The sequence below is a fragment of the Balaenoptera borealis genome (genome assembly GCF_965194805.1).
Source record: "Balaenoptera borealis genome assembly, chromosome: 7".
Lineage (NCBI taxonomy): Eukaryota > Metazoa > Chordata > Mammalia > Artiodactyla > Balaenopteridae > Balaenoptera > Balaenoptera borealis.
Genome location: NC_138864.1, coordinates 27,608,158 through 27,743,769, shown reverse-complemented (window position 1 = coordinate 27,743,769; position 135,612 = coordinate 27,608,158). Strand labels below are relative to the sequence as shown.

Sequence of the window (135,612 nt, the reverse complement as noted above, 5' to 3'; positions counted from 1 at the left end):
TGTTGCGGAGCACAGGCTCCAGATGCGCAGGCTCAGTAGTTGTGGCTCACGGGCCTAGTTGCTCTGCGGCATGTGGGATCTTCCCAGACCAGGGCTCGAACCCGTGTCCCCTGCATTAGCAGGCAGAGTTTCAACCACTGTGCCACCAGGGAAGCCCCCTATCTATTTTTTTCTTGATTCAGTTTTGGTGGGCTGTACGTTTCTAGAAAGTTGTCCATTTCTTCTAGGTTGTCAAATTTGTTGGCATATAATTGTTCATAGTGTTCGCTTATGGTTTTTTGTATTTCTGCACTATCAGTTGTGATTTCTTCTCTTTCATTTCTTATTTTGTTTATTTGGGTCCTTTCTCTTTTCTTCTTGGTGAGCCTGGCCAGAGGTTTGTCAATTTTGTTTACCCTTTCAAAGAACCAGCTCTTGGTTTTATTGATTTTTTAAAATTGTTTTTTAAATCTCAATTTATTTCCTCTCTGATCTTTATTATTTCCTTCCTTCCACTGACTTTAGGTTTTCTTTGCTTCTTCTTTTCCTAATTCTTTTAGATGGTGGGTTAGGTTGTTTGAGATTTTTCTTGTTTCTTAAAGAAGGTCTGTATCGCTGTGAACTTCCCTCTAAGAGCTGCTGTTGCTGCATCCCATAGAATTTTGTATGGTTGTATTTTCATTGTCATTTGCCTCAAGGCATTTTAAAAATTTCTTCTTTGATTTCACTGTTGACCCATTGGTTTTTTAGTAGCATGTTGTCTAGTCTCCATGTAATTTTTTTTTTCTTGTTTCTTTTTCTGTGGTTGATTTCTAGTTTTGTGCCATTGTGGTCAGAAAAGATACTTAAAATAATTTCTATAATCTTAAATTTGTTGAGGTTTGTTTTGTGCCCTAGTGTGTCATAAATCCTAGAGAATGTTCCACGTGCACTTGAAAAGAATGTTCCATGTGCACTTTAAAGAATGTGTATTCTGCTTGTTTTGGACGTAATGTCCTGAAAATATCAATAAAGTCTAATTGTTCTATTTCTATTGTATTACTTAGGATCTCTTTTGCCTTACTGATTTTCTGTCTCGAAGATCTGTCCATTGATGCGAATGAGGTGTTAAAGTCTCTTACCATTATTGTATTCCTGTCAATTTCTCCCTTTATGCCTGTTAGTATTTCTTTTGTGTGTTTGATTGCTCCTTTACTGGGTGCATATATGTTGATGAATGTAATATCCCTTCTTTGTATTGATCCTTTTATCATTATATAGTGTCATTCTTTATCTTTCTTTATAGCCTTTGTTTTAAAGGATATTTTGTCTGATATGAGTATTGTGACCCTCACTTTCTTGTCATTTCCATTTGCATGAAATATCTTTTTCCATTCCCTCATTTTCAATCTGTGTGTGTCCTTTGCCCTAAAGTGGGTCTCTTTTAGGCAGCATATTGTAAGCTCTTGGTTTTTTAATCCAATCTGCCACTCTGTGTCTTTCAATTGGAGCATTTAGTCTGTTGACATTTAAGGTAATTATTGATAACTATGTATTTATTGCCATTTTAAACCTTATTTTCCCATTGATTTTATATTTCTTCTTTTTCCCTCTCTTTTTCTTTTTGTTTTTTTTCTTCTGTGGTTTGATGATTTTTTTTTTTTTTGTATTATGCTTGTATTCTCTTCTTTTTGTTTTTTGTTAATCTATTGTATGTTTTTGATTTGTGGCTACCCCGTTTTTAAAGTATGTTAACCCTTTACTATATTTACTTGCTTTAGACTGGTAGTCATATAGGCTCAAACACATTCTAGAAAAAAAAGTCTACATTTTCTTACTCTCCTCCCCATGTTTTATGATTTGGATATCCTGTTTTACATCTTTATGTTCATCCTTTTTTTTTTTTTTTTTTTAATTTATTTATTTATGGCTGTGTTGGGTCTTCGTTTCTGTGTGAGGGCTTCCTCTAGTTGCGGCAAGCGGGGGCCACTCTTCATCGCGGTGCGCGGGCCTCTCACTATCGCGGCCTCTCTTGTTGTGGAGCACAGGCTCCAGACGCGCAGGCTCAGCAATTGTGGCTCACGGGCTTAGTCGCTCCGCGGCATGTGGGATCTTCCCAGACCAGGGCTCGAACCCATGTCCCCTGCATTGGCAGGCAGATTCTCAACCACTGCGCCACCAGGGAAGCCCTGTTCATCCTTTTGATGTTCATGTGGTTATCATCGCTTTCACGGAAATGTTTTGATTTTTTAAAAAAAAATCTGTGTACTGGCTTATTTAAGTAATTTACTTTCCAATTGTGATTTTCTCTTTCCTATAGATTCTTACTTTTCTATTTAGAGAAGACCTTTCAATATTTCCTTTAGGATAGGTTTAGTATTGCTGTATTCTATTTTTGCTTGTCTGAGAAATTATTTTTCTCCTTCTATTCTAAATGATAATCTTGCTGTGTATCCTAGGTTGCAGGTTTTTCCCTTTCAGGACTCTGAATATATCTTGCCACTCCCTTCTAGCCTGCAACATTTCTGTAGAGAAATCAGCTGATAGCGTTATGGTGGTTCCCTTGTAATTGACTCTTTGTTTTTCTCTTGCTGCCTTTAGAATCCTCTCTTTAACTTTAACCATTTTAATTAAAATTTGTCTTGGTGTAGGTCTGTTTGGGTTCATCTTGTTTGGGATCCTCTGTGCTTCCTGTACTTGGATATCTGTTTCCTTCTTTAGGTCTGGGAAGTTTTCAGCCATAATTTCTTTAAATACATTTTCAATCCCCTTTTCTCTTTCTTCTCTTTCTGGGATCCCTGTTCTGTGTAGATTGACATGCTTTACATTATCCCATTGGTCTCTCATTTGGCTTTCTGTCTGCTGTTCTGATTTGCTGACATCCAGTCATTCTATCTTCCAGATTGCTTATTCATTGTTCTGCATCATTCATTCTGCTATTCATTGCCTTTAGCTCAGGTTTAATTTCTGTGAATCAGTTCTCTAATTTTTCTTAGTTCCTTTTTACAGTTTCTCATTCCTTTTTATAGCAATCTGCATTTCTATCAATAGCCATTCTTAATTCCTTCAGTATTTTCATTATCTCCTTTTTGAACTTGGTGTCTATAAGACTGAAGAGGTCTGTTTTATTGTTTGTTCTTTCAGGGGAATTCTCTTAATCTTTCAGTTGGGAGTGATTCATCTGCTTCTTCATTTTACTTATATTTCTCTTGCTGTATGAGTTTAGGAGATACAGTTATCTACTGCGGTCTTGGAGTGCTATTTTTATGTGAGAGAGTGTCCCTGTGTAGCCTGCGTGGGTTTAATATTTTTGGTGTGAGGGCTGTTTTTAGTATGGATGTCTGCCACCTCTTTCCTCAGTGTATGCTAGCCATTATCCCCTTGATAGGAGGTGTGACTGTTGTTGTGGTGACCAGAGCCTGCCTTGGATATTGACCAGGGCCTCTTCTTTGCTCTGTGGTTGTCACTGTGCTGTCAGGGGCAGGGTTTCCTCCCTAGTTGTTGGAGTACAAGCCCCCAGATTTGTTTCTGAGCTGCAGTATGAGGTAGGCAGGATAGAAATGCTCCTCCCTGGGAGAGGAGGCACTGAGTATTCCTTTGGCACAGGTGTCGACCACTGAGTGCACTCTGTTGTGTCACCTGTCACCCATTGTGCAGGCTTATAAAATACACTGTTTTTGTCACTGCCCTAGGCCCCACTTCAACCATGGGAATGCCAGCAATCAGCCATGGTGTCCCTCAGGCATTGTTTTCACAAGGCTACTAGTACAGATCCACTGAAGTCAGGTTTGAGGACTACAGTAGCTATGCACCTGGACCCACTCACTGTGGGAGTATGGAGACGGCGCAGACCCTGGCCCAGTAGACCCAGCACCTTAGTGCATGCACCCACAAAGCCCACTGCTGCTGAAGCCAGACCTGTCCCTGCAGCAGGAGCACCTGTTATCCACTCAGATGTCCTGAGCAGGTGCTGAATTTACAAAGCCAGCAGCGGAGGTGTAAATCCGTGGCTCGTGCAGCTGCAGGGAGAGATTTCAGCCCGCTTCCTAAATCGTAAGGCCCCTGGGCCTCAGCTATGATTTCAGCCTCCCCCTCCAACCTCTGTGGGTGGGCAACCTGCTGGCCTCTGCTCCCAGAGCCTGCTGAGACGGTGGCTGAGGTGCGGGAGCCCGTCAAGGTGGCAGCTGGGGCGTGCGCTCCCATAGCCCACGGAGATGGGGCTGGTGTGCAGAGAAAGAGGCTGCTGTGGCGGCCCTGGCCCTCCCTTCGCCAGCCACTTAACAACGGTGCTTTGCTTCTTTGGTGGACCCAGGCTTCTTGTGTGAACATTCTTGGTTGTGGACATGCCACACTCCAGCCCCTTCAGGCTTTCTCTGCACAGCCAACACCAGTCTTCTCCCCTCCTCCGGTCTGTCCTCTGAACCCCGAGTTTCAGCACCCAGGCCCCACTCGTACCAGCAGACAGGTGTCTGAGGCTGGGGTGCGCAGGGCAGTGGCACTGACTGTCTGTGCAGGTCTCTCTCTGTTCTGCCTGCTACAGGCCGGTTGTCGTGCTCCCCTCTGAACCTTTGAGGCTCCTTTTCTGTCCTGGCTTATCTCTCCACCAGTGAGAGGGCTTCCAGGGTGTGGTAACCTTTCCCCTTTTACAGCTCCTTCCCAGGGGCGTAGGTCCCATCTGCTTCCTCTTTTTCTTTTTTTTTTTCCTTTCATCGTACCCATTTATGTGGAGATCTTTCTTGTGTTTTCAGGTTTTTGAGGTCTTCTGCTAGTGATCAGTAGGTATTCTGTGAGAATTGTTATTTTTGATGTATTTGTGGGAGGAGGTGAGTTCCATGTCCTTCTACTCTGCCAGCTTGATTGGAGCCCCCCCACCCCGGTGTTATCTTTCTAAAATGCAAATCTGATCATGTCCAAACTCTTAAAAATGACTTGCAAGGTTTTTCATAAGCTCCAGCTTCATCCATTCACTATACTCTCCCCAAATTCCTTCTATGCTGTAGCAATACTGATGTTTAGTTTAGTACGTTAGTTTGAACCCAGTGTTTTCTCTCTCTTCCTATCAGCAGAACACGTTATTCTCTCTGTTTGGCACACTGCTTCCTGACATTTGGTCACCTCACCATTACTCATTCATCAATTACTTATCTGAAATTCCCTGTGGACTAGAAAATTAAAGAAGGTATTGTCTATATATTCATTGTAAATTTTTATTTTTTCATTCCTAGATATAGCACAGAGCCTATGCATAATATGTTTTCAATAAAATTTTATTGAGTAAATGAAAGGATGAATTTAAGATAACCTCAAAACAGGAAACACATCCAAATAGCAAATTAAAGGTAAACAAGTAATGAACCAAAGAAAAAAACAATAATGTAATATAAAGTCAGGAGTGAAAGTAGTGTATTCGATGTGCTATGATAGACATAGGACCCAGATGACTGATCTCCCAGTTAAATGGCCTTTTTCTTAAACCATCCTGACAGTTTAATCCTTTTCTTTCCATCTTGCGTGAAGTAGCTGTTGTTGACCTGAAATAAGTAGAATGCTAGATATTTTTCCAGCAAAGATGGGTTTATTCAGGATCGGCAGAGAATTGCAATTTGGGGTCTGCAACCATAGTGAGCCATGTGTAATTTCCCCACACAGCAAGGAGAGAACACTTTTATAGGGGGAAAAGAAAGCTGGAAGGGCTGTGGTAAATAAAGGGTCCATGGCTTTTCATTGGCTGAGATTTTGCCCGAAAAGAAGAGGGTTCTTTCTTCTTCCTGTCAGGCTGTACTATCACGGCAGGATATGAGAGCTTCCCATTCTGGTTTCCAGACTCTATTTAATTGAGCTTTCTGTTGATTAATTTTTTACATTTCCCCATCTTGATCAAGATCTTCCTCTGAAAGCATTGCTGATCAAGAGTCAGGTTTTCTAGTTTCAGTGCCGTTTTTGTCCCTCAGTGTCAGGAAGGAGCTTTACTGGGTGCAGCGTCTCATGTCCAAGGGCACATGTACATATTGGGAACCTATTGATGTTACATGAGAGTAACAAAGAGGGCTAAAATGGAGAACTCTCAGGCACTTTTTATCTGAAGTCCATATGTTATTAAGATTATAAACATTGGAGATCATCTGAAGCATTATGTCATCATCAAAGTTTTGGTGATAAAATTCCAACAATCATGGTCTGGATATTTTGAGAAAGCTGTCTTATCAGATGCTGTCTACTTCAGTTCCAGGAAATCTTTACTTTCAGGTCACTAGATGATGTGCAGGTCCATTTGGGGTTCCATGCTTTCTTTAAGTGTGTCACATGAAGCCAAGCGTCTATTCCTTGGAGTTTGTTGGCATGAGGGTTGGTTAGCAGTATCTGATAGGCGCCTCTCCAGTAAGGTTGAAGAGAATTCTTCTGGAGGTGTTTTTTCCAATACACAAAATCCCCAGGTTTCAAAGTGTGACGCTTAAAGTCTTCGTCTCCTAAGAGCGCACAGAGAAAAGATTGCTCTACCAAAACATGACTGTTTTTAGAAAGTAATTAGGTTTTTGCAATATTGGAGTGTCTCTCCTTTTATCAGTTGTGAGTCAAAAGAAGAAGGAACCAAGTGCATTTGGCATCCTGTGACTATCTCAAAGGGTGAGAGTTTCTGAGTTCCAAAAATGATAGATCTAAGATTTAGAAGGAGTAAGGGTAAAGGTAGTTGGAGGGCCTCTACAGATTTTTCCAACTGAGTCTTAATAAAGCAGTTAATGTGTTTGACTAAATCAGAAATTTGAGGGTGGTAAGCACAGTGAAAGTGTTGCCAAATAGTGCAGATTTGTCAAAATTTCTGACCAGCAAAATGGGTTCCTGTGTCACTGTAAAGTTCAAGAGCAATTCCCCAGGTAAAGATAGCCTTTTCCAAAATGACTTTAACCATAGAAGAGGCAGTAGCCTGTCTACACAGGAAGGCTTCAGTCCAGTGTGAGAACATACAGACTATGACTAACACGTATTTATATCCATGAGATGGAGAAAGTTGTGTGAAATCCATTTGCCAGATCTTGAGTGGTCCATTCGGCAGTTTAAAATGTCTGGGGGCAGTACAGACAGGCTTCCCTGGGTTGTACTTTGGACAAGCTGGACAAATGATGTAGGCACTTTCTGCACTCTTGTTAATGTTTCCCCATCAATATTGATTCATGCAGGCTATTATTTTGTCAGGTGACCAATAGTTTAATGCATGTATGGTGGTGAGGAGTGGGAGTTTTAGAGTCTCTAGTAGGACTGGGTTGTTATTTGGTCTAAACCAGAGCTCTCTCTTTTTGTCAAACCAACAATTGTTGAATTTCCAATCCTAGCACAATATTTGCCATTGTCACCTTTTAAATAAGAACCGTCAATGAACCATGAGAAATCAGTGTTACCCAAAGGTGATCTACCCTGTAGATCATCCCAAGGAGTCTGGAGGTGATCTGTCAGTATTAAGCAGTCATGAGGGACTTCATTGGTGACAGAGAAGAGTAGCAGAGTAATGTTATTATAAAAGTTATGTGAGGAGCAGATAACAAAAGGACTTCATAGGAGGTGAGGCAGTTGACAGAGAAATGTTTTGTGTGATTGAGAATTCAGGAGAGCTACTACTGCATGAAGTGCAAAAATAATGATTTTCACAGTGGTCTTAACCAGAAGGGCAGTGGCTGTAATGGCACAGGCAAGAGGGGTAGCCCTGTGTCACAGGGTCCAGTTCCTGGCTATAATACCCTATGGGTTGATGGTGGTCCCATGTTTTGGGGTGAGTTCCCCAAGGACACTCCCTTCCTTATCACATACAAAAAGGTAAAAGAGATCTGATAATTGGGATGCCCAAGAGCAGGTGGGTTCATCAAACTCTCCTTTAAAGTCTTGAAAGCTATGTTGTCCAGTTCTTCCCGTAAAATTGGGTCTGGATGTTATTTTTAGTAAAACATACAGAGATCTGGCCTTGAGAGAAATTTATAATTTAATTTCAGCAATAACAACTAGCCTGAGAATACTTCTCAGCTTAGTTTTGGGTTTGGGAAACTTAGGACCCCATGAAGTCTCTCTGGATCTAGGTGTAGCTCTTGTTCTAATATCATAGGCCCTAAATATTTAACTGGGTTTGGGCAAACTGAAATCGTTCTTTTGTGACCTTATAACACTTTAATGCTAAAAGCTTTAGCAATTGGATGCTGTCTTCAAAGTAGAATCTCTAGGGAACTTTACATCACCCACATCAGCCTTCAGAATTTGCAAGAATAAGAAGGACTCTCAGTAAAACCCTGAGGCATTATAGTCCAAGTGAGTTGTTTTTATTCTCAAGTGAAGGCAAAAAGGTATTGGCTAGCTTTATCAACTAGAACACTACAGAATGCACTGCAAAAACCAGTTACAGTAGAGAATTTGCTTCCAGTGGGAATGGATTTTAGTGGTGTATGAGGGTTAGGAACAACAGGGTGTAGAGGGATAACAATGTTGCTTATTGCTCAGGGTCTTGGACAAACCTCCACCCTTGGCCCTTAGGTTTTCTCACTGGTAAAATAGGAGTATTAAGGGACTGGCCAAGGGGCCTTGAGCCTTGTAATCTTCTATTAGGGGCTTAATGCCTTGAAGGGCTTCTTTACTTATAGAGTGTTGATTAATTCTGGGAAGAGGTTTTGAGGGATCTGTATGAATCTTGATGGGAGGTGCCTTGTGAATTTTGCCACTATCAGTTGGAGATTTTGCCCATAAGGAGGATGGGAGCTGATTCAATAGGGACAAATGATCAGTGTTTCCAGAATCATATCTAGTACAATCAGAGATGCAAGGGTCATTTAATTCACCTAGTTGATTACATTGATGACTACTGTCAAATTCTAGAATGATTTCCCCCTTTTAGGAGAAAGAAATTCTGGCATGATATTTCTCTAAGAAGTTTCAGCCTAATAAACTGGAAGGGACAGAGGAACTAAAGAGAAAAGGATGTGCTTCTCTAAAGAGCCTAAACAAAAGGGAGTAGGTTCAGAGACAGGAACCTCTTGAGGTTCATTAGCGATCCCCACTATTTGAGCTGTTTTAGTACTATTCTGAGGAAGGGGCTGTTTTATAGTAGTAGGGTTGAGAACTGAGTGTTTTTCTGGTGTCAACTAAGACTGAAAGAGATTCATCACCAATCCAGAGAAACGTTTCTCCAAGCCAATTAAGAGGGAGAACTGGAAAGGGCCTCTGTAGTTCTTGGAGCTCCATCATTGAGAATTGGGAGAACGCTGGGAAGGCTGGTTAGAGGGCTGTAGGCACCTAGTGCTCTTAAATTTGTAACAATTTCTTTTGCAGTGTCTTGAATAATAACTAGGAGTGTTCTGGTTTCACTTAGGAGCCTTCATTTGCTGGAGTTGAAGATTAAGAATTTTGGCAGTCTTCCTTCTGGGTGATTCATTTAGAGTGAGAAAGCTTGTTTGCCAGATTGACTAAATCTGGAGTGGAATGGGACAAGTTTCTCATTCCATCCTGGTCCTTCTTACTAGAAGTGAAAGGTCACAGTTCAGCCCATTAGTAAACATAAAGTTAAAAACTACCTGGTGGAATCAATATCTGAAGGAAGATGAGAGTTTTCTTTAAAAACACTCTGAAATCAATTGCAGTAGTCATGAAAAAGGTCATCAAATTTTTGTGTGCAAGCCTGAATTTTGTAACAAGCAACAGACTTTGGAAAAGCCCTAAGAATTACTTGATGATGTCGCCTAGTGATTGCCAGAGCCTGTCATACAATAAATTAGTTAGTGGGCTGGTCTCCTGGTTGTAAACATGGAGACATTTCAGGGTTTTTCCCAATTAGCAGTTTTCATACAACACTGGGCCTGGCCTTTACTGACAAGCATATGAACTAGCTGATATAAGTCAGAGAAACCAGGTGATAAGTTTGAATGACTGTATTAAATTCCTCAGCAAATCTGTGTGGATCTTCAGCTACTTTGGAAAAGTCCTTGTCTATGGCTCACAGCTTTTGTCCAAGCACTATAAGAAATTAAGGGTTTAGTCTCTGGACCCTCAGAAGACTTGATTTTAAAGAAATAGTTTCTGATGAGTTCAGAGGAAAAAGGAGTGAAGAGAGTTACAAAGAAAAGAAGTTTGTCAAGAGAATTTGTATGGGTGACTTGAGTGTATAGAGGAGGTAGAGGGAGCATAGAAGGAAAGGAGGAAAATGACACTGGAGGTAAAGTCTGGCCATGAGAAGCTTAGGGAGAGAGAAAAAATGGTGCCAGAGGCAGAGCCTGAGACAAAGAAACAAGGAGGAGAGAGCCTGAGGCTTTGGGAACCATTTTATGTTACTTTAAACCTTTGTTTGCTTCAGTTAATCTTAAAATTTAATTTTGCAGAGAGACAATTTTAGACTACTCATCATGCATGGAAGCCTCAAAATCCCAGTCAAAATAGGCATACCATTCAGTTCCAGAAATTTTTGAGCAATTGTAGTACTAGGTTTTAAGGAAATTAAGTTTGGGGATTTCAAAAGTTTCCCATAATGGCCATTGGTATTCTGCATTGCCTTTGGTCAGATCAGTCCATTTAATTAGAAATGTACCTGAGAAAGGACAATGTTTTATAAAGGTAAAATTGGCTAAAATTCCTGTATGTGGGGGGGGGAATGTCTTCAAAATACATAGATAACTAGGGTTCCATTTCTCAGCGGTTTTTCTCTAGAGTAAAAGAACAATTCTCAAACAGTTTTAACGGGTTACAGCAAAAAAACAGCTCAATTCAAACAGCTTGCAAGCTAATACTAGCCAGTTCTACAGTGATAGCTTGGTCCAGGAGGAGCCAGGCCAAAGGCTTTTTCAGCCAGTTTATAGAGAACAGCCCCTATTCCAAAGGAGTGGACCAAAAGCTTTCCTGTGACTTCCCCGGCATGTGCCACAGCCTGAGCCAAATGACCATTCCAGCCCTGCTTGCTTCATGACTTAGCTGCACACTGGGACAAGGGCTGCTGTGGCCAAGGAGAGAGCTGGGCTGTGAGACACAGAGATGGCTCAGACCCAAAATGCTGTCTGAGTGGGGCAGGGGCAGCCATTATGGTGCTTTCACAGGCAGCCCATCAGAAGCAGTCCCAATCTCTGCAGCCAGATGAACACACCCCATACCCCAACCCATGCTGAGCACCTGCACTGGCCCCACCTGCACTGCGTCATGGCTCCACACCAAGGCAATGGCAGCAGAGGCCAAAGGGAGATCTCAGGAACAATGAGGAACAATGGAGGTTCAGACCCGAAGCAGTGTCTGAGCAGGGCGTGGACAGCCATTTCTGGTGCTTACAGGGGCAGTATATTGGAAGCAGTCTGGGCCTCTGACCCCAGCTGGACTGCTGCTGGCCATGCCCTGACCCACACCGAGTGCTCATTGCCAGCTCCCTTTGTCCCAGCACTGCTCCCCTCTGGGGCAAGGGTGCCAGTGCTCAGAGAGGGGACAAAACACACTTAAAAGGAACAGAGCAGCATGGACCCAAACCTCAGGGCTTCGGCTCTAGAAACTTGAGACCTATCCGCACCCCCTATAGGGTGGTGGCAGCCAATGAGCAGAGAAGAAGTCCTGGTTCACACTTGGCTCTGGCCCCAGCACCTCCATCTCCAGCCCTACCTCCTACCAAGGTGATAGCTGCCAGTACACCCTGAGGAAAGGCATGACTTGTATTCATGTCTGGTCCAGTTCTCCCACCAAAGCACTGGACGTACCTAGACTATATAGAGATGCTCCTACACAAGGACACTACTTCAAGACTGCAGTAGATAGCTATTTCACCTAATTTCATAGAGACAGATAAAGTTAAGCAAAATTAGAAGACAGAAAAATTTTTTTGAAAGAGCAAAAGGAAACCCTAGAATAATTAATGAAACAGAAATAAACAGTTTACCAGATAAAGAGTTCAAAGCATTAGTAATAAGAATGCTAATTGAATTAGGGAAAAGAATAGATGAACACAGCCAGATTTGTAACAAAGAACTAGAAAATATAAAAAAGAATCAGAATACAATAACTGAAATGAGAAACACACTAAAAGGAATAAACAGCAGACTAGGTGATATAGAAAAACACATAAGTGGTCTGAAAGAAAGAATAATGGAAATTACCTAATCAGAATAGCAAAAAGAAAAACAAATTTTTAAAGATGACAACAGTTCAAGGGATCTCTAGGACAATATCAATATTTCCATTATACGAGTCCCAGAAGGAGAAGAGAGAGAGAGAGAAGAGGGTCAAAAATGTATGTGATGAAATTCAGCTGAAAATTTCCCAAATGTGAAGAAGGAAAGAGAGATCCAGGTCCAGGAAGCACAAAGTGTCCCAAACAAGATGAATCCAGACAGATCCAGAACAAGACATATCATAATTAAAATGGCAGAATTTAAAGATAAAGAATTCTAAAGCCAGCAAAAGAAAAACAAAGAGTCATGTAGAAAGGAAACAATTATAAAGGATATCATCTGATTTTTCTGCAGAAAGTTTGTAGGCCAGAAGGGACTGGCATGATATATTTAAAGTGCTGAAAGGGAAAAACCTGCAAACTAGGATTCTCTACCTAGAAAGAATATAATTTAGAGGAGAAGGAGAGAGAAACAATTTCTCAGTCAAGCAAAAACTGAAAGAGTTCATCAATACTAAACCACTGCTAAAAGAAATGTTAAGGGCGTCTTCTCTAAGTGGAAAAGAAAACACTATAACAAGAAGTAATAATCTATAGAAAAGGAAAAATCCCACTAGTAAAGACAAAGGATCAACCATTTAAAGAAGCTAGTATGAAGATTAAAAGACAAAAAAGTAAAATCAACTATGATAATAATAATTAGTAAAGGGAGAAACATAAAGATTTAAAATATGACATCAAAAACAAAATCTTGGGGAAGGGAGTAAAAAGTGCAGATCTTTTAAAATGTGTTTGAACTTAAATGACTACCTGTTTAAAACAAATATAGTTATATGTTAACATATATGAACCCCATGGTAACCACAAATCAAAAACCTACAATAGATACACAAAAAGTAGAGAGAAAGGAAGACAAGCACACCACTAAAGCAAATCATCAAAACACAAGGGAAGAAATTAAAAGAACAGAGAAGAACTACAGAAACAACTGGAAAACAAGTAACAAAATGGTAATAAGTACATATCTATCAATAATTACTTTAAATGTCAATTGACTAAATGCTCCAAACAAAAAACATTGGGTCAAAGGTGGCTGATTGGATTAAAAAAAAGACCCATCTATATGCTGCTTACAAAAGGCACACTTCAGAGTTAAAAACACACAGATTGAAAGTGAGAGGATGGAAAAAGATATTTTATGCAACAGAAACAACAAGAAAGTGGGGGTGGCAATACTCATATCAGATAAAATAGATGTTAAAACAAAATCTAAAAAGACAGAGAAGGGCGTTATATAATGATAAATGGACCAATATAAAAAGAGGATGTTACACTCACATATGCACCTAATACAGGAGCACCTAAATATATAAAGCAAATATTAATAGACATAAAGGGAGAAATTGACAATAATAGTAATAGTAGGGGACTTTGAGGTCTCATTTACATCAGTGGACATAACATCCAAACAAAATCAATAAATGATACAATAGACCAGTTGGACTTAATATTTATCTACAGGAAATTCTATCCCCAAACAGAATACACGTTCTTTTCAAGTGCACATGGAATGTTCTCCAGGATAGATGATATATTAGGTCACAAAACAAGTCTCCACAAATTTAAGAGGAGAAAAATTATATCAAGTGTGTTTTCTCACCACAACAGTATGAAACTAGAACTCAATTACAGGAATAAATATGGAGAAAAAAAATGTGGAGACTAAACAACATGCTACTAAAAAACCGATGGTCAATGAATAAATCAAAGAGGAAATCAGAAAATACATCGAGACAAATGAAATTGGAAGTAGATCTTTCCAAAGTCTGTGGGAAACTTCTAAGAGGGAAGTTTATAGTGCTACAGACCTACCTCATGCAACAAAAAAAAATCTCAAAAAACCTGAACTCTGATCTAAAGGAAAAAGAACACACAAAGTTCAAAGTCAGCAGAAAGAAGGAAATATTAAAAATCAGAAAGGAAATTAAGAAAATCAAGTGCAACAACAACAACAATAAAAAAGATCAATAAAAGCAAGAGCTGGTCTTTTGAAAAGGTAAATAAAGTTGATAAACCTTTAACCAGGCTCATCAAGAAGAAAAGAGAGAGGATGGAAATAAACAAAATAAGAAATGAAATTGGAGAAATAACAACCAATACCACAGAGGAACAAAAAAATCGTAATAGAATACTACAAACAGTTATATGCCAAAAAATTGTACAACCTAGAAGAAATGGAAAAATTTCTAGAAACATACAAACTTTCAAGTTGGAATCAGGAAGAAATAGGCAATGTGAACAAACTGATCACTAGTAGTGAAATTGAATTTGGAATTTAAAAAACTCCCAGCAAACAAAATTCCAGGACCAGATGGCTTCACTAGGAAATTCTACCAAACATATAGAGTTGATACCTATCCTCAAATTATTCCCAAAAATTGAAGAGAATGCAACACTCCCACATTCATTCTATAAAGCCACAATTACCCTGATACCAAAATGAGACTAAGATACTACAAGAAAAGAAAATTATAGGCAAATATCTCTGATGAATATACATGGAAAAATACATGGAAAAATCCTCAACAAAATATTAGCAAACCAAATTTAACTTTATATAAAAAGGATCATACACCATGATCAAGTGTAGTTTATTCCAGGGATGCAAGGATGGTTCAATACTTGCAAATCAGTGTGATACAACACATTAACAAAAGGAAAGATAAAAATCACATAATCATCTCAGTAGATGCAGAGAAAGCATTTGACAGAATTTAGTATCTATTTATAAGAACTCTCAGCAAAGGGAGATATGGAGGAAACATATTAACATAATAAAAGCCATTTATTTAAAAAAACCCACAGCTAGGGGCTTCCCTGGTGGTGCAGTGGTTGAGAACCTGCCTGCTAATGCAGGGGACATGGGTTTGAGCCCTGGTCTGGGAAGATCCCACATGCCACAGAGCAACTAGGCCCGTGAGCCACAACTACTGAGCCTGCGCGTCTGGAGCCTGTGCTCTGCAACAAGAGAGGCCATGATAGTGAGAGGCCTGCGCACCACGATGAAGAGTGGCCCCCGCTCGCCGCAACTAGAGAAAGCCCTCGCACAGAAATGAAGACCCAACACAGCCAAAAATAAATAAATAAAATTAAAAAAAAACACACAAAAAAATCCCACAGCTAACATCATACTCAATGTTGAAAAACTGAAAGCCTTTCCTCTAAAATCAGGAACAAGGCAAGTACGTCCACTCTCACCACTTTTATTCACCATAGTACTGGAAGTCTTAGGCACAGAATTCAGATAAGAAAAAGAAATAAAATTCATCCAGATTGGAAAGGAAGAAGTAAAACTGACACTATTTGCAGATGATATGATACTGTATATACAAAATCCTAAACTCTCCACCTAAAAACTATTACAACTAATAAATGAATTCAGTAAAGTTGCAGAATACAAGATTAACACAGAGAAATCTATTGCTTTTCTGTACACTAATAATGAATTACCAGAAGGAGAAAGCAAGAAATCTTCTTTAAAATCTCATCAAAAAGTATAAAATACCTAGGAATAAACTTAACCATGGAGGTGAAGGACAGAAAGACCTATACTGTGAAAACTGTAAAACATTCATGAAGGAAACTGAAAATGATACAAAGAAATGGAAAGATATCCCATGTTCTTGGTTTGGAAGGATTAATACTCCTTAAAATGTCCATACTACCCAAAGCAATTTACAGATTTAATGCAATCCCTATCATATGCCCATGACATTTTTCATAGAACTAGGGCAAATCATCTTAACATATATATGGAGCCACAAAAAAACACATATTGCCAAAGCAAATCTTGAGAAAAAAGAACAAAGCTGGAGGTATCACATGCCCTGACTTCAGACTATACTACAGAGCTATAGTAATCACAACAGCATGATATTAGCAAAAAAAAAAAAAAAAGACAGATCAGTGGAACAGAATAGAGAGCCCAGAAATAAACCCACATAGTTATGTTCAATTAATCTACAACAGAGGCAAGAATATACAATGGAGAAAAGACATTCTTTTCAACAAGTGGTGCTGGGAAACTGGACAGCTACATGTAAAAGAATGAAATTAGAACATTTCTTCGTACCATAAACAAAAATAAATTAAAATGGATTAAAGACCTAAATGAAATACCTGAAACCATAAAACTCTTAGACGAGAACATAGGCAGAACACACTTTGACGTAAATTGTAGTAATATTTTTTGGATCTGTCTCCTAAGGCAAGGAAATAAAAGCAAAAATAAATGAATGGGATCTAGTTAAACTTAAAAGCTTTTGCACAACAAAGGAGACCATTGACAAAAAGACAAGACAACCTACTGAATGGGAGAAAATATTTTCACGTGATAGGACCGATATTGCGATAATATGCAAAATATATAAACTGCTAATACAATCCAATATATTAAAAAACCTGATTAAAAATGGGCAGGAGACCTGAATAGATATTCTTCCAAAGAAGATATACAGATGGCCAACAGGCACATGAAAGAATGCTCAAAATCATTAGTCATCAGAGGAATTAAAATCAAAACCACAATGAGACATCACCTCACACCTGTCAAAATGGCCATCATCAAAAAGTGTACAAATAGCAAATGTTGGTGAGGATATGGAGAAAAGGGAATTTATTACAGTGTTGGTAGGATTGTAAATTGGTACAGCCACTATGGAAAACAATATGGAGGTTCCACAAAAAACTAAAAATAGTGCTACCATATGACCCAGCAGTTCCACTGCTGGCTATATATCTAAAGAAAATGAAAATACTAATTCAAAAAGATAAATGTGTCCAATATTCATAGCAATAATATTTACAACAGCCAAGACATGGAAGCAACCTAATTGTGCATGAACAGGTGAATGGATAAAGAAGATGGGGTACATATGTATATACCCACAGAGGAATACTACTCAACCATAAAAAGAATGAAATTCTGACATTTGAACAATGTGGATGGACCTAGAGGGTATTATGCTTAGTCAAATAAGTCAGACAGAGAAAGACAGATACTCTATCATTTATATGTGGAATCTGAAAAATAACAAATGCATATAACAAAATAGAAACAGACTCACAGATATAGAGAAGAAACTAGTGGTTGCCAGTGGGGAGGGGCAAGAGAGGGGTAGGGCATTAAGAGATACAAACTACTATGTATAAAACAAACAACAAGGATATATTGTATAGCACAGGGAAATAGAGCCATTATTTTGTAATAACTTTAAATGTAGTATAATCTCTAAAAATATTGAATCACTATGTTATACACCTGAAATTAATATAATATTGTAAATTATACTTCAATTTAAAAAAAAAAAAAAGGAATGGGCCAAAGGCTGAACCAGTACTGTTTTTGTGAAGCAGCCACTGTTCCCAAAGGAATGGACAGAGCGTTGACAGCTTCAGTGGAAAGAGTCAACTCAAAATCAGACCAAAGTGCCAAACAAGTACTTGTGTGCAGAACAAGGTCTTAACCAGAAAGATGAAACCTTAAAATAGATCCTGAATAAACCTGAAGAGTTCCAAATGCAAAAAGAGCATGGGCTCAGATCCAAGAGAAATATGTGTCTTCAAACTCTAGGGTCACCAAGGAAAACAGTAAGCGACAATGGGCTCAATTTGTGGGTACTGCACCTATTTGCTAACCAGTCCAAGGTGTCTTTTCTGGTCACCAGCTGGGCCACAAAAATGTTGACCTGAAGTGGACTGCCAGGTATTTCTCCAGCAAAGTTGGGTTTACTCAGGATCAGTAGATTTGCAATTCAGGGTGTGCAGTCATGGCAAGCTACATGCAGTTTCCCCACACAGCAGGGAAGGAGCACACTTTTATAGAGGGGAAAGGAAGTTGGGAGGGCTATAGTAAACAAAGAGTCCATGGATTTTCATTGGTTGTGTACTTGCCAGAAAAGGAGTCTGTTATCTTCCTATTGGGTTCTGCTATCTTCACAGGATATGAGAGCGCCCCCTTCTGGTTTCTGGACTCTATTTAATTGAGGTTTCTGTTTATTAAATTTTTACACTGTCTTCTGGTAAAACATTTCAGAGAGATGCTGTTGTCTTATTAAAAGGAAGTTCATATTTCTTAACTTTTCAGCATTTCCCATACTATATTCCTCAAGCACTAGATTCACAAGATTTTAACAGACATTTCATTTAAAATTTTCTCTGCATCAGGAGGTATGAGGTTAAATTAAGTATAGAGTTCTTTAGTACAGAGACATTCAGGACCTTTGTTATGCTAATCTACTTTGTAAATCTCTGAAACAGGAAAATACTAAGCATTTCTTTGGAATATTTTTGAGAGATGTCTTGCACAATTGTCATTTATTGAAACCATTTGGGAAACATTAGTTCAAAAGTATCAGTAAAATTTTCACTCCAAGGAAGTTGAGGGGAAAAAAGAGGGGAGGATTCTCCAGAGAGATTTCCTCCATCTCTCAGTAAACTAATTGATCAGAATTATTTTCTGAATTATGTGAACTCTGTGAGCTCAAAAAAAGAAAATCTGTATATAAAATAGTGATCAATTTATATATTTTCAAGGCTATTTAAAAGTATGCATTAAATGTGCACATTATGCAATATGATAAGTATTAGATATTGATCTTTCTACAACTGTAATTGTATGTTCAACTCTAACACTTGTTGAACATACAATTCACAGTGGTGCATAGGTGTTCTAAATTGTAAAGTCTATAAATGCACAAGAGTTCAGACAAAAAGCATAGCAATGTTGGCTGAAATAGATGAGGAAAACATAAAGGAAGGACCAAAATGGTCTGTGAAGGAAAATAATATGGGACATTTCTGGAGTCTTGGCACTTTGGGTTCAGATTATATTGAACAGTGGAATAAGGCATCATTTGTTACCAAAGTTAGGCTTTGGATGTCAGTGGGTGGATTTAGTGGGTGCCTCTCCCCCGTGTACCCATTTATATTTAGGAGGCTTCTAGGAGAAAAGGCACTCACACCTTGATCGCTGAAATTTAAAGTCATAAAAGCATATAGGATTGACCAGAGTAGAACTGGCTGAGTGAAGCTTGCTGTTCCCAAGCTTGAGTTTCTCAAAAAGAGACTCACCTCAGTAAGGGAAGCTGGACCAGTGAATAATACTTAATGCCAAGGTATAAGTTATCTGAGGAAAGTGACTTTTTAGGACCGTTGTGCACTTAATTCCAGAACCTCTCTGAGCAGCCTTCTGGCACTGAAGGGAAATTTGGAGACTGACAGATTGACATGTTTATGCCATAAGAAGAGCCATCAAAGAACTCTTATACGTGAGGCCATGGAACTTGTTAGTGTAGGACCCCTAAATAGGACTAGTTTAGAGTGGCCTAGTGGACATTGTGTGCGTGTGTGTGCATGAATGCATTCTTGCTTTATCACTACTGTTTCCATTGGGGAATGTTCCTCTTCCATTCAGTGTGGTTCTGAGGGGGCCTGTCAATCACATAGTGCCACCATCTCCTAGCAACAAGGCTGGGCTCCACATCTGGCCTGGCTCATCAGGATAATCTATCTCCCTAATCAGTGAGTGCGATAGTTCAAGGAGTAGACGTGTGACCCAAGCAGGACCTACCCGAGTCCTTCATGAGATTGGATAGACACTGGGAAAGAGAGAGGCTCTCTTTGTTTTGGTTCATAAACTATGGAGATATTGACCTGAGGCTGACAGCAGCCATTTCTGCTACCTTGTGTAAAAGCTCGCATAAGAAGGACATCATCACATAGAGGCAAGCAGAACCCAGAGACAGAGAACTGAGTGTGACAGCTTTTTCAGAAACCCTGGATCTAAATGTGCTCAATGTCTACCACGTGCTTAGACTTCCCAGGTGTATGAGTCAATACTTCATTCATTTACTTGCTTATTTGATTACTTACTTATATCAGCTTGAATTTGCATTTGGTTTCTTTTGGAGAGAGGTTTTCACTAATGGATAGGCCATCCTTTTTATAAGAAGGAGGAAAGGAATGGATGAGGCCACTGGCTGAAAACATCAGGATCTTGGGGAGCATGGCACTAGGGATTCAGGAAGAGGTGATTGATGTTTAGGTGAGCCACAGACTTGAAGAGTTGCTAGGGCTTCCAGCACAGTTAGCAGTGACATTTTATGTCCAGTGGCATCACTGGGAGGAACAGCGATCAGTCACTGTCAATGGCACGTCGGCCATAGAAAGAGGTTTAGAAATGGAGTTCGACCTCTAGGAGCTTTATTTGAGGTATTCCTACCTTGGAGTCTGAAGGGTAAGACCAATGACAAATGTTTTATAATTCACTGTAAGCAAATGTTAGAAATTTCTAGAAAACTGTAGTCCTTACAAATACTGGAATTTCTGTAAGCAAGGTTGGCAGAGACTTACAGTTATTATGATTTAAGGTACAGTTTTAAGTGTAACCTCAGACTAATTATACTGAGAAAGAATTGAGGAGAGGTTATTCCAGAGAGAGGAAAATATTGACAATTAAACTTTGGCATATTCATAAGCTTTTGAGAAGACCAGGTTGATAAGACAAGGTGAAATTTTGGACCAGGTTGTGAGAAATAAGCCTGACTAATTATAAGAAGGCTGGATTAGGGTGCAGTTTGCCAGAGAAGTTTAAATTGGAGTTAGTATGAAATAGGAGATAAAAGGAGGGGTCTTATATCAGCAATTAATATGAATTTGGTATCCCCTGTTTAACTTGTTTGCAATATAAATAAAGTCACACTTTTATTTTCCAGTTAGTTGTTTGACTTTTCAAGTTTCCTTATATAGTGTAATGTCCTCTACTTTCCTTTTCAAGATGTCCCCCTACATTCCCATCCCAATCCCACACTGAATTGTCTGAGAACCGAGGGGCTTATTGCCTACCAAGGAGATTAGTTCTGCTTCCAAATACCAGACAGGAAGAGAGGACTGTGAGGTCAGATGAATCCTCATCCACCACTGGTTTGCTCATGGGCATTTCACCCAGTCAGATGATGTTTCTCCCCTCCTGCAGGGGTGCCCTTGTCACTTCTGATAACTGATCAGCATAGAGTTGTGACCATCTTTCAGCTTCAAGGATACGTATCTTAGATAAATATTTTCTCAGACATTGTTTCCTAAAACAGGACACCACACCACAGTGGCTGGGTCTGAACTCATGCTGACTCACAAGGGAGCAAGACCGCAGAGATCTTCTTAGAGGGTGAACTCAAAATTCCACAAGCTCTGCCTCCTGGCAGCTGATCATGGAATAAACTTTGCTGCCCTGCTGCAAATTGGCTTTAAGTTTAACAATACCAAGTGCTCTTGAGGATGTGAGTAATCGGTAAGCTTTATAGAATGCTGGTAGGAGTACAAATTGCTTACACACCCACCTTGAAAAACAATTTCACATCTAGCAATGTTCAAGATGTGAACTTGCTTATACTTACTAATTCCACTTCTTAAGTATATGCTCAAGAAAGCATGTTCATGGCAGTATTGGCAAAAGAAGGGGAAATGGTCGAAATGTCCAGCAATGGAGAATGACTACATAAATTATGATACGGTCATGGAATGGATTAAAATTCAGCAGTGAAAATAAGTGAACAAGAGCTACACGTGTCAACATGGATAAATCTCACAAAAGATGTTGAACAACAACAAAGGCAAGTCACAGAAGAACACATGCAGTTTGAGGCCATATATCATTTCAGAAATATGAAAATTTAAACTATATTGTTAAAGGATATGTACATGTATGGTAAAGTAATAAAGAAACACAAATAATAGACAAAAATTTCTGGATCCTAGTTAGCTCTTGAGGGGATGGAGCAAACTGTGACCAGAGACAGGCATATGGGAGGGTCCACAGATATTGTTAACTTATACAGTATAGAGAACAAAGTGTTTTATTCCTCTTTAACCCAAACATATTCATTATTTGTTTTGTGCACACCCATTTACATAAAAACACATATATAATCTCATAATTTAAAAAATTTTAAAGACTCATTTAAGTGGGTTCTGTAGTTATATAAGTGCAAGTCCAGTCAGAAAATCTTCACGGCTCTCTATTGACTCCCTGGATTGCAAAACTCTAGGGAGGTGAACAGCCATTTGCATAAGAATCTCAGGGGCTTTCTGAGAGAGGAAAGACCAAAATATCACCACCTCCCTCCTCTCTGCAAACAACCACAGATATTAGTGACCATGTCATCAGATGTTGGGAGAGCTTCCTCACGCGAAAGGCTTCCTGTGGATGACAAGCTGCCCACATCTTCTTCCAGCAGTTTTACCTCCAAGTCTCTCTTCTCCAGGCAACCATGCCTCTTGTTTACCCATCAACTCTATATTTCTTGAACATTTCTACTCTTCTTTTCTCCTCTTTTCTTTACTTACTTCCCTATTTTTAGAACTTCATTATCTACTTTCCAAATTCTTAAAGCTCAAAGTAGTAGAGAAGAGATGGGGTGGGAAGAAGAGAAAAAGAAAGAAGTACTTCCAAAAGTAGTTCTAAATAGAATCACTGTGTTCCTGTAGGTCTTTGAGAGGGACAGAGTCTTCCTTATCGATTAAATACAGCAAAGGTTGTAAAAAATGTTTTGTTTTGCTTTGTATAGTATGCTGTTTATTTCCATTTTTTTGACAAAAATTTCCATTTCCCAAATGCTTATCTTGGATAATACTATGTTTAGTGTAAACATTATGGGAAATACTGACTTTGAATTATGACCAAGAATGTTCTCATAGTAAAAGGAGAAAGAGGTAAATATTATACTATTTTTACATTAAATATTGGTAATAAAATATTTTAATCAAATATTCCTACTTTCTACAAGGAACTCTTTGTTTAAATGGATATAATAAATTCTCCATGATAAATATTGTGGTTTAATGAATGCTCTCTCAACATATTCACCTTTAAACATTTTTTACTTTGTGCTTTCTCCCCTAAACTGGATGAATATCTGCTCTATTTTAGGTACTATCTTAGTGTTAGGGACACAATAGTGAACAATATAGACATAATTACTGCCCTTTGGAGAATTTATGTAAGAAAAAAATCATTAGAAATTAGTCATGTGGCCATTAAATGTAGAAAATATAGTAATAAAATAAAGAACAAAATTTTAAGGCAAATTTAATGTGATTTTTTCCCCATTTTTTCCCCCAATGTTTACAACTCTGTTTAAGTAAAAGCCTGAATTGGTTACCTGGGTATTCATTATTTTAGCTCTCCATAGTAAAGAATATTGCATAGGGAAGAAAAAGTCATCATATGATGAAAAATTCATTTAGAGCTTTCAATTCAGTTAGTCCCTGCTCAAACATCCTTCTTCTGTTAATAGGACTACATTGTGTCACCATGACAGCAATATCCTTGCCCATCCAGGCTTTTAATTATTGTATTTATATTTTATGACCTGATGTTCTATGCAAATATGTTTCAAATCAACTGTGAAGTAAATTTACCAATGTTATTGAGAATATAAGATATAACGCAGTTGATGAAAATAATGTTGGAAAAGTATTGTAATCAAATCCAATAAAGAAATGAAAATCTGATAGAATAAGAATTGTTATCAAAGAAAAATATTTATAACACTGATAACAAAATAGATTTTTCAGAAGTGAATAATTGTGAGGTGCTTGAGAAATTTGGTATGCCCTCAAATATATTTTCAGAAATGCCTCTTTAAGATCATTCCATAAAAGCCAAATATAAATGCAGTCATACTCTATCACATTAAACAATTATACCAAAAGAGTCAACTTACTTTAACCTTTATTCAACAAATTAGACCACAATTGAAATGTAATGTAAGTTTTGTTCAACATATGTATTTTTAAATTTTTCAATTTTATTTGTCAAGAAAACATCCAATCATTCTTGATTATCATTAATTATTATGGACTCCCCCCCCACCACTTTATAAAGAGATTCACCTTAAAAGCCTTTTATTTAATTATTCTCAGATAATGAAGATTTCCTACATTGGTATTCTCCTAGATTAAACATACATGTAGAAGTCATATTGAAGTTTGGAGCCCTATTTTCTTAATAAATGTGTTCCTGATTCTGGTGTTGGCAATTGTAGTTAGCTGACTTAGTCATGTGCCTGAGATTGTTAAAATATTGTACCTTTCATCTTCAATAGGATGGTATTTGGTTCCAAGTGCTGTGCTCTTGACAGAACAATGAAAACAGTGGCTCTCTCTGTAGGCTGAATAATGGGTCCCTAAAGATGTCTATGTTCTAATCCTTGGAAGCGGTGGATATATTACTTTACATGGTAAAAAGAACTTTGCAGATGTGATTACATTAAGGATCTTAAAATGCAGGAGAGGATCCTGTATTATCCAGGTGGGGCCCCATGTCATCACAAAGGTCCTTAGAAGAGGGAGGCAGGAGGAGTCTAATATTTATGGAAAATGTAAGGGTGGAAGCTGAGTTCAGAGAGAAGAGATTAGGCTGCAGGTCTTGAAGGTGGAGGAAGGGGCCACAGGGCAAGGAATGCAGGCAACCTCTAGAAGCTGGACAAGGCAAGGAAACAGAGTCTCCCCGGGAGCCTCCCAATGACATGCAGGCCTGTGGACCCATTTTAGACTTCTGACCTCCTGAATTGTAGGAGAGACTATTTGCATTGCTTTAAGGCACTACTTTAGTGGTCTTTGCTACAGCAGCAAGAAGAGATCAAAATAGTCTCATTTAGAATTTTCTGCTTTCTGCTTTGCTGAAAACTCAAGGAAAACTTCGCCTTCCCCTGCCCATTTCCCTTTCAGGGGGAGCTTGGCAAGGAACAGAGAAATGGTTTTCCTATTCTAACCATTCCTTTTATGGGTCAGGTCAAAAGTCTTTTCCTCCTTGAGGCTTTAAGTTCATCCCCTGGCCTCTCGTGTCAAGTGTTTTTTACTTACTTTATTTCATCCCATTGCACCAATTCTGAATGAAATTGGTAATTATGCTAGAACAGGGATAAACTGGATCATTGCTGGGACAGACGGTCACCGTATTTATATTTCTACACATTTTGTTTTGTTTTTGTATTACAATTAAATACTTTCTCTCCATCTTCTTCCTCCTTTCAGAGGTAAGAGAAGTTTTCCTTTTCATCTCCATTCTGCATAATATATCCATCATCATCGTTGCCTGCAACATCACTGTCACCATCATGATCATTATAATAGCTGAATCTACCATCACACTTAAATGCTGGGTACATGGTCACATTATATGTAATAACTCAGTTATTCCTTGCAGCAACTATAGGAGGGTGGCACTATGTTATCTTCATTTTAGAGAAAAATTATTTGGTGCTTGGAGAGGCTAAATAACATGCTTAGGTCCGCACAATGGGAGGTGGCAGGACCAGGATTCAGTTTCAGACACTTTGGCCTCTTTATCACTATTGTCCCCAATATTTACCCTTTTCACAGAGAAGGATAAATATTCATATGAAAAGTAAAGGACGCCTAGATTCACATGTGTATATCCCTAATTCTGAATACTAATAGAAAAAAGGGTTTAGAAGATAAACAATAATTTCAGTATAATTTTTTCTCTCTAAACCTTTATGCCAAATTTTAAAAAACTATCCACACACAATGTTGTACTTGGTCTTTTGAAACTTAAATTACAATTATTAGAATTGATTTGGGGAAATAAGAATCATTAAAAGGAACATATGCATTATTTTATTTTTCTAATTTTTTCTGTACATGTGTCAACGATGTGTATAGTTGACATAGAGCACTGTATAAGTTTAAGGTGTACAACATAATGATCTGACTTATACTTTGTAAAATGATCACCACAAATTTAGTTAACATCTCTCATCTCATATTGATAACAAAATAAAGGTTTATTTTCCTTGTGATGAGAATCTTAGGATCTACTGTCTTAACAATTATCATATATATGATGTATGTATATATCAAATATACCATACTACAGTGTCAACTATAGTAATCCTGTTGTACATTGCATATCTATTAATTATTTATCTTATAACTGGAAGTCTGTACCTTTTCACCATCTTCATCCAATTCCCCCTCCTCTCATCCCCTTTCTGGTAACAACAAATCTTGATAACCACAAATCTGATCTCCTTTTCTTTTTTTACATTCCACATGTAAGTGAAATCATACAATATTTGTTTTTCTCTGTCTGACTTATTTAACTTAGCACAATGCCCTCACGATCCATCCATTTTGTCACAGTTGGCAGTATTTCCCTCCTTCTATGGCTGAATAATATTCCATTGTATATATTTACTACATCTTCTTTATCCATTCATCTATCAATGGACACTTAGGTGGTTTCCATGTCTTGGCCATTGTAAATTATGCTGCTATGAACATGGTGGTACAGATATCTCTTCTACATAATGTTTTTATTTCCTTTGGTTATATTCTGAAAAGTGGAATTGCTGGATCATATGGCAGTTCTATTTTTAATTTTTTGAGGAACCTCCATACTGTTTTCTGTAGTGTAGTGGCTGCACCAATTTACATTCCCACCACCCGTGTACAAGGGTTGCCTTTCCTTCCTCTTCTCCCCAGCATTTATCTCTTTTTGATGGTGGCCATTCTAACAGGTATGAAGTGATATCTCATTGTGGTTTTGATTTGCATTTCCCTGAATTAGTAATGTTAAGCACCTTTTCATGTACCTATTGGCCATTCATATTTCTACTTTGTAAAAAGGCTTATTCAGGTCCTTTGCCTATTTTTTAATTGGATTCTTTAGTTATTTTATTATTGAGTTGTATGAGTTTCTATATATTTTGAATACTAACCCCTTATCACATATATTGTTTGCAAATATTTTTTTCCCAGTCTGTAGGTTGTCTTTTCATTTTGCTGATTGTTTCCTTTGCTGTGTAGAAGTTTTTTAGTTTGGTGTAGTCCCATTTGCTTATTTTTTATTTTTTTGCTTGTGCTTTAGCTGTCATATTCAAAAAAATCATCACCAAGACCCAGGTCAAAGATATTTTTTTCTGGGTTTCCTTCTAGGAGTTTTATTGTTTCCAGTCTTACATTGAAGTCTTTAATACATTTTGAGTTGATTTTTGTGTATAGTTAAGTCCAGTTTCATGCTTTTGCATGTAAGCTGTCCAGTTTTCCTAATAACATTCATTGAAGGAACTATCCTCTCTGCAGTGTATATTCTTGACTACTTTGTCATGAAGAAATTGACCACATGTGTGTGGGTTTATTTCTTGGCTCTGTTCCATTGATCTATGTGTCTGTTTTTATGCCAGTACTATACTGTTTTAATTACTATAGCTTTGTAATATAGTTGGAAATCAAAGCATGGATGCCACCAGCTTTGTTGTTCTTCCTCAAGATTGCTTTGGCTATTTGAGGTCCTTTGCAGTTCCATACAAATTTTAGGATTGTTTGTTCTACTCTGTGAAAAATGCCATTCAAATTTTGATAGAGATTGTTTTGATCTGTAGATTATGTTGATTAGTATGGAAATTTTAACAATATTAATTCCCCCAGTCCATGAGCATGGAATATTTTTCCATTTCTTTCTGTCATGTTCAATTTCTTTCATCAATGTCTTACAGTTTTCAGTGTACAGGTCTTTCACCTCCTTGGTTGAAATTATTCCTACATGTTTTACTCTTTTTGATGCAATTGTAAATGGGATTGTTTTCTTAATTTCTCTTTCTGCTAGTTATTATTAATGTGTAGAAACACAACAGATTTTTATGTATTTTGTATCCTGCGAATTTATTGAATTTGTTCTAACAGTTTTTGGCAGAGTCTTTAGGGTTTTCTATATATAATGTCATCTGCAAACAGTGACAGTTTTACTTCTTCCTTTCCAATTTGGATGCCTTTTATTTCTTTTTCTTGCCTAATTGCTCTGGGTAGGACTTCCAGTACATTGTTGAATAAAAGTGAAGAGGGTGAACATCCTTGTCTTGTTCCTGATCTTAGAGGAAAAGCTTTCAGCTTTCCATCATTGAGTATGATAATAACTGTGAGCTTCTCATGTATGGCCTTTATTATTTTGAGGTACATTCCTTCTATGCCTGATTTGTTAAGAAGTTTTTATCATGAACAGATGTTGAATTTAGTCAATTCTTTTTCTGCATCTATTGAGATGATTTTTTCTTTCATTCTCTTTATGTGAGGTATCACATTAATTGATTTGTGTATGGTAACTGTCCTTGCCTCTCAGGTATAAATCCAACATGATCATGTTGAATGATCTTTTTGATGTGCTGCTGAATTCAGTTTGCTAGTATTTTACTAAGAATTTTTGTATCTGTGTTAATCAGGGATATTGGCCTGTTGTTTTCTTTTCTTGTAGTGTCCTTTCACTGGCTTTGGTATCAGGGAAATGCTGGCCTTGTTAAATAAGTTTGGGAGTGTCCCTTACTCTGATTTTTTTTGGAAGAGTTTTAGAAGAATTGGCATTAATTCTTTAAACATTTGGTAAAATTCACCAATGAAGTCATCTGGTTCTGAGCTTTTCTTTATTGGGAGATTTTTGATTACTGATTCAATATTTAAAAAAAAATTTTTTTAAATTCTTTTTGATATTCTTTTCCATTATGGTTTATCACAGGATATTGAATATACTTCCCTGTGCTATACAGAGGACCTTGTTGTTTATCCATTCTATATATAATAGTTTGCATCTGCTAACCCCAAACTCCCAATCCATCCCTCTCCCATCTCCCTCCCCCTTGGCAACCACCAGTCTATTCTGTATGTCCCTGATTCTGTTTCTGTTTCATAGATAGGTTCATTTGTGTCATATTTTAGATTCCACATGTAAGTAATATCATATGGTATTTGTCTTTCTCTTTCTTACTTCACTTAGTATGATAATCTCTAGTTGTATCCGTGTTGCTGCAAATGACATTATTTCATTTATGGCTGAGAAGTATTCCATTGTATATATGTACCACATCTTCTTTATCCATTCATCTGTTGATGGACATTTAGGTTGTTTCCATGTCTTGGCTATTGTGAATAGTGCTGCTGTGAACATAGGGGTGCATATATCTTTTTGAATTAGAGTTTTCTCTGGATATATGCCCAGGAGTGGGATTGCAGGATCATATGATAATTCTATTTTTAGTTTTCTGAGGAACCTCCATACTGTTTTCCAAGTGGTGGCACCAGCTTACATTCCCACCAACAGTGTAGGAGGGTTCCCTTTTCTACATGCACTCTCCAGCATTTGTTATTTGTAGACTTTTAAATGATGTCCATTCTGACTGGTGTGAGGTGGTACCTCATTGTACTTTTGATTTGCATTTCTCTCATAGTTAGTGATGTTGAGGAGCTTTTCATGTGCCTATTGGCCATCTGTATTTCTTCTTTGGAGAAATGTCTTTCTAGGTCTTCTGCCCATTTTTCAATTGGGATGTTTGTTTTTTTGTTGTCAAGTTGTATGAACTGTTTGTATATTTTGGAAATTAATCCCTTTTTGGTTGCATCATTTGCAAATATTTTCTCCCATTCTGTAGTTTATCTTTTCATTTTGTTTATGGTTTCCTTTAGTGTGTGAAAGCTTGTATGTTTTTTATTAGGTCCCATTTGTTTATATTCATTTTTATTTCCATTACTCTGGGAGACGGATCAAAAAAAATATTGCTGCGATTTATGTCACAGAGTGTTCTGCCTACATTTTCCTCTAGGAGTTTAATGGTATCCAATTTTAAATTTAGGTCTTTAATCCATTTTGAGTTTATTTTTGTATATGGTATGAGAGTGTTCTAGTTTCATTGATTCACATGAGGCTGTCCAGCTTTCCCAACACAACTTGCTGAAGAGACTGTCTTTTCTCCATTGTATATTCTTGCCTCCTTTGTTTAAGATTAATTGACTGTAGGTGTGTGGGCTTATTTCTGGGCCCTCTATTCTGTTCCATTGATCTATATGTCTGCTTTTGTGCCAGTCCCACATTGTTTTGATTACTGTACCTTTGTAGTATTGTCTGAAGTCTGAGAGTGTTATGCCTCCTGCTTTGTTCTTTTTCTTCAGGATTGCTTTGGAAATTCTGGGTCTTTTATGGTTCCATATAAATTTGAGGATTCTTTGTTCCAGTTCTGTGAAAAATGTCTTGGGTAATTTGATAGGGATCACATTAAATCTGTAGCTTGCTTTGGGTAGGACAGGCATTTTAACAATATTAATTCTTCTAATCCAAGAGCATGGGATATCTTTCCACTTCTTGGAATAATCTTTAATGTCATTTATTAATGTTTTACAGTTCTCAGAGTATAAGTCTTTCATCTCCTTGGTTAGGTTTATTCCTAAGTATTTTGTTTTTTGAGTTGTGATTTTAAAAGGTATTGCTCTTTTACACTCCCTTTCTGATATTTCATTGTTGGTGTAAACAAATGCAACCAATTTCTGTATGTTAATCTTGTATCCTGCCACCTTGCTGAGTTTGTTTATCAGTTCTAGTAGTTTTTGTGTGGAATCTTTAGGTTTTTTTATATATAGTGTCATATCATCTGCATATAATGACAATTTTACATTTTCCCTTCCAGTTTGGATACATTTTATTTCTTTTCCTTGTCTGATTGCTGTGGCTAGGACTTCCAATACTATGTTGACTAGAAGAGGTGAGAGTGGGCATTCTCGTCTTGCTCCAGATTTTATCGGGAAGGCTTTCAACTTTTCACCATTGAGCATTATATTGGCTGTGGGTTTGTCTTAAATAGCTTTTACTATTTTGAGGTATGTTCCATCTGTATCCACTTTGGTAAGAGTTTTTGTCCTGAATGGATGTTGAAGTTTGTCAAATGCTTTTTCTGCATCTATTGAGACAATCATGTGGTTTTTGTCTTTTCTTTTGTTGATGTTGTGTATCACATTGATTTGCGTATGTTGAACCATCCTTGTGAACTTGGGATGAAACCCACTTGGTCATGGTGTGTGATCTTTTTCATGTGTTGTTGGATTTGGTTTGCTAGTATTTTGTTGAGAATTTTGATTCAGTATTCTTTTTTTAAAAAAAAATTAATTAATTAATTTATTTATTTATTTTTGCCTGTGTTGGGTCTTCGTTTCTGTGCGAGGGCTTTCTCTAGTTGCGGCGAGCAGGGGCCACTCTTCATCGCGGTGCGTGGGCCTCTCACTATCGCGGCCTCTCTTGTTGCGGAGCACAAGCTCCAGACGCGCAGGCTCAGTAGTTGTGGCTCATGGGCCTAGTTGCTCCGCAGCATGTGGGATCTTCCCAGACCAGGGCTCGATCCCATGTCCCCTGCATTGGCAGGTGGATTCTTAACCACTGCGCCACCAGGGAAGCCCTGATTCAGTATTCTTAATAGTAATTGATATGTTTAGATTTTCTGTTTCTTCCTGATTCAGTTTTAGTAGGTTGTACATTTCTAAGCATTTTTCCATTTCTTCCTAGGTTGTCCAGTTTGTTGGCTTATAGTTGTTTATAGTAGCCTCTTATGAGCCTTTGTTTTTCTGTGGTATCAGTTCTAATGTCTCTTTTTTGAATTATAATTTTGTTGATTTGCATTCTCTCTATTTTTTACTTGGTTATTCTAGCTAAGGTTTTGTCAATTTTGTTTACCTTTTCAAAAAAACAACCCTTAGTTTTGTTAATTTTTCTGTTTTCGTGTTCTCAATTTTATTTATTTATGGCTAATATTTATTATTTTCTTCTTCTACTAACTTTTGGCTAAGTTTATTCTTTTTTTTTTTTTTTATTGTTCCTGGAAACATACAGGTAAATTGTTTGAGATCTTTCTTTTTTCTTAATGTGTTTATTGCTATGAACTTACCTCCTAGAACTGCTTTTTCTGCATCCCTTAAGTTTTGATATGTTGTGTTTCTATTTTAATTTATATCATAATACTTTTTAATTTCTTCTTTGGTGCATTGGTTATTCAGGAGAGAGTTGTTTAATTTTCCATGTATGCATGAGTTTTCCCCATTATTGATTTCTAGTTTCATAACATTGTGGTAAGAGAAAATACTTGGTATGATTCCAGTCTTTCTGAATTTGCTAAGGATTGTTTTAACCTAACATATGGTATATCATAGAAAATGTTCCATGTACATTTGAGAAGAATGTGTATTCTATTGTTGGATAGGATGGTCTATGAATGCTTGTTAGGTCCATTTGGTCTATAGTGTTCAAATCTGCTGTTTCCTTATTGATTGTCCCATTGCTCTATCCATTGTTGAGACTGGGGTCCCCAACTACTGTTGTATAGCTATTTATTTCTACTTGTAGCTCTGTTAGCTTTTGCTTTATATATTTAGGTGTTCTAATGTTGGGTGCATATATTTGTACAATTGTTACATGTTCTTGAAGAACTGAATGCTTTATCATTAGAAAATGACCTTCTTTGTGCTTTTTACCATTTTTAGTTTAAAGTCTATTTTGTCTGAGTAGAGTGACTCATTTTTTTTCTTTTTTTTGGTTACCATTTGCTTGAAATATCTTTTTTCATCCCTTCACTCTCAGTATATTTGTGTCTTTAAGACTAAAGTGAGTCTCTTTTAGGCAGCACATGGTTGGATCTTGTTGGGTTTTTGTTTGTTTGTTTGTTTTTTCATTCAACCATTCTGTCTTTTGATTGTAGAATTTAATCCATTTTTGTTTAAAGTAATTATTGATAGGTAAGGATTTACTATTGCCATTTTATTAATTGTTCACTCACTGTTTTGCAGACCCACTGTTTTTAATTTTTATTCTGTTGTCTTTGTGTTTCGATGTCTTTTGGTATCAGTGTTCTTCGACTTTTTATGATGTTAATAAGCCTTCTTTTACTTCCACTCAGAGAATCTTTAGCATTTCTTGTAAGTCAGGTCTAGTGGTGATGAGCTCCTTCAGCTTTTGTTTGCTAGGGAAAGTCTATTTCTTCTTTCTTTCTGAAGAACAGCTTTTCTGGGAATGGAATTCCTGGTTGACAGGGTTTTTTTCTTTGATATTTTGAATATGTCATCCTGTTTTCTCCTGGCTTGAAAAGTTTCTGTTGAGAAATCTGCTGAATGTCTTATGGTGGTTCCCTTGTATGCAACTTCTCTCTTTTCTCTTGCTGCTTTCAAAATTCTTTCTTTTTCTGTACTTTTGTCAATTTAATAATAATGTGTCTCAGTGCAGTGCTATCTAGGTTCAAACTCTTTGGGGGTCCTGTGGGACTCATGGATCTGGATGTCCATTTCTCCTTGCAAGTTTGGGAAGTTTTCAGTTATTAATGCTTTAAATAATACTTTCCCTCCTCCTTCTTCTCCTTCTGGAATTCCCACAGTGCAGCCGTTTTTTGTTGTTGTTGTTGTTGTTGTTTTTTAAATTACGTTCCATAAGTCCTGTAGGCTTTCTTCATTCTTTTTTCATTCTTTTTTCCTTTTGCTTTTCTGACGGGGTACTATCAAATGTTCTGTTTTTGAGGTTACTAATTCTTTTTTCTTCATAGTTGAGTCTGCTTTCAAAGCTGTCTATTGAATTCTTCAGTCATTGTATTTTTTTCAGCTTTAGGGTTTCTGATTTTTTTTTTTAATGATTTCTATTTGCTGTACTTCTTGTTTTGGTCATGCATTGTTTTCCTAATTTTGTTTAGTTGCCTGTGTGTTCTTTTAGTTCACTAAGCTTCTTTAAGAGGATTATTCTGAATTCTTTATCTGACAGTTTATAGATCTCCATTTCTTTCCAGTCAGTTATTGGAGCTTTATTAGTTTCCTTTGATAGTGTCACATTTACCTGATTTTTATAATTCTTGATTCCTCCCTTTGGTATCTGTTCATTTGAGTCCTTGGTCTGCTTTTCCAAACTTTATGGTTTAGTTTTCTGGACATGTCTGCTGGTAATGTCCTTGGACAGGTGGGGCTTACTATTGAGGTCTACTTCTGGGCAAGGCCATTGCCCAAGCTCTAAGGTCGTGAGTGGGAGTGGGGGATGCTGCTTGTTAAGAACAGTTGGATAGGACTGTTGAATTGGTTTCCTGTCCAAGTAAGACCGTAGGAGGGACTCTGTGGTTGCCTGGCTTTTCTAGATAATCAGATTCTTCTCTAGATTATCTAGGCTTACTAGATAATCAGACTTGGTACTATACTCAGACATAGGTGGGGCTATAAATTAGCTGTTCTGCTCTGGGCATGGTGGTGTGGGGACTCAACAGAATGGACACCAGAGTGTGTTTACATGGCTCATTGTTCAGGGACCCAAATCAAGCAAGATTATGCACTGAGTTCCCTGGCCAGACAGGTCACCGATTTTGTTCTGCAAGCAGGAAAAGTGATGGGCTGTACTTTTTGTTCAAGTGCCTCTGTAAGCAGGGCTTTTGGATGTGCTATGCAGTTTCCCATGTGCTCCTTATCAGAGGAATTGAAAACTGTATTTAGTAATAGCTGGGGCTACAGATTAGCTTCCCTGCTTAGGCAGAGTGGAGAAACCATCTTCAAGCTCAACAAGGCTCTTTGTGGTCCTGACCCAAGCCAACCCACTCCTCAAGTTCCCTGGCTGAACGGTGTACTGGCTTTGCTCTGAGAACAATCAGCTCTGCCTACGAGACTATGTGCTCAAGCGTTGCTCACCTAGGTAGCTTCCATGTGTCCCCAAACATGCTTTCTGGTCAGGAAGGGCTAGGAGCTCTACAGTACTCAGCAGTGTGTTGGGCTAAGATTCAGCTCCCTTGCCTGGGCAGGGGCACATCAGGCTCCAGGACTGGCAGAGTTCTTTATTTGAGGACCTGAATCAGGCAGACCTTCACCCTGCTGAGTTCCCTGGTCAGACTGTACCACTGTCTTGGCTCCACAGATGAGCAAAGCTACTGGTTGGGAGTACACCATGGGCCCTGCAGGTAGGAACTTGTTCTGCCACCATCCAAGTACTAGTTATTGCAAGCCCATCATGACTTCTCCATAACAATCAGATTTCCAGTGGTCAAGTCCTAGAGATTCCCCCACAATTCTTAAGGGGCAAGACTGGAGTGGGAGCTCCCAAGAAGCAGCCCACAATTCTGGGAGAGCTGATGCCCACCCTAGGCTCTCTTTTCCAACTGGAGGTACCGTAGGCTCAGGGGAGATCTCTCAGCACGGTGCTGTACCAGCCTGGAGGAGGGGCAATGTGGTCAGTGTGTAGCCATTCCTTTTATTCTTCTGATGTGGTCTGTGTTGGTGTCTGTGGTGTGGGATGGTACTTCAGCCTCAGCCTCATGTTCTCGGATTCTCTCAGTGGTGCTTTATATATGAATAGTTGTTAGTTATTTTTATGAGGGGGAACAAATTCAAGAAGGACTTACATTGTTCTTGTGGTGATATTACTCCTAATTTATATTTCTATCTAATGTTTTCTCATAAATATTTCATATAGTAAATATATTAAATTGTTTATAATATGTTATGTAGTAAATACATGATATAGATATATTAATTTATATTATATGAATTATATAAAGAATCTGTCAATATATTAATATTTAGTATATTACTATAGCTAATAATATTCACATCGTTGCTCCCATCAGTTGTCTGGATAATAAAATCCCTCTCAGTGATTGTTGAGTCTGAGAGCTTTCATTTCTCATCTCTTTTATATTATATTCTCTAAATTTGGAAGGAGAAAATTGGATCCTTTGCTTGTTGGGCTCTAAGAAGCTGTTGATGCCCTTGTCAATCTGTAGCAGTAGATGCTGTTTTGAGGCACATGGTTAAATAACTCCAATGCTCAGAGTGTAGCAACTCATTAGTATCAGGACACCAGGTCCTGAAATAGGGGTACCCATAAGTCCCAAGATAACACTGTTCCTCAAATATGAGATGAGCAGAACACTCTCAAAATTATTTTTAAAACCTTTGGCTCATGTGATACCCTTCTTTCTAAGAATTCAAAACCTTTTCACACATAGATAAGAGAACCTGATATTCTATTTCAGGACACAATACACCCCTGGGAGACAAGAAGGGCAGATTCTTCCCTCAGCTTGTCTCCCCCACCACTCTGCCCCTTACCACAAGAATGGCAATAGAATTTATTCACCTTTGTGGCTCTCTAAGATGAATCATACTCAGCTATGTTACTGAAAGAAGATAGTTTACCATGATCTCATTTTGTGCTTTCAACATTCCTCAAAATATCAGTTGATTCTGGAAATACATACAGAAAATCTGGTCACTAGATGAGGAATACCAGCTTTTTATTTTTTAAAGGATACTATACGTGCTTGGACATAAATTCTTTTTCTAATTTCCTATTTATATGGACTCATCAAGGGTAATAAGTTGCTAAAGTGTGAGGTAAGACCAAGGAGATGGTTAACTTTGCTTTACTTTCAATCTGGATAGAAACTGCAAGTAGAGTGACTTCCCTGGTGGCGCAGTGGTTCACAATCCGCCTGCCAATGCAGGGGACACAGGTTCGATCCGTGGTCTGGGAAGATCCCACATGCCATGGAGAAACTAAGCCCATGTGCCACAACTACTGATCCTGCACTCTGGAGCCCACAAGCCACAACTGCTGAGCCTGCGTGACACAACTACTGAAGCTCATGCGCCTAGAGCCCATGCTCCGCAACAAGAGAAGCCACGACAATGAGAAGCCTGTGCACCACAATGAAGCGTAGCCCCCGCTCGCTCCAACTAGAGAAAGCCTGTGCGCAGCAACGAAGACCCAACGTAGCCATAAATTAACTAATTAATTAATTTAAAAAGAAAAAAAAGAAACTGCAAGTAGAAATTTATATTAGCATGATTAGGTGATTGATGCCTTTGGTACCCGTGACCTAATGCAGTCAGTCAACTACAGTTGACCCTTGAACAATGAGGCAGTTAGGGTCACCAATTCCGTGCACAGTCAAAAGTCCATGTCTAACTTTACAGTCAGCCCTCCACATCTGCAGTTCCACATCAGTGTATTCAACCAACCTACCTTGGAACGTGTAGTACTGTTGTATGTATTTATTTTTAAAAATCTGTGTGAAAATGGACCCGCACAGTTCAAACCTGTGTTTAAGGGTCAACTGTACTTAGTTTTTCTATTCTACAAGAGAACACAAGAGCACCCAAGAGAAGTTCAAGAGATGGTCCTCCCCAGTGTTGGAGCTAAAGCAAATTCAAAACCATGGGTGAATTGATAGCTCATACATATGCATGACCTGTCAGTAGTGATGCCCTTATAGGAGCATCTTTTGCGAACCACGCTCTGTGGAATACTAATCCTCCCCCCTGCAGGCAGCTCCAGAGAGCAATGCTGCTCACTGCATTCTTGTCTTCTTAAGTAGTCATACTTCACTAATATTTAACAGCTGAGGAATTCTGCAGTAAAGCAACCTGTTTAATTTTGTATACTCCATCCAGCTTTGCTCAGAGTTACTCTCACAGCCTGTTCCTCCTTTTTTTTCTTTGAGTACATAGCATCAACATTCTTTGGGAACAGTATTCCAAGATCATGTTTTGGAGAACACTGCTCTTGACCATTTAAAAGTGAGTTATGTCCAAAGCAAAATAGACCTTGCCGAGGTAGAAAGCTTGTATATTGCTTTAAAAATTTTTTTACCTTGGCTTTTAATCCTCTAACAAGATAAAGTTCTTTAAATTACATTAAGTTTTATTAACCTCATTTTCCAATAGTTAGAATAAAAAAGAAAATGGGAGTATCCTAGCGAAGTAGAATGAGGGATAAAAATTCAGAAATCTAAATCGTGGCTGTGTGCTGAAAGAGGCTTAACCTTTGCTTAGGGCTTTAAGACTTGGTCAGCTATCAGGCTGGACATGCTTAGTCCATTGCACTCCTCAGTTCATAGAAACTGAAAGCATGGTAGTCTAACCCAAATGTTAATCCCAATTGGCAGTAAGAGATATCCAGGAATTCTGGGCCTGACTCCTGATTCTCCAAGTCCCTGGGCCAGATGCAAGACCACAGGGGAGTAGTGACTCCAGAAGATGGTGAAGAAGTTGGCAGTATCACATGTAAGTCAGGAGGAGAAAGGGTCCAGGTGGGTGTGCCTGACAACGAGATGTGCAGTGTGCTATGTGTGATGGTCTCTGTGTGAATAGAGAGCCAGAGGGTACCCCAAGGACTCTGAGAAGCCAAACTGAGTCAATTACATATACAAGAAGAGGACAGTTAGGTCATGGGAGAATTCAGCTGTAGGCCGGAGTTGCTTGGTAATAATAAATACATAAATTTATAACAGACATGACAGCAGTATTTATAACACTTCCAGCGTTTGGAAATGTTTGCTATTAGCATAAAAATTATAGCTTTGACCAGAAATTACCACTATTTGCCTATGATGCAGTTATTAAAGTTGTAGTCTTGTAAACTTCCCATTTTATCGTCATCTTCTTCGGCATGCAGTTAGAAAACATCCTCATTCTAATTCTCCAAAGTTATTTAGGCGCCTAAGCTAAGTGATCCCTTTTACATACCACCCTACCCCAGTCACTACAGGATCTAATCGTTGATTGGTCATGGGTAGGAGAGAAAGGCAAAAGGTTTAGGAACTGCAGCCTCAGCTGGGTGAACAGGAGAGGGACACATACAGGAACGTGCACCTCTACATTAGGGTTGAGTTGAACTTTATAGGCTTTCTAAAGCTCATCAAGACAATCTGCTTGCAGAGAAGACAATGTGCTCACTGAGGCTGCAGTATAAGAGGCACAATCTGGCAGTTTTAACACATGTCACAACAGTCTTGCTACCTCCTTTTAGTGTTTTGATTAATGTATATGATGAGATTCAGTTATTGACCTCTTTTCCTCAGCTAGAACTCTTGAAAGAGTTACATACATGTTTTTTTATACTTCCCAACACTTCACTCACTCTTGGGCAATCTGGTTTCCACCACGGTTCTGCCCCGGCTCCCCTCCAAGGTTCAGCTTAAGGATGGGGGCTGCTAATCAATGATGCTTCCTTCCTAAAGGAAAGTCTTTTCTTGGCTTCCATGGTGGTTCTCCTTCTACCATTCCTGGCATTCCTGTTAGGTTTCTTTGGAAAGGCTTCCTCTCCCAGCCAATCCTTTAAAGTTAGTGCTTCTTGGGATTTTGTTTAGGCTTGTATTTTTACTTAATACACTTCCTCTGGATGAATTCATTCACTTCCATGGCTTTAATTAAAGCTCTGTCTAGCTCCATTTCTTGAGTTCCACTTATTTATCCCATATGCAACTGAAAAAATAGCACTTTTACGGCTGAGCACATCACTTCACCCCACCAAAACCATACCTACTTTTGTGTTGCCTATGTCAGAGATTGGCATATCCATCCATCATGTTGCCCAGCCATTTAAATGAAGTCCTCTTATAGCCCACACATTAATCAACAGATCCTGTCAATTCCATTCCCTTACTATTTCTTGACTACTTTCCACATTCATTTCAAACTTGAACTACCTTGGTTCAGGTCACTAATATCTTTCACTAAGTTTGTTATAACATCCTTCAATTGACTCTCTACACAGTAACCACAGTGATCTTCCTAAAATACTATCTGGTCATGTCACTCTCTTACCTAAAACCCTCAATGTCTCTAACTTGTCCTCAGTATGTCCAGTACTCCTTAGCCTGCTTCACAGATTCTTTTCTGTTCGTCTCTCAGCCCCACTCTTGCCAATCCCTAGCTTGCACTTGAAACTGTAGACACATGAAACTTGTTTTTGCTTCTGCAGGTGAATCTTCCTTCTCTCTAAATCTTTTCATGTGATGTTAATTCTGCTTAGAACTCTCCCTGTTTTGATTTCATTAACAATTTGTTTTCTGAACCTTCCTGGTTTTTTTTTTTTTCCATTTCTCTCAGTCTGATTGATCCATAGCCTACTGTCCTGACCTGATTATAACAGTAAACAGTGTTATTACATTTTTCTATTTACTTATTTGTATCCCCACTAAATTGAAAGCAACTTAAGTTGATCTTCTTTATAGTGGGGTAAGTGATGGAATCATTCATTAATATAGGGAATAAAGGAAAAGGATAGGATAGGAAAGGGTACTTAGTTTAACACATTTCTGCTTTCTCTAATCTCTCCATTGTGCATCCAGTGTATTTTTTTCTGATTTTGCATTTATATTAACTTCTCATTATATATAAAACTAAAAACAGTGCAATTTTTGTTGAGAAAAATTAGCAAGTTGAACTTCAAAGCCTACAAAAATAAGCAATAATTGTTCGGAATTGGAGTTATGAATTTCAGGGAGAAGGATAGCAAGAAATTTTCATATATTGCATGATGGCCTGAATTAAATTTGATATAGCATTTTTCCATAGGTCACTAGAAAAATTTTAAAAGTGTTGAGGCCTTAAAACACCAGGGAGAAATCTGTAAATATCCTTTAGATGCAAAGTTAAAAGAAGAAAATCAATCAGTGAGTGTGTTTATTGTTAGATCCCAAAGGAGACCACTTCTGCTTTTCTTAATTAGGAAATTCAATAGAGAGTTCTTAATTTTTATAATTGCGGTATTAGTAAAATGTATAAATATAAGTTATTCCTCTTATGTTTCAGCTCAGTATAGCTCATATTCCTAAATCTTAAATGCCCCACCTTTGAAAAATAGTTTTGAACAAAGCATTGGTCACTTATTTACCTGGGTTATTTCCTGCTGGGTTTTATTAGATCTTAATATGCTCAAACAAGCCATTTATCTCCTCTATTAAATTTATTTTGTGTTTACATCTTATGTCACTAATTAGATAATTACTTCCTTGAAGGCTTCCTTATATTTCTCTCATTTCTCCCATAGCAAATAAGAAAGTTCAGGCACATAGCAGATGTTCAGTAAATATGCTTTAATTGAGTACATTTGGATCTTTCTTCTGTTTAATGTTTGCAGTGTTAATCACCATCTGTGGCTCCATGTAATCATTTGTATATAATTGTATCAAAAATAAGCATGCTACCTTTGGTGATGCTCTCCTCTAGGTCTCTGCCTCTTTAAAATTCACCCAGATTTATAGGTCAGCTTGGGTAAGACAACCTTGTATACACACACACACACACACACACACACACACACACACACACACACACAGAGTTATTGGGCCGGGGGGGTGGGTGTGAAGGTGGAGGGTAACACTGATGTTGTTTTCTTTAGGAGTAAATATATTGCTCCTTCCACATCTGGTGCTGTTCCTAATTCCTCTCTTCCTACAAGTGTTCTGTTCAGAGTTACCATATGTGCATGGGTTTTAAATGTTTATCCTTTCAACAAACTTTTTTTTTTTTTTTAAATAACTTTTATACTGCTTACCCTCAGAGACTCTCATAGGGGACACAGGCAATTATACTCATTTGTGATAAATGCCATATGAAAATGAAATAAAGGATTCTGGAGAGCACATAGGAGGAATAGTTACCTTATACCTGGGTGGGAGAAATGGGGAAGGAAAGTGCAGAAAATTCTTCTCTGCAGAAATAATTGGCAGAAGCCTGAAAGATTAATAAGAGTCACCAGTGTTCTGGTTTTCTATTACTGAATGTCAAATTATCCCTAACTTAATGGCATAAAACAGCAACAGTCATTTGTTACTACTATCATTGCTCATGGTTCTGGTGTGAGCCAGCCTGAGGCAGGCATTTTAGAATAGGATCTCTGTTATGGACTGAATGTTTTTGTCCCCTCAAAATTCATATGTTGAAGCCTTATCCAATGATGTGATAGTATTTGGAGATGGGGCCTTTGGGAGGTAATTAGGACCAGATGAGGTCATGAGGGTGGAGCTCTCATGATGAGATTAGTGCCCTTATAAGAAGAGACACCAGAGAGCTTGCACTCTCTCTCCCCACACTATGTGAGGACACAGCGAGAAGGTTGCTGTCTACAAACAAGAAAGAGAGCGCTCACCAAAACCCAACAATGCTGATAGCCTAATCTCAGATTTCCAGCCTCCAGATTGCGAGGAAATAAATTTCTTCGTTTTAGTCACCTAGTCTATGGTATTTTGTTATAGTAGCCTGAGCTGATTGATCAAGCTCTCTATTGTTGTTAGAGTCAGATGGTATTTGACACTGGAGTCGTCCTCAAAGCTTCCTCACTCCCATGTTGGAGTGGGCTAAGAAGAGTCACACAGCTTGAGACTGGAAGCAGTGGGGCTTCATAGGTGTTTCTCTATCTCTCTGTGTTTTCTCATCCTGGTCTCTCCAGCATTGTGGTTTTGGAGTGTCCAGCCTTATTACATGGTGGCCCAGTGCTCCAAAGGGACATGTTTGAATAGAGAGACAAAGCCATGCAGAAGCTGCATCACCTTGTAGGACTTAGCCTTGGCAGCCATGCAGCATCAAGTCCACCACATTCTACTGGTCAGAAGTGAGTCACTAAGGTCAACCCATATTTAAAGGGAGGAGAATTTGACTCTACCTCTTGACTGAAGAAATATCAAAGAATTTGTGGGTATGTTTTAAAGTCACCACACCCAGTGAAGGAGTATCTGCATGCTTTGTGTGTATGCTGTGTGGATTTATAGTATGTGTGCTGGTCAGAAGAGAAGAGGGAAGAGGAGGCTTGTTCTGTGGGAAGAAGCAGGGTGCAAGAGTGATCATAGAACACTTGTAGAGATATCAAATTTATTCTCACAGAGTTCTTCAAGCCACCATATCCAATAGAATGTTCTTTAGTCTTTATCTTCTTTGATACTCCTGACTGTTGCCCACTCCAGGAAGAGTTCATTCTTTGCCTCTCATTATGTCCTCACTCTCCTGGCTTTTTTTTTTTTTTTCTAACATCTTTATTGCAGTATAATTGCTTTACAATGGTGTATTAGTTTCTGCTTTATAACAAAGTGAGTCAGTTATACATATACATATATCCCCATATCTCTTACCTCTTGCGTCTCCCTCCCTCCCTCCCACCTTCCCTATCCCACCCCTCTAGGTGGTCACAAAGCACCGAGCTGATCTCCCTGTGCTATGCGGCTGCTTCCCACTAGCTATCTACTTTACATTTGGTAGTGTATATATGTCCATGCCACTCTCTCACTTTGTTCCAGTTTACCCTTCCCCCTCCCCGTGTCCTCAAGTCGATTCTCTGGTAGGTCTGTGTCTTGATTCCCGTCTTGCCCCTAGGTTCTTCGTGACCTTTTTTTTTTTTTTTTTTTAGATTCCATATATATGTGTTAGCATATGGTATTTGTTTTTCTCTTTCTGACTTACTTCACTCTCTATGACAGACTCTAGGTCCATCCATCTCACTACAAATAACTCAATTTTGTTTCTTTTTATGGCTGAGTAATATTCCATTTTATATTGAAGATATGCAACATCTTTTTTACCCATTCATCAGTTGATGGACACTTAGGTTGCTTCCATGTCCTGGCTATTGCAAATAGAGCTGCAGTGAACATTGTGGTACATGACTCTTTTTGAATTATGGTTTTCTCAGGGTACATGCCCAGTAGTGGGATTGCTGTGTCATATGGTAGTTCTATTTTTAGTTTTTTAAGGAACCTCCATGCTGTTCTCCATAGTGGCTGTATCAATTTACATTTCCACCAATAGTGCAAGAGGGTTCCCTTTTCTCCACACCTTCTCCAGCATTTATTGTTTGTAGATTTTTTGATTATGGCCATTCTGACCAGTGTGAGATGATATCTCATTGTAGTTTTGATTTGCATTTCTCTAATGGTTAGTGATGTTGAGCATCTTTTCATGTGTTTGTTGGCAATCTGTATATCTTCTTTGGAGAAATGTCTATTTAGGTCTTCTGCCCATTTTTGGATTGGGCTGTTTGTTTTTTTTTTGATATTGACCTGCATGAGCTGCTTATAAATTTTGGAGATTCATCCTTTGTCAGTTGCTTCATTTGCAAATATTTTCTCCCATTCTGAGGGTTCTGTTATTCTCTTGTTTATGGTTTCCTTTTCTGTGCAAAAGCTTTTAATTTTCATTAGGTCCCATTTGTTCATTTTTGTTTTTATTTTCATTTCCCTAGGCAGTGGGTCAAAAAGGATCTTGCTGTGATTTATGTCATAGAGTGTTCTGCCTATGTTTTCCTCTAAGAGTTTGATAGTGTCTGGCCTTACATTTAGGTCTTTAATCCATTTTGAGTTTATTTTTGTGTATGGTGTTAGGGAGTGTTCTAATTTATTCTTTTACATGTAGCTGTCCAGTTTTCCCAACACCACTTACTGAAGAGGCTGTCTTTTCTCCATTGTATATTATTGCCTCCTTTATCAAAGATAAGGTGACCATAGGTGTGTGGATTTATCTCTGGGCTTTGTATCCTGTTCCATTGATGTATATTTCTGTTTTTGTGCCTGTACCATACTGTCTTGATTACTGTAGCTTTGTAGTATAGTCTGAAGTCAGGGATCCTGATTCCTCCAGCTCCGTTTTTCTTTCTCAAGATGCTTTGGCTACTCGAGGTCTTTTGTGTTTCCATACAAATTGTGAAATTTTTTGTTCTAGTTTTGCGAAAAATGCCAGTGGTAGTTTGATAGGGCTTGCATTGAATCTGTAGATTACTTTGTGTAATATAGTCATTTTCGCAATGTTGATTCTTCCAATCCAAGAACATGGTATATCTCTCCATCTATTTGTATCATCTTTAATTTCTTTCATCAGTGTCTTATAATTTTCTGCATACAGGTCTTTTGTCTCCTTAGGTAAGTTTATTCCTAGGTATTTTATTGTTTTTGTTGCATTGGTAAATGGGAGTGTTTTCTTAATTTCACTTTCAGATTTTACATTATTAGTGTATAGGAATGCAAGAGATTTCTGTGCATTAATTTTGTATCCTGCTACTTTACCAAATTCATTGATTAGCTCTAGGAGTTTTCTGGTAACATCTTTAGGATTCTCTATGTATAGTATCATGTCACCTGCAAACAGTGACAACTTTACTTCTTCTTTTCCAATTTGGATTAGTTTTATGTCTTTTTCTTCTCTGATTGCTGTGGCTAAAACTTCCAAAACTCTGTTGAATAATTGAGTGGGCAACCTTGTCTTGTTCCTGATCTTAGTGGAAATGGTTTCAGTTTTTCACCATTGAGGACGATGTTGGCTGTGGGTTTGTCCTATATGGCCTTTATTATGTTGAGGAAAGTTCCCTCTATGCCTACTTTCTGCAGGGCTTTTATCATAAATGGGTGTTGAATTTTGTCGAAAGCTTTCTCTGCATCGATTGAGTTGATCATACGGTTTTTCTCCTGCAGTTTGTTAATATGGTGGATCACATTGATTGCTTTGCGTATATTGAAGAATCCTTGCATTCCTGGGATAAACCCCATTTGATCAGGTGTATGATCCTTTTAATGTGCTGTTGGATTCTGTTTGCTAGTATTTTGTTGAGGATTTTTGCATCTATGTTCATCAGTGATATTGGCCTGTAGTTTTCTTTCTTTGTGACATCTTTGTCTGGTTTTGGTATCAGAGTGATGGTGGCCTCGTAGAATGAGTTTGGGAGTGTTCCTCCCTCTGCTATATTTTGGAAGAGTTTAAGAAGGATAGGTGTTAGCTGTTCTCTAAATGTTTAATAGAATTTGCCTGTGAAGCCGTCTGATCCTGGGCTTCTGTTTGTTGGAAGATTTTTAATCACAGTTTCAATTTCCATGCTTGTGATTGGTGTGTTCCTATTTTCTATTTCTTCCTGATTCAGTCTCGGAAAGTTGTGCATTTCAAAGAATTTGTCCATTTCTTCCAGGTTGTCCATTTTTTTGGCATAGAGTTGCTTGTAGTAATCTCTCATGATCCTTTGTATTTCTGCAGTGTCAGTTGTTACTTCACCTTTTTCATTTCTAATTCTCTTGATTTGAGTCATCTCCCTTTTTTTCCTTAATGAGTGTGGCTAATGGTTTATCAATTTTGTTTATCTTCTCAAAGAACCAGCTTTTAGTTTTATTGATCTTTGCTATCATTTCCTTCATTTATTTTCATTTATTTCTGATCTGATCTCTATGATTTCTTTCCTTCTGCTAACTTTGGGGTATTTTTGTTCTTCTTTTTCTAATTGCTTTTGCTGTAGGGTTAAGTTGTTTATTTGAGCTGTTTCTTAAGGTAGGATTGTATTGCTATAAACTTCCCTCTTAGAACTGCTTTTGCTGCATCCCATAGGTTTTGGGTCGTCGTGTTTTCATTGTCATTTGTTTCTAGGTACTGTTTGATTTCCTCTTTGATTTCTTCAGTGATCTCTTGGTTATTAAGTAGTGTATTGTTTAGCCTCCATGTGTTTGTATTTTTTACAGATTTTTTCCGTAATTGATATCTAGTCTCATAGCATTGTGGTCAGAAAAGATACTTGATATTATTTCCATTTTCTTAAATTTACCAAGGCTTGATTTGTGACCCAAGATATGATCTATGCTGGAGAATGTTCCATGAGCACTTGAGAAGAAAGTGTAATCTGCTGTTTTTGGATGGAATGTCCTAGAAATGTCAATTAAGTCCATCTTGTTTAATGTATCATTTAAACCTTGTGTTTCCTTATTTATTTTCATTTTGGATGATCTGTCCATTGGTGAAAGTGGGGTGTTAAAGTTCCCTACTATGATTGTGTTACTGTTGATTTCCCCTTTTATGGCTGTTAGCATTTGACTTATGTATTGAGGTGCTCCAATGTTGGATGCATAAATATTTACAATTGTTATATCTTCTTGGATTGATCCCTTGATCATTATGTAATGTCCTTCTTTGTCTCTTGTAATAGTCTTTGTTTTAAAGTCTATTTTGTCTGATATGAGAATTGCTACTCCAGCTATCTTTTGATTTCCATTTGCATGGGATATCTTCTTCTATCCCTTCACTTTCAGTCTGTATGTGTCCCTAGGTCTGAAGTAGGTCTCTTGTAGACAGCATATATACAGGCCTTGATTTTGTATCCATTCAGCCAGTGTATATCTTTTGGTTGGAGCATTTAATCCATTTACATTTAAGGTAATTATCGATATGTATGTTCCTATTACCATTTTCTCAATTGTTTTGGGTTTGTTATTGTAGGTCTTTTCCTTCTCTTATGTTTCCTGCCTAGAGACGTTCCTTTAGTATTTGTTGTAAAGCTGGTTTTGTGGTGCTGAATTCTCTTAGCTTTTGCTTGTCTGTAAAGGTTTTAATTTCTCCCTCAAATCTGAATGAGATCCTTGCTGGGTAGAGTAATCTTGGCTGTAGGTTTTTCCCTTTCATCACTTTTAATATGTCCTGCCACTCCCTTCTGGCTTGCAGAGTTTCTGCTGAAAGATCAGCTGTTCACCGTATGGGGATTCCCTTGTATGTTATTTGTTGTTTTTCCCTTGCTGCTTTTAATATTTTTTTTGTATTTAATTTTTGATAGTTTGATTAATATGTGTCTTGGCATGTTTCTCCTTGGGGTTTATCCTGTATGGGACTCTCTGTGCTTCCAGGACTTGATTAACTATTTCCTTTCCCATATTAGGGAAGTTTTCAACTGTAATCTCTTCACATATTTTCTCAATACGTTTCTTTTTCTCTTCTTCTTCTGGTACCCCTATAATTCTAATGTTGGTGTGTTTAATGTTGTCCCAGAGGTCTCTGAGACTGTCCTCAGTTCTTTTCATTCTTTTTTCTTTATTCTGCTCTGCAGTAGTTATTTGCACTATTTTATCTTCCAGGTCACTTATCCGTTCTTCTGTCTCAGTTATTCTGCTATTGATCCCTTCTAGGGAATTTTAAATTTCATTTATTGTGTTGTTCTTCGTTGTTTGTTTGCTCTTTAGTTCTTCTAGGTCCTTGTTAAATGTTTCTTGTATATTCCCCATTCTATTTCCAAGATTTTGGATCATGCTTACTATCATTATTCTGAATTCTTTTTCAGGTAGACTGCCTATTTCCTCTTCATTTGTTAGGTCTGGTGGGCTTTTACCTTGCTCCTTTATCTGCTGTGTGTTTCTCTGTTTTCTCATTTTGCTTAACTTACTGTGTTTGGAGTCTCCTTTTCGCAGACTGCAGGTTCATAGTTCCCGTTGTTTTTGGTGTCTGCCTCCAGTGGCTAAGGTTGGTTCAGTGGGTTGTGTAGGCTTCCTGGTGGAAGGGACTAGTGCCTGTGTTCTGGTGGATGAGGCTGGATCTTGTCTTTCTGGTGACAGGTCCATGTCTAGTGCTGTGTTTTGTCTGTGAGCTTACTATGATTTTAGGCAGCCTCTCTGCTAATGGGTGGGGTTCTTTTCCTGTCTTGCTAGTTGTTTGGCATATGGTGTCCAGCATTGTAGCTTGCTGGTCGTTGAGTGGAGCTGGATCTTGGCGTTGAGATGGAGATCTCTGGGGGATTTTCACCATTTGGTATAACGTGGAGCTGGGAGGTCTCTGGTGGACCAATGTCCTGAACTTGGCTCTCCCACCTCAGAGGCACAGCCCTGACGCCTGGGTGGAGCACCAAGAGACTGTCATCCACACGGCTTTCGTGCCACCCTAGTCTCGAAGCTCCCACCCCTGCTCCTCAGGTCAGGGCCCCATGGTAGGCGGGCCTGTGTGCTGATGCTCTCCTGGCTTTTTTGTTTGCCTCTTCTCCTTTGACAGCTCATTCTCATCTAACAAGCCATATCCAGTCACTCATCAGTCCTGACATTTCTGTCTCCTACTTGTTGCTCATATCTATCTACTCCTCTCCACCATAATTACCTGCTCTCTTGGTCCATACCAAGATGGCCATTTCTTTTGTTCAACATATATTTCCTGAGCAAAAATGAAGGGACTAGGAATGACATGCAAAATTAAATAGTGTGATTAGGGAAGATCTCTTGGAAAGGTGATTTTTAAGCAACAAGGTTGAATGGGTGAGGGGTTAAGTCATTGAGTCTAGAACTGAGTGACGTAGGGAGAGAGGAACAGAAGGTAAAGTCAGAGAGTTAAAGGTGGATGGTGGACTGATCACCTGGGATCTTGAAGGATAGATATGTGTGGGAAGGTGTAAGAGTCTGGGCTCATTGAAATCATTCTTTGATATGCACCTTAACTATTTAGGGCCAGTATCCTGTTTTCTCCATCCTGAATCCCCTAATGGTGCACCATCCGGGGACACCTGTAGTAGCTGATGGCTTGATGGCCACAACATCCTTTGTTTATGGATCTGGCAGGTGACATTCTTTGCTCACAGTACATCCTCTTGGTCATAAATTCAACTAACATTTGGGAGGCATTTCATGACCAATTTTGTCCTATAGCAGTTAGGAAGGCTCATTCCTAGATCAGCACAGATTCTCTTGATAGGCCACTCAATGTGTTAAGTTTTGGATTAGGCCCTGTTGATAATCTAAAATTCTCTGGATCGCCTGTCTTACTAGTCTATTATGATACAGGAGATGGTTTCCCTTGTTCCTCTTCCCATATCTAGAGTTGCACTTTATTAACTTGTTGATACATACTTAAGTATGTATCAACCCATACATGCTCATACCATTCAGGTAGCCTCTTTCAAGTCAAATCATTCCAAACATAACCTTCCAGTTTGTTGCAACTCTGTCTAGTCATTTGTCTCTATTTCATAACAAAAAGACAGAAACTTAATGCATTATATAGACCAGTAAAAGATGCTAGGAGGCCTAAGTCTAATGAATTTTTTTTTTAAGGGCCTTAGAAACCAGTTAAAATCCCAACCATTCTTCCTGCTTCATTCTGTTCTGATTCCTTTGAGATGTGAAAAGCTTTGGAAGGAGTGCTTAATTTAATCTGAACTTACCAGATATTTATCGTCCTGTGTAAATGCAGGTCTGAGAGGTAGAATTTGATGGGTATAAAAAGGAAAAGAGTAAATGTAGGGATATTACTGGAAATTGGGAGAAGCATGTGACCAGAGAGGAATCACAATGGCTCAACAGCACCTCCTTCACAAATGAGGACAGGCTTATCTTGATAATGACATTGACAGTGAGGAGTTAAACTGTTACTGTGAAAAATTACTAACGAAACGGACAGAGGAAAAGTTTTCATGATAGAACACATCTTTCAAATAGCCTGTAAATTTCAGATAAATATTTCATTATTTGAAATTTAGAGTTTATTGCTTAGAAGTTTTGCAGACTATTCAGACTCCCACTATTCCTGCAAGCACTGGCTAGATCGCCTTCTGATTCATGCACTTGGGTCACACTTAACGAGAATTAGCCGCAACCTTTGTTGGAGAACGTTCTACAACATATTGTGCTAACCAGCTACAGATCTGCCGAGAAACATTCCCTCTCACATATGGGATAGCGCAATTGTCTTCACATGTTGCCTGCTTAGTTAGAACTTTGGGTCTTAGTCCATGTTACCTCAGACTGTGGTAATTAATTTGAATCTGAAACTAAGCTTTATTGTAGGGATGTTGTTTGCAAGTGTGAATCTATGCTTTTCTTGGAGATAGAGAGAGTTGAGGAAATCGCTGAGTCTGAATGACTAGAGTGTAGACAGTACCAGCAGGGAAGCAAAACCTCTACAGAAAGGCTACTAAAAGGCAGAGGGAAGTATGAGGAGACAAGTTTGACACCATCTGGCTTCTGTTCCATAGATTTGAAAATTAAATGACTCTAGCAATGTGACTTTGAATCAGTTTCCTGTTTTTCTTTCATGAGAGCCAAGTAAGGGCTTTAACTCATAGAGCAAGCATCCTTGTGATATACAGTATGAGAACCAGTAGAATGTTTTACCTGGAGTAGAGAAACTTGAGAATATCCATAGAAATCTGGAAATCAAATACAGACACCAACCACTGGAGCTTGAGGGCACTGAGGGTGCTTCCCACGGAGGGGTGGGGGTTGGTTAAGGGGAGCCTACATGACTTGAGGTCCTCAGCCCCACCATCTGAATCACAAAAGGGGGGAAAAGGCTTCGAAATAAAAGTAATCAACGCTTGCTTAGTGCTTTATAGTTTACAAAGCGATCTTCCATACAACCCCAAACCCCTCTAATTTAGGTAGTGCTTTAGTATTTATTATTTCCAACTTATGGGTAAAAAAATGAGATTGAGAGAAGATAATACAGTTCCTCAAAACTCTGAGTAGGACTCAAGCCTCTTTTTATACACTTTTCTACTATACCCTCGTCTGTATATCCATGCCGTTGGTTCAGTGTTAAACTAACGTATAGAAAGTAGTTCATATAAAGTATATCTCTGTATATTAGTGATAGGAGTCTATTAATAAATTGAATAAACATGTCAAAGTCAGAAGCTCATTCTTTGAAAAAAGAAATATTTGCTTGTCCATCCCTCCCCCCCGTCCCCCTTCAAGCTCACTATATTTAACATTGGATTTCATCTGCCATCTAGTGGAATTTTGGTAAACCACATGTAAAAACTAAGGAGTCATTCCCTGCAGTAGGCTGTCCAATGTATTTCTGAAATTTCATCTAATTTTTTATGTTCACCTTACACTTTTAAAACACTTGTATGTGCAGATTATTTCCTATATCAAAAATTAGTAAGTATTCTATCACCTTGAATTTTTGTACAACCTAGTTCTTGACTACTAATATCTTAGGTGACCTAGGATAATTATCTCTCTCCTTATTTTATTTTACTTTTTTTCTGACTATCCGTTTACTCTTCTACAAAATGAGGTTAAAATCCCTGTCAGCTGTAAAATTCAATGGCACTATGCTACATTTTGACTTAATAACAGTTAAAAAATCAGTATGTTTTTTAAAAATTTGTTGATACTCTTCCCCTGTTCCCATACCTAACTCTTCCCTACCTTTACTCAGATCATTCCTACAGATCAGTGAGCGATTAGAAGACCAGAATTATGTGGAAAATCAACAAGTGATGTTTTAAAAGATGGTTAATGTATGTCACACATGTCATGGGAAAGAGGAAAAAAATACCCACTGAGAGAACCATTGAACCTACATAATTAACTTACATAGATAAAATATTTTAAAATTTTATTTAATCATTACATAAAATTTCATTTTATCTTCACAGTAGCTCTGTGAGGACTTTGGAAATGGTATTGTTATCATTCTTTGCCAGTGAATAAACAAAGGAACAGAAATATTTAGATGATCAATCTCACAAAGGCAGGCGGTTGTAGAAAATGAATTAAACTCAAATCTGTACTACTGCCTGCAGAGTAGCAGCTTCAGGATCACCTGGGAGAACTTCCTGGTGGCACAGTGGTTAAGAATCCGCCTGCCAATGCAGGGGACACAGGTTCAAGCCCTGGTCCAGGAAGATCCCACGTGCCACAGAGCAACAAAGCCCATGTGCCACAACTACTGAGCCTGTGCTCTAGAGCCTGTGAGCCACAACTACTGAGCCCGCATGCTACAACTACTGAAGCACAGGAGCCTAGAGCCTGTGCTCTACAGCAAGAGAAACCACTGCAATGAGAAACCTGCATGCCACAATGAAGAGTAGCCCCTGCTCACCACAACTAGAGAAAGCCCGCACACAGCAACAAAGAACCAATACAGCCAAAAAAAAAGAGATCACCTGGGAGCTTGTGAGAAATGCAGACTCTCAACCCACATCCTAGACCTAAAGAATCAGAATCTGCATCCTACCAAGATCCCTAGGTGATTTGATGCTCATTAAAGTTTGAGAAGCACCAAACTAACCCATGAACCATTTATCAGACCAAGATGTCTTTCCAGGGCATGTTAGGAAGCCATGTGGTCTTTGAAGACTGTTTGAATCAGTTTTAGTCTGAACAAAAGCTTAAATATGGGAAAATATTGTCTCGAGTGAGGGCAAATGTCAAAATAGTCAAATCTCATCAGATATGTAAAATAACAAAATGCTTTGAATGATTTGGTTTTTTATTATTAAAAAAATTTTTATTGAAGTATAGTTGATGTACAGTTTTACATAAGTTACAGGTGTACAATATAGTGATTCACAGTTTTTGAAGGCTATATTCCATTTATAGTTATTATAAAGTATTGGCTATATTCCCTGTGTTGTACAATATGTCCTTGTAGCTTATTTTATACATAATACTTTGTACCTCTTACTCTCCTACCCCTATATTGACCCTCCCCCCTTCCCTCACCCCACTGGTAACCACCAGTTTATTCTCTATATCTGTGGGTCTGCTTCTTTTTTTTTGTTATATTTCTTAGTCTGTTGTATTCTTTGGATTCCACATATAAGTAATATTGTACAGTATTTGTCTTTGTCTGACTTATTTCACTTAGCCTAATGTCTTCCAAGTCCATCCATGTTGCTACAAATGGAAAAATTCCATTCTTTTTCCTGGCTGAGCATCTTTTCGAATTAGTGGTCTTGTTATTTTTGGATATATACCCAGGAGTGGAATTGCTGGGTCATATGGTAGTACTATTGTTAGTTTTTTGAGAAGGCTCCATGATGTTTTCCACAGGGGCTGCACCAATTTACATTCACACCAACAGTGCACTAAGGTTCCCTTTTCTCTGCATCCTTGCCAACATTTGTTATTTGTGTTCTTTTTGATGATAGCCATTCTGAGAGGTGTGAGGTGGTATCTCACTGTGGTTTTAATTTGCATTTCCCTGATGATTATCAATGTCAAGTATCTTTTCATATCTTCCTGTTGGCCATTTGCATATCCTCTTTGGAAAAATGTCTATTCATGTCTTCTGCCCGTTTTTAATTGAGTTATTTGGTATTTTTTGGATGTTGAATTATATTAGCTATTGATACATTTTTGATATTAACCCCTTGTCAGTCATGTCATTTGCAAATTTTTCTCCCATTTGTTGTAGGTTGCCTTTTTGTTTTGTCTGTGGTTACCGTTGCTGTGCAAAAGCTTTTAAGTTTAATTAGGTGCCATTTGTTCATTTTTGCTTTTATTTCCTTGGTATTAGGAGACAGATCCAAAAAAATATTACTATGATTTATGTCAAAGAGTGTTCTGCCTATGTTTTCCTCTAGGAGTTTTATGGTTTCTGACCTTTATTTGATGGATATTTAGTTTGCTTCTTTGTCTTGAGTATTGTAAATAGTGCTGCAGTGAACACGGGGGTGCATATATCTTTTTGAATTAGACTTTTCTCTGGATATATGTCCAGGAGTGGGATTACTGGATTTTATGGTAGTTCTATTTTTAGTTTTTTAAGAAACCTCCATACTGTTCTCCATATTGGTTGTATCAATTTACATTCCCAACAACAGTGTAGGAGGGTTCCCTTTTCTCCACACTCTCTCCAGCAATTATTTTTTGTAGACATTTAGATGATGGCCATTCTGACCAGTGTGAGGTGACACCTAATTGTGGTTTTGATTTGTATTTCTCTAATCATTAGCGATGTTGAGCATCTTTTCATGTGCTTTTTGGCCATCTGTATGTCTTCTTTGCAGAAATGTCTATTTAGATCTTCTGCCCATTTTTTGATTGGGTTGTTTGTTTTTTATGTGATATTGAGCTGCATGAGCTGTTTGTATATTTTGGAAATTAATCCCTTGTTGATCACTTCGTTTGCAAATATTGTTTTCCATTCTGTGGGTTGTCTTCTTGTTTTGTTTATGGTTTCCTTTGCATGCAAAAGCTTTTAAGTTTAATTAGGTCCCATTTGTTTATTTTTGTTTTTATTTTTATTACTCTAGGAGACAGCTCAGAAAAGACATTGCTGTGATTTATGTCAAAGAGTGATCTGCTTATGTTTTTCTCTAAGAGTTTTATAGTATCTAGTCTTACATTTAGGTCTTTAATCCATTTTTACTTTATTTTTGTGTATGGTGTTAGAGAATGCTCTAGTTTCATTCTTCTACATGTAGCTGTCCTGTTTTCCCAGCACCACTTATTGAAAAGACTGTCTCTTCTCCATTGTATATTCTTGCATCCTTTGTTGTAGATTAATTGACCATAGGTGTGTGGTGTTATTTCTGGGCTTTCTGTCCTGTTCCATTGATCTGTATTTCTGTTTTTGTACCAGTACCATACTGTTTTGATGACTGTAGCTTTGTAGTACAGTCTGAAGTCAGGGAGCCTGATTCCTCCAGGTCCTTTTTTTTCCTCTCAGGATTGGTTTGGCTATTCAGGGTCTTTTGTGTTTCCATACGAATTTAAGAGTTTTTGCTCTAGTTCTGTGAAAAATGTCATTGTAATTTATTAGGGATTGCATTGAATCTGTAGATTGCCTTGGGTAGTTTAGTCATTTTGACAATATTGATTTTTCCAACCAAAGAACGTGGTATATGTTTCCATCTGTTTGTGTCATCTTCAAGTTCTTTCATCAGTATCTTATAGTTTTCAGAGTACAGGTCTTTTGCCTCCTTAGGTAGGTTTATTTCTAGGTATTTTATTCTTTTTGATGCAGTGGTAAATGGGGTTGTTTCCTTAATTTCTCTTTCTGATCTTTCCTTGTTAGCGTATAGAAATGCAAGAGATTTCTGTGTATTAACTTTGTATCCTTCAACTTTACCGATTTTCTGGATGAGCTATAGTAGTTTACCGGTAGCATGTTTAGGATTTTCTGTGTATAGTGTCATGTCATCCAGAAACAGTGAGAGTTTTGGATTCCTTTTATTTCTTTTTCTTCTCTGATTGCCATGGCTAGGACTTCCAAAACTATGTTGAATTAAAGTGGTGAGAGTGGACCTCCTTGTCTTGTTCCTGAACTTAGAGGAAATTCTTTCATCTTTTCACCATTGAGTATGATGTTAACTGTATTTTTGATGTATATGGCTTTTATTATGTTGAGGTAGGTTCCCTCTATGCCCACTTTCTGGAGACTTTTTATCATAAATGGGTGTCAAATTTTGTCAAAAGCTTTTTCTGCATCTGTTGAGATGATCATATGGTTTTTATTCTTCAATTTGTTAATGTGGTGTATCACACTGATTGATTTGTGGATATTGAAAAATCCTTGCATGCCTGGGATAAATCCCACTTGATCATGGTGTATTATCCTTTTAATGTGCTGTTGGACTCAGTTTGCTAGTATTTTGTTCAGGATTTTTGCATCTGTCTTCATCAGTGATATTCACCTGTGATTTTCTTTTTTTGTGGTATCTTTGTCTGATTTTGGTATTGGGGTGATGGTGGCCTCATAGCTTGAGTTTGAGAATATTTCTTCCTTTGCAATTTTTTGGAATAGTTTCAGAAGGATAGGTGTTAATTCTTTAAATGTTTGATAGGCAAGCTCTTAATTAACATTTGAGTGCTTACTCTCTTTCATTTACTGTGGAAATGACTTTATATGCACTAACTTGTTTACTACTCAAAGGCACTCCATGATGGAGGTGCCAGTATCTTCATTTTACAGATGAGGAAACTAAGACACAGAGGAGTTAATTAATTTTCTCAAGGTCACACAGTATGTGGTAGGCCTGGAATTCAAACCTAGGTATCAGAACCAAATTTCTATCCATCACATCAAGAGAAAGGAGATATAGGAATTTAAAATTTATTCACAGTAGAAACCAGAACAATTGTTACAAAAAAAAATAATAAAAGATCTCATTGAAGAAAGATTTTTTGAAATATTAAAAACTTGAATTTGTAAATTTCTACCCATTAAAAGAAAAGCAAATCAAAATTTAATTGTCCAACAAGTGTAAGGAATACCTGAGACGAGAGCAAATGAGTTTTGAACTAAAAGGGAGGGCCCTACCGATTGAAGATACGGTTAACACTTCTTGTTTAATCATTCAGATCATATCAAGCAGAGCAGCCCCATTCAGATGATAACACGGGCCTCTAATCCCCAAAGTCCAGAATTCATTGTTGGTGTGGCAAAGCAATTCAGTCAGCTGAAGAATAACTGTTTTATGTAGTCCGAATTCAACATAACATATACTTTACATAGCTGTGATTGGTTAGCATAATTGTAGTGTTGTAGGAAATTTTCAGGTTAACCAAGCCACTCAAAATGATTACTCATGATACCAAGATCTACAAAATTGAAGCATCTTCTGCTACAGGGGTCAACAAACTATGGCATGTGGGCCAATTCTAGTTCACCCTTTGTTTTGTGAATAAATTTTTATTGTGACACAGTCACACCCATTTGTTGGGTATTGTCTATGACTGCTTTGTGCTACAATGACAGAGCTGAGTAGGGGCAACTGCCACAGAGGCCATATGATCTGCAAAGTCTGTAATATTTCCTATCGGGTCCTTTACAGAAAAAGCTCGCTGGCTCCTGTGTTAGTCCTTTAAGCACATTTTCATCAATAATAAATATCTTCTTCAGTGTGTATATAAAAGTGAGTCAAACATGCAGCTTTAATGTCTAAAAGTGAACCTTACTATTAGTATATGCTGAACTTTGAGAATTTTTATTTGTAAATATTTCTACAATGTGACAGTGAATTAAATTATTTGACCATAAATGTTTATCTCTTTTACTGATGTCAGTGGTTAAACCTACACGTTAACTTGCCCATTTCATAGTTACCTTTAGGGACTTTTCCTTTCCCTAGAGGTCGAGGGATTTTCTCTCTTAACATTTTTCATGATACACCTTGCTATCTGTTCGTGGCCTTTGGTCTACACAGATCTTGGACTGTCTATTTATCTTTCTGAACCAGTTTCAGTCTTTCTCAGCCAAATGATTTCAGGCAGCTACTATCAAACCGGTGCTAAAAGAAACTTATTTGCCACCTGGGCTTTATACTGCATACACTATTCGTAATTTTTTGTTTATTTAGCAAGTGTGTTGAATATTTTCCTTGTATTTTGCGTGCTGGGTTACTCTAAATAAACAGAAATTTGTTTTTGATCCCAACATAACTATAGAGTTGGGTAGGAAATTACCTTGACACAGTAGTGGCCTCCAAATACACTTTGAGGCACTCTCCCAGTGGTCTTAGAACAAAAAATCTCAGAGAACTTTAGATGGTTGAGTACCATAACTTTAAATCAGTTTAAAATACATAGTGAGAAATTAGGAGAGAGAGATGGGGTAGGTTTCCAAACTTTGGACAGGGTGCAAGCAGGGCAGAAGACTCACTACACCTGAATCCTGAGGTACATGATTCAAGAGCAGGGGAGTCCAAAATACAGAAGGTACTTGGTGTCTAATTCTACCCTTGTTGTGTTGGAGAGACACAGGAGCAAGTATTGCCACAGCTGTAGACAACCAGTGACCTGATGGACAGCATAGTTTTTACTTTTGTTTTTTCCCTGTGTGATACGGACAGGGGACAAATAGGATACCTCTGTGTCTCCTACAAATGTAATGTCTTACACATTTACTGACTCATGTGTACTTGACATTTCCACCCCTTCCTTTTTTCAAAAAATGCTACACTTTATATCTAATGAGTCACACTAGCTTCTTCCTTTCACACTTAGTTTCATCTATTCTTGTTATTTGTTACTCTTATTAGCATAGCTGAATGCACTTTTAAAAACTTGTATAATTGAGAGACCATCACTGCTCCATATCCACAGGCTTCCCATTCACAGATTCAATCAAACTTGGAGTTCAGTCTGTGGTTGGTTGAATCTGGAGATGCGGACGGTGAGCATGGAGGATCAACTGTACTACACCATTTTATATATAAGGGACTTGAGCATCCCTGAATTTTGGTGTCTGTGGGTGTCCTGGACCAGTCCCCTGCAGATACTTAAGGATGACTGTCTAACATTACCTTAGTTTCAGGTGTACAACATAATGACTTGATATTTGTATATGTTGCAAAATGATCACCACAATCAGTCTAGTTAACAGCTATCACTGTAAATGGTTACAAATATTTTTTCTTATGATAGACTTTTAAGATTTACTATATTAGCAGCTTTCAAATATGCAATACATTATTATTAACTAGAGTCACAATGTTGTACATTACATGCTCAGGACTTATTTATTTTATAACTGGAAGTTTGTACCTTTTGACTCCCTTCACACATTTCCCCCACACCCACCCCTTGCCTCTGACAGCCACTGATCTGTTTTCTGTACTCTTGAATTTGTTTTCTTTTTTCTTTTGGATTCCACATGTAAGTGAGAGCATATGCTATTTGTCATTCTCTGTTTGAGTTATTTCATTTAGCATAATGCCCTCAAGGTCCATCTGTGTTATCATAAATGGCAGGATTTCAAGTTTCATGGCTGAATAATATTCCATTCTCTGTGTGTGTGTGTGTGTGTGTGTGTGTGTGTATCAGATTCTTTATCCATTCATTTACTGATGAACACATAGGTTATTTCCAGATTTTGGCTTTTGTATATAATGCTGCAATGAGCATGAGGAGTGCATATATCTTTCAAATCAGTATTTTTGTTTTCCTTGGATAAATAGCCAGAAGTGGAATTGCTGGATCGTATGGTAGTTCTATTTTTAATTTTTTTAGGAACCTCTAACCATTTCCCAAGTGGCTGCACAATTTACATTTCCAAAAACAGGACACAGGAGTTCCCTTTTCTCCATATTCGTGCCAACACTTGTTGTCTCTTGTCATTTTCGTAGTTGGTATTCTAACAGGTGTGAGGTGAGATCTCACTGTAGTTTTGATTTGCATTTCCCTTATGGTTAGTGATGTTTGAGCATCTTTGCATGTACCTGTTGGCTATCTTTATGTCTCCATTTGAAAAATGTCTATTCAGATCTTCTGCCTATTTTTAAATCAGGTTGCTTTTTTTGCTATTCAGTTTCATGAGTTCTATATATATTTTGGATATTAATCCCTTGTTACATATATGGTTTGCAAATATGTTCTCCCATTATGAGGGTTGCCTTTTAATTTTATTGGTTTCCTTTGCCTTGCAGAAGATTTAGAGTTTGATATAGTTCTATTTGTTTGTTTCTGCTTTTGTTGCCTTTGTTTTTGTTGCCAAATTCAAAAAATTTTCACCAAGAATGATGATAAGGAGTTTATAGCTTATGTTTTCTTCTAGGAGCTTTATGGTTTCAGAGCTTGCATTCAAGTCTTTAATCCATTTTAGGTTAATTTTTGTGTATTGTGTAAGATGATGGACTAATTTCATTCATTTGCATGTGGCTCTCCAATTTTCCTAGTACTATTTACTGAGGAGACTATCTTTTCCCCATTGTATATTTTTGTCTCCTTTGTCGTAAATAAGACAATCATATATGCATGCGTTTATTGCTGGGCTCTCTATTTTGTTCCATTGATATATGTGTCTGTTTTATGCTAATACCATACTGTATTGATTACTATAACTTTGTAATATAGTTTGAAATCAGGATTCATGATATCTCCAGCTTTGTTCTTATTTCTCAAAATTGCTTTGGCTGTTCAGGATCTTTTATGGTTCCATACAAATTTTAGGATTATTTGCTTTATTACTGTGAACAATGCCATTGGAATTTTGATAGAGATTGTGTTGAATCTGTAGTTTGCTTTGGGTACTACAGACATTCTAACAATATTAATTCTTCCAATTCATGAACATGGAATATCTTTCCATTTCTTTCTGCCTTCTTCAATTTCATTCTTCATTGTCTTACAGTTTTCAGTGTGCAGGTTTTTCACCTCGTTTTTGCCCCTTTTATTTCTTGTCTGATTGCTGTGGCTAGGACTTTGAATACTACGTTGAATAAAAGAGGTAAGAGTTGGCACCCTAGTCTTATTCCCAGTCTTAGAGGAAAGGCTTTTGTGTTTACACTATTGAGTTTCATATTAGCTGTGGGCTTGTCATATATGGCCTTTATTATGTTGAGGTAAGTTCCCTCTAACTTTGTTAAAAGAGTTTTTATCATACATGGATGTTGACTTCTGTGAATGTTTTTCTGTATCTATTGAGATGGTGATATGATTTTTATCTTTCATTTTGTCAGTGTGGTATATCACATGGTTTGATTTGAATATTTTGAACCATCCTTGGACCCCTGGAATAAATTCCACTTGAACATGGTGTATGATCATTTTAGTGTGTTGTTGAATTTGCTATGCCAATATTTTATTGAGGATTTTTACACCTATGTTCATCAGGGATATTGGCCTGTAATTTTCTTTTATTGTGGCCTCCTTATCTAGTATTGGTATCATGGTAATGCTGGCCTCATAAAATGAGCTTGGAGTGTTCCCTCCTCTTCTATTTTTTGAAAAAGTCTTAGAAGGATTGGAGTCATTTCTTCTTTCAATGTTGGGTGGACATCACCAATGAAGTTGTCAGGTTCTGAACTTTCGTTTGGCGAGAGGTCTTAGATTACCGATTCAATCTCTTTACTAGTAATTGGTCTATTAAGTTTTTCTGTTTCTTCATGATTCAGTCTTAGCAGTTTGTATGTTTCTAGGAGTTTATCCGTTTCTTCTCGGTTTTCAAATTTCACATATAATCATCAATAGTTGTCTCTTAGGAACATTTGTGTTTCTGTGGTATCAGCTGTAATGTCTTCTCTTTCATTTCTAATTTTTTTTTTATTTGGGTCCTCTTTATTTCTTGGTGTATGTAGCTAAAGATTCATCCATTTTATTTCTCCTTTCAGAAAATCAGCTCTTAGTTTCATTGAACTTTTCTATTTTCTTTTAGTCTCCATTTATTTCTGCTCTGATTTTATTTCCTTCCTTCTACTAACTTAGGAGTTCTTTTTTTTTTTCTTTTTTTAGTTCCTTGAAGTGTGAGGGTAGGTTGTTTGAGATTTTTCTTGTTTCTTGAGGTAGACATTTATCACCATGAACTCCCTCTTAAAACTGCTTTTGCTGCATCCAATAAATTTTGGTATTTTGTATTTTCATTCTCATCTGTCTTAAGATATTTTTTGATTTCTCTTTTGATTTCTTCTTTGACCCTTTGGTTGTTCATTGGGATAGTAGCATGTTGTGGAATCTTCACATATTTGTGAATTTCCCAGTTTTGTTCTTGAAATTGATTTCTAGTTTCATACCATTGTGATCAGAAAAGATTCTTGATATTATTTTAATCTTCTTAAAGTATTCTTAAATTTATTAAAATTTGTTTTGTGGTTTAACATATGGTCTATCCTGGAGATCCATGTACACTTGAGAGGAATGTGTATTCTGCTTTTGGATAGAATGTTCTATCTACATCTATCTATATCTATATGTATATCCATATCCATATCTATATCTATATATAAGTTCATCTTGCCTGACATCACTTAAGCCCAATGTTTCCTTATTGATTTTCTGTCTGGATGATCTATACATTGATGTAACTAGGATATTAAAGTCTCCTACTAGTATTGTATACTTGACTATTTCTCCATTTACTTTTGTTAATATTAATTTATGTATTTAGGTGTTCCTGTATTGGATGTATAAATATTTACAATGCTTCATCCTTTTTAGATTGACCCCTTTATTATAATGTAGTGCTCTCCTTTGTCTCTTATCAGTCTTTGTTTTAAAGTCTCTTTTGTCTGCTATAAGCATAGCTACCCCAGCTTTCTTTTGGTTTCCAGTTGCATGAAATATGTTTTTCTATTCCTTCACTTTTAGTCTGTATACATTCTTATGTTTGAAGTAAGTTTTTTTGTTGGCAGCATATGTATGAGTCTTTTTCTTTTTAATCCATTTGGCCACTCTTTGCTTTTGATTGGAGAATTTAGTCCATTTAAATTTATAGTAATTATTGATAGATATGTACTTACTGTCACTTTGTAAATTGTTTTCTATTTTGTAGTTTCTCTCTGTTTCTTCTCTTGTTCCCTTCCTTGTTGTTTTAATGACATTTTTAGTAGTAAGCTTAGCTTTTTTTCTTTCTCTTGTCCATCTATTATAGGTTTTTGCTTTGTGGTTCCCATGAGGCTTACATATAACAACTTATGTTTATAACGGTCTATTTTATCTTGATAACTACTTAAGTTTGAACACATCCTACAGGTCTACATTTTCACTCTCCCCCTGATATTTTGTTTTTGATGTCACATTTTACATGTTTTTATCTTATATATCCGTTAAGTAATTATTGTAGTTATGGTTATTTTTACTACTTTAGACTTTTAAACTTCATACTAGCTTTACCATATATAATGTTTACCTTTACCAGTGAGATTTATACTTTCATATGTTTACCTGTTACTAATTAGCACCCTTCTTTCATGTTAAAAGGTCTCTTTAACATTTCTTGTAAGGCTGGTTCAAAGGTAATTTCTTCCTTTAGGTTTTGCTTGCCTGGAAATTTTTAATCTCTCTTTCAATTCTGAATAATAACTTTGCCAGGTAGAGTGTTCTTGTTTGGAAGATTTTTTTTTCTTTCTGCGCTTTGAATATATTATGTCTCTCCCATCAGTACTGCAAAGTTTCTGCTGAAGGTTCTGCTGATGGTCTTATGGGGGTTCTGTTGTATGGAACAAGATGTTTCTCTCTTAATGCTTTTAAGATTCTCTCCTTGTCTTTTGCTTTTGATGTTTTATAATGTGTGTTTGTGTGGGTCTGTTTGGGTTCATCTTATTTGGAACTCTGTGTGCTCCTGGATCTGGATGTCTGTTTCCTTCCCCTAGTTAAGAAAGTTTTCATCCATTATTTCTTCAAATAAAATCTCTGCGCCTTTCTCTCTTCTCCTTCTGGGACCACTATAATGCAAATGTTAGTCCACTTGATATTGTCCCATAAGTCCCTTAGACAATCTTCAGTTTTTTCATTCTTTTTTCTTTTTGGTGTTCTGACTGGATGAGTTCCACTGCCCTGTCTTTGAGTTCATTGATTCTTTCTTCTGCTTCATTTACTCTGATATTTAACACATCTAGTGTATTTTTCAGTTCAGTTATTGTATTCTGCAGCTCTGTGACTGCTATTTCATACTTTCTTACATTTTCTCTCTCTGTGTTGAAGTTCTCATTGTGTTCTCCTGAGTTCAGTGAGCATGTTTATGACCATTACTTTGAACTCTTTATCAGGTAAATTACTTATCTCCATTTCATTAAGGTTTTTTTTCCTGAGGTTTTATCTTGTTCTTTTTGTGGAACATATTCCTTTAATTCTTTATTTTGCTTGACTCCCTGTGTTGGTTTATATGCCTTAGATGAAATAGCCACATCTTCCAGTCTTGAAGGAGTGATCTTGTGTAGGAAATGAACCGTATCACTCATTCGTGCCCTAGCTCTTGTTTGTCTCTCACATATCCGTGATTGTCCAAGCAGCCTGTTTTATTTTTAATGGCTGCAAGTATTTGAGGGTGTACAAGACCTATAGTGTCCCAAAGAGGAGGAGTTCAGTGAGCACCTAGATTCAAGCTGATTGGAAGCCAGACTTCAGGCTGCAGCTTTTAAAATATGCAAATTTATAGTATCCTGTGGGACCACAATTGTAAGCACCATTGGCTACCAAAGACAGATATTCCAGAGGTGTTCCCCTGGGTGGCAGTTGCAAAAATCAGGGCTTCAGCCAAGTGAATAAGCTCCTTTCTGGGAGATACCAGTGAGCTGTGGTGAGACAAAGGGAGAGAACTGAGCTGGCATTCACCAGCCTATGTTCCATGAGAGTATTTCCATAGGCCTCTAAATGTGTGCCAGTCCTGAAGTCTGCCTCTCAGCAAAGCTCCAGGACAAACAAATAGGCCTCTGTCACAGGAAGAATGGGGGTGTTTCAGTCTGTTTTCTGTGCAGTGGCCTGGGGGTGGTAGTCAACCAAGAACTGTGTCTCTAATTTGTTACAGTCCCATGAGACTTAGGAACACAAGGCCATCTGGCCTCTAGAGTCAGGCAATTAAGGGGTATCTCCTGGGAAGTAGCCTTCATAATCACAGCACCACATATAAAAGCAGAATCACCAAATTCATGTAAATTTGCTCCCCTCTCTGAGATACAGGTTCTCCTTAGCATTGCAGAGGGAGAATGTGAAATTGGCATCTGCTGGCTGGAGTGAGACAGAGGGAGAGCATAAGCATGGTGTCCATGGTGCGGGTCGGGAACAAGGAAGAGGGAGAGTGTGAAGATGGTGTCACCAGCCTCTGTCCCAGGAAAGTATCCCAGCAGGCCCCTGTATGTGTGTTAAATGAGATGCCTCCCCCTCAGTCTGACATTTTAAGGTTAGCAAATGAGCCTCTTTCATATACAATCTGGGTGTCTCCTGTTCTGCTACTTCTGTACCTGCTCCTGGGGCAGGTGAATCTGAGCGTGTGAGCCCTTTAAGAGTCATTTCTCAGTTTGTTATACCCTTGTGGGTCTCGTGGATGCAAGACATGTTGGCTTAGAAAGCTGGATGTTCTGGGGGCTCATCTTTCAGGTGCAGATATTAAAAGCTAAGGTGCTCAATGTAAGGTTCAAACTCTTTGCTCCTCTGAGAAGAGATATGGGTTTTAAGTCTCCTTCTGAATGTTGGTTGCCATGCTGGGGGTGGGATTTTTGACGAGATTGTCTCAGCGTCTCCTGCCTGCTTTGATGTGGAGTTTTTCTCATTTTTCTCTATGTGTAGGAATTGCTCAGCTAGCGTTTAGTTTATTCAGAGAAAATTGTTTCTTATATAGTTGTAGATTTGAAGTGTCTGTGAGAGAAGGTGAGTTCAGGATCTTCCTATGTTGCCATCTTCAACTGGAACCAGAGATAAATATTCAGTAATAACACAACAAATATAAATAATACAGAAAAATAACACATTTCAGAAAGAAATTATTTGTAGAAGAAATTTCTGAATCCTAGTGACTCAACTGCCCATTCAGTTGGTTACTCTTCTGATACCCCTCCTTATACTTCTGTAAACATGCTACATGTGTGCTGGTGGCAGGCTGGGGTGGGAAGAGAACGGGGGATGGGCAAAAGGAAGTGGCTGACTATCAATACAGATAGTTCTCACAATCTTATAGGACCTTTAATTTTAAATGATTATTCAGATATCTATGGAAAAACGTGCAACATTAATGTGTTAATATTTCAAAAAAGTTTCAGAAATAAGAAAATTTTTGGAATCTGGCTCTCTGGTCTCTATCAAAATCTGAAGATATTTAATACTTTCTCACAATCCAGATTTCTATTTTAAGATGGTTCCTCAGAAGTCTCCAATAACTAAATTCTCCTTTTTAATATTTAGGAGGTGGAGTTTAAAAAACTACCCACCACTTATTTCCTATCGTTTCATGTGGGCCCATTTTTTGTAATGACCATAGTCCTCAACTATGTAGACTGAGGGTAGGATTAGAGAAGAACAGTAGCTGTCAACTTGGCTCTTTGAGCCTAGATAGTTCTCTCCTCCACACTGGCCTTACTTATTCTTCTATAACTGTATAGACACTCATTCTTCTCTAGAAATAAGCCCTCATCTTTGTATTCTTCTCCTTTTCTCCTGCTCCTTATCCCACTCTAGACATCCTCCAAACTAGCAATCCAGACCATTATTTTGCCCAGAGTAAAGCTCCATATCTGTTAATATATTCCTTATAACTTATATAATATGTAAAACTCCTGGATGCTGAAGAGTCCCTTTATTCCAGTGGATAATTTCCATCTCAGATAAATTCTGGAGACTATCTCCAGTGTTAGGTCAGAGGCAGGTAAGAGATACTATCTCCTACTTTACATGCAGTCAGTATGAATATTTGTCATAAATATTGTCAAGCAGATCAAATAACATATTCTAGAAAATTGAGACAGTAAAGTTAATAGCACTTCATCTTCTACCCTGCCATATAGCTTAGCTCTAATACTATCTGAAAATACCATTTACAGGCTCAACAAGGCAAATGACAAAACTTAGTGGAATATTTATAGCAGATTTTCGAGTCTGATGGGTTTCCTTTTGTCTCAGTATGCTTATATAGCTTTGCTCTCTTAAGTCCTTGATAAATCAAAGTAATACCAGCAACAAGTCAAATAAAACTGTTACATAGGTGGTCCAATTTCTGTATGACTTAAATCAGGACTTTTCCAATTTTTTTTTTTGTATATGTGAATCACTTGAGGATCCTATTAAACTACAGATTCTGATTCAGTAGGTCTGGGTTAGCATCTGAGATTCTGCATTTTTAAAAAAGTTCTCAGGTGTTCTGAGGCTGCTGACTCAGATTTCACAGAATTAAAGAAACAGAACTTTAAAACATTTATGTTTTCCTAGCTATGTCACAGTTCTCCTTCATGAGTGTGTAGAATGCAGCATTTCTGAAATGTGCACACATAAGCTTACTAGCATCTGAGAACAGTTGGGAAAAGAAAATAGGAGTTAATATGTCAATAATTCATGCATAGACAAAAGCAGCTAATATATAATTATAGTAGCAATATCAAACAACTTTGAAGTCAAACACATTCAAAAATTATAAATGAAAAGTAAATCATTATTCTAATCATGGAAGTCTTTATGTTCACAAATATTTAAAAATGCAGCTACCTTTGAGCCAGGAAAGGAAAAGCAGAGTATGCCTGGATGTATTTGATAACAATATTCAACACTAATTCATTTTTAGTTCATTAGCTCAGCTCACTGCAAATAACTCAGAAAAACAATCATAGGCAATTCTGTTAGTATATGCAGAAAAGGGTAAGGAACAGTGATCATTTAAGTGGAGTGGTTATTTAGAGTTGTAGATGGGCCAGAAGAGGCAGATGAAGAGAGAGCAGCCACAGTGTCTCTAATACATTGAACTTCAACCAGAAACACTGAACTGAGAGTTGTAACACACCTGCAACAAACTCCAGCTCCAAAGATAATTAATGTGTAGCTCAGATATTGATGATGGGACAGATTATTGCACATGTAAAAATCTAAACACAAATATCCAGCACCTTCACAAGAGTAAAATTTCAGGGATAACTAGTTTGCCTATAGCTACATTTTTTTTCCTGAAATGAAATCCTCTTTTTTTCTGAGAACTGAAAGCTGTGTACATTCTTCTCTTTCTTCATGTACTTGTCAGCAAGAGTAAACATTAACCCATTTTAATATGCTATAGATTCTCTAATTTGTGTTAACGCCTTTGCAGATGCTATAGATTTTCAAACTTTTGAACAGCTAGAGTTTTGTGGTGATTTACAAAATGGTGCTGTTTTTCTATGGAATAAAGCATACAAATTCATCCATGTGTGAAATTGCACTTTCTGTAGGGCAAACTACAAGTCATACATTGAATGCATTCCCAAAAGTGCCTCATCCCATCTCAGTGCGTGCACACACACACACACACACACACACACACTCACACGCACACACATCCAAATATATTTTTCATTAAAAAATCTATCATTTTTTAAAGAAAGTATCATATTTTCTACTGGGTATTTTTAATGTATTTCACTATTGTTTGTGTATGGATTTTCTTTCATCTTGTTCATAATTTATAGCGTTTAAAGAAAATATGGTGAGGAATGATAAAGATTAGAATATACATATATTTAGTTAAATAATACTAAAGACACATAAGTCAAAATCTTTTTCCTGATGTATAAATACTATGAGATTCATTTCTGTATGAAGATTTAAAAATCTGAGTCATTGATTGGTTATATGGTTCTACCATGAGGTGGATATGCAATTTCTCACTCACTTCTTTTGAAGAGTTTCTACTTTACATCATTCAGCCCTACTTATTTTAAGAACTTAAAAAGTATCCTTTATATTCCTCCTAGATCAACATGCCCACAAATATCCTAATGCAAAGGGAGTAGACTTTCAAGTATCAGAAGAGGATGTCTAGGATCTCACATGTCCATATCTTAGGAGGATACTTTTTTTCCCCTCCCAATTAAATGAAAGGACATTACATCAGTATATTTTGAGTATCTTCAGATTTTCCAAAGATCCTTCAGAAATGGTAGTATCTTGGTTTGGGGTTTTCAGTATTTACTGTGGCACCTAATATGAGGAGACTGAATTATTCTTGGTTTTAGTAGCCAAGCAAATCAGTTACAAATACTTTGTCCTATAAATTTCTGTTTGTAAAACATAAGACAGAATGTGGTCCATCTTCCCTTTCTATGGGGAGCCTTTTTAGGAGAACTCGTGCTCTCTGCCAAAAGTGAACCCCTGCTGAAGAAAGTAGGGTTATCCTTCACAGTCTAGAACTTAAATCCTGCTGCTAAAAAGGATGAAACCAAGTATCTTTTATTTCTTTTCCCCCAACTTGCTTTAAAAATTAGCTTAGTGGTCAAGATTGAATTAGTGGTCAAGAGTGAATTTAGAAAGAATGTTTCAGAAGAAAATGTTTCAGAAAGGAATATAGATGCATAAAGAAATAAAAGTTCAAATAGACTACTTCAGACATAAAATTAGAGTGTTTTGTGACATAACAGGAACTAGGCAAAGCACAGGAATTTAAGAAAGGACATCTTTTAATGATTGAAACCAGTCTTTCTGCAGTTACTATGAAAGCAAGAAATATTACAACAAATAACTATGAATGCACATTCTACACTTTGTACTCTTCCACACAATAATTTCTTTATTATCATTTATATCTCTTAATACTAGCACAGCATTCTGAAGTTGCCAAGCATAACTTGTATGCAACTGAGTGAAAAGATCATAATCTACTCAGTTTTCCAGAAGAGCTGCAGAACATGGAAAATGACAAAGTCCTTCTACATGTCCATTTGCAGAATCATTGACAAAAATATAAGCCATATTCTTATAAAAAGCATGGTTGTAGTGCCTACTGATGCTGTACAAAGGATTCCATAGAGAAGGAAACTTAAGTAATGTATAATAAATGGTTCATAGGCCAAACATTTGGTTACCAATCTTAAATGTCTTTCAAAATAGTTGATGCTTGTGAAATGCAACGTCCTGACAGTCCTGGGGTCTGTGTATTGCAGGGACACTGATGAGGGTAATGGTATTTCCTCTTTGATGAGGGAGACAAGAGTTCAGGGTCCAGGATTTGTTTATATTGCCTACTCCTCTGCCAAATTTGCCACCAGGGAATGATTTAGTGAATCAATACCAAATAAAAATAATGGGATCATGAATAAGTGAAGTCTATAGCAACTTAAATCAATTCGATTGTGTGTACCTGTTGAATTTTAAAAGGTACCTATTTTTGTTCAAAGTATGGACTTCAGTGGCATCCAAATAATCCTTTAGAAATATACTGATGCTCAGTGCAAAAAAAAAGTGCCCCCAGTTCTTCAACTATAAGATAAGGTGTGTTTTGCAAAAATAAAGCATACAAATCTTCATTTTGTAGGTCGATATTAAGAATGGTCCTGACGTATTTGGTGCGTGAATGTAGAGACTCATTTGCTTCCTGGAAAGTGGAAAAGAGGTAAGTACTTAGTACTTATCAGAAAGTTGTGAAAAAATAAAACAGGTAATACTCAAATTCTATATATATATATAAGATATCATATTTTCTATAAGTTAGCCCAGTTTCTCAAGCTACAGAGAAAAATTCTCTGATGAACTTCATGGATAAGGCAATTATTTTCCCATTCCAGGATACACGTAGGCTGCTTCCCAGCTCTCAAGAGCTGCGCACGGCCAGCTAAGGAGGGGTAGCGCGTTCAGTCTGCTCTGGATGAGCATTTCCACTCTTTGCTGTCCCTTCAGACCATCCTCCACTTAGCGGTGTATATACTCTACTTTCCAAAGGACTATTGGCTTACTCTCTTTGTGATCCATTGAGTAAAAGCACACCTTAGCTCCACTATCTTTGCTTTACTCCCTCTTGTACACCCATTTCCTTATTTTTTCAATTGTGTGTAAATCTGCCCAAAGGCATAATTATAACAATACTAAAACTGAGGCTTGTTTAAGGAAATCTATATCTGTGATTCTTCTAAATCTAGTAAATCAAGTAATCTACAGAGAACAGTGTTCTTCTCTATGTGTAAAGAAAGAGACAAATCAAATGTGTAAAGAGAAGTAACCTTTCCTGGTAACTGTCAAATGCTTAAGCCAAGTCAATATACCTGTTGACAAAGACACTCTAGAAAGTTTTCAACCTTTCACCTTAATTTAGCCACATAGAGACCCAAGATATTGGACACTCAGAGCTCATTAAGCACTGATGAAATAGATCATATAATTTTAGTAGAGAATAGTATCAGAAAAGTTTTACAACTACAATACTTCATTTTGAAAAACAGAGTTTCCCACTAGAACAATGTTTTGTTGTAATTTGGCTTTTAAGTGGATAATATTTTCTATATGTTATATAAACAGTTGTTTGAATACTTTGTTTAATCATAACTTATCTGTTAATTGACTAATGACAGGTCTTAAAGGTGATGCAGTATTTCCTTCATTATAATGTGAATATATTAGATTAGCATTTTGAATATATTCTGTTCAAAGGATTGTAGGCAGAATTGTTCAGTCTTTTTTTTAGTGAATAAATATAGGCAGAAAGCATCAGAACAAAAGATTGAGTTGCCTTCCTAGACCCAAGCTCTCAGTCTCACATATACACAAATATTGTTCCAAATGTTCCACTTTATTTTTTTAATATTAGATTTGATTCACATTTTGAAAATGGACAGTTTTGCACTGTTAAAATTTTAAATTTTCTGGAATGTCTCAAATAGAATGGTTGCTGATGAATCCCTGGCTATTGGAAACATAAAATTTTATTAGGGATTAATTGTGATAATTCACGTAAAATAGCATAATTTTGGTGCATAACAGAAGCTCAGTAATTATCAGTGGCAGCTCCAGAACTTCTGTATAAGACAGCTTACAGTCAGCAATCTGATTGGAAGTAGGGTAAGAAGACTTGTTTTGAAGTTGTGATTTTCATACTAAGTATATTGCTTTTATTTTGACTGTATATATTTTTTGAGGTTCCAGGGAAGGGAGGGCGGATGGAAACTATGGTTAAGTGGAAAATTACTCCCCTCAGGCCATACGTATGCCACGTATGATTATTAAAGAAAGGCTTCCATTTAGGGGAGATAAGGTCAGACAGTCATTCCTCTATGTACAAGGGGCCACAGGCAGTAATGTCTAAAACACAGAGGCCTGAACCGCCTCTACAGTTTTGCTAAAACTCCTACTGTCCACATTTACCTGATTTTTTCCTGTAAACTCTGAGTAATTCAGTTTTCCTGCATTGAACATTGTTTTTATTCTATTTTCTTGTACTGTTGTATTCAGTTTTAGTTCATGAATTGTAATCATTGATCAGGGCGTCCACATTAAACATATAGGGTGCACGCCGTGATTTTAGATGGCATGTCTATATGCTAAAATCCTGTTTCTGTATTAATATGTTATCTTCATTTTAAAATAGCATATTTATCCTATTTTATCTCTATCATTTACTGAGTTTTTATTTCTCATTAATTTCTAGGTTATTTAATTTTGCTTTTTATTTTCTTTTCTCTTGTAAATTTCAGTCTCCCGAAATATCTACCATTTTCATTTTTACATAACCTTTCCTAGTCAGTGACGTATTAAATTAATTGTTTGTGATTTCTAAAATAATTAGCTAGAAATAATCAAGAAATGAAAAGTTAGCACATATATAGTTTTGTGCAACATTCTAACTTTTCAAGGGTGACAATTTCATATTTTAGCCCATTCCTCCCAGAATAAACATGTAATATAGTGATATGCTTGATATTAATAGGCCTTATTACTCATTCAGCCTTCATTTATGTTTTAACTTACATTGAGCATCTCAAAACTTCAAGAATGTATTAAAAACATTAGTGACTAGACATGTTCAGAAATATTTGCAGCCTAATTTATAACCTCTTTTTGACAAAATGAAAACAGATAATATATAAACTAACGTTATTGAAGCTGTATATAATTTTTGTTATATATTTACTTATTTTACTTTGATCTGCTTGCACAGTATGAAATCATAAAAGCAGTAAACATCACACCAACACTCATTAAGATCATTTCTACCAGACCAAGGAGGTTTATTTTTCCAGTCACTTGATTTATGAACATTGCTCTCTTCTCATCACCCAATGGTGCCAGTCTGTAATCAAGTTAACAATTTTTAGCGTTATTTGGGTAGTTTAGTGGAGCAAAATACTCAAAACCCTCCACTTATGTATCAGTCTTTTTTCAAAACACTGCATAAATTTTAGTCGTCTTTATCTGTAAGACAAACCAATGGAAGTCCTTTTGCATGTCAAACAAGGTAATAAATGCCAAGGTGGAATATTTAGAGAGAGAACTATAATCCTCTTCCCTTTAAACATGTTATATAGCAGTTTTCAATACACTGGCTTCACTGATCAATACAGTGGTCTTACAGAAATATTTTCCAGTTTTCCAAAGGATGTTTCCTAGTGACAGAGGGAAATGGCAAAGGTCAACAGTTTCCTTCCTCTAAAGGCTTATGAAATGCGTTTCCTAATTCTGTGGCTAATCAGTTCCATAATTCACACTAAAAATATCTTGTCAGGTAATAGATAAACTGCCTATACCTACTCAGACCTGGTCTTTATAAACTTGGTTGGCTTTTATTAGCAGTTCAAAATTCACATTGAGTTATTTGGAGTTTCACGTTTGCCTGACTCTTTCCCATCACAGGCAGTATGACAAGAAATAGTGTTAAATAGATGCATTATGACAATAATCTTAAATGATAGGAAGTACTTTGTCTTTCTAAAATAAAAGCACTGAAATCTAACATAATCCTGACATTTCTGTGTGGCTTGGTTCTCTCAAAATAATTAACTATATAATTAATAATATATAAACTTGTCCATATGGGTAATGGAAACTCATACAACTTCAAATACTATACATAATTATTCAATTTTCAAACATCAAAAGCTTTTTCTATAGACAAAGAAGTTTACTGTTTTTGGTGACTAATAGATTAAAAAATACTAACCTCATTAAGCCAAAGAATAGGCATCATATGGTTCTGCTTCAGACCCCTTAATGCTCTGTTATATACATTGAAAATAATTATGAAAATTTATACTAATACATTACACATGTATAACAGAAATGTTAGTAATTACTAGTGTAAATGAATGTTCAGAAATTAGTTGCTCTTGCAACTAATTTTTGTTCCCTGTAATGAATCATTTAAATTTTAATATGACTGTTTCTCAGACATCTTTCACTCTTATAAATCTTTCTAATACAGATTTCTAATTAGGTTAACTTTTTCTAAGCATATGCTTTCCCTTTCAACAAATTATGCCTAGGAAACTAAAATATGAATTCTAGAAACTATTGCCATGGAAATATTTGGACAGCTAGCAAAATGAACAATGCCACCATATACTCATTCCAAAATGTGTGTAAATACCATTTCAATACAATATATATATAATTCTAAATTACAAATTAAAGTTACAAGCATTTAATAATTATTTAATGACATTAAGCCAAAGAGAAGTTGAAATTTTATATTCTTTCCCCTTCCTTTCATAGATATATTCTTACAAGAAAATACTAAAAATCATAATGAAGCTTGTTCAAGAGACTCACTCAATTTTTCTTGCTGGCTTAACCAGTATATTGATCTGCAGCTGTTTTGCAAATCATAAAGTAAATCCAGATATCCAAAAAGAGAACAAACTAAAAAACCAACTTCCTTTAAAAAAAAAGTCTTTTATAAATCCAAAATTTATTTTTACTGTTATGTAGAACCTAAGGTGAAACTGTACTACTTGAAACTTATGAAATTTATTAAATAATTAATTGAACATATTAAATATCACATACATAACTCTCCATAATTAAATTTTATGTGTATATGCCTGTGCATATACAGATGTTTACGCATATGCGTATACATGCACACACACAATTCCTTTTCCCAGCCTCGTGTCTAAGCTTTAGTTAGATTTGTGATATTTGTCTGATCTGGTTTTGGAGGATGAACAACAACAACAACAATACTGTTACCTAGAACTCATATAGTCAATTTAATTCCTGAACTATGCATGTTCAACTATATATCAGCCAGAACCCGTGTATCATCAGTATAATTATAATACTACTTCTATCATTATTTAAACTGAAACATGCCTGCTAAAATTCTGGCATGTCGTTTAAATTTTGAAAAGGAGAATATTAAAATAAATTAAAAGGTGAAACTGTTACACTATAGGAAATTTAATAGATTTTTCCTGACGCTAAGTATAATAGATCTTGCCTCAAATACACATATACCCATAAAATCTCTTTTAATCCTTTGTAATCTCAGTGTCACTTCATGTAAGCAATGCTTACAATTAAGTATAAAATGAGCATAAAATTCTAATTTATACCAAATTGTTTTAAGCCAATTAGAATCATTCCATCATTGCTTTCCCTGACCTGTGAACAATTAAAAAGGTCTATAAAATTCCACATGCTAAAAAACTAAAATAGAATTACTGTGACATTTCATAAGCAACAATAGGAAGAGATCAATGTAATTTTCTTTGAGATAAAAGTAAGTAATTTATCAAGATTGTGATATAATAAATATGATCAATAAATGTGATTGAGAAAATGGAGATAATTTAGATAATTTAATTTTTCCTTCATTTTTAGAAAACAGTATTAAACCAATCAGATCAATAATGTAGTTGCTTACAGGTTCAGCATCTAAGTACGTACTATGTTCTTCTTCATTTGGATCTAGGCCTTCAAAAGGTTCTGTAATTTCAGGACTTGCATGTAGAAAATGAGGAAGTGAAATGTACATGGGTTTTCCTGAAAACAAGTTTTAACAGACAATTGGGATAAATCATTTTCCTCATTACGCATACCTCTCAGAAAAGATTTCCTTGAAAATAAAGCTTTTTCAGTTAAAAAAGAAATGCAAATTTGGCTTTGAATACTAATTGGAGGGCCAGGGTAAGGGAAGATGATAACATCTAATCACTTTTGAACAAAAATAAAATATAAACTTCTCCTAGTAACCAGTCAATTGATGTCTGTTGTTCATTGCTTAGGTGTTTATTTTAAATATGTAAAGCTTAGCTGTTGAACACAAAGTTACAACCATATACCTTCATGTTTCAGGCAGTAATATGTCTATGGACTGAGAATTTATTCAAGAGGTTTTTCTCTCTTTAGTCACACTAACTCCAACATGAAGTAGGTGAGCAAAATAAGATGGACTCCAAATTTCATGTTTGAGCCAATTCTTGTTTCAGAGACATCCTGAAATATACTTATTTTTATTTACCATTTTCTAGGGTAGAAAAAGTTAGAAAAATGTCAGCTGGATAAGTTGGGATGCTCAGAGTATTCTGGGAACTATTTTCATTTTACCCTAAATCTAAAAGGAGCACAGGGATTCTTCACAGGAAAGGAAACCATCAAAAATGAAAAGGCTACCTATGGGATGGGAGAAAATATTTGCAAAACACATATCCCATTAGTGATTAACATCCAAAATATACAAGGGATTCACACAACTCAAAAAAATAAATAATCCAATTAAAAAATGCGTGAAGGACCTAAAGTTATATTATCCAAAGTAGCACAGGGAAATATCAGTATGGTTTTACCTAACAGTAACTAAGTTTTGCAACACTGAAACAACTGGGAGCTTGAAAGCGGTACAAAAATCAGAACAAAAATACCCTGCCATCACCCTAACTTTCTGCCCTTATTGCTTTCTCACTTTAAATTTCTGGTGGAAAGGAATCCCGGGTGAAGTTTACATTTTAAAGAATAATGCAAATTATACCATGGATAGTGACACTGAGAACTTGTACTCACCTTCTTTGCATTTGCTAACATCTAGCACACCATATAAGGTACAGTTTTTGGAGGTAATTTTTTCTGTGCAGAAACAATGGTTGTCTGGATTTTGAAGTGGAGATGCAAAAGTTCTGGATGGAAAAATGAATCTATACACAGGGATTCCTATCAGATCAATTTTGGCTTCAAACACAGCATAGAATGACCTAAACACAGATAAGAAAGAGCTTCATTCTGGGAAACTGAACTTCATTCTGGAGATCCATTTTTTCCTATTTTTAAATTTATATTATTGCTTTAACTTACAAAAATTAGATATAATCTTGTTAGAATTCAGACTCAAATCTTAGGGAAAAAAAATCTTGGGAAATTTTAAGGCATAGCAGAACTCAGTACTTGAGTATGAGCTATTCTTGTCTTTGTTTTCAAAAGCTCCTGAGATTATTTTTTGCTTATGAACTACCAGAGAGTATTTATATTGAAGACTTTTCTCATAGTTAGTTTCCTCTATGGACTAAATATTTATATGACTCCCTCAAATCCTTTATTTGTGCCCAGTTTAAATGAAATAAACATAAAGTTTCAATCTTCCAAAGCTTAATCCTGGAGAGAAAGGCTGCTCACTTGCTGGGGTGCGCGCATGTGGGTGTTTATGTCTCCTACGCTCCATCGTTTACTACGTGTCCACCATAACCCCTAAATTTGTTGTCTAAGCTGTGAGTCTGTTTCTGTTTCATAAATAAGTTCATTTGTATCATTTTTTTTAGATTCTACATATAAGCAATATCACATGGTATTTGTCTTTATCTGTCTGACTTACTTCACTTAGTATGATAATCTCCAAGTCCATCCATGTTGCTGCAAATGTCATTATTTCATACTTTCTAATGGCCGAGTAATATTCCATTGTATATATGTGCCACATCTTCTTTATCCATTCATCTGTCCATGGACATTTAGGTTGCTTCCATGTCTTGGCTATTGTCAACAGTGCTGCAATGAACATTGGGGTTCATGTATCCTTTCGAACCACGTTTTTCTCCGGATATATGCCCAGGAGTGGGATTGCTGGATCATATGGTGGCTTTATTTTTAGTTTCTTAAGGAACCTCCATACTGTTCTCCATTGTGGCTGTACCAGTTTACATTCCAACAAAGAATGTAGGAAGATTTCCTTTTCTCCACAACTTCCCCAGGCTTTATTTGTGGATATTTTGATGATGGCCATTCTTATCAGTGTGAGGTGATATCTCATTGTAGTTTTGATTTGCATTTCTCTAATAATTGGCGATGTTGAGCATCTTTTGATGTGCCTCTTGCATCTGTACGTCTTCTTTGGAGAAATGTCTATTTAGATCTTCTGCCCAATTTTTGATTGGGTTGTTTGTTTTTTTGAGCTGCATGAGCTGTTGAAGATTTTGGACATGAATCCCTTGTTGGTTGCATTGTTTGCAAATATCTTCTCCCATTCTGTGAGGTGTCTTTTCATTTTGTTTGTGGTTTACTTTGCTGTGCAAAAGCTTCTGAGTTCAGTTAGGATTTGTCTTGTTATTTCCATTACTGTAGGAGATGGCTCAGAAAAGATATTGCTGTAATTTACATCAGAGAGTGTTCTGCCTATGTTTTCCTCTGAGAGTTTTATAGTATCCAGTCTTACATTTAGGTCTTTAATCCATTTTGAGTTTATTTTTGTCTATGGTGTTAAAGGATGCTCTAATTTCATTTTTTTTTTTTTAACATGTAGCTGTCCAGTTTTCCCAGCACTATTTATTGAAGATACTGTCTTTTCTCCATTGTACAGTCTTGCTTCCTTTGTCGTAGATTAATTGACCACAGGTGTGTGGGTTTATTTCTGGGCTTTTTAGCCTGTTCCATTGATCAATATTTCTGTTTTTGTGCCAGTACCATACTGTTTTGATGACTGTAGCTTTGTAGTGTAGCCTGAAGTCAGGGAGCCTGATCCTCCAGCTTCATTTTTCTTTCTCAAGATTTCTTTGGCTACTCAGGGTCTTCTGTGTCTCCATACACATTTTGAAATTTTTGTTCTAGTTTTGTGAAAAATGCCATTGGCAATTTGATAGAGATTGCATTGAATCTGTAGATTCCCTTATGTAGTATAGTCATTTTGACAATATTTGTTCTTTGAATACAAGAACATGGTATATCTTTCCATCGGTTTGTGTCATCTTCAGTTTCTTTCATCAGCATCTTATAGTTTCAGAGTATAGGTCTTTTGTCTCCTTCAGTGGGTTTATTCCTAGGTATTTTATTCTTTTTGATGCAGTGGTAAATGGCATTGTTTCCTTAATTTCTCTTTCTGATCTTTCCTTGTTAGTGTATAGAAATGCAAGAGATTTCTGTGTATTAATTTTGTATCTTGCAACTTTACCAGATTCATTGATGAGCTCTAGTAGTTTTCTGGTAGCATCTTTAGGATTTTTTATGTGTAGTGTCATGTCATCTGCAAACAGTGACAGTTTTACTTCTTCTTTTCCAATTTGGGTTCCTTTTATTTCTTTTTCTTCTCTGATTGCCATGACTAGGACTTCCACAACTATGTTGAATAACAGTGGCAAGAGTGGACATCCTTGTCTTGTTCCTGATCTTAGAGGAAATGCTTTCATCTTTTCACCATTGAGTATGATGTTAACTGTATTTTTGTCATATATAGCCTTTATTATGTTCAGATAGGTTACCTCTATAGCCACTTCCTGGAGAGGTTTTTATCATAAATGGTTGTTGAATTTTGTCAAAAGCTTTTTCTGCATCTGTTGAGATGATCATATGGCTTTTATTCTTCCATTTGTTAACATGGTATATCACACAGATTGATTTGCGGATATTGAAAAATCCTTGCATCCCTGGGATAACTCCCACTTTAGCATGCTGTGTTGTCCTTTTAATGTATTGTTGGATTTGGTTTGCTTGTGTTTTGTTTAGGAATTTTGTGTCTATGTTCATCAGTGATATTGGCCTGTAATTTTCTTTTTTTGTGGTGTCTTTGTCTGGTTTTAGTATCAGGGTGATGGTATCCTCATAGAATGAGTTTGGGAGTATTCCTTCCTCTGCAACTTTTTGAATAGTTTGAGAAGGAGAGGTGTTAACTCTTCTCTAAATGTTTGATAGAATTCGCCTGTGAAGTCATCTGATCCCGGACTTTTGTTTGTTGGGAGTTTTTAATCACAGTTTCAATTTCAGTACTTGTGATTGGTCTTTTCATATTTTCTATTTCTTTTTGGTTCAGTCTTGGGAGACTGTACCCTTCTAAGAATTTGTCCATTTCTTCCAGGTTGTCCAATTAGTGACATATATTTGCTTGTAGTTGTCTCTTATAATTCTTTGTATTTCTGTGGTGTTTGCTGTAACTTCTCTCTTTTTTCACTTCTAATTTTATTGATTTGAGCCCTCTCCCTTTTTTTACTTTATGAGTCTGGCTAAAGGTTTATCAATTTTGTTTACTTTTTCAAAGAACCAACTTATAGTTTTATTGATCTTTTCTATCGTTTTCTTCATTTCTATTTCATTTATTTCTGCTCTGATTTTTATGACTTCTTTCCTTCTACTAACTTCAGGTTTTGTTTATTCTTCTTTCTCCAACTGCTTTAGGTGTAAGGTTAGGTTGTTTATTTGAGATTTTTCTTGTTTCCTGAGGTAAGATTGTATTGCTATAAACTTCCCTCTTAGAACTGCTTTTGCTGCATCCCATAGGTTTTGGATTGTCAGGTTTTCATTTTCATTTGTCTCTAGGTATTTTTTAATTTCCTCTTTGATTTCTTCAGTGATCCATTGGTTGTTTAGTAGCACGTCGTTTAGCCTCAAACTGTGTTTTTTTACAGTTTTTTTTTTATTATTATAGTTGATTTCTAATCTCCTAGCATTGTGGTTGGAAAAGATGTTTGATATGGTATCAGTTTTCTTAAATTTACCAAGGCTCATTTTGTGGCCCAATGTGTGATCAATCCTGGAAAATGTTCCATGTGCACTTGGAACAGTATATTCTGCTGCTTTTGGATGGAATGCTCTCTAAATATCAATTAAGTCCATCTGGTCTAATTTGTGTTTTAAAGTCTGTGTTTCCTTTGGTCTTCTGTCTGGATGATCTGTCCATTGATGAATGTGGGGTATTAAAGTCCCGCACTATTACTGTGTTACTGTCGATTTCTCCTTTTATGGCTGTTAGTATTTGCCTTATATATTAGGGTGCTCCTATTTTGGGTGCATAGATATTTACAATTGTTATATCTTCTTGGATTGATCCCTTGATCATTATGTAGTGTCCTTCCTTGTCTTTTGTAACAGTCTTTAACGTCTATTTTGTCTGATATGAGTATTGCTACTCCACCTTTCTTTTGATTTCCATTTGCATGGAATATCCTTTTCCATCCTCTCTTTTCAGTCTGTATGTGTCCCTAGATCTGAAATGGGTTTCTTGTAGACAGCACATATACAATTCTTGTTTTTGTATCCATTCAGCCAGTCTATGTCTTTTGGTTGGAGCATTTATTCCATTTACATTTAAGGTAATTATCGATATCTATGTTCCTATTGCCATTTTTTAAATTGTTTTGGATTCGTTTTTGTAGGTCTTTTTCTTCCTTCCTCTTTTGTTCTCTTTTCTCGTGATTTGATGGCTAACTTTAGTGTTGTGTTGGATTCCTTTTTCTTTTATGTGTGTGTATCCATTGTAGATTTTTGGTTTGCGATTACTGTGAGGATTTGATATAGCAGTCTATATATAAACAAGGTTGTTTTAAGTTACTAGTCTTTTAATTTCAAATGCATTTCCCATATCCTGCATTTGTGCTCTCCTCTTCTCACAATTGCTGGTTTTGATATCATATTTGTGTGCAGATGATTTCCTACCTTGACTTTATGTTTGCCTTTATTAGTGAGCTTTTCGATATTTATTTCTTGTTTCTAGTAGTGGCCTTTTCTATTCTGCTTAGAGACTTTCCTTTAGCATTTGTTGCAAAGCTGGTCTGGTGATGCTGAATTCTCTTAGCTTTTGCTTGTCTGTAAAGCTTTTGATTTCTCTCTTGCATCTCAATGTGAGCCTTGTTGGGTGGAGTATTCTTGGTTGTAGGTTCTTCCCTTTTATCACTTTAAATATGTCATGCCACTCCTTTCTGGCCTGCAGAGAAATCAGCTGAATCAGTTTCTGCTGAGAAATCAGCTGATAATCTTATGGGAGTTACCTTGTATGTTATGTGTTGTTTTCCCCTTGTTGCTTTTAATATTTTTTCTTTGTCTTTAATTTTTGTCAGTTTGATTACTATGTGTCTCAGCATGTTCCTCCTTGGGTTTATCCTGCCTGGGACTCTGTGCTTCCTGTACTTGGGTGACTGTTTCCTTTCCTGTGTTAGGGAAGTTTCCAGCTATTATCTCTTCCAGTAATTTTTTGGGTCCTTTCTCTCTCTCTTCTCCTTCTGAGACTACTATAGTGCGAACGTTGGTGTGTTTAATGTTGTCTCAGAGGTCTCTTAAACTGTCTTCATTTCTTTTCATTCTTTTTTCTTTATTCTGTTCTGCAGCAGTGATTTCCACCATTCTGTCTTCCAGCTCACTTATCCGTTCTTCTCCCTCAGTTACTCTGCTATTCATTCCTTCTAGTGTATTTTTTTTTAAAATTAATTTATTTATTCATTTATTTTTGGCTGTGTTGGGTCTTCATTTCTGTGCGAGGGCCTTCTCTAGTTGCGGCCAGCGGGGGCCACTCTTCATCACGGTGCGTGGGCCTCTCACTATCACGGCCTCTCTTGTTGCAGAGCACAGGCTCCAGACGCGCAGGCTCAGCAGTTGTGGCTCACGGGCCTAGTTGGTCCATGGCATGTGGGATCCTCCCAGACCATGGCTCGAACCCGTGTCCCCTGCATTGGCAGGCAGATTCTCAACCACTATGCCACCAGGGAAGCCCCCTTCTAGTGTATTTTTCATTTCAGTTATTGTATTGTTCATCTCTGTTTGTTTGTTCTTTAGTTCTTCTAGTTCTTTGTTAAACATTTCTTGCATCTTCTTGATCTGTGCCTCAATTCTTTTGCCAAGATATTGGATCATGTTCACCGTCACTACTCTGAATTCTTTTTTGGGTAGATTGCCTATCTCCATTTCACTTAGTTGTTCTTCTGGGATTTTATCTTGTCCCTTCATCTGGGACATACTTCTCTGCCATTTCATTTGTCTAATTTTCTGTGATTGCAATTTCCATTCTGCAGGATGCAGGATTGTAGTTCTTCTTGCTTCTGCTCTCTGCCCCTTGGTGGATGAGGCTGTCTAAGAGGCTTATGCAGGCTTCCTGGTGGAAAGGTCTTGTTCCTGCCCACTGGTGGGTTGAGCTGGGTTTTGTCCCTCTGGTGGGCAGGGCCATGCTCATGAAGACGTTAAGCAGCCTGTCTGCTGATGGATGTGGCTGTGTTCCCGCCTTCTTCATTGTTTTGCCTGAGGCGTCCCAGCACTGGAGCTTACAGGCTGTTGGGTCAGGTTAGGTCTTGGGGAGGAAATGGCGGCCTCCAGGAGGGCTCATGCCAATGAGTACTCACCAGAATTGTCACTGCCAGTGTCTTTGTTTCCACCATGAGCCACAGCTGCCCCCCACCTCAGCAGGAGGCCCTCCAATACTAACAGGTAGGTCTGGCCCAGAGTCGTATGATGTCACTGCTTTTTTCTGTGGGTCCTGGTGTGCCTGGGACCTTGTGTGTGCCCTCCAAGAGTGGAGCTTCTGTTTCCCCCAGTGCTGTGGAATTCCTGCAATCAAACACCGTGGCCCTTCAAAGCCAGATTCTCTGGGGGCTCCTCCTCCCTTTGCCAGACCCCCAGGCTGGGAAGCCTGGTGTGGGGCTCAGGACTTTCAATCCTGAGGGAGAACTTCTCTGGTATTATTATTTTCCAGTTTGTGGGTTGCCCACCTGGCAGGTATGGGATTCAGTTTTATAGCAGTTGTGCCCCTCCTACCATCTTGTTGTGGCTTCTTCTTTGTCTGTGGATATAGGGTATCTTTTTTGGAAGTTTCTAATGTTTTGGTTTTTTTTTTGGTTGATGGTTGTTCAGCAGTTGTGATTTGGGTGTTTTTGAAAGAAGGGGTGAGCTCACGTCCTATCCTGCAATCTTACCAGCCAATCAGTCCAGGAATTTGTATACATGTAATTTTTAAATCCTCCAGTAGTCACATTTAAAACTGATAAAAATATCAGTTATATTTTATTTAACCCAGTATATCCAAAATAATATCATTTTAACATATAATCAATATAAAAATTAACAAAATCTAAAGATCTTTATACTTATAACACATTTCAGTTTGTACTAGTCACATTTCAGGTGCTTAATAGTGACAGGTTACTAGCTGCTACCATATTCAGCAAGTCTGTATACTGTACATATTCAATGGTATTCAATTTTGTATTAAATTTTCCCACTCCTTAAAAATAAATGAAAGTTTAAAAAAAAAAATGGCAAAATCACATGTTGTTAAAACTGTGATTGTGTTTTTCTACCCAATCACTAGAGTGGCGATTTCCTTACCTTGAGCTTCCTTTACAAGTTCTTTTGGTAAATGTTGTTCTTACTTTCGGTTGTGATTCATTCACCTAACCTTATGGCTGATTAATGTTTTTAAATCATTTATTGAAGTTCTCTCACTAAACAGAATTTCATGCAAATAGTTTGAAAATGTATACATCAAAATAAAAAAGGCATTTTTTGAGTTTATTGAACCTCTACAATTGTTAAGATCCATGGCACACACTGGATATAAGAAGAAATAACTAGATAATTCCTCCATTTACTCCACAAATGAATATCAGTAAAATGAGCCACCACTGAATGTGTTTGTTCAAAACAGTAAGACCCATCCTTTAGTTATAAATACCACACTCTTTTTCTTGTAACTGCACCAACCTTGGAATCTTCTTACATTTCACTTATACTCTTGTGTTAAGTGAAATATAACAGAATATCACAGTGAACTTGATCCTGACATTGAGATAATAGGATACTGAAAGTTAACTTAAACTCCCAAGATAGGTCCTTAAATGGGCATTGTCTACAGCTGCCTTCCCAACATCTTAGCCATTAAAGGAAAATCATACATCGAAAAGCCTTAAAAATCATCTGAAATATCATCAAAGATTATGTCATAATGACACCATAAATTACCATGGGCCATGACCCTAAGATAGTGGATACTAACAGGACTCTTTTTTTTTTAAATACATTCAAATGTAAATCAGTATTTTCATTTTATGTCTCTTTAAGCTTATTGAAGAAGGTATAGGAAGTACTTCTAAATCATAATAAAAATGTTGGAATTCTTCCATTTCATCAGTCTCTTTTCCTAGTGCCATAACCAACAGTCTCTCTCACACAGATTTTGTCTGAGTCCCTGGCCTGTCCAAACTACCTCCACTCCTAGTTTGTTTTACTTCTATTTTCCTCTTAGATACTTTTAACTTCATGCCTGTTGCTCATGTATTTATATTATGGTCATTAATGAATCCTCCAATTCCTGTTTTAAAACTTCACTACTTCTTAGTTTTGGACAAAGTTTTTAAATACATTTTTTAAACTCATAAAGAATACTATTTAAAAGAAGCACAGTATATTTCTCTCTGTATCAAAAGATTGATGTTTATTCTTAGGAAATTACTAAAGTTAGTGGTATTGGGACACCTGACAGTTTATTCACAGAAATGCATCACTTGGAAAGGAATTTCTTCACCCATCCCCATGGCTCAAAGCTCTACAAATCAAACTCAACAGTGGTTTTGCTGTTTTTTTTTTTTTTTTTCTAAAAGAGTGTTAACAAAATTAAACATGCAAAATTCACCAATACCTTTGTGAAAATGAACATTCCCTGTGTTTCCTTTTTATTCCCTACCTTTAACATAACTTTGTTTTAATATTTTTTATCTTCATTATATACTTTCCTATAAAGTATTGCCTCACCAGCTTTGTAAACATTATGCTCTGCTTCTATTGATATTTCTTAGTAGCTGAAAGCTCACCTCTGATTTTAATTACCTCATCTTGATTCCCCTTGCTTTTTAAACCTTAATTCTTAAACTAATAGGCATATGTGTACTTTGCTTTTCTTCAAGGAGAATAATAAGTTGGATCTAACTATACTTTAAATCTAAGTTCATAGCACCTTCTTTCTTCCCAACTCTAATTCAGAACGTTCATTTGTGCATACATTTTTCATGGTTAGTACATTGGTTAGTACATATGTAATCTTGTTTTTGTTGCTTCTGTTGTTCTTTTCTCTGTAATTCTGATCATCTTATTCAAAATAGATGGCTCTACTTGCAAGTTCACTGATTCTACTTCATATTGAAACCTCCCCTTGGATGTATGTTTTACCTTTTGTAATTATATTGATTTTTAAATTCTTTCAGTTTTAAATTATTATCTACACAGTATATACAAAACATGTGAACAGTAACTACTACTCTAAGTTTTTCTAACCCCTGACTTCTGTGGCCAGGAAGGCAGTTAATTAAGTAAAGTTTTTACAAAGCAAACATTTCCCTAGGAATGCAGTAAAGGTTTATCCTCAGTGGTGAATCTTGAGAAATTCAGTCACATTAGACAGACATTTACTAAGCCTGTATAAGAACAGAGATTCTGAATTATGCTGTAGGGATATAAAGACAGGTAAATGCATACCCCTCCAGAACATTGCAGGTACGATGGTGGATTTGTGGGAGAAAGGAGGTGATTTCACTGATTATTACCACAAAACAAATGCCCTTACCTGTACCACTAATGATGTAAAAATAGCTTGCCCACTAAGAGACATGCCTTAGGAATACAAAAAAAAAAGAAAAGGAAATGAACATTCTCATTCCAAGAACACCATCTCACATTACTTTGTCTATTATGATTCAGTACTTCTGCTAAAATAATAAATATTGATTAGACTAGATGTGACAAATGCTAAGTTTAAGAAATATTCTAAATCATTTGGTCTATGTTTTGTTTGAAGTTTTCATCTTGTTGAGATAAATGAAGTGCCTGTTACCATTAAGTGGCCAAATTATAAAATAAAAAACTGCCAAATGTTGTTAGTTAGAAACAATTTGGAGCAGCCAGAGTTCTTCAAAAAAATTTTGAGAAATATTTATCAGAAATTTAGATCTCTACTTAAGGTTAAGTTTTTTTTTTTGTTGCAATGGGAGAAGTGGATTGTATCATAGTATGTTGAGTGTTGAACTGAATAGGAGGAAAATATTAAGTGGATAACTGATGCAAACTCAGTATGAGGGAGAAGAGGGGAGTGTGGAGGAGGACAGAAAGAAGCAGATATTTGATCAATAGCGATTGGAAACATGCAGATAATCAATTTATACTTTTCCCCTCTTTTAACTCTTGCATGAACTGGCATTAAAGTAGGACAAAGTTTATTAATTTATACTCTGGTATCTATTTAAGATGTTTGTATTGTTTCCTGATATATTTACATATAACAGTAGAGATAGTTTGCCACTTTTTGATGATGGAAAGCAGGTTTTTCAAACTCCTAACATACCATCCAGTAAGATGTCAAGGCAAGATGTTGCTTCTTTTTTAAACAAAATTATCTATTAATCATGTTCAGTCTTGCCGTGGTCAGTTAAATTAACCTTATCATAATCTTAAACTCATGTGAAATTCTTACTCCAATTAGGAGCATATAGTAACTCTCCTCAAAACCTCTCTGTAATATTGAAATGGAAGAAATGCTCACCTTCCTCACTATACAAACACATATATGATATCCCCTAAAATGAGCATTTAGAAGTGTTTGTTTTCCTCCATTAGAATTTTCTATAAAAAATATGTGACTATGGACTCTGTAGAAGAAAAAGGATTACATGAGTGAGTATTTAACTGTTTTATGCAAATTTTAGATAGGAACTCAATGTGAGGTAATGGTTACTTAATTAATAAAAAGATTTCATCTCTTTTGATTTTGATTACTTTATTCTTCATCAGGAAATCACTGATGTAAAACTCATTTTAACTTTGAGGAGAAAAGGCTTTTTCCTTGATATTTATTGGGGTTCTTCCTATTTTAGACATATGAATTAGGTGTCTCCAGATAAACAGTCAGGAGCTAGGGAAAAGTAGGAAATCATGGCTATATGAATGTTTCTCATTCTACTGCTACTTCACAGGAGGCGTGCTCTTTATCAAGTTTAATATGTCAGTGTTAGAGCAGGAAATAGTAATTCCATTTTCATATTGATAAAGCTTTAAAAAGCTGAGTTATCAATATATAAAATTATTTCAAGAAAATTTTGAAGGGGAAAGTCATGAAAACATTGGCATAGATTCATTAAGCTTCTATCTTTATAGACATATTTAGTCATGTCCCTGGAATGAACAATTTTTATATTTCATGCTCAGTAAAGAAATAAAACAACAGTAAGTTGTATTTTCCTACCTGTTGGATGATAAGTTGACATATTGACTTTCTTCCTTTTCATCTGCAGTTATGTAATTGTATGAGTGCACAATAACGCTGGTTATGCAGCAGAGACGGAAGTAGTCCCTTTAGATTTCTTTATGTGAGAGACCCTGTGCATAAAGGTCAACCCTCAAGTGGGGTTGGTACTCAGCACCTATGCACTAGTGTGACCAGTCGTCACAGCTAAAGGGTTAACGCCTGGCAGAACGGGAGTTTCTAGGGCTGAGATACAGGCAGGTCTGTTCCATAGGTTGGTGCCTGTGCCTTACCAGTTGTTAAATAAGTTTCTTGCCTGACTTAGAGTATCCTAGTGACACACACACACCTTGTGTGAATACTTACTTTTTGCCTTTAAATGTGTCAATTATGGCAATATTGCTTATGTCGTCTTTTCCATTGAAAACTTTATAAACTCCATCTGAAGTATTGTGGTCTGAAAAGATATGTACAAGAAAAAATTACTTCTAGAACAAGCCATATTTTCCAAGTTATAAAAGATGTAATTAACTCACTTTTGCATTTCTCAAACACTGGTTGTTCATAATTATTTTATGTGATTTGAAATATATATGCAATGAAGTTTTTAAATTATTGGTCTTTCACATTTTAAAAAGACAGAATGTTAAAGGTGCCTAGAAATAGCTGTAGATGCTGAGACAAAGGAAGAAAACAATTATCAGAATCTGACGTGATCGAACTCCAGCACTCTTTGTCGTAATTAAGCCAGAAAGGCCATTGTGATCACTACTCCTATTATATTGAGGTGAGGGGATAGTGAACAAAACCTATGAGAACAATGACAGATTTCTAGAAGTTTTCTCAATGTTATGATCTCTAATAAGTGGTTACTAAAGATTAGGTACATAGAATTAAAAACAGAATTAGCCAAGGAAAGAAGAGTATTTGAGTTAAATAATAGTAACTGAATTCAGTATTCCTCAAGGCTTTCTATACTTATATTTAATTGATATATAAGTTTACAATCCTAAAAACCATCTAAAATAGAATAACAACGAATTGGAAAATATAACTAATATCTCATATAGTGCCAAGTGAAATCATATTCAATTTTTCAGTTCAATTGTCATCTTGTTCTATTCGTGACTCAAAATGTTAAGCTATAACTAAATACATCACCAAGTTCACATTTTTTTAAATTTCCTGCCATTTCATGACATTTGTAGATTACTAGGAGTTCATATCAACTAATTTTATGAACATATGACATTGCTGAGTTATCATTCTCATGTAAATTTTGGGTAACTTTTAAGTTTACATTAAAACAAATTTGTAAAAGGTCTAGAGAAGGAGGAATGATATGATAAATATATTTAACACAAAAATATGGCATTAAGCTTGATTATTTATAGATAGGAAATCAAAGCCAAAACTGTATTCAAAGCCTTACCAGCTTACAATATAATTTTAGACAATTTATGTATTTGTCAAAGAATGGAAACTTGATTAAATGTCAGCTTCTTAATTTTAATTGTTAAATTCAGATATGTAAATTTTCCCGACTAGGATAGCTGAATTCATGTGAGAGAGAGACTTTTAAGTAATTAGAATATGTATTCCCTGATCAGAAATACACACTAAATAATACAATTATGAATTGCCAATGCCATCATATTTATCCAGTTAAAGTCTAACAATATCGACATTCATATTTGGTACTCACAGGGTAAAACACACCAACTGTAGTAGTAATAGGGTGTGGAATCGAGTTCAAGAATGGGTCCTTATAGCCCCACAATAGTTCTTTCAAAGTTCTCTTTTGAAACATAGAAGAGCTTGATCTTTTGATAAGTAAATTGAGTACTCCTTGGATAAATACATTTGGATAGAGATGGGGTGCAGTCTCCAAAAAAGAAATCACGGTTTAAGACACCAATTGCAGTATCAGATTTTTAACAAGTAAATGGAAAATACTAGAATTAAGCTTAATAAAAGAGTTGTCAACTATATCTTTAAAATGACTGCCAAATCTTGCCAGGACTAAAAGTGTATTGTTTTTGTTTCTTCATCTCTGAATGATTACATTTCTCTGGAGACTTTCAAAGTTAAATCCTACTTTTTAAAATGATACACTTTAAGTGGTCTTCTAATTCAGTTGATTATTACATGATTTTGTCATCTTCCCAAAGGGCCATAATTCAAAATAATGCCATAAGAACACATTTTCATAAAAATGACAAAATAAATAATATCTAATGATAGTTCTAATCATGAGATTAATTACAGTGGATTCTAGAGATTTCAAAACCAATAATTTTGCTCTTTGTCTACTCACTGCTACAGCCGATTGAGAACAGTGAAACTGTCATTCTTGGTTCCAACTGATAGTGAGGGTTCAAAGATGGTACCATTGGGCTGCAGGAAAGAGACTGTGTGGGTCTCAGAGTCCCAGGTTATATTTTCCTTGGCTAGATAACAAACTCTGAAAAACAAAAGTAAATAAAATTCAAAATAATTGTTGCAAGTGAACATTAAGTCTCAAATGCTGTTCATTCATGCAACAAATAATCTTTGAGTGCATAGACTATGTCAGAAATTAGGCTAAACAAGTAGGTTAAAATGATCAGTAGGCCAATGCTGAGCCTCTAGCAAAGTTGAGAAGAGGAATCTTAGATGTGCATAGCAGAGGAGAAGGAATACGTGTTATTATAGTGGGTTACACACATTCTGTGGGAAAACACAGAACAGGAATAGACCCAGGCTTGGGATGGTTGTGGTGGGGATAATGGACAAGATGGGAGACTGGGATTGACACGTATACATTATTGATACTATGTATAAAATAGACAACTGATAGGAACTTACTGTATAGCACAAGGAACTCTTCCTAATGCACTGTGGTAACCTAAATGGGAGGGAAGTCCAAAAGGGAGGGTATCTGTATGTGTATGGCTGATTCATTTTCTTGTGCAGTGGAGACTAACACAGCATTGTAAAGCAACCATACTCCAATAAAAATTAAAAAAAAAAGATACAATTCCACATAAGTGGTCTGAATGACAAAGAGAAGTTTAGTTAGGTAAAATAGGATAGAAAATAGCATGTATTAGGTAAGAAGTAGGAACAAGGTGTAATTTTAGAAATGCAGATGTTTCAATATAGTTGGTTTAAGGAGTAAGGAGAGTGGTGGAAATAAAGCGACTGTAATAGGCAAGACCTGGAACATAAAAGGGTTGCATCCCGTACTTCAATGTTTAGCTTTTATCCTGAGAGTCAGGGGGAGACAGCAGAGAGATTTAAACAGGGGAACAGTAAGAGCACGTTTCCGTATATTAGAAAGACTGTTCAAAGTGCACAGACTTTCCTGTACTGGCTTTTCCATAATTTCCAGTATTTTAATGAGAATTAAAGATAGCTAATGGAATACCATTTCCACTTTGGAGATCAGTTCCCCTCCATCCCTGCCCCATATACTGTATACTCATTAGTTCTAAGCTCCTGGAAAGTACCAACTACTTTTTAGGAATGAGGTGAAGGGTGATTATTATGGAAAAAAATCTTTTGCAAGTACAAGATATTTACTGAGATGAAATAGGGTGTATATTATTCATTGCTCTATCATATATTTGAATGTCTGCTTTGTAAGGCTACAGTAGATATCTGTTGTTATCTAACTAAGGTAAAGACTGAAAAAACATGAAACTGAAGTGTAAAAACCAAAACAAACCAAAGAAAACCTGACCTGATTTCAATCAGGTATAATAAAAAAGTGAATTCCTATAGGATAGGTATTATGTGTGTTTTGTATCCCCAAGCAGTGTCTGGTATGTGGTAAGTACTTGGTAAATATTTTTGAATAAATAAATTAATTAATTGTTCATACTCTTTAAAAATGGAATTCACAAAAAGACAGAAATACCTTATTTCTAATATAATTTCATCAAAGCTTTATTATTTACTGTTCTTGGAGTACTGTAGACATACAAAGAATATAAATATCTGAAACAGCAGCTAGGACAGTCTATTAGTAGTCAGTTACTCTTTTCTCTTAGATAATTGTATTTTAAACTTAGATTACATATTATTAACATTTAAAATTAAAATACTTTAATTTTCGGGAAGATTTATGTATATATAGTAGTTGAAATCATAGCAAAAATAATTGTGACCCAAATTCTAGTTTACTTGGTTGTACTTACAATACTATACCAGTAGATGGCACTCACTGAGGGAAAAATCCTTCAAACTGAGGCCTGTGCTTAGAATGTACTTTCAAAAAGAGAACATAATCACTCAATTTTTGGTTTAAAAATGAGAATATATACAGCTTTTAGAAAGTGTTGGTTAATAAGGTCAAAGGGAGGAATTTGCTTCAGATTTAGCCCAAGATTGCTTTCTGTGTACTCCTGTCAAAGCAAAGTAACTTAAATTATTATTATTATTATTTTTTATGTTGGATCTGAGAATATTCTGAAGGAGGTACCAGGTCTTCACAGAAATGGTATAGGTTGGAATATATATCATTAAGATCTCAATCCAGGCAATTTTATGCTTTGACCCATGTCACATCTTGTCAAAGTTTCATCAAGCTCACTTTAGCAGCCAAAAGCCAAATAAGCCTGTGGTTCTGTTTGAGGAGAGACTTCCTCCTCCACTTAGAATTTCAACTGAGTTCAGGGTGTAATGGATGGAGAGGCAGGTTCTCCTCAACATGTGGAAGACTCTCAAACTATTAACTTTTTCTGAAAGGTAAACGGTTGTTTTCCCATTATTTAAGGCATCCAAGCAGACACTAAGGACTCTGTTTTGTTGACATCATGAGACAAGATGACTCATAGTTGATCATAATTTCCTTTAACATTGTTATGTAAATAGGAGTTTATTGTTTATGTACTTTAGCTGCAAATCCAACTTCTCTTCTCTAACCCTCACCTCATTGCTTCTCCAAGTAAATCAATTATATCTAACCCACCCTGCTTTCGTCCCAGAGAGAGATAGGTTAAAGCCTCTAAGAATAAAATTTATATAACCTATCAAGCAAGACTAGGACAGGATTCAATATTATGTTTATGTTTTCCCATACTCCAATTAATATCCTTAAAAGTAAAAACAAACAAACAAAAAATTAAACAAAAACTGTGATGAGTTCTCAAATTCTAGAAACTATTCTCTTTTCTTACATGTGGTCAGTTCACAGAGTTGTGATTTTTAAACAGTTATGCTTAGATTCTTATTAGGTCATATGTGAATTCTAGATTTTCATAGGTACACATCGTAGCTACAACATTTTTTGAACAAGATATTCATATAGGCTTTTGATAATGACATAGAACTATAAGACCCTGAAAAAATAAAAATATTTTTGAAGGTGAGATTTTTTTTCTGTAACAATGAAAACCAAGTCTTCTTTGACAAAGCTGTGAATAGTCGCAGACCTGTGCCTGAAGACAAGGGGATGTGGGGATAATTACTAGGACAGAATAGGCACCAAGGTGCTCTGCAGCTTATATATCATGTGCTGCGGCAGCAGGCATCACCCTCCCAACTACTGTTATTTCATTATATTTGAGTGTGAGTTGTCAATCTAGAAACATATTAATGAATGGAGGAGAAAGAAATTATATAATTGTAGAATATCTGAAACATATAAGAAAGTTAAACTATGAATTAGAAGAAACCATTATAAATATGAAATTTTGTAATAATGCTTGATCATAGTGTATAACTAGTTGTAATTATTCTTGAGGAAAAATCACACATTTGTATAACAAATGATATAGCAGGACTTAACTCTGTTCCCATATGGGCACCATAAATGTATTCCTAATCCTTGGTTAGGTTTAGTGTTTTTAGCACCTCAATCTTTCCTTTCCTTACTTTGATAGTTAGAAAAGACACATAGTCTAAAATTTACATAGAAGAAAATGTACTCTAAGAGCTATCAGTCCTAAGTTTGTATGAATATGGTAAATCACTTCAAATCCCCTGGTATCAGTTTTTTTAAATTTACAATTGAAAAGTTCTGGCTAATTATTTTCCCCTAGTTCTTATAGTTTAAGAATGAGTTCAAAAGTCTATTAAATTGTTAAGGCATGTAAGATAAAGGTATAGCTTATTTAGTCTCAGTACTGGAGAAAATATAAGAATGAAACTACTGAATAAATACAAATACCCTTAAGACCTGGAAAATAGTTTGAATAGAAGTCCTTAGCAGGTATTGTAGTTAGGTAGAATCAGTTTAATGCTGTGGTTCTCAGAATTGAGCGTGTACTGAAATCCCCCAGAGTATTTGTAAAACTCATTGCTGAGCTCCAAACCGAGAGTCTCTGATTCATTTGGTCTAAGGAGGGGCCTGAGAATTTGCATTTCTACTTAGTTCCCAGGAGATGTTGATGTTGTTGGTTCGGGAGCCGCCCTTGGAGAACCACTCGTATAACCTACACTTTCAATTTTAGGATTTCAAAGTGCTCTGGTTTTAAAATTGTGATAGATTTTTTTCTATTTAGCATGCATATTTTAGACTTGTTGAGAATACATGCCACAAGTGTAAAACTCCTGTAACTTCCTAAATGTAGGGCAGTTAATTGATGCTGATAAATTCATAATAAAATATATATTTCTTATCATCATTAAATCCTTAGATTAGGGTTTTATATAGGCAGAAACAAAAATTTCAGTGTATATTAATGACAAGAAAATAACGAGTATATTTCAATACAGTGGCAGTTGTCAAGTGGAAGCTTTTTCAGAAATACATATGGTCAAGGAAAGAGTGCCACTTATTATGGGGACTCATTCACTGGTACGTGCAAGGACCTCTTTGCTTAACTTTAATTTTGCTGCTGTTAACTGCCACTCCCTCTGGATTCTGCACATCGAAGATTCAGAACTGTCTGTAAACTGCTGTGCCTGTTTTAACCCAATTTTTAAAAGCAATTGTATCTTCTTCAAGGACAGCTTCCTATGAAAAAGAAAACAAGTTTGGGTTATTTCTTTGTAGTAGGTACGGGCACTTGTCGGACTTTAAAACCTTTAATTATTCAATAAAAGGACTAAGCTCAAATAGCTTCCTCAGGAGAACCTTTGTAACCTGCCATATGTTTGCAACAGAAATGTTTTCAACAAATTATGATAGCAATCTCTTTTAGTTAATCTTTTACAAAGAGAATCAGTGTGTAATATTGCAGACATGTCTGTTGATTGTAAGGCCAACCATTGGCAAGCTTTAGAGTGACCTTATGTGAGAGTTCACAACACAGTGTACTAAGGAAATTTTATTAAACCTTTTCCAAAAAGTTCTTATCAGGTTGAACATTAACTTCTCTTCTGCCCTCAGTGAGTTGGACTGAGAAGGCAAAACAGAAAAACAGAGAAAAATCTAGTGGTATTGGAAGCTTTTTCTCTTTTTTCAAAAATTGGATACTTCAGGGGGAAGTCACTTAACGTTTGTTAAATTAAGAAAAACACAAATTTGACTTCTCTCCTTCAAAATCCTGCTCAATGTGGCTTCCCTAATTCTCAGTATATTTACAGCAACCTGTTAGTACATGTTTCCAAAAATTACAACAGTCTAATTCAGTACAATTAGGTTACTACTTTTTAGATAAAAGGATGAAGGAAGTTTTCCTTTTATTCTTCTGTGAAATCCATTAAAATAATTGATGCCCCTTGTAGTAATGATAGACAAACAGAAAAAAATACCAATGACAGAATCAGAAAATCCTACATTAGAAATCTCTCCTGTGCTTCAGGAGCTGGGACTGAGTAGAAAGTCACCAAACCCCTTGGGTCAATTTCAGTATCTGTAAAATGAGGGAGTTATCATAGATGCTCTCCTGGATTCCTTCCAAGGCTTTCACTCTCTGAGCAGGAAGCCTATGAAGCTCTAGTAGCTCACGCAGACAAAGGTGACTTTGTAGCAGGCAGTGTTTCCAAGTAAGTACCTTGGGAGGAATGCCCAGGTGTAAAGTTCCAACTTACCTTAGTGTTAGAGGAAGAGGGCGGAAGGTATTTCACACAAAATGAGCCTAACAAGACCCATGAATACAGGGACAATCTGACTTCTTTGTTCCCGTCACCTGGAAGCATCAATTCATAGAATGATGGATCAGGAAAGGACATTGAACATTAGCACATTTTCTAGGAGAGTGTGCTGTGGCTCTGAGAAACCAGGTGTCTGGCCCATGGGTAACCAAGGCAAATACCTAGAAGTAGAATCATGACGAGGATCCTAGTCTCTGACCCTTAAGCTGGTCCTTTTTTACACCGTGTTTTTACTAATTTTTTTGTTTCTGTCATCTCTGCACTTAGTTGGTAGAACTCAAATTGAGTTAGCTTTCTTCACGATACTTTACTTATTGCTTAATGTAGAAAATAAGGGAATTCCTTAGAGAAGAACAGGGCATCAGGTATAATGCCATTATGAAATCCTGTGTTGTTGCAATCCTTTTACACTGGGTACATTGGAGCTACTAAAGCAATGTGAGACCTTCTTACTTTTTACAAGCAATTGTCCTTGGAAATCTTTTTATTTGCTCCTAAAAAGTCTTATTTCCATAGCAAGCCGAAAATTAAGACAGAATTGCACATAGATAAAGTATTATTGCTATTCCTCTAAATGTAAAGATGTTTACCCTAAATGATCAGAGTGTTATAGCTGAAATCTATATGGAAGCTGAAAGCTATGTTAATTTACCCTTTTCAAGAGACTTTATGAGGGGAAAACACACATGAGCATACACACATACACATGATTACTCTCACACTATAGAATCTTAAGGACTAATACAATATTAAGTGTTTATCATGTACCTCTGAAGGTACATATTTTATTTCAGTTTTTAATGAGAGGAACACAATATATGCTTATAGAATTGAAACGGTACTGTGATAGAATGTACTTGGCAGGACGGAAAACTCTCTAACTATCATGCTTGTGCATCTAATACCAAAAGGCATCGTTAAGTGTATCATGCTTTTTCTTCTAAATGCCATGAATCACTTTGCCTTTTTTGTTCATCTGGAGACATAGATAGATAGATAGATAGATAGATAGATAGACAGACAGACAGACAGATAGATTTTTTTTAAATGGGAAAGTTGAAACACAAAGAGTTGAAATCAGTGCATGAATTATCAGTTGTTAGAGTTAGGGTCATCTAACACCATCCATTTTTTTTACAGGTAGAAGTGGGTCCTAGAGAAACAGATGTCTGATTCAGTGTTGTATGACAATTTAGTAGTAGGTAATGGAGAATCAGGCCTTTTACTCCAATCTTGTGTAGTTTCCATAATACCATGATTTGTTCAGAGACAAAGAGAAAACTATTGAAGCAGTCAGAACAGAAATAAATTTCTTCTGATCGTAACACTACCATATGTATTAGAAAATTGTATTGGCCTACTTGAGTACTAAGGCTAATTTTATCTTCAGTTCCTTTAGTTTTCAAAGGAGGAAAAGTTTTTATGTCCTTTGTGAATTTAAGAGGCCTTGATTTTAAATTGACCTTGGGCTATCTGGTTTATTTTGCACATCTTTCACTAAATTTGAAGTACAAAGGTGATAAATATGTGTACAGAAAAAGTAATATAATTTAAGATCCTCTCACTTGGCTGAGAAGTACATCAGTATGTGTCCCTGACTTTAAATGTTCAGATTATCCAGCCCTAGTAATAACTGGATTCCAGCCTGATGACTCTTACATGGCATGGTCTGCAGCTGCATTGAAAGCCATTTACCTTGAGGCTTCTCTTTGCTACATTAATTTGAAAGCAGATGTTTGGGAGAATAGTATCTTCTATCTAGTCACATGGTCACTTTATTATTGCTGTTACAGGAAAACAGTACTCATCAACATGATGGTCAACTTTAGTGTAACTAGTAAATTGTCCTTAATATCTTCCTATGCATGAAGTGTATAGAATACATATGTAAAAATATATATAGCCCCATTTCTCAAGGCTCTTATAGAGTTCTAAGAAACAGAATCATACACAGCAGATTTTAATCTTTGAGTAGATTTCCTTGTCCTAGTCCCAGCCTGACCAAATACATTGGCTTCTTTACTCAAAGCCTAGAGTGAAGCAATGAAACTAGATGCTATGAGTTTGATCCCCAATTTGGTCACATGCTAACCATTTAAACTTGGGCAGGTTATTTAATTTCTTTGTACCTCACTTTCCTTATCTGTACAATGAGTATAATAAAAATATTAATATTAGGTTGAACTATATAAAATTAGTATTTTTGAAAGTCAAAATAAGCAGAATATGGAGTAATTAAATATTTATCCTTATAGGTTGTTATAAGAATTAATAAATATGAGCACTGAGAATAGTGTTAGCATATAATAAGCATTTAATAAACATTGCTACTATTATTATACAAATTCTATCCACCCTTTCTAGGGAGAACTCTCATCTCATTTACTTCCCAGATTGCTTTCACTACTTTGTTCTTAACATTACTGTCTAAACCAGTCCTGTGGAAATAACTCATCTAAAATCTTATGACACTTCTTTTTCTGCTATTTAATCATTTTAATATTTACTCCCCATCTAGTGAAATCAAAACTTCCTTAAAAAGTAGAAACATACTGAAAACAGTATTCATCCTCTCCTCTCACTACTAAAATTTGTTCTGATTTGGACCAATTACAAGCAGTTTTCCCACGTTCAGAAAATTTTCTCGTGTGTGAATTATGTATATGTATGTCTGTGCATGTTGAGAGAAAGAAATCTTTAATTCCCTTCTTTGTCCTTTTTCTGAAGTCCTTTGGTAGTTTCTACTTTCCACATTCGTGATAGCTCATGCCATTGACTTTTAGTCTATCTAGCAAGATTGCATAAACCTGCTGGGCCCATACAAATCTAGTAGGAATCATAGTCTAAAATACTGGTAAAGAAATTTTCACATACAGTGCATAAAAAGCATGAAGTCCCTAAAAAAACATTCCTTGGAAATAAAGAGTAAAGAAATACATATATATATGAAGTAAAATATGTGAAGTGTAATATATGGACCATTTTAGGCTGTTCCAACTGCTGGTGTCAAGGTGCCATCTTTTAGAACCAGAGGGCATCATAGAGTCCCAACTCTGTACTTTAAAAATTAGATAACAACATGAGATGATTTTCTGATCTTTTAAAATTAAGCACTTTAATTCTTCTTTTTCTAATGGCACTTTTATACAGGTAATAACTTTCTCAATTTGGTATTAGTCCATAAAATGAAGCAAGTAATCTGCAATGATTTCAATGGTAAACAAAATCTGATCAGTACTAAAACTTGTATACATTTGTAAAAATAACAGCAGTAACCTAAGTGCTCCTGAGGCAGGGGTAAGACACTTTGCTCTCTGGGATTACACATAACTCAGAGATGTGTGCCAATTTCTCGGTCCTTTGTCTCTACATTCAAACTCTCTAGAAAGTAAATCTAATGTTTAGTTTTATCTGTAATCTCTATAGTAAAGATCAACTCTCTGGGCTCTGATCTTTGAAATATACACTGATGTTCAAATCAAATCACTTATAAAACCTCTCTCTTTTTCTCCTAAGGTATACATTTCTATCAATAACTCAGTTGGATATTTTGCATTTTGTTCTTTTTACTCCTCTCTCTCCCTGTTTAGTCCCTCTATCCCATTGCATCCCATCACCCATCAGTTCTATGTACTCCACCACACTAGACCAGAGTGCCTTTTGTTATGTGCAGACTGTGGAAAGATCTTTCTAAAGGGAGTCTTAAATTCTCCTTGAAAGTGGTCATGTCCTATATTAGTGTTTCCTGTTTTGGGTCTCCTCACTTTCGAACACTTTCTATTGGAGAACTACAGAGTACAAAGCTATGTAAATCAGCAAGTCCCTCCTTTCAGATTGCCTACGTTTGGAAACTGACTCATCCTCTTTTTGGCTAGGTGAGTTGGCAAGTTGATTTAAGGTTGTGTGACTGTAAAATGGGTAAAATATGGGTACCTTCTCTTAGATACTTGTGAAGATTAAATGAATTTGTATATATGAAGCTCTTAGTAACACTAAATAACAGTAAAGTATTTAGTATATAGTATATTAGTATATAGTATATTTGATATCAATCTCTAAATGCAGATTTTGTTATTTCTAACCCCTACCAGAAAACATACACCAACTACTATTGTCTATCACATCATTAATTAGTCTTCTGCGTAATGTTCAAAGCTTCCTAAATCTTACCACGTGTTGTTGTCTTTCTAATCATCTCTCTTGTTAATCCTGTATTTCTGGCACATTTTCTACATTGTTCCTTCCCTCATCACATTTAGTTGCATTTCCACAACTTTATCCATCGTATTAACCATTTCTTTGACACCTTTATTGCAGTCCACTTTGGACATTCAAAGTTTTATACTTCAAAATGCAACTCAAGTCTCATCTTCTTCCTGAAGTTATTGAGTACTCTGAGAAAGTTCTCTTTCTAAATAACATTTATTTTTCCATATTCTATACTTTAGAATTCAATTATAGAGTTTCACAGGTCTCTATATTTTTTTACAATTTGCTTTTGCCCAGTTAAAACTTATATTTCTTGAGATAAATATTTATTTTATTCTCTCTTAGCCTCTATACAAAAGCAAATTTCTGATGTCTGAAAACTCTTATTTCCTCAGGATTAGCCATTGTGAACTTAGACATAAGTATTAAACAATTAAAATAGATGCTAGCACCTCTCCTGCCATCTAACAGAATCTATATGTATAATATTGTTTAATAATAAGAAGAAAGTATAGTTGTTCACTATTCAGCTATTGATAATCAATTATGTATCACAAAAAAAATAGTCTTAATGTAAAATGCTATGCACTGGAAGATTGTTGTGACTTTTCTATTCTGAAAACTTTTCCATAATATAAGTTATAGTCTGTGTGTTAGAACTGACCCTGTTCTCTCTACACAGAAAATTGAGAAGGGAAGCACAGTTTATAGAATAAGAAAGGTGTTGAGCAATGACAATTCTGTCACACCATTAGATAACCATCACCTCACCATCACCTCTATGTCTCTGTTGAACTGTATAAAAAATGGTATCAAGAAATCTGGCAATTCCAAGGAAGGAGATGGCATTCAACTTATAATACTTTTTTTCAATTAAATGTATGCAGTTGAAGATAGGCAATCTGTTAGTAACAGAAAAGATAGAAATTACTATATTATTACTAAGCCAATATAGCAGGCAAGTATAGAAAGTGTACCTTAAAATGTCCTATTTTTCTGTCTTTTATACTGAGACAACAGCTGTAATGGTACAATGAGACAATTTATTTAAACTGTAAAACATAAGCATTTTAGCTAAACAACAAAAACAAAGCATTGGAAAATAATAACTTCTTGTCCTAAGAAACTTGATTTGAAATTAAATCTACATATTTATTTGTCAAACATGGATGAGACAGATCAAGGTCTCAGCAGGAACAGAAATTGCAGTATGAGTTGGTAGTCTAGCCCATTTTATGAACCAGTTCTTGTTCTCCAATGTGCACTGTGCTAACTAACATCTAGACCATTGACATCTGAACCAGGCTGAGAGCTGAGGCCAGCACTCAGATATGTTTTATTTGGCCAGCATTAGGTTTAAAAAATGAACACACATGCCCTTAGGCAGGGCACACACTTTTAAATTCCAGTAGTTCCTCTTTTCACTTTATCTTATTCTTGGCATCTTCAAATTTTTTTTTTAACTTTGTCTTCAAACCCTTGAAGCCACTTGAAATTTGAATTTTCCATCCCTGGTTTAGGACTTCAGCAGATCTGCTACTCCTTATTTTAGTTTTCTGTCTCTTTATCAATTAAAGTTGGTGAGTGTGAAGCTGAATTAGAAAGAACTAGGATGGAGATAAATTTTGGTTTGTTGTGCAAAGTCTATATACCAAGTCACTTTATTTTTAGTTAAAACTATAGTCAACTTATTATGTATATACTGGGGTATGTCCTATATATCATTTCTGAAAATATTTTTTAAGAGTCAAGTATACAACTTCATCAATGGGAAATATCAATATTTATAAGACAATCATATATTATTACACATATTTTAAAAAGCAGTTTAGCAAACAAAAAATTATTTTTACCAGTTTTACCAAATATTCCTGTATCAATATTAAACACAGTTATGTTTAAATTATATATAAGAAATATCATTTTACTTTTCTGAACATTAACCAGAGTGCAACTACTTTTGTAAATATACTCTCATAAAATACAGTTACTTATTTCTTATTCAAAAGCATATCAATATACAGTTTGGACATAATTAAAAGCAATTAATAATAAGCAGTTAAGGAATACAAAAAAATAACTAGATGTAAAATATAATATCAAAAAGTCATCATGAGAGGAGGAGAGTACAAATGAAGGTTTTTAAAAATGCATTTGAAATTGAGATCAACAACTTAAAACAATCATGCATGTGTATATAGACTGCTATACAAAAACCACATGGTAACCACAAATCAAGTCTATAATATATATATACACACAAAAAAGAAAACGGAATAAATCATAACACTAAAGATAGCCATAAAATTACAAGAGAAGAGAACAAAAGAGGAAGGGAAGAAAAAAGACCTACAAAAATGAATTCAAAAATATTAATAAAATGGCAATAAGAACATAAATATCAATAATTACATGAAATGTAAATGGACTAAATGCTCCAACCAAAGGACAGAATGGCTGAATGGATACAAAAACAGACCCATATATATGCTGTGAACAAGAGACTCACTTCAGATCTAAAGACACAGACTGAAAGTGAGGGGTGGAAAAAGGTATTCCATGCAAATGGAATTCAAAAGAAAGCCAGAGTAGCAATACTTATATAAGACAAAATGGATTTTAAAATAAAGACAGTTATAACAGACAGAGAAAGACACTCCATAATGATCAAGGGATCAAACCAAGAAGAAGATATAATACTTGTAAATATATATGCACCCAAAATAGGAGCACCTAAACATATAAGGCACATATTAATGGACATAAAAGGAGAAATTGACAATAACACAATAATAGTAGAGGATTTTTAACACCCCTCTTACATAATATAGATCATCCATATGTAAAATCAGTAAGGAAACACTGGCCTTAAGTGACACATTAGGCCAAATGGCCTTAATTGATATATATGGAACATTCCACTTGAAAGCAGCAGAATACACATTCATTCCAAGTGCACCTGGAACATTCTCCAGGATAGATCACATTCTAGGCCACAAAAGAAGCCTTGGTAAATTTAAGAAAATTGAAATTATATTAAGCACCTTTTCTGACCACAGTGCAATGAGACTTGAAATAAACTGCAAGAAAAAAACTGCAACAAAACAAAACAAAACAAAATGAAACACGTGGAGGCTAAACAATATGTTACTAAACAACCAATGGATCACTAAAGAAATCAAAGAGGAAATCAAAAATTACCTAGAGAGAAATGAAAATTAAACATGATGATCCAAAACCAGTGTTTTGCAGCAAAGGCAGTTCTAAGAGAGAAGTTTACTGTGATACAAGTTTACCTCAGGAAACAAGAAAAATCTCAGTTAAACAATCTTAACTTACACCTAAAGGAACTAGAGAAAGAAGGACAAAAAGAAACCTGCAGTTAGTAGAAGGAAAGAAGTCATAAACATCAGAGCAGAAAAAAATGAAATAGAAACTAAAAAAAAAAAAAAATCAATAAAACTAAAAGCTGGTTCTTTGAAAAGATAAACAAACTTGATAAACCTTTAGCCAGGCTCATCAAGAAAAAAAAGAAATAGGCCAAATCAGTAAAATCAGAAATGAAAAAGGAGAAGTTATAACTGACACCACAGACATACAAAAGATCATAAGAGACTACTATGAACAACTGTGTGCCAATAAAATGGACAACCTAGACTAAGAAATGGACAAGTTCTAAGATACAGTCTCCCAAGACTGAACCAGGAAGAAATAGAAAATATGAACAGACCAATTACGAGTAATGAAATTCAATCAGTAATTTAAAAACTCTGAATAAATAAAAGTACAGGATCAGATGGCTTTACAGGTGAATTCTACTAAATATTTAGAGAATAATTGACACCTATCCTTCTGAAACTATTCCAAAAAATTGCAGAGGAAGGAATACTTTCGAACTCATTCTATGAGGCCGGTGTCACCCTGATACCAAAACCAGACATAGTACAGAAAAAGAAAGCTAAAAGCCAATATCACTGATGAATATAGATGCAAAAATCCTTAACAATATGTTAGCAAACCAAATCCAACAATATGTTAAAAGGATCATACATCATGATCAAGTGGGATTTATTCCAGGGATGGAAGGATTTTTCAGTATCTGCAAATCAAACAGTGTGATACACCACATTAACAAAATGAAGAATAAAAACCATATGATCATCTTAATAGATGCAGGAAAAGCTTTTAATAAAATTCTATTTATGATAAAAATTCCATTTATGATAAAAATTCTCCAGGAGGTGGGCACAGAGGTAACCTACCTCAACATAATGAAGGCCATGCATAACAAACCACAGCTAACATCATACTCAATGGTGAGAAGCTGAAAGTATTTCCTCTAAGATAAGGAACAAGACAAGGATGTACACTCTTTCCACTTTTCTTCAACATGGTTTTGGAAGTCCTAGCCTCACCAATCAGAGAAGAAAAAAAAATAAAAGGAATCCAAATTGGAAAGGAAGAAGTAAAACTGTCACTGTTTGCAAATGACATATATTATACATAGAAAATCGTAAATATGCCACCAGAAAACTACTAGAGTTCATCAATGAATTCAGTAAACTTGCAGGATACAAAATTAATATAGATATCTGTTGCATTTCTATACACTAACATTGAACTATCAGAAAGAGAAATTAAGGAAACAATCCCATTTACCATTGCATCAAAAAGAATGTAATACTTAGAAATAAACCTACCTAAGGAGGTAACAGACCTGTACTTGGAAAACTATACGACACTGATGAAAGAAATTAAAGACAACACAAACAGATGCAAAGATATACTGTGTTTGTGGATTGGATGAATTAATATTATTAAAATGACCATACCACCTAAGGCAAACTAGAGATTTGGTTCAATCTCTATCAAAATACCAATGGCATTTTCCACAAACTAGAACAAATAATTTAAAAATCTCTATGGAAACACAAAAGACACCAAATAACCAAAACAGTCTTGAGAAAAAAAAATGGAGCTAGAGAAATCAAGCTTCCTGACTTCAGAGAATTATACAAAGTTACAGTAATCAAAACAGTATTGTATTAGCACAAAAACAGACACATAGATCAATGGAGCAGAATAGAGAGCCCAGAAATAAACCCATACCTATGATCGATTAAACTTCACCAAAGGAGACAAGAACATACAATGGAGAAAAGACATTCTCTTCAGCAAATTGTGTTGCAAAAGCTGGACAACCTCATGAGAATCAATGAAACTAGAACACTCCCTCATAACATATACAAAAACATACTCAAAATGGATTAAAGACTTAAATTTAAAACTGGATATCATAAAACTCCTAGAGGAAAACATAGGCAGAACACTCTGTGACATAAATCGCAGCAATATGTTTTTAGCTCTGTCTCAAAAAGCAAACGAAATAAAAACAAAAATAAACAAATGGGACCTAATTAAACTTAAAAGCTTTTGCAGAGCAAAGGAAAGATTGACAACACGAAAAGACAACTTACTGAATGGAAGAAAATATTTGTAAATGCTATGACCATGGATAAGAGGTTAATATCAAAAATATATAATCATCTCATACAACTCAACATCAAAAACACCCAAACCTGACAACCTATTTAAAAAATGGGCAGAAGAACTTAATAGACATTTTTAAAACAGGAAATCAAATGGCCAATGGGCACATGACAAGATATACAACATTGCTAATCATCAGGAAAATACAAATCAAAACCACAATGAGATATTACTCACACATGTCAGAATGGCTATTATTAAAAAAATGACAAATAAGAAATGTTGGCAAGGATGTGGAGAAAAGGGAACCCTGATTCGTTGTTGGTAGTAATGTAAATTGGTTCAGCCACTGTGGGAAATAGTGTGGAGGTTTCTCAAAAAAACTGAAAATAGAACTACCATATGACTCAGAAATTCCACCCCTGGCTATATATGTGAAAAAAACCCCACTAATTTGAAAAGATACGTGCACCCTAATATTCATAGCTGCATTATTTTCAATTGCCAAGATACGGAAGCATCCTCAGTGTCCATCAACAGATGAATGGATAAAGAAGTGGTATATTTTCACAAAGGAATAACGACTCAGCCATGAAAATTTTTTAGCTATTTGCAGCGACATAGATGGACTTGGAGGGCATTGTGTTAAGTGAAATAAGACAGACGGAAAAGGCAAATACTGTATGATATCACTTATATGTGGAATCTAAAATATACAACAAAGTAGTGAGAAAAAAAAAAGAAGCAGGCTCACAGATATAGAGAACAAATTAGTGGTTACCAGTGAGGAGAGGAGAGGAGGGAGGGACAATATAGGGGTAGGGGATAAATTGTTATTATGAAATTACATGAAATCATGTATGTGAAACTTGAAAATTGTAAAGCACAATAGAATTTAAAGAATCTTTCAATAAAAAATGGTATATATGTGTACAAAAAAGCATATCAACATATTATTTGGACATAAAAGCAATTATTTCCACTTATCTGCTTACCTACAATAGTTTTTTTTTTTTTCAGAACTTGGTTGACAAAGCATTCATACAGAATATACATAAAAATTTGACCATTTCTCTATCATGTAGACTTTCAGTGGTTCATAATAACCTTTGTGTAGAAGACACAAAGTTGCCAGTTACAATGAAATATAAAAGAGACACCCTAAGCAAAAAGGGCATAAAAATGTAATGAATCAAAATGACAAGAAATATTCTTGATAATACTTGTAACTTTTTAACTGTCTTCTCAATAAGCATGTCTCCAACTGGCATTAGAATACCTCCAAACACAGCCAGGACTGCACCAATGACAGCACCAGCGATGAGCCCACAGTTTCTATCACAGCCCATTTTTCTTATTCAGGAAAACACTAAGGTTCAGCACCTGCTTCTTTCAAACTCCCAGGTCTGATGAACGTGGTTTCCAAGAGGTCTGGTTCTATCATTGGAAGGAGATCATAAAGCAGAAACTTAAATATCAGTACAAAAAGATCAAAGTACAAGGAAAACATGCAACTGAAACAGATCATTTTGCCAGTTATAAATATATATATATTTTAACAAAACTTTCTAGGTCTTGTCCTTTCTTGATTTGAACTACCTACCAGTGGTAGAAGTAATAAATATTGTCACATAGAGCATTTCTTTAAAATTCTCCTCTTTTAAATTTTCTCCCTGTGGATGATTAGCACACTGAAATATTATCTAAGGAGAACATGCTTACTATACTCTCACCCCCTGCCTGCCTTCCATCAGCTTGGGACACTTACCAGTATCTTCACCCTCTATCTGGCTTCTCCACCCAAACACAACCATCTGCATGCTACCTGGAGTTCTCTTGCAAACTGAATGTGAGTGGACTGATGTCTTTTCCATTTAAATGCTAAGCAGATGTTTTCTTTACTAAACGTTTTTCACAAATAGACACGGATTTTACGGGTAGTGATCTGATGAGTCTCAGAAAGAATCAGTTCTTCTAATCATTTGTAAGCTATTTGTTAAAACAGAAAAGCATGAGTAAATTGGAAAATACATTGTCAGAAAATTAATACTAGACCGCTTTCTAATATCATCAAAATTATAATCACTATTTAAAGAAAATTCCATTTTCATGAATATTTAGTTTATGCCTGAATCCTTTCTTGCAATGTTGAAAACATTGGAATATTTTAAAGAAGAGTACTTTATTTTCAATTTCATTGTTAATAATTACTTTTAGATAGTCTAAAGGTGAAAAAATTTGAAGAAAATATTTAAGGTAGTGGATGCCTAATTTCTGTGATAGGCCTTGTTTTCTTACTAATCTCAAATATATATATTTTTTAACATATTCGAGTGCAGTATTGTTCATTTTGTCATGGGCAACTGATTAATGACAATTCTGTTACAATCAGCCAGGTGGTGTCAGCATGTATTTCACCTAGTCAATCTTATCTTTGGTATCTTTATATGATATATGCTTATTTCATAGAGATGGCAAGAAAACTCCTAGTGGAATGAGTAGATCCTATTGTAACAAAGAATTCATTATTCTAATATTTGAAAATATACTCATTTGAGCTATTTTGGTTGCAACAGGATTTTTTATCAATGGAGTTGACCTGACATTGATAAGCGGATTGTGCTTTGTAGCTTTTAATCAAATATTCCCTACTTCAAAATGTCCCTGGCCAGGAAAAACAAAAATGTCAACAGAACGGAGGCTATAGATAAAAAAGAGGCACATGTAATATTTTTGTCAACCTTGTAAATATAGTAATAAAAATTATATTTTGTTATGGTCTCAGATTTTCCCTCCATAGCTTTGTTGTGGTAAAAGTACCACTCTTATGAATTTGTTAGTATTTCTTTCCACTTTAGGAACCACTTAGTTTTTCAGAAGTATTACCTGCATAGCTAAGAAAATAAGGGAAATTAGATTTTCCCCAAAATGTCGAAAGATAAATGTTATAAAAAATTTTCATGGCAGTTTATTAATATTTTACCCTTTTTATCTATTAGGATTTCCCTTTACCTGTTCCACTGTAAGTCAGGATAAACAAACTGATTCACATTGAGGTCCTTGTGGCTAAGAAGCTTGAATAGTCATGAGTGTCACATGTTTTTTTTTTTTTTTTTTTTTCCATTGTAAGTGAAAAACACACAAGCCTAAACAAGTGACTTATTTTTCCTGTGGAATTTTATGTGTCACTGAGCGAGTAGGGTGGGCTTTTTATTAATTGCTTGGCGATGGAGGGTGAAGAATAACAGGCTACCTCCTATGGCTTTGGCCAGGGTTGTCATAATGCAACGGAACAAGTTATGTAAACCTGATAATGATGACTAGATATTCTCAGGTAGATAACTGTACAGCACCTGAAAATTTTCGTGGAACATAATCTTTTAAACAATCATTGTAATTGCTAAGTAGAGAATATCATCCAGGTGTTCTGTACTATATACAAGTGATCATGTTCAGGGGAGCTTATTAAGTAATATTTTACTGGATGCCCATTTCATAGACCATTCCCCAGTTTTCACCTGCAAGTTATACCTAAGGTAGTCATTAAAATACAGGGATCCAACCTGGTGTAATTGAGACTGGTAGAGTGAAGATGAAACCAAAGCCTGATGTGCTGCCACTTAATCGCTCTATACCTCAAATTCCTCATGTGTAACACAAGATGCTAAGATGAGATCTGTAGTTTTTAATTTAAGCAGCTGAACTGGTTCTTCACTCAAATTCTTACACGGAAGACCAAGCAGAGTGACTATGATTACAGCAGTGGTGGGAACCCTGAACCCTGATGTCCTTTGCAGTTCTGACAGATGTAATATAAAATGATTTGAAAATTATAATTTGGTTGTTGCTAAAATGGATATACGTGTGTATATTTGCCACTTTTCAGATTCTATGCCATCACCTAGTTGAGAATCTATCTGACCTTTACCAGAATCATTCTCCTTTATTCAAGCATCCCCATGGACTAAAGGGAAGAGTCCCAAGGGGCAGAGTCCCAAGAAAGTCCACTGGAAAACCCAGGGGGCAACACGTTCTTCAGTGCCTCCCTCTTTAAACCTGAAAACTCATTATTATGACTTCTAAGAACCCTGAGCTGAGAGACATCAAATCATGGGCAGACCTGCATACTGCCTAGACTCTGTCTGCTTTAAACTTAAAACTGAAGTGACATAGTGTACACAGCCCACTGCTGTTGAGTCAAGTTCATCAGAAAACAGAAGTGTCAATAATTTATTGTGCTGAATTGCATGGTTAGGCAGTTCCTAGTCTAACTCTGGATGATGCCTAAACAATGATACAACAATTACTCTAACATTCCTGCGTATGTGTACTGATACTTTCAACAGAAAAAGATTGAGTTTATCTACTTTTTCAAATTTTTAACTGCATGACTCACTTTTGTTACCTTGATGTAAGTTTCCATTTTTTTCCCTCTAAGAATAGGGAAGATATTTCACATGAGTGTAGTCCTGCTTTATCAGCAGCTTTGCTTTCTGTGGTTTCAGTTACCCACAGTCAAATAAGGTCAACTGAGGGTAACCTAAACTGTCCAAAGCAAAATCTTGAATAAGGGGTTACTGCTGAGGGTTTGGTGCTATCCATGGTTTCAGGGCCATGCTGAAAGTCTTGGAAGGTACCCCCCGACACCCGTGGATAAGGGAGTGACTACCGTACTTGGGTACATTTATTATGCTTCTGTGCCTTGTCACCATGAATAAGTATTGCTATCATAATCATACTTTAACCTTATGCTTCATACTACAAAATTATAAATACAGTTGACCCTTGAACAACACAGAGGGGTTATAGGCACGGACCCTGTGCACAATGGTAAAACCACATTATAACTATATAGTCAGCCTTCCTTATCTGTGGTTCTGCATGGATTCAACCAACTACCCATTGTGGATTGGGCAGTACTGTAGTTTTTATTGAAAAAAATCTGCATAAAAATGAACCCATGAAGTTTCAACCTGTTTTGTTCAAGGGTCACCTGCAGTTTTATTCATCTGAAGCAAAAGAGGGACAAACACATTATGTAAGGCATGCACTGAGTACATAAGGAGAAAGTTCAGGTTACTCAGCACATCCTATTCAACAGCTTTTCCAATTATGTTTATCTTCAAAAAAAAAAAAAAAATGAGGTTTGTCCCCACTTTTCTCTCAAATGCAGCTATTTGTAGCATGTAAAATTTTTTCTTGCTTACTTGGTTTTCTTAATGCAACATCTTACATATTAAAATTTATTTTATTTGCTAATTTTAGATTAAATTTTTTACATTATTTCTTCTTCATAGAAATAGACAAGATATTGATGTCTGTAGTAATTTACTGCTTGTTTAAAGTACTTAAATTTAGAAAACAAAGGTGCTGGAAAGAAAACTAATTACTAGGACTTATGTCAAGAAGAGAAAGTAAAAAGTATGTTTTAAGATATCACTAATCACATACTTTTCTTGAGTCTGTAGGGATATCAGCTGTATCCTATCAGTTCATAGATCATAAATTCTATTTCTTTTGTAGAATTCGTGTGTATATCTACATATGGGCTTTCTTTGAAAGAAGGAAGAATAGAATTTTTCTGTTTCTTTTTTTGTTGTCATATCTACGTAGTGTTTCTAGAATGAGCAGTATGCCTTTGCACTGTGTTGGAAACCTGGTGGTAGGAACTGAGGCTGAGCTATAAAAAACATCTCCAATAAGTAGTTCAGAAAAGCAGAGAAAGTTCCCAGAGAATCTGTAATTATTCCCATGTGTGGATAGAGCTGTGTTCCCGGAAACTCCACCTAGAAAAGGCATCACCCAGGGACTTCCTTGGTGGCTCTTTGGTTAAGAATCTGCCTGCCACTGCAGGGGACACGGGTTCGATCCCTGGTCCGGGAAGATCCCACGTGCCACGGAGCAACTAAGCCCATGCGCTACAACTACTGAGCCTGCGTGCCACAGCTACTGAAGCCTGCACGCCTAGAGCCCGTGCTCTGCAACAAGAAAAGGCCACCGCAATGAGAAGCCTGTGCACCATAACGAAGAGTAGCCCCCACTCGCCACAACTAGAGAAACCCGCATGCAGCAATGAAGACCCAACACAGCCAAAAGTAAATTAATTAAAAAAAATAAATTAAAAAAAATAAAAGCCATCACCCAGAGGTAAAATTTCCTGGGATGTGAACTACGAAACTTTAAAACAGTTTCTGATTACAAGAATATATACTTGTACCATAAATGAATGCCAGGACCTGGATGACATTTTCTAACTCATGAGTGAGTATCTCAAATTTCCTATTCTATCCGTAAGTCTCCTTTCCACTTTTCCTTAGGGAAAATAGGGAACCAGATCAGACATTTCTGTTTTCCACTAGTCACACATTATTATTCTTTTGATACTCAATCTTCCTCACCTAATAAATATAGTATCGCCCATAAAACTCAGTTTTAGAGTTTTGGGTGTGATTAACACAACAACAGGTTGAATACGAATGATGAAATTTAGCTTTCAAAATTAATTAAGTTCCTTTTCACACTCTTACTTTACACGATATCTAGGTGTGTTTACAAAGACATGATTTCCTAGACATGAGTAAGATGCAGATACACATCCAAGCTAGTTAAACCAGTCATTTAAATCTGGTTGTGTTTCATCATGTGGAAACAGAAGGTCATTAGACTAGTACCTATTTTACATGCGATCCCACTATGTAAAGATAGTTAAAAGAATAGCTATTCTGGTCAAAGTGGGAACTATGGCCCATTCCCCTTCCAGTCACATCTCATTTGGGCTCTGAGTCATCCCCACAGAACCCAAGGGCTCTGTGGAAAATGTTTAAATAACTAGATTAGGAGATCTCCAACACATTTTTTTCTTGAAGTTACCATAATCCTTTTAATTTACTTGTGCATTTCCATCCTATCAGAATATATGGAGGTAAAAATATGTAATAGAAAAAAGTTTATAGATATCTATAATATAAAACAATAATATACATCACTAAATTATGCTTTTCAAATATAACAATTTAAAACTTGTTTTGGACTGACCCTGAACCAAGATGGCAGAGTAGAAGGACGTGCTCTCACTCCCTCTTGTGAGAACACCAGAATCACTACTAGCTGCTGGACAGTAATTGACAGGAAGACACTGGAACTCACCAAAAAAATACCCTAGAGCCAAAGACAAAGGAGAAGCCACAATAAGAAGGTAGGAGGGGCGCAATCACAGTAAAATCAAATCCCATAACTGCTGGGTGGGTGACTCACAGACTGGAGAACACTTATACCACAGAAGTCCACCCACTGGAGGGAAGGTTCTGAGCCCCACATCAGGCTTCCCAACCTGGGGGTCCGGCAACGGGAGGAGGAATTTCTAGAGAATCAGACTTTGAAGCATAGTGGGATTTGATTGCAGGACTTCCACAGGACTGAGAGAAACAGAAACTCCACTCTTGGAGGACACACACAAAGTGTGCGCATCAGGACCCATGGGAAGAAGCAGTGACCCCAGGGGAGACTGAACCAGACCTACCTGCTAGTGTTGGAAGGTCTCTTGCAGAGGAGGGGGGTGGCTGTGGCTCACCGTGGGGACAAGGACACTGGCAGGAGAAGTTCTGGGAAGTACTCCATGGTGTGAGCCCTCCCAGTCTGTCATTAACCCCACCAAAGAGCCAAGGTAGGCTCCAGTGTTGGGTTGTCTCAGGCCAAACAACTAACAAGGAGGGAACCCAGCCCCACCCATCAGCAGACAAGCAGATTAAAGTTTTACTGAGCTCTGCCCACCAGAGAAACAGTCAGCTCTACCCACCACCAGTCCCTCCCATCAGGAAACTTACACAAGCTTCTTAGATAGCCACATCCACCAGAGGGCAGACAGCAGAAGAAAGAAGAACTACAATCCTGCAGCCTGTGGAACAAAAACCACATTCACAGAAAGATAGACAAGATGAAAAGGCAGAGGGCTATGTACCAGATGAAGGAACAAGATAAAACCCCAGAAAAACAACTAAATGAAGTGGAGATAGGCAGTCTTCCAGAAAAAGAATTCAGAATAATGATAGTGAAGATGATCCAAGACCTCGGAAAAAGAATGGAGGCAAAGATCGAGAAGGTGCAAGAAATGTTTAACAGAGACGTAGAAGAATTAAAGAACAAGCAAACAGAGATGTACAATACAATAACTGAAATGAAAACTACACTAGAATGAATCAATAGCAGAATACTGAGGCAGAAGAAGGGATAAGTGACCTGGAAGACAGAGTGGTGGAATTCACTGCCGTGGAACAGAATAAAGAAAAAAGAATGAAAAGAAATGAAGAAAGCCTAAGAAACTTCTGGGACAACATTAAACGCAACAACATTCACATTATAGGGGTCCCAGAAGGAGAAGAGAGAGAGAAAGGACCAGAGAAAATATTTGAAGAGATTATAGTCAAAAACTTCCCTAACATGGGAAAGGAAATAGCCACCCAAGTCCAGGAAGTGCAGTGAGTCCCATACAGGATAAACCCAAGGAGAAACACGCCGAGACACATAGTAATCAAATTGACAAAAATTAAAGACAAAGAAAAATTATTGAACGCAGCAAGGGAAAAACAACAAATAACGTACAAGGGAACTCCCATAAGCTTAACAGCTGATTTCTCAGCAGAAACTCTACAAGCCAGAAGGGAGTGGCATGATATACTTAAAGTGATGAAAGGAAAGAACCTACAACCAAGATTATTCTAGCTGGCAAGGATCTCATTCAGATTTGATGGAGAAATCAAAAGCTTTACAAGTAAGCAAAAGCTAAGAGAATTCAGCACCACCAAACCAGCTCTACAACAAATGCTAAAGGAACTTCTCTAAGTGAGAAACACAAAAGAAGAAAAGGACCTACACAAACAAACCCAAAACAATTAAGAAAATGATCATACCTAAGCCTACTTAATAGCCTATGTAGACAATGGAAATTCTGCAACAATCAAATTGGATAGTATGTCATTTTAAATATTAACAAATAAATGTTTACAGATAAACATAAGATTTTAAACATCAAGAAACAAAATACCATAGACTAGTGAGCAAAGTTTTAATATTTTTTAAACATAAAAGGTAGAAAGATTGATAACTTGGAAAACAACACAAACCTAATTTTTAAAAAAGCCTAATGACTTCAGGAAAACAGTTCCTGTTGCTGTTGTTGTTCTATAACTTCTTAAGAGTGTTTATATAATAGTGTCATCTCCTATCATTTGGGAGATAGAAATCCTTTTATTTAAAACAAATCATTATGACTTATCTTTAGAAAGGCTAAGAAGGACTTTTCAAAGAAATGCTCCAATATTTGAATAGACAATTCTTAGGATAAAATGGTATTTCACAGAAAAACCCTACAGTGAAATCCTCATTACAAAAAGTGTGTGAGTTTAAATATGCTTTAAAAAATCCAGTGTCAGAGCCCAGTGAGTGATTTGTTGCAAGAGGAATTAAAGCAGAAAGGAAGGGAGGGAGGGAGGGAGGAATCGAAACTGTTTTAAAGTTTTAAACTGTTTTAAAGTTTTGTAGTTCACATCCCAGGAAATTTTACCTCTGGGTGATGCCTTTTCTTTATTTTTTAAATTTATTTTTTTAATTAATTAATTAATTTTAAAAATTTATTTATGTATTTATTTATTTTTGGCTGTGTTGGGTCTTCCTTGCTGCAAGCAGGCTTTCTCTAGTTGCGGTGAGTGGGGGCTACTCTTCATTGCAGTGCACGGACCTCTCATTGCGGTGGCTTCTCATTGCAGAGCATGGGCTTCAGTAGTCGTGACTCGCGGGCTCTAGAGTGCAGGCTCAGTAGTTGTGGTGCATAGGCTTAGTTACTCCGCAGCATGTGGGATCTTCCCGGACCAGGGATTGAACCCATGTGCCCTGCATTCTAAGGCGAATTCTTAACCAATACACCACCAGGGAAACCCCTGGGTGATGCCTTTTCTAGGTGGAGTTTCCCAGGAAAAACAGCTCTATCCACACATGGGAATAATTACAGATTCTCTGAGAACTTTCTGTGATTTTCTGAACTACTTATTGGAGAAAGAAAGGAAGGAAGAGAGAAAGAGAGAGAAAGAGATAAAGAAAGAAGGACAGAAAGAAGGAGAGAGAGGGAGGGAGGGAGGGAGGAAGGAAGGAAGGGAAGGAAGAGAAGGAAGGACCCATACACATCCCGTTTCTGACATGGCTTTTAAGGGTCTATTTTTATGTTTTGGTGAGGACCCATCTATCTATGATCCTCAGCAGCATTTTTTTGGAGGGGGTCCATTTTTTCCCCCCAAGTAAGTCAGAGGCCAGAGAGACAAAAGGAACTAACTTGCTGAGTGGCCTCTAATATACTCTGTTTTACTACACAGTCATAATCTAGATGACAAACTGAGTCTAAGGGATGAAAAGTGAAGATGAGAGAATTATCAGTCTCACTTCCCTCCATGATTTAGCTTCCAGATCTCAAATCATGAAGTTTAAATAAAAAGCACTTTTCTATGCGGCATTAATCTAAAGAATGATGAGGCTAATAATTGCGAAAACAACTGGAGACTGCTAATCAACAAGGATGACAAAGAGACCTTAAAAAAGGAAATAGCCTATTTTCTTTTTTTTTTTAATTTATTTATTTTACTTATTATTTTTTATTTTTGGCTGTGTTGTGTCTTCGTTGCTCCATGCAGGCTTTCTCTAGTTGCGGCGAGCAGGGGCTACTCTTCATTGCGGTGCGCAGTCTTCTCACTGCGGTGGCTTCTCTTGTTGCGGAGCACGGGCTCTAGGTACCCGAGCTTCAGTAGCTGTGGCTCGAAGGCTCTAGAGCGCAGGCTCAGTAGTTGTGGTGCATGGGCTTAGCTGCTCCGTGGTATGTGGGAGCTTCCCGCACCAGGGCTCGAACCCGTGTCCCCTGCATTGGCAGGCGGACTCTCAACTACTGCACCACCAGGGAAGTCCTGGAAATAGCCTATTTTCTAACTGGAAGTTTTTCACCATGTATCATTTTCTGTTAGTTTTATAGAAGTTTCATGACCACAGCAAAATCCTTCTGTGAAAACCAAAAAATAAAATTTCTCTCAGATTTTTTCAGATAAAGAGACAACTACTAAACATTTAAATAGAATTACTATTTAGGATGATATATTAATATAAAAAATATGTTCTTAAGTTATTTAAAAGAAAGTCATTATTTTAAAATCTAACCAAATAAAAGGTCTTGCACTTTGGGAGAAAAAAAGGCCCTCAGTATTAAAAATACATTTTTTACAAAGAAATTCTCAGAATCATACAGGCAAAATAAAAATCTTCAGTAGGTTAAACTGTCATCTGTCAGACCGACCAGCTGAATAAATACCTCTAAGTCAACCTTGAAAGACAACCTAACAGTAACAGGCAGAAATACATTTAGTTCATTGGATCATATTTAAACCAGTCCTCATTGGATTGCTTGTGCTGTCCCTTCTGGGCATGTGTTGGATCCTCTCATTTGGTAGCTGTGCAATACACCTGGAAAGGAATCCAAAGCACTCTTCTTCCTCAAGCGTTGCATTATTTTTCCAGAGTATTTTGACTGACACATTTATTGTAAAATTAATGTTACACAAATTTTTTTAGGTATATTGGGATTCTTTTTTCCAATGTCAGACCACTTAATTACGATAAAGTAGAAATGGCCTCTGTAATCTCATTATGCTTTTCATTTAAGAAGAGTAACTTACGGAAATTTTAGGTAATCTAAAAAGATGATTCCCTTTTATCTGTGACCTTTTATCTTTGTTGTATTAGTAAAAAAGGTAGTATAAAGGCTAATGTAATAATTATTTTGATTAAGAATATCTATTTTATTGTATTTAAGCTGCTTTGATACATTTCCTTCTCAGCCTTAATTCTCACAAATACACACACATATGCAGACCCTGCAGTGTGAAAATTCAGAAATGGCCCACCAACATAGGAGTTCAGATGCCATTTTAAACAGCATATCTTAAATATATTGAAAGGATAGTTAAATTATAATGAAAATATGAAGACTATTAGAGAAAGATGATTCAGAAGAAAATACATGTAGAATTGATGCGTAAGTTGACACTGAATTTACTTGGATCACTATTTAATCAATGGCCTAATGCCATCCAGTCCTCTGTCTGTGAAGAGGAAAATGTCACACCCTCCCATGAGCAGCCCAAAGAATCAAATTTACATTCCCAAAGGCAGCTGTTAAGTGTTCATTCCTTAGACAACAGTTCCTTAGTAGCTTAGCACACAAGACCCAGAAAACGCAGAGCTATGTGAAGTCTGCAACCATATATTTATATTTTGAGCAAAACATTCAGCTTGAGCAATAAGGCAGAAAAATGCTGTACCCATTTCTAATGTATGTTTGGGTTTCCACTTTAAAAAGATTGTGTATGTGCAATATTTTGAAAGGATATTTTTTATGAGGGTATACCTTGCCTTATGTAAATCCACTAGAGCACTAGACAAATTCGGTGGAGTGAAAGCTAAAACCGTCAACGTGCTAAAGTCAGCTTAGGCACAGTGCTTTGGGAACTCTTCTTTTTTTTCTGGAAGACCACTTAGAATTTGGAAACAGACAGACATAAGTGACTCCTGATGTTACCAACACTAGCTATATTGATTGGGGTTAAGAGTTAAATAACTACTTATTCTTATTTTCTTAATCAAAAAATGGAGAAAACTAAATATGAGAATCATAATAAGAATTAATTGAGGCGAATTGTGTGCAGCACTTGACAGGGGCCTGATTATGAGGCAACAAAGTGCTTCCCTTTCCATAGGTCCCTTGCCCTTTTCCTCTCTTCTCTGCTCTAGCTCCTGGAGATTACGTATCTCTATCAGACATATATTTGACCTATTTTTTTGTCCTGTCTCTGCATCTACTAGCATGTTGGCTTCATGGGAGGGGAGATAGTTTTATCTGTTTAGAGGTATAAAATGAGAAGTCTCGTTCAACCACCAGTTCTATTCCTCAGAAGTGACCGATGTCAGGTGTGTTCTCATACCCTCCATTAATTTTAAGAATTTTAAACTTATATACATATGTATGCGGACTAGTACATACACTGAATCATACTTTCTGCAACTTGCCTCTTTTAATATCAAGTACCTTGGAGATATTCTCATATCATTGATAGTGTTAACTCTCTCTTTTTCCATTATTGAAAAATAGTCCGTAATAAATGTAGTATTGTCTTTTAAATGACCAGTATCGTATTTAATGAAACTTTTGATTTTTCTAGTTCTCTGATCTTATAAAAACAATGCTAAAAATTCATGCCTGTATAGTTTTGTTTATGTGCTTGGGCACTAGTAAACAGAAAGTGAAATTTCTGGGTTGAAAGTATGTACTTTTTTTTTGATAGGGAGAGTTTTACCAAATTTCAGTTCATACAGGTAAACAACAATGTGTGAAAATGCTTCTCTCCATACATCACTCACACTGGTTTATACTGCACTTTAAGTTTTTAGCATTTATTGGTAAATATTTAATTAAGTGAAGTTTAACGTATTTTCTTAATTATATTGGCATTTACATTTTAAAATATTAATGATAATATCTTTTTTTCCCCTTGTGGGTTTGTCCCTTCCTTATTAATTAGTAAGGAAGTAGCCAGCCTTCTTACATTTGACAATTGAAACATTTTTTTTTACTATTTCAAAGTTTATTTTTATTGTATTTTTATAAATTACTGAAATTTTCAACTTTTATGCCATTAATTTTCACAGTAATTCCTTTTAAGTATTGTGTCATGTTTTGAAAGGCTTTCTCCAAGAATATGAAAAATGGTAAACAAACTTCCGTCTAGCATTTGTATGGTTTCAGAAAATCCTTTATAACAGTATTTCTAGATAAGCTGATTCATGGAATTTAACACTTGTGAAGTAAAAGAGGTAAAAGAGTAAGTTGCGTAATTGTAAATATCCCAACATATTTGAGTAGCAGGTGACAGATGCATAATAAGAGTTGTAGGAGAGGGATCACATGGCCCAAGTTCTGACCACAGCTTTATTAATAATAATGGGTTTTGTGAACTGGGCAGCACACAGTCATCATATTCCTGATTTCCTCTTTTGTCAAAGAGAATAACTACACAACCTACAGCCTTAAGCTGAAAATCAAGTCATATGGTAGATTTAAATTTTAAAATGTAAAGCTATATGTATTGGGTTGGCCCAAAATTTCGTTCAGGTTTTCCCATAATATCTTTTTTTTTTTTTTAACATCTTTATTGGAGTATAATTGCTTTACAATGGTGTGTTAGTTTCTGCTTTATAACAAAGTGAATCAGTTATACATATACATATGTTCCCATATCTCTTCCCTCTTGCGTCTCCCTCCCTCCCACCCTCCCTATCCCACCCCTCTAGATGGTCACAAAGCACCGAGCTGATCTCCCTGTGCTATGCGGCTGCTTCCCATTAGCTATCTATTTTATGTTTGGTAGTGTATATAAGTCCATGCCACTCTCTCACTTTGTCCCAGCTTACCCTTCCCCCTCCCCGTATCCTCAAGTCCATTCTCTAGTAGGTCTGTGTCTTTATTCCCGTCTTGCCCCTAGGTTCTTCATGACATTTTTTTTTTTTTTTTTTTTTAGATTCCATATATATGTGTTAGCGTATGGTATTTGTTTTTCTCTTTCTGACTTACTTCACTCTGTATGACAGACTCTAGGTCCATCCACCTCACTACAAATAACTCAATTTCGTTTCTTTTTATGGCTGAGTAATATTCCATTGTATATATGTGCCACATCTTCTTTATCCATTCATCTGTCGATGGACACTTAGGTTGCTTCCATGTCCTGGCTATTGTAAACAGAGCTGCAATGAACATTTTGGTACATGACTATTTTTGAATTATGGTTTTCTCAGGGTATATGCCCAGTAGTGGGATTGCTGGGTTGTATGGTAGTTCTATTTTTAGTTTTTTAAGGAACCTCCATACTGTTCTCCATAGTGGCTGTATCAATTTACATTCCCACCAACAGTGCAAGAGGGTTCCCTTTTCTCCACACCCTCTCCAGCATTTATTGTTTCTAGATTTTTTTATGATGGCCATTCTGACTGGTGTGAGATGATATCTCATTGTAGTTTTGATTTGCATTTCTCTAATGATTAATGATGTTGACCATTCTTTCATGTGTTTGTTGGCAAGCTGTATATCTTCTTTGGAGAAATGTCTATTTAGATCTTCTGCCCATTTTTGGATTGGGTTGCTTGTTTTTTTTATACTGAGCTGCATGAGCTGCTTGTAAATTTTGGAGATTAATCCTTTGTCAGTTGCTTCACTTGCAAATATTTTCTCCCATTCTGAGGGTTGTCTTTTCATTTTGTTTATGGTTTCCTTTGTTGTGCAAAAGCTTTTACGTTTCATTAGGTCCCATTTGTTTATTTTTGTTTTTATTTCTGTTTCTCTAAGAGGTGGGTCAAAAAGTATCTTGCTGTGATTTATGTCATAGAGTGTTCTGCTTATGTTTTTCCATAACATCTTACATAGAAACCCGAATGAACTTTTGGGCCAACCCAACCGATTCTACGTAGTAGATAAAGTCTTTAAAGAGATTCATTTCTTTTTTTACAGTCCAGCAAATGAAAAGAATTTTAGTATCATATGCATTGCAAGTCTAACAAAGACCTATAAATTACATGGGTAAGCAAAGACCTATAAGTTACAGTGATGATACAGTAACAGAGTTAATACGTATTGCGACCTTACTGTATGCCAGTTGTCAAAATAAATGTTTCACATATGTTATCTCGTTGACCTATCATGCCACCTTACTATGTTCTATAGAGAACTAGTTGAGGTCACACAGCTAATATTTGCAAAAGAAGGACTGAAACCCAGATAGACTGACTGAGGAGCCTATACTCTATTCTAAAAGAAAAAACAATATATATATATATATATATATATATATATATATATATATATATATATATATATATATATATAAATGAGTTCTTGATCAATACCAACTTTACACATTCTTTTCAAGATATTTGAACACATTGAATAACAATTTTAAATAACCTGGTATTAGAAAAGAAAATGATATCTATATACAACAAAGAAGGAATGAACAATGACAGTATTCTGTAAGTGGCAAGTAATAGAATTATTTTGAGATTAAATAAAACAAATAAAATTCATTCTAAAGACCTGTAACACATACACTGTACACATACACTGTAAAGTATATCAAAACATTAGTTACCAGTGTAAAACCATAAGGTAAAATATGTTTTATCACTTTAATCCTTTGGGTAACTAACCATAGAGATTTACACACATGTATTTATGCACATACATAATACACATGATTGTGTGTCTGTGTGCATATATACATAAGCAAACATATATTTCTTCAATCGCTGCTTTGTTCATTAATAGAAATATTAAACCAACGGGAGGTTATACCTGCTTTGTATCGTGAGCAGGGGCTTCACATGCAAGGATAAAAATAAACACATATGTACATAATTTAAAAAGAGAATATTGAATGCACAAGGCATAGCAGGATATGGTAATGCCAGTGAAAGCTTGAGTGATTAAAATGGAGGTTACTAATATCACCTTTAAAAGAAAATTTAAAGTACACCATTAAAGATGAAATGTAGACTATCAGGGTCATTAAAATTTAGACTTAAACGATGTAGTTTAATGAATCAAACCACAGAATGAAAGTAAACCTACTGCATTAAAGATATAAAATAAACTTACCCACGTTTTATAGAAGCCGCAGTAGGAGCTGTGTGTAAAAGACAGATTAAAGAGAGAGCACTTTTGTATATGTGGATAGTTCTCATGTGGGCAGGGCCAGATCAATATGTAAATTTCATGGGCCTGCTGAAAATGTTGGCAGACCTAATCTTTACTTGAACTTTTGCAAAGCTGACTTAACTCTCTACAAGAAGGGAGAAGAAGTCATTTTTATGATCTTATCTATATACACATACCTATGTAAACTCACACTCAAATATGTATCCTTGTATGTACGTATGCATGTGTATTCATGCATATGCATGTTTTTGTGTGTTGCACCTTGTACTTCACTTTGCTGACCTGCTTCAAAATTTTATATGTAACAGGAAATTTTTGTCATGACTAAGAAGTTAAGGTTCAGGTGCCTTAGGCACTCACACAAATAATCTATTCCAGTTTGGAGCTTGACTGCTGCCAGCAGAAGTTGAGGGTTGTCCTCATTAATTTCCATCCAAGCATTTTCTTAGGAGTAAAGAGGGTTCTTTTTTGAGCCAACATGTATCTTCTTTATCTTCCTTATATTGTACCCATTTATCTGGAGCTCTTGAAATATATGAAAGATGCATAGTCCCTCTATCACTTAGCACCCTATTGAAAAGAAGTACTAAACATTTCTTCGTGTTGGCTTTACCTAATTGGAATTCTGTAAGTTACTACCCCAAATAGTATTTTAGTATTTTAAGTTTTTTGATAGGAATTAAACATTTCACATTTACATACAGTTAAAATCATTTTTTTGGTATACAGTTTGATGAATTTTTACATATGCATAGACTAGGTTCTTACAACCTCGTGCACAGAGTGCAGAAAATTTCCAGCACCCATGTAATTTCTTTGTGCCACCCATCCCCCCAGCCCGCCCCAGTGCTAACCCAGTGAACCCGGATCTGTCCTCTATGCTTGTATTTTTTGCCTCTTCTAGGATGTCACGCAAGTGGATATTATTATATAGTATCTGTCTTTTTGAGAATGGCTTCTTTCACTTAGCGTAACACATTTGAAGTTTACCCATATTGTTGGGTGTATCAGCACTTTTTTCCTTTCTGTGGCTGCGTGCTCTTTCATGGTGTGGATAGACCACAGTTGGTTTATCCATTTCCCAGGGGAGGAACACTGGGTTGTTTCCAGTGTTTGGTGGTTACAGAAGAAAAAAGCTGTTATAAACATTACATTCAGGTTTCTGTGTGAATATAGATTTTGTTTCACTTGGATACCCCAAATGTTTAATAGAAAACACTGTCTTCCATGCTTACATTTAGAAAATTGGATTAAAGAAATATTGGTGTCTTGGAACATATATCATGCTTATACGTTTAGTGACTCTTCGAGGGGGCTATTTAGTTTGCAGTATTTCCCAAATATTTCTCCAGCAGACCAATTTTTTACATACAGTATCTATTATTATACCCAAGTATTAGTGTTCTAAGGGACACCATTTAGTAAACGTTACTACAGGATATCTTAATTCTCAATAACAAGCATCTTCAAGGTTTCCAAATTTATTAACACAGGGAGTATATAGGCTGTTGGTGGCTTTAAAAATTTCTAGCTCTGGGGGGACCTTTTATTATTCAAAATTGGTTTTGTTTTCATGATAATATAACTTAACAAAATCTCCATGGCTTAACACAACAGTTGATTTCTTTCTCATAACACATGCCTCACACTTGAGAGCTGGTGGGGCTGTGCTCCACACGGTCCCCCAGGAAGTCAAGCTGATGGGAGCCCACCATCTCATCTGCACGTGGTCAGGTGCAGCAGCAGCTGATAAGAACCTGAATGCTCTGCAATGCTTCTGAGGAAGTATTTTGTGGCGCTTCCATCCATGGACAATCAGCCAGAATTTATTGCATAACTGCTCCTAATTGTAGGGGTCTGAGAGATGCAGGGGAGTGGACAAAATATTTGGGGCTACCACTGCATCTGCCACAGCTAATAACACTCCTTAACTTCTTTTTATGAGCAAAATTGCCATGGCGTTAACTGATTGATGTCTCCTGAATGTCATGAGAGAGTAATCTAAATATTGTACAGTGGCGAATAGAGTTTGCCACAGAATGGGGATGTATTGAATGTAAAGGAAGAATAATCATTAGTAAGATATCCCACATGTAAGGGTAAGAGAAGAATTTCAGAATGTTATAGCAGGGAATTAAAGGAATATTTAGCATTCAGTTAAAAATGGTAGCTGTGTAGTCCAGGAATGTGTTATATGGTACAAAAAGTTAATAAAACAATGCAGTTACTCCCATGATCAGATGATTAAGGTTAGCATGTCAGTGAAAGCCACAGAATAGGAAAGGCAACTATTTCAAATACTGAGCACTTTACATGTACCTCTTTCTGCCTTAGGCACTTTATTTTATTTTATATGTTTTGTTTTCCCTTTCTAATTTTAATTTTATAATTTTTATTGAAATATAGTTGATTTACAATGCTGTATTAGTTTCAGGTGTACAGCAAAGTGATTCAGGTATATATATGCATATATATGTTCTTTTAAAGATTCTTATCCATTATATGTTCTTATAAGATATTGAGTATAGTTCCTGTGCTATACAGTAGGTCCTTGCTAGTTATCTATTTTATATATAGTAGTGTGTATATTTTAATCCCAAACTCCTAATTTCTCCCTTCCCCCACTTTCCCCTTTGGTAACCATAAGTTTGTTTTCTGTGTGTGTAAGTCTGCTTCTCTTTTGTAAATAAGTTCATTTGTATCAATTTTTTTATATTCCACATACAAGTGATGTCATGTGATATTTGTCTTTCTCTATCTGACTGACCTCACTTAGTATGATAATCTCTATGTCCATCCATGTTACTGCAGATGGCATTATTTCATTCTTTTTTATGGCTGAGTAATATTCCATTGTGTGTTTATACCACATCTTCTTTATCCATTCATCTGTTGATGGACAGTTAGGCTGTTTCCATGTCTTGGCTGTTGTAAACAGTGCTGCTAAGGACATTGAGGTGCTTGTGTCTTTTCAAATTATAGTTTTCTCTGGGTGTAAGCCCAGCAGTGGGATCTCTGGATCATATGGCAACTCTGGTTTTACTTTTTTTAAGAAACTTCCATTCTGTTTTCCATAATTGCTGCACCAATTTACACTCCCACCAACAGTGTAGGAGGGTTCCCTTTTCTGCACACCCTGTCCAGCATTTATTAGTTGTAGACTTTTTCATGGTGGCCATTCTGAACTGTGTGAGGTGATCCCTCACTGCAGTTTTGATTTGCTTTTCTCTAGTAATTAGCAATATTGATTATCTTTTCATGTGCCTGTTGGCCATCTGTATGTCCTCTTTGGAAAAATGTCTGTTTAGATCTTCTGCACATTTTTTGATTGGGTGGTTGTTGTTGTTTTTTGTTTGCTTTGTGTGTGTGTTTTTTTTTTTTTTTTTGGATATTGAACTGTGTGAGCTCTTTGTGTATTTGGAAATTAATCCCTTGTCGGTTGCATTGTTTGCAAATATTTTCTCCCATTCGGTAGGTTGTCTTTTTGTTTTGTTTATGGTTTCCTTTGCTGTGCAAATGCTTTTAACTTTAATTAAGTCCCATTTGTTTATTTTTGTTTTTATTTCCATTACTGTAGGAGGTGGATCCAAAAATGCACTGCTGTGATTTATGTAAAAGAGTGTTCTGCCTATGTTTTCTTCTAGGATTTTTATAATATCCAGTCCTGCATTTAGGTCTTTAATCCATTTTGAGTTTATTTTTGTGTATGGTGTTAAGGAGTGTTCTAATTTCATTCTTTTACATGTAGTTGTCCAGTTTTCCCAGTATCACTTGTTATGCAGAGTGCCTTTTCTTCATTGTATATTCTTGCCTCCTTTTTTTGTAGATTAATTGAGCATAGGTGGGTGGGTTTATTTCTGAGCTTTCTATCCTGTTCCATTGATCTAAGTGTCTATTTTTGTGCCAGTACCATACTGTTTTGATGACTGTAGCTTTGTAGTATAGTCTGAAGTCAGGGCGCCTGATTCTTCCAGCTCTATTCTTCTTTCTCAAGGTTGCTGTGGCTATTTGGGGTCTTTTGTGTTTCCACAGAAATTAAAAAAAAAATGTTTTTTACTATTTCTGTGAAAAATGCCATTGATAATTTGATAGGGATTACACTGAATCTCTAGACTGCCTTGGGTAGTTTGGTCGTTTTAACAATATTAATTATTCCAATCCAAGAACAAGGTATATCTTTCCAACTGTTTGTTTCATCTTCAATTTCTTTCATCAGAGTCTTATAGTTTTCCAAGTACAGGTCTTTTGCCTTCTTAACTAGGTTTATTCATAGGTGTTTATTCTTTCTGATGTTATGGTGAACAGGATTATTTCCTTAATTTCTCTATCTGTTATTTTGTTGTTAGTATATAGAAATGCAACAAATTTCTGTATATTAATTTTGTAACTGTAACTTTACCAAATTAATTGATACAGATGACAGGATATTATTCATAGAAAATCCTAAGGATGTCACCAGAAAACTACTAGACCTTGGCACTGTATATTCATGAGCAGATTAAGTGTATTACAGTGATTTTTCTTAAAAGATCAGGAAATAGTGAGAAGCAAGCAGAATAGCAACAGCCAGTAGTACTTCTGAAAAATGCACTTGGTATTCATAAGTAATTCTTCTTAAGTAAAAGAAACCCGTGGTCATAAAAGTTTGGGAAACACTGAACAGTAAATTTTTCTTTTTGGAGATTTATAGCACATTAAGAGCTTGAAAAACATTCCAAGAAGAAATCAGTTTAAAGTCATTAAACCCAAGTTTACCAAGCTGTTTATCACAGAGCTAAAAAGAGTAAAGAAAAATTAACGTATCACACACTGCTGGGCCTGGTGTACAAATGAAAGAAATAGTAGTTGTTGGGCTTATTGTTTTCCTACATGTTTTGCTGGGTGTGCCAAGAAAGACAGTCCCTAACTGCTCATTATGTGGGCCTTTTCTTGGGCTTATGTTTTCAGTGGTGAACCTGGAGGGATGATATAATGCCTCACTCCTGCCCCCCAAACCATAAGAGGCCTTGCTTACTGCTTGCTGTGAAAGTGGTAGATCCCTGAAACTCAGTCTTCCTGAGCTGCATCACAATCCCACTACTATGTGCACAATAAACATTTGACCTTGTTGCACCTCCCATGTGAGACTTGAGGTCCAAGGGAAGCAAAAGCAAATAGGCTGATACTCAAGCTTTTTACTGAGCTATAAGAGAATTTTTGTCTCTTTCCCAGGAGTGTCATGTCTCTTCTGCCAACATCCATGTACATTTTAAGGTAGCTTACTATCTTGTAACTAGGGTAAATTCAAATCCAGGATATAATAGTACAATGTAGTAATAATAAACTTTCAGCTTTTTCCATAAGTTGATTAATTTGAGTAATTTACCAGTTTTGACAGAGGAGAAATATGAGTTACTAGACAATCAACTCACAGATGCTATGATCTACCACAGTTACAAGGTCTTAATTAACATTTGAGTGCTTACTCTTTCATTTACTGTGGAAAGCACTTGACATGAATTAACTTGTTTACTCCTCAAAGCCACTCCATGATTTAGGTACCAGTCTCTTCATTTTACAGATAAGGGAACTAAGACATAGAGGGGTTAATTAATTTTCCTAAGGTCAAACAGTAAGCAGTGGGCTTGGAATTCAAACCCCAGGCACCAGAACCAAATTTCTATCCATCACATTTAGAGAAAGGAGATCTAGGAATTTTAAATTTATTCACAATAGAAACAAGAAAAAAAATAATAAAAGACTTAATTGAAGAACAATTTTTTGAAATATTAAAAACCTGAATTTGCAAATGTCTACCCATAAAGAGAAAAGCAGATCAAAATTTTATTGTCAAACAAGTACAAAGAATATCTGAGAAGACAGCAAATGAGTTTTGAACTAGGAGGGCCCCACCAATTCAAGATATGGTTAACACTCCTTATTTAATCATTCAGATTGTATCAAGCAGAGCAGCCCAGTTCAGATGGTAACACTGGTCCCTAATCCTGAAAGTCAAGAGTTCCATTGTTGGTGTGGCAAAGCAATTCAGTCAGTTGAAAAGTATCTATTTCATGTAGCCCCAATTCTTCATGACATATACTTTACATAGCTATGATAGGTTAGTACAACTGTAGTGTTGTAGGAAACTTTCGGGCTAACCAAGTCATGCAAAATGATTATTCACGATATGAAGATCTACAAATTTTAAGCACCTTCTGGTATAGGGATCAATAAACTGTGGCAGGTGGGCCAATTCTAGTCCACCCTCTGTTTTATAAATAGATGTTTCTTGGAACACAGTCACACCCATTTGTTTGGTATTGTCTACGACTGCTTTGTGCTGCAGTGATAGAGATGAGTAGGGGCAACCGCCACTGAGGCCATATGACCTGCAAAGCCTGCAATATTTCCTATCTTGTCCTTTACAGAAAAAGTTTGCTGATTCCTGTTTTAGTACCTTATGCACATTTTCATCAATAATAAATATTTTATTCAGCGTGTATATAAAAGTGAGTCAAACATGGAGCTTTAATGTTTAGAAATGAACCCTACTATCAGTATACGCTGAACTTCAATAGTTTTTGTTTGTAAATATTTCTACAATGTGACAGTGAATTAAACTAGTTGACCATAAACTTTTATTCCATTTAATGATGTTAATGGTTAAAACCACACATCATCTTGCCCATTTCATAGTTACCTTTAGCGGTTTTTCCTTCCCCAAGGGATCCATGAATTTTCTCACTTAATAGTTCTCAGGATAGACCTTGCGAACTGTTCACAGCCTTTGATCTACATAGATCTTGGAGACTCTGTCTTTCTTAACAAGTTTAAATCATTCTCAACCAAATGATTTCAGGCAATTACTATCAAATGGTTGTTGAAAGAAATTATTTGCCATCTGGGCCTTATACTGAATATACTGTTTGTAATTTTTTGTTTACTTAACAAGTCTGTTGAATATTTTCTTCATATTTTGCATGATAAATTATTCTATTGATAAATAAATAGAAACTTGTTTTTGATCCTGAAATAGGAACTACAGAGTTGTGTAGGAAATTACCTTGATGCAACAGTGTCCCCCAAGTACACTTCCAATCACTATCCCAGTGGTCTTAGAACAAAAAACCTCAGAGCTTTAGATGATTAAATGCCATAATTTTAAACTGAAATTTAAAATACACAGTGATAAGTTAGGTGAGAAATGTGGGGTAGGTTTACATATTTAGGACAGGGTGCAAGCAGGGTGAAAGCCCTATTATACCTTAATCCTGAAGTACATGATTCAGGAGCAAGGGAGCCAAAAATACAGAGGGTGCTTGGTGTCAAAATCTACTCTCGTTGTATTGGAGAGACACAGGGGCAAGTATTGCCACAGCTGTCAACAACCAGTGACCTGATGGAGAGCATGGATTTTGTTTTTGTTTTTTCTGTGTGATACTGATGGCACAAATGTGGTACCTCTATACCTCCTATAAATGTAACACCTTACACATGCTGCCTCATGTATACTTGATATTTCCATCCCTTCCTATTTTTGACAAATGCTCTACTTTAATTAGTCACATTAGCTTCTACACTTAGTTTCATCTGTCCTTGTTATTTGTTCTCTGATTAGCAGCGCTAAATACACTTTTTTTGTAAATTGTATAATTGACACACAGTCGTCTCTCCATATCCATGGGTTCCCCATCCACAGATTCAACCAAACTCGGAGTTCAGTCTGTGGTTGGTTGAATCTGAAGATACGAACGGTAAACATGGAAGACCAATGGCCCTATGCCATTTTATATAATGGACTTGAGCATCCCAGGGGAATTGGTATCCATAGAGGTCCTGGACCAATCCCCTGCAGATCCCTAGGGATGACATTATAACATTACCTTAGTTTCAGGTGTACAACATAAAGATTTGATGTTATTATACACTGTGAAATGATCACCACAATAAGTCTAGTTAACAACTATCACTGTAAATAGTTATAATTCTTTATTCTTGTGATAAACACTTTTAAGATTTACTATCTTAGCAGCTTTCTAATGTGCAATACAGTATTATTTATTAGAATCATCATGTACAATACATCCCCAGGATTTATTTACTTTTTCTTAGTGGAAGTTTGTACCTTCTGACACACTTTACTGATTTTGTCTACCCCCACCCCTTGCCTCTGGAAACCACCAGTCTGTTTTCTGTATTTATGAGCTTTTTTTTTTTTTTCTTTTGGATTCTGCATGTAAATGAGATCATCCTCTGTTTGTCTTCATCTGTTTGACTTATTTCACTTAGCATAATGAGCTTAAGGTCCATCCATGGTATCAAAAATGGAAAGATTCCACTTTTTATGGCTGAATAATAGTCCATTCCATAGATAGATAGATAGATACATCTATCTATCTATCTATCTATCTATATATATCACAATTTCTTTTTGTATTCATTCATTAATGAACACTTAGGCTGTTTCCTGATCTTGGCTATTGTCAGTAATACTGCAACAATATGGGAAATGTATATATCTTTCAAAATTAGTGTTTTTGTTTTCTTCAGATAAATACCCAGAAGTGGAATTGCTGGATCTTATGGCATTTTTATTTTTAGTTTTTGGAAAAACCTCCAACTGTTTTTCCATGGTGGGTGCTTCAATTTACATTTCCAACAACAGTGCACAATGGTTTCCTTTTCTCCATATCCTTGCCAAAACTTGTTATTTCTTGTCTTTTTGATGACATCCATTCTAATAGTGTGTGGCGAAATCTCATTGCGGTTTTGATTTGCATTTCCCTGATGATTAGTGATGTTGAGCATCTTTGCATGTACCTGTTAGGCCATTTGTATCTCTTTTGAAAAATGTCTATTCAGATCTTCTGCCACTTTTTTAACAAGATTGGTTTTTGTTTTTGTTTTTTGTTTTATGCTATTCAGTGTTACGAGTTCTTTATTCTTTATGTATTTTGCATATTACCCCTTTATCACATATATGATTTGCAAATATTTTCTCTTATTCCATAATTTGCCCTTTTATTTTATTGGTTTCCTTTGCTCTGCAGGAACTTTTGAGTTTGATGTAGTTCTATTCTTTTGTTTTTGCTTTTGTTGTAAAATTCGAAAAATTATCACCAAGATTGATGTCAAAGAGTTTACTGCATATGTTTTCTTCCAAGAATTTTATGGTTTCAGGCCAAATATTCAAGTCTTTAATGCATGTTGAGTAAATTTTTGTGTATGGTGTAAGACAGTTGTCTAGTTTCATTCATTTACATGTGGCTGTCCAGTTTTTACAGCAGCATTTGTTGAAGAGACTATTTTTTCCCAATTGTATATTCTGAGCTACTTTGTTGTAAATTAATTGATCATATATGCATAGGTTTATTGCTGTACTCTCTATTCTGTTCCATTAATAATGTGTCTGTTTTTATGCTAATAATGTACTGTTTTGCTTACTATAACTTTGTGGTATAGTTTGAAATCAGGGTGTACGGTGCCTCCAGCTTTGTTCTTTCTCAAAATTGCTTTGGCTATTCGGGGTCTTTTATGGTTCAGTAGAAATTTTAGGATGATTTGCTCTATTTCTGTGAAAAATGCCATTGGAATTTTGTTAGGGATTGCATTGAATCTATAATTTGCTGAGTAGTATGAACAGTTTAACAGTATTAATTCTTCCAATTAATGAGTATGGAAGATCTTTCTTTGTGACTTCTTCACTTTATTTCATCAGTGTCTCATATTTTTTAGTGTACAGGTCTCTCACCTCCTTGGTTAAGTTATCCCTATGTAGGAATTGAAGCAATATGAAGCAATTGCAAATGGGATTGTTTTCTTAATTTCTCTTTCTGAGAGTTTGTTATTAGTGTATAGAAATGAACAGTTTTGATATTGATTTTGTATCATGCAACTTTATTGAATATGTTTACTAGTTCTAACAGATTTTTGTAGGGTCTTTAGGACTTGATATTATGTAATATCAAGTCATCTGCAAACAGTGACAGTTTTACTTCTTCCTTTCCAACTTATGTATCTTTCATTTCTTTTTCTTTCTGATTGCTATGGATAGGACTTCCAATACTACGTTGAATAAAAGCTGTGTGAGTGGGCACCCTTGTCGTGTTACTGATCTTAGAGGAAAGTCTTTCAGCTTTTCACCATAGGGTATGATGTTAGCTGTGTGTTTGTCATAAATGGCCTTTATTATGTTGGAGGTGTGTTTACTCTAACTTTGTTAAGGGTTTTTATCATAAATAAATGTTGAATTTTGTCAAATGCTTTTTCTGTATCTATTGAGATAATCATGATTTTTTATCTTTCATTTTGTTAATGTGGTGTATTACATGGATTGATTTGCACATGTTGAACCATCCTTGTGTCCTTGGAATAAATTCCACTTGATCATGGTGCATAATTCTTTAAGTGTGTTGTTGAATTTTATTTGTTAATATCTTGTTGAGGATTTTTGCATCCATATTCACCAGAGATATTGGCCTGTAATTTTCTTTTCTTGTGGCTTCCTTGTCTGGTGTTGGTATGATGGTTTTGCTGGCTTTGTAATATGAGTTTGGAGTGTTTCCTCCTCTTCTCTTTTTTAAAGGAGTTTGAGAAGGATTGGTATCAATTCTTGTTTGAATGCTTGGTAGAAATCACTGATGAAGTTGTCAGGTCCTGAACTTCTGTTTAGTGAGAGGTTTCAGTTTACTGATTTCATAGCTCTTAGTTTTACTGATCTTTTCTACTGTCTTTTGGTCTCCATTTATTTCTGCTCTGTTTTTATTTCCTTCCTTCTGCTAACTTTGAACCTCATTTTTTTTTCTTTTTCTAGTTCCTTGAAGTGTGAAGGTAGATTGTTTGAGATTTTCCTTGTTTCTTGAAGTAGGCATTTATCGTTATGTACTCCCTCTTAAAACTGCTTTTGCTGCATCCAATAAGTTTTGGTATTTTGTATTTCCATTCTCATTTGTCTCAAGATGTCTTTTGATTTCTCTTTTGTTTTACTTTTTGACCCACTGGTTGTTCAGTAGCACAGTAGCATGTTGGGGAATTGGCACATATTTGTGAATTTTCCAGTTTTCTTCTTGAAATTGATTTCTAATTTCATACCATTGTTGTAAAAGATGCTTGATATGATTTTAGTCTTCATAAAATTATTAAAATTTGTTTTGTGGTTTATCATATGATCTATTCTCGAGATCATGTGCACTTGAGAAGAATGTGAATTCTGTTACTTTGGGATGGAATGTTCTATATATACCTGTTAAGTCCATCTGGCCTAACTTATCACAGGTTTTTGTTTTGTGGTTCCCATGAGTCTCACATACAAGAGCGTTATAACATTCCTATAAAGTTTCACATATAACAACATATTTATAACAGTCTATTTTAAGTTGATAACTGCTTAAGTTTGAACACATTTTAAAGCTCTACATTTTTACTCTCCCCACAGGCTTTATGTTTTTGATGTCAGATTTACATCTTTATCTTGTATATCCCTTAAGTAATTATTGTAGCTACAGTTATTTTTACTACTTTTGACTTTCAACCTTTATACTACCTTTAGTAAATATTTACCTTTACCAGTGGGGTTCATATTTTCATAAGTTTTTTTGTTACTAGTTAGCGCCCTTTTTTCATTTAAAAAGTTTCTTTAACATTTCTTGTAAGACTGGTTTATTGATAATTTATATTGATAATTTATTCTTTTAGCTTTTTTTTTCAATCTATTTTCTTTATTTTTTTCTGGTTTTATTTTTATTTGTTTTTATTCTTTTATTGAAGTATAGTTGATTTACCAATGTTTCACATTACATCAAAGTGATTCAGTTATACACAAACACACACACATACATATATATATAAATTCTTTTCAGATTCTTTTTCATTTTAGGTTATTACAAGATATTGAATACAGTTGCTTGTGCCATACAGTAGGTCCTTGTTTTTTAATCTATTTTATATATAGTATTGTGTATCTGTTAATCCTAAATTCCCAGTTTATTCCTCCCCACCCCTTTCCACTTTGGTAATTATAAGTTTGTTTTCTATGTCTGTGAGTCTATTTCTGTTTTGTAAATAAGTTTATTTGTATCATTTCTTTGATTCCACATGTGATATCTTATGATATTTGTCTTTCTCTGTCTGATTTACTTCCCTTAGTATGATAATCTCTAGGTCCATCCATATTGTTGCAGATGGCATTATTTCATTCTTTTTTATGGCTGAATAATATTTCATTGTGTGGGTGTGTGTGTATATATATATATCTTCTTTATCCATTCATCTGTCAATGGACATTTAGGTGGCTTCTATGTCTTAACTATTATAAATAGTGCTGCCATGAACATTGGGCTCCACATATTGTTTCTGATTAGAGTTTTTGTCTTTTCCGGATATATGTCCAGGAGTGGGATTGCTGGATCATATGGTAATTCTATTTTTAGTTTTCTGAGGAACCTCCATACTGTTTTCCACAGTAGCTGCACCAACTTACATGCTGACCAACAGTGTAGGAGGGTTCCCTTTTCTCCACACCCTTTCCAGCATTTGTTATTTGTAGACTTTTTAATGATGTCCATTCTGACTGGTGTGAGGTGGTACCTCATTGTAATTTTGATTTGCATTTCTCTAATAATTAACGATGTTGAACATCTTTTCATCTGGATGTTGGCCATTTGAATGTCGCCTTTGGTGAAATGTCTGTATAGGTCTTCTGAGCATTTTTTGATTGGGTTTTTTTTTTTTATATTGAGCTGTATAAGCTGTTTATATTTTGGAATTTAAGCCTTTGTCAGTCACATCGTTTGCAAATATTTTCTCCTAGTCCATGGTTTGTCTTTTCCTTTTGTTTATGGCTTCCTTTGCTATGCAAATGCTTTTAAGTTTAATTAGGTCCCAGTTTTTTTACTTTTGTTTTTGTTTCCATTACTCTAGGAGATGGATCCAAAAACAATTGCTGCGATTTATGTCAAAGTTTGATCTGCCTATGTTTTCCTTGAGGATCTTTATAGATTCTGATGTAACATTTAGGTCTTTAATCCATTTTGAATTTATTTTTGTATATGGTGTTAGAGAATGATCGAATTTCATTCTTTTATATGTAACTGTCCAGTTTTCCAAGCACTACATGTTGAAGAAACTGTCTTTTCTCCATTGCATATTCTTGCCTCCTTTTTTTGTAGAGTAATTGACCATAACTGCATGGATTTATATCTGTGTTCTCTATCCTGCTCCACTGATCTATGTGTCTGTTTTGGTGCCAGTACCATACTGTTTTGATGACTGTAGCTTTGTAGTATTGTGTGAAGTCAGGGAGCATGGTTTCTCCAGCTCGGTTCTTCCTTCTCAAGATTATTTTAGCTATTCAGGGTCTTTCGTGTTTCCATGCAAATTTCAAAATCTTTTGTTCCAGTTGTGTGAAAAATGCTATAGGTAATTTGATAGGGATTGCATT

At 36.1% G+C, this 135,612-nt stretch overlaps 1 protein-coding gene across 2 annotated transcripts; it reads right to left on the bottom strand.

Annotated features, from left to right (window-relative positions):
• Positions 1–72,485: 72,485 nt before the first annotated feature.
• On the bottom strand, positions 72,486–115,439 carry LOC309632165 (platelet glycoprotein 4-like). 2 transcript variants are annotated; one of them, XM_082399414.1, is made up of 10 exons: positions 112,923–115,439; positions 106,399–106,840; positions 95,642–95,739; positions 94,462–94,622; positions 89,997–90,143; positions 88,046–88,136; positions 76,279–76,466; positions 75,143–75,261; positions 73,439–73,493; positions 72,486–72,884 (listed from the first exon to the last, which is right to left on the bottom strand). In XM_082399414.1, the coding sequence occupies exons 5-9, from the start codon at positions 90,070–90,072 to the stop codon at positions 73,443–73,445; spliced, it is 525 nt and encodes a 174-aa protein (XP_082255540.1). In that variant the 5' UTR covers positions 90,073–90,143; positions 94,462–94,622; positions 95,642–95,739; positions 106,399–106,840; positions 112,923–115,439; the 3' UTR covers positions 72,486–72,884; positions 73,439–73,442. The 2 variants fall into 2 exon arrangements, with proteins under 2 accessions (XP_082255540.1, XP_082255539.1); XM_082399413.1 differs by lacking the exons at positions 72,486–72,884; positions 73,439–73,493; positions 94,462–94,622; positions 95,642–95,739; positions 106,399–106,840 and having other exon boundaries at positions 74,131–75,261.
• Between the last annotated feature and the right edge of the window lie 20,173 nt (positions 115,440–135,612).

Excerpts from the sequence above, each read along its gene's own strand:
- LOC309632165 (XM_082399413.1), bottom strand. The coding sequence starts at position 90,072 with ATGGTACCATCTTTGAACCCTCACTATCAGTTGGAACCAAGAATGACA. Across the intron at positions 88,137-89,996 it reads GTTCTCAATCGGCTGTAGCA|ACCACAATACTTCAGATGGA; the intron begins GTGAGTAGACAA and ends ATATCTTTTCAG. Across the intron at positions 76,467-88,045 it reads GACACATTTAAAGGCAAAAA|GTCATTCTATGCTGTGTTTG; the intron begins GTAAGTATTCAC and ends ATCTGTGTTTAG.